Source organism: Populus nigra, chromosome 11 (assembly GCF_951802175.1).
Source record: "Populus nigra chromosome 11, ddPopNigr1.1, whole genome shotgun sequence".
Taxonomy (NCBI): domain Eukaryota; kingdom Viridiplantae; phylum Streptophyta; class Magnoliopsida; order Malpighiales; family Salicaceae; genus Populus; species Populus nigra.
Genome location: NC_084862.1, coordinates 1,189,729 through 1,331,389, shown reverse-complemented (window position 1 = coordinate 1,331,389; position 141,661 = coordinate 1,189,729). Strand labels below are relative to the sequence as shown.

General features: G+C 31.8%; 22 protein-coding genes, 1 long non-coding RNA gene, 4 other non-coding genes and 1 pseudogene across 30 annotated transcripts; 10 read left to right on the top strand and 18 right to left on the bottom strand.

Moving 5' to 3' along the window:
- Positions 1–4,001: 4,001 nt before the first annotated feature.
- On the bottom strand, positions 4,002–5,009 carry LOC133668814 (heavy metal-associated isoprenylated plant protein 28). Of its 2 annotated transcripts, none has more exons than XM_062088824.1 (3): positions 4,907–5,009; positions 4,677–4,755; positions 4,002–4,505 (listed from the first exon to the last, which is right to left on the bottom strand). In XM_062088824.1, the coding sequence occupies exons 1-3, from the start codon at positions 4,910–4,912 to the stop codon at positions 4,150–4,152; spliced, it is 441 nt and encodes a 146-aa protein (XP_061944808.1). In that variant the 5' UTR covers positions 4,913–5,009; the 3' UTR covers positions 4,002–4,149. The 2 variants fall into 2 exon arrangements, with proteins under 2 accessions (XP_061944808.1, XP_061944809.1); XM_062088825.1 differs by having other exon boundaries at positions 4,868–4,998.
- A 3,519-nt stretch (positions 5,010–8,528) lies between these two features.
- LOC133668867 (small nucleolar RNA snoR134) lies at positions 8,529–8,679 on the top strand. The gene has a single exon (XR_009833821.1). It is a non-coding gene; the product is annotated as a small nucleolar RNA snoR134 (small nucleolar RNA).
- A 395-nt stretch (positions 8,680–9,074) lies between these two features.
- LOC133668856 (small nucleolar RNA Z223) lies at positions 9,075–9,165 on the top strand. The gene has a single exon (XR_009833810.1). It is a non-coding gene; the product is annotated as a small nucleolar RNA Z223 (small nucleolar RNA).
- A 162-nt stretch (positions 9,166–9,327) lies between these two features.
- LOC133668857 (small nucleolar RNA Z278) lies at positions 9,328–9,445 on the top strand. Its single transcript, XR_009833811.1, has one exon. It is a non-coding gene; the product is annotated as a small nucleolar RNA Z278 (small nucleolar RNA).
- A 794-nt stretch (positions 9,446–10,239) lies between these two features.
- On the top strand, positions 10,240–10,346 carry LOC133668864 (small nucleolar RNA snoR97). Its single transcript, XR_009833818.1, has one exon. It is a non-coding gene; the product is annotated as a small nucleolar RNA snoR97 (small nucleolar RNA).
- A 436-nt stretch (positions 10,347–10,782) lies between these two features.
- Positions 10,783–12,753, bottom strand: LOC133706159 (protein ACCELERATED CELL DEATH 6-like). The gene is made up of 2 exons (XM_062131631.1): positions 12,195–12,753; positions 10,783–11,474 (listed from the first exon to the last, which is right to left on the bottom strand). The coding sequence occupies exons 1-2, from the start codon at positions 12,516–12,518 to the stop codon at positions 10,941–10,943; spliced, it is 858 nt and encodes a 285-aa protein (XP_061987615.1). The 5' UTR covers positions 12,519–12,753; the 3' UTR covers positions 10,783–10,940.
- Positions 12,754–22,951: 10,198 nt separating this feature from the next.
- LOC133668244 (GDT1-like protein 4) lies at positions 22,952–24,097 on the top strand. Its single transcript, XM_062088018.1, has one exon. The coding sequence runs from the start codon at positions 23,139–23,141 to the stop codon at positions 23,832–23,834; it is 696 nt and encodes a 231-aa protein (XP_061944002.1). The 5' UTR covers positions 22,952–23,138; the 3' UTR covers positions 23,835–24,097.
- A 5,230-nt stretch (positions 24,098–29,327) lies between these two features.
- LOC133668077 (uncharacterized) lies at positions 29,328–31,111 on the bottom strand. Its single transcript, XM_062087822.1, has one exon. The coding sequence runs from the start codon at positions 30,878–30,880 to the stop codon at positions 29,552–29,554; it is 1,329 nt and encodes a 442-aa protein (XP_061943806.1). The 5' UTR covers positions 30,881–31,111; the 3' UTR covers positions 29,328–29,551.
- Positions 31,112–31,994: 883 nt separating this feature from the next.
- Positions 31,995–33,746, bottom strand: LOC133668046 (uncharacterized). The gene is made up of 2 exons (XR_009833622.1): positions 32,340–33,746; positions 31,995–32,247 (listed from the first exon to the last, which is right to left on the bottom strand). It is a non-coding gene; the product is annotated as an uncharacterized LOC133668046 (long non-coding RNA).
- Positions 33,747–37,464: 3,718 nt separating this feature from the next.
- On the bottom strand, positions 37,465–40,338 carry LOC133668025 (vesicle-associated protein 4-2-like). Its single transcript, XM_062087759.1, has 7 exons — positions 40,007–40,338; positions 39,301–39,371; positions 39,128–39,209; positions 38,885–39,003; positions 38,210–38,287; positions 37,974–38,093; positions 37,465–37,877 (listed from the first exon to the last, which is right to left on the bottom strand). The coding sequence occupies exons 1-7, from the start codon at positions 40,281–40,283 to the stop codon at positions 37,821–37,823; spliced, it is 804 nt and encodes a 267-aa protein (XP_061943743.1). The 5' UTR covers positions 40,284–40,338; the 3' UTR covers positions 37,465–37,820.
- Positions 40,339–47,687: 7,349 nt separating this feature from the next.
- On the bottom strand, positions 47,688–48,339 carry LOC133706212 (uncharacterized). Its single transcript, XM_062131692.1, has one exon. The coding sequence runs from the start codon at positions 48,112–48,114 to the stop codon at positions 47,845–47,847; it is 270 nt and encodes an 89-aa protein (XP_061987676.1). The 5' UTR covers positions 48,115–48,339; the 3' UTR covers positions 47,688–47,844.
- A 1,120-nt stretch (positions 48,340–49,459) lies between these two features.
- LOC133668240 (uncharacterized) lies at positions 49,460–50,248 on the bottom strand. The gene has a single exon (XM_062088013.1). The coding sequence runs from the start codon at positions 50,035–50,037 to the stop codon at positions 49,768–49,770; it is 270 nt and encodes an 89-aa protein (XP_061943997.1). The 5' UTR covers positions 50,038–50,248; the 3' UTR covers positions 49,460–49,767.
- A 13,207-nt stretch (positions 50,249–63,455) lies between these two features.
- On the bottom strand, positions 63,456–64,217 carry LOC133668036 (uncharacterized). Its single transcript, XM_062087775.1, has one exon. It carries the CDS (start codon positions 64,037–64,039, stop codon positions 63,770–63,772), a length of 270 nt encoding a protein of 89 aa, XP_061943759.1. The 5' UTR covers positions 64,040–64,217; the 3' UTR covers positions 63,456–63,769.
- Positions 64,218–66,441: 2,224 nt separating this feature from the next.
- On the bottom strand, positions 66,442–67,069 carry LOC133668767 (uncharacterized). Its single transcript, XM_062088761.1, has one exon. The coding sequence runs from the start codon at positions 66,835–66,837 to the stop codon at positions 66,571–66,573; it is 267 nt and encodes an 88-aa protein (XP_061944745.1). The 5' UTR covers positions 66,838–67,069; the 3' UTR covers positions 66,442–66,570.
- A 2,181-nt stretch (positions 67,070–69,250) lies between these two features.
- LOC133668822 (uncharacterized) lies at positions 69,251–69,795 on the bottom strand. Its single transcript, XM_062088837.1, has one exon. The coding sequence runs from the start codon at positions 69,646–69,648 to the stop codon at positions 69,379–69,381; it is 270 nt and encodes an 89-aa protein (XP_061944821.1). The 5' UTR covers positions 69,649–69,795; the 3' UTR covers positions 69,251–69,378.
- A 1,020-nt stretch (positions 69,796–70,815) lies between these two features.
- LOC133668742 (uncharacterized) lies at positions 70,816–71,442 on the bottom strand. The gene has a single exon (XM_062088725.1). It carries the CDS (start codon positions 71,209–71,211, stop codon positions 70,945–70,947), a length of 267 nt encoding a protein of 88 aa, XP_061944709.1. The 5' UTR covers positions 71,212–71,442; the 3' UTR covers positions 70,816–70,944.
- A 3,045-nt stretch (positions 71,443–74,487) lies between these two features.
- On the bottom strand, positions 74,488–75,104 carry LOC133668294 (uncharacterized). The gene has a single exon (XM_062088070.1). The coding sequence runs from the start codon at positions 74,883–74,885 to the stop codon at positions 74,616–74,618; it is 270 nt and encodes an 89-aa protein (XP_061944054.1). The 5' UTR covers positions 74,886–75,104; the 3' UTR covers positions 74,488–74,615.
- Positions 75,105–75,956: 852 nt separating this feature from the next.
- On the bottom strand, positions 75,957–76,590 carry LOC133668761 (uncharacterized). The gene has a single exon (XM_062088750.1). The coding sequence runs from the start codon at positions 76,350–76,352 to the stop codon at positions 76,086–76,088; it is 267 nt and encodes an 88-aa protein (XP_061944734.1). The 5' UTR covers positions 76,353–76,590; the 3' UTR covers positions 75,957–76,085.
- A 1,634-nt stretch (positions 76,591–78,224) lies between these two features.
- On the bottom strand, positions 78,225–78,869 carry LOC133668778 (uncharacterized). The gene has a single exon (XM_062088776.1). It carries the CDS (start codon positions 78,619–78,621, stop codon positions 78,355–78,357), a length of 267 nt encoding a protein of 88 aa, XP_061944760.1. The 5' UTR covers positions 78,622–78,869; the 3' UTR covers positions 78,225–78,354.
- A 1,417-nt stretch (positions 78,870–80,286) lies between these two features.
- On the bottom strand, positions 80,287–80,846 carry LOC133706194 (uncharacterized). The gene has a single exon (XM_062131671.1). It carries the CDS (start codon positions 80,684–80,686, stop codon positions 80,420–80,422), a length of 267 nt encoding a protein of 88 aa, XP_061987655.1. The 5' UTR covers positions 80,687–80,846; the 3' UTR covers positions 80,287–80,419.
- A 4,803-nt stretch (positions 80,847–85,649) lies between these two features.
- On the bottom strand, positions 85,650–86,172 carry LOC133706218 (uncharacterized). Its single transcript, XM_062131701.1, has one exon. It carries the CDS (start codon positions 86,072–86,074, stop codon positions 85,808–85,810), a length of 267 nt encoding a protein of 88 aa, XP_061987685.1. The 5' UTR covers positions 86,075–86,172; the 3' UTR covers positions 85,650–85,807.
- Positions 86,173–88,039: 1,867 nt separating this feature from the next.
- On the bottom strand, positions 88,040–88,937 carry LOC133668819 (uncharacterized). The gene has a single exon (XM_062088832.1). The coding sequence runs from the start codon at positions 88,850–88,852 to the stop codon at positions 88,586–88,588; it is 267 nt and encodes an 88-aa protein (XP_061944816.1). The 5' UTR covers positions 88,853–88,937; the 3' UTR covers positions 88,040–88,585.
- Positions 88,938–90,200: 1,263 nt separating this feature from the next.
- On the bottom strand, positions 90,201–90,878 carry LOC133706284 (uncharacterized). The gene has a single exon (XM_062131781.1). The coding sequence runs from the start codon at positions 90,755–90,757 to the stop codon at positions 90,503–90,505; it is 255 nt and encodes an 84-aa protein (XP_061987765.1). The 5' UTR covers positions 90,758–90,878; the 3' UTR covers positions 90,201–90,502.
- Positions 90,879–103,505: 12,627 nt separating this feature from the next.
- LOC133668720 (protein THYLAKOID FORMATION1, chloroplastic-like) lies at positions 103,506–107,086 on the top strand. The gene is made up of 5 exons (XM_062088666.1): positions 103,506–103,898; positions 104,530–104,800; positions 105,602–105,815; positions 106,488–106,603; positions 106,706–107,086. The coding sequence occupies exons 1-5, from the start codon at positions 103,703–103,705 to the stop codon at positions 106,797–106,799; spliced, it is 891 nt and encodes a 296-aa protein (XP_061944650.1). The 5' UTR covers positions 103,506–103,702; the 3' UTR covers positions 106,800–107,086.
- Positions 107,087–113,602: 6,516 nt separating this feature from the next.
- LOC133668259 (coumaroyl-CoA:anthocyanidin 3-O-glucoside-6''-O-coumaroyltransferase 1-like) lies at positions 113,603–115,200 on the top strand (annotated as a pseudogene).
- Positions 115,201–115,220: 20 nt separating this feature from the next.
- LOC133668258 (coumaroyl-CoA:anthocyanidin 3-O-glucoside-6''-O-coumaroyltransferase 1-like) lies at positions 115,221–118,071 on the top strand. 2 transcript variants are annotated; one of them, XM_062088032.1, is made up of 2 exons: positions 115,221–117,394; positions 117,524–118,071. In XM_062088032.1, the coding sequence occupies exons 1-2, from the start codon at positions 116,566–116,568 to the stop codon at positions 117,967–117,969; spliced, it is 1,275 nt and encodes a 424-aa protein (XP_061944016.1). In that variant the 5' UTR covers positions 115,221–116,565; the 3' UTR covers positions 117,970–118,071. The 2 variants fall into 2 exon arrangements, with proteins under 2 accessions (XP_061944016.1, XP_061944015.1); XM_062088031.1 differs by having other exon boundaries at positions 115,224–118,071.
- A 6,854-nt stretch (positions 118,072–124,925) lies between these two features.
- Positions 124,926–126,562, top strand: LOC133668798 (transcription factor MYB41-like). 2 transcript variants are annotated; one of them, XM_062088806.1, is made up of 4 exons: positions 124,926–125,176; positions 125,301–125,430; positions 125,598–125,799; positions 125,896–126,562. In XM_062088806.1, the coding sequence occupies exons 1-4, from the start codon at positions 125,044–125,046 to the stop codon at positions 126,427–126,429; spliced, it is 999 nt and encodes a 332-aa protein (XP_061944790.1). In that variant the 5' UTR covers positions 124,926–125,043; the 3' UTR covers positions 126,430–126,562. The 2 variants fall into 2 exon arrangements, with proteins under 2 accessions (XP_061944790.1, XP_061944789.1); XM_062088805.1 differs by having other exon boundaries at positions 125,598–126,562.
- An 8,997-nt stretch (positions 126,563–135,559) lies between these two features.
- Positions 135,560–138,466, top strand: LOC133668566 (uncharacterized GPI-anchored protein At4g28100-like). The gene is made up of 3 exons (XM_062088494.1): positions 135,560–135,869; positions 135,967–136,938; positions 137,910–138,466. Exons 2-3 carry the CDS (start codon positions 136,324–136,326, stop codon positions 138,261–138,263), a joined length of 969 nt encoding a protein of 322 aa, XP_061944478.1. The 5' UTR covers positions 135,560–135,869; positions 135,967–136,323; the 3' UTR covers positions 138,264–138,466.
- Positions 138,467–141,661: the final 3,195 nt, after the last annotated feature.

Below are 141,661 nucleotides of genomic sequence, written 5' to 3'. Positions count from 1 at the left end.
ATTAAAAAATATTATTTTTTATATTATAAATTTTTATAATATTTTTTATAAAAATAAAAATGAATCCGGTGCGTAATGAGAACATCCAACTAGTATACACTAAATCTCCTACCATTTATCTAGTAGCTAGTTAATGCATCCACCAACCTGATAGTAATTTGTAGTTGTACAACCCTTGAATGACATTTTAAAACACTTTAAAATTAAAATATGTGGTTCCAATTAAAAAAATAAAAAGCCAAACAGAACAAAATAGACAATTGTGGTATAATCTGTGTTTTTGCTCAAAATGTGAAAAAAAATTGAATTTTTTTTATAATAAATTAATTTATTTTGTATTTTTAGATAATTTTAATATGATATATCAAAGCTGCGGAAGAAGACAATATCGATCCCTTCAAGAATGATCAAACCTGCCTCAATCACTTATTGACAAAAGTGACGTGGATACAAATAGACGAGTCCAAGTTTAATAATAACGATGGATGAGCCAAACAATTTATTTTTTATTTTCTTATTATCTTGATAAAACAGATATAACTTTCCGGCAGGGCAATGACATTGCTGAAACAGAGAAGAAGAGAACAGCACTTCACATTGCTGCCATTCAAGGACGTGTAGGCGCAATGAAAGAGATTGTTTCTGGATGTCCAGCTTGTTGTGAGCCAGTTGATAACAGAGGTTGGAATGCCCTTCACTATGCTGTGGCCAGGAAAGATAGCAGCAGAGTATTCGAGGAATGTCTGAAGATTCCAGAGATTGCAAGACTTGGAACGAAGAAGGATGAGAAAGGAAACACGCCCTTCCATCTAATTGCTGCTTTAGCGCACGAGAAGAAGCAATGGGAAAGTGTTTTACATGAATGTAGTGAATTTACTGCCGACATATATGGTCTCAATAAGCGAAAGCTAAGGGTCAAGGACATATATTTCGGAAATTTTGCAGAGATACGGGTAATCAATCCTCTATGAATTAACTGTTGTGATAATTAATGCATCCATTAAACCCCCCCCCCCCCCCCCCACACACACACACCCACACAATATATATATATATATATATATATATATATATATATCAATTTCTCGATTTCTCAATACGGGTTTTGAATATAATTAATCACAGAAAACTGGTTTTCCTTTGTAGTTTAGCTCCGCATTTTAATCATATCCTTTGTATTATTTCCTGTTGGGATCAGTTCTGTATCATCTTACGAGGATCTTCTTTTTTTTGTTTTGTTTTAAAAATGTATTTTATTTAAAAAAATTAAATTCATATTTTTTTTTATTTTTTTATAATTTTGATAAGCTGATATTAAAAATTAAAAAAATTATTTTTAAATATTTTTAAATAAAATAATCTTAAAAACAATTAAGGAGAGTAACAATAAACAATAATTTATTGGATTACCCCTTCGAGGAAATTAATTTTAGAATGAAATGATGTAGAATTAATGGTATATAAAATTAAGTCCACATCTTAGTTTTCTTTTTGGGGATAATTGGGCTAATGTAAAGCATGCGGTTTAATTTCAACCAAATTAGTTTTTGTTACCTTCTAATACATACAGTAACAAAACGGATTTGATTGCAAACAAACTAGTTGTGGAAAGAAAGGCTCGGTAGTTGATATATGATACATGTTAAATAGCTAAAAATGATGGATTATTTGTTTAAATTCTTAGATTAAGCTAATGTAAAACATTGTTTTTTTTAAATAGTATTACAATCTTATTTATCAAACAATTATAAATTAAAATCTCACTATTTCTATTTTAATTAATAAAATTTAAATACAAGATAATATGAAAAAAATTTAAAAAAATTTCACTTAAAAAAATAATCTAGAAAATAATAAAAAATTACTTTTAAAACCTCTTTTAATATCTTAACATATTTTACTCAAAATATATATTTTTGCAGAAAGAGATCCTAGAATCCCTTAAAGATGTTGGCAGTGGACCGATTGATTACGGTCCCTTAGTTTTGGAAGAGGAAGAGGAAAACAAAGAGGAAGAGGAAGCATTGAGTAAATTAAGAGAGTCTCATCTAGTTGTTGTGGCGCTGATAGCAACGGTAACATTTGCAGCAGCATTTACCCTCCCTGGCGGTTACAAAAGTGACAGAGGCACTGCAATTCTAGCTAAAAAGGCGGCTTTTATAGTATTTATCATCTCAGATGCAATATCATTGGTGCTTTCTACTTTAGCTGTCTTTATCCACTTTTCAACGGCATATTTTCAAGGTTTCGTGAAGAATAAAGAGATAATTGAGGATACAACTCTAAAATTATTTGAAGTTGCCACGTGGTTGACCATGATTGCCATGTGTACAATGATTATCGCATTCGTCACGGGCACATACGCAGTTCTAGAACCTTCATTGGGGCTTGCCATCAGCACTTGTCTCATTGGTCTAAGCTTCTTCTTCCTTGTGTATTTAGTCCGTTGGTTCATTCGCAAGGATTTAAAAGATAAGAAATGATAGTGAAACAATCAATTCTAAATTTTCTATCAAATAAAAATCAGATGTATTTTTTAGAAAATCCTTATTGTTTTTTTTTTTTGAGAAAATCAGATGTCATATGGTCAGAAATCATGTGGTTGGTTGCCAAATCAGTTGTCAATTTATTGCTTTATTGTAATTGATGCAGATCACAAGACTTGTGGTAAAAACCTCTTACACTATTTATTTATTTATTTTCATTTTCCTATTCATGACTAAAATTTAGGGACAGATAAATTTATTTTCCAAGTACAATTTGCTTTGATGGTTTGTTTATTATTCAAGATTGTACTTCTAAAGTGTTTGTTTTTATATTTAAAAAGTATTATTAAATTTTTCTAATTTTTTTTATGATTTTAAATTATATATTAAAAATAAAAAATAAATTATTTTAATATATTTTTAAATAAAAAATATTTTAAAGAACAACTCTTAAGCACAGCTTATTCTAAAAAGTGGAATATGCCAAGTTTCGTTTTTTTTTTTTTTTTTGCTCCTGTGCCAGCTAGCTAGCTTTTTCCATGAAGTGCATGTACATGACAAACCAGACTGCTCTTGAGATACAAGTTCATGGGGAAATAGTTCAAGACATTAGATACCAACTAGTTACGGGTAACATTCCAAACTAAGTTGTAATGTAAAACAAAAAAAACAAGAAGCTATGAATCTGTGGAGTTGTGTTTCGATAGCATAAAATTTTTAAATTGAAATTGAAATGATGGTGTTTGTATTTTTCTAAAAAACGAATTAAAAATATTTGAATTAATAAATCAAATGGTTAAACTAATTAAAGGCTAAAACAGTTGGGTTTTTTTTGTAAAAAATAAGAAATAAATGCAAATGTAAATATTTAATCTAATAACATGATTGCTTAAGAATGGGAGGATTCCTGGTATAGTATTTGGTGAGTGATGACGTTTTCATCACTAATTTTTATGGGGTTCTTGGGTAACATAATATTAGTCCTCTATCTCTAATTGTTTTCCAAATTTGGTCCCTAACCTAGCTATAACTTTCAACTAACTGGTCCCAAGAATTATCAATTGGATTTGTCAATAAAAAATTTGCTTAAGAATTTAATTTCTCATCTGAGTCCACACCTAAAGATGACAACAAAAGTATATTTGAGGATGAAAGGATCAGATTGATAATTACTAGATACATTCTGGACCCAATTGCTTAATTATGTAGTTTAGGGACACAACTTAAAAAGGGTAATAGCTAATAAGTTGGGTGCGAATATATATGAGAATATTATCCCCTTTCTAAAACATTCCAAGGCATCTCTTCGTAATTTGGAGAAGATTTATTAGAGTATGTGGAGGAGTACATCCTAATCCTATCCGAATGATATTAATGTAGATCACAATTTTAATTGCAATCGGTGGCGATTTAGTTTAGTAAAAAGAAAATATCAACGGAGCTCGGTTTTCTCAACAGACAAAAACATGCCTAAGGCACAAGTCAGAATAAAACAATTTATAAATTGCAAAATGATACGGAAAAAAAGGCATTTCTTGTGTATATTTTATAGCTTCATGTGAACAAGGTTTAACAAAACATAAAGTGAAAAGGAAATCAGTACATGTAAAACAATGTAGCATAAGTACATATATAGTAAGAATATTAATATATACTACGTTGTTCACATTATAGAACAACCATGAGGGTTTTCATTGCTGAAAACTGCTCCTGTCTGGTGGTTAAAGATGGAGGAATGCACAGGATGATGATAATAACCATGATCGTTGCTATCATATCCATGCTTGTAGTAATTGTAAGAAGAGGAAGGCTGAGGAGCATGGTAAGTAAGTGGACCGTTAACTTGGTGTTGGTTGTAGTAATGGTCAGAATAGCTATGATGCTGTGGATTGTAAGGTAATTGCCAGAGCTCAGCCCTTCTTCCTGTCTTACGAACTGTCTTAAGAACCTTCTTTTGGTCAGCCCATCCTGTGACTGTCACCTTTTGCAACCCCATATCTATATCTATGTCATCTACGCCTGTGCGTGCACACATATAATAAATACAAAAGTTTAAGATATAGTCCAAGAAAATATGTCCAAAGAAAACCTTAAAAAGAGAGGAACAGAGAAAATAATTCATGAAAAAAAGGGATGATTAAGATGAAAATTGTCGCTTGCATAAAGTTTTTAGTGGAGGTGATTTCTTACCTTTGACTTTTTCCAGAGCATTTTTTACCTTGCTCTCGCATCCAGCACAATCCATATGCACTCTCATTTCTATGATCGACTGGGTAAAATACAACGAAAATTTTCAATACAACGGTGCCATTCTTTCCTTTCAGTTGTAATATGATACGAGAAAATATTAATTAATAGAAGACTCATACTAATTAACCTACGGTTATATAATTTCATCCACGACATCTATACACGCTTACCGCCATTGTAACTTTTGCTGCTGAAGCCTGAATTTGATTGTAGAAAAGAACGATTGAGTTGAAGTATATGATAGTATGAATATGTCAAACAAGGTGCTATATGCTCTCTATAAATAGAACATGTAATTTGATAAAATAATGGGAATGATTGGACTTGTAACTTATTATATAATTTAATATTGGACCGACTTTCTTTTCATATAATTACTTTGCAAATGGGATGCTGGATCTTGAAGGAAAGACCAACGGCAATTAATTAATTATCAAAGAAAATTAGACTCTACCATGTTAAAGAGGACGTCGTCATAGACAAATTCATAATGCAAGGGCATGCACATAGGTAATCATTCTCCTCTCTTAGCATTGACTTTGCAGCCTGGTATTCATAAATATTGAAAAAAATAATAATTACATAATATAGAAGTGCAAAGCACGTTTACAATTAATATGCTTAAAAGAGTATGATTAACTCATGTCACTTGACCGTTGGAACCGGTGGTGGAAATTGTAAACTTCACATGATATATAGCGATTCCATCGGATCCTGTTCTTTTTATTCTCTCATGAAGAAGTAATGTCACTGATTTTATTTTCTTTTAATTCGAATTAGTGTTTGATTGTTATAGCAATTATTAGTTAAAAAAAACAATGTAAATTATATCTTTTCCTCTAATTAAATTTATTTAATTTTGTGAGTACTAACAAGAATTTTAGTGAAAATTTACAAGTTAATATATTTTTATTTTAATTTTCAATGTTTTTCTTAAAAAACCATAAGCGAATTTTAATTTTCAAGTTGTAGAAAAACATTTATGAATCGGAAAAACAAAACCTAATTACAAAAAAAATGTGTAAATATACGAAAACCTTACAGACAATCTTTCATGTATTTCAGTTTTCACCCAAAAGTAAAAAAAATAATCAAAACTAATTCATAAAAGGAAACGATTTTGGCATCAGGATCAGAATTCTGTGCGGCAGAAGGGCACTTGAACATGTTTTCAAAGATATAAATATTTACTCTCGTTTTCTTCTGTTCAAGATTCTCTCTACTGTTGATGTACATGATAATTTCCTCCAAGAAATAGGTATATTCTTCGTCAAGAGCTTCATCAGCCCCATTTCCGTTTCAAACTTCTCAGGAAGCCAGTCTTTGGCCATCTCTACATAGTTCGGTTCCAAAATCCAATATTACAACCAACAAAACTCATCTCTGGTCTGATTGTCTGTAAGAAGCTGTACTTCGTATATATGTATTAGGGAGAATCCGCACTTGAGATCACCTTTGTCTTCACATGAGATGCACATAAGGATTTTTGTGAGTTATATTTATGAATTGTTACTATCTTGTCATCCATTTTCTCATGAAAGTTTATCTTTATAAGACTTCTCATTGTGATATTACAAGAAGACAATCTATGAAAAGGTTCTAGTCATTACTTGAATAAAAGTTTAATTTCTAATTGGTTTCAAAAGGATCCCTCGCTTTTCAATTAACAGGCTTTAATAGGCTGAATTAACCAAGGCCTACATTAATGTAGAAAATAATGAATCAAGGCCAAGCTCTATTGACTCATTTGTCTCAACAAAGTAGACTTTTCATGAGAATTTAGTGGATTTACAAGTGTTGTCTAAGTCAATAACCATCGAGACATTGCTAATTCCTCAATCCTAGCGTTAAGCAATGTGTGTGCAAATAAAAGTGTTTATGTAGTGTGTGTACATATATAAGTCCATATCTAATAAAAAAAACATGCATAAAAGAATAAGAAAATATAAAAGAATAAAAAAAAACAAAACCAGGCAAAAATAAAGTAAACAAAATTAATTAGGAAAGATACATTCATCATAAAATTAAATACATGAAGCTTAGCTGTAATGGTCAAAATCATCCCCATTGAAGTCATTGTTCTTTTGCACCTAACTAGAATTGTAAAAGTAGATAAGAAGTTGCCACTTAATTTATAATAACTAGAAATATTAATTGGTTTTTGAGGATTTTTTGATAAGAGACTGATAATATTAAAGGAAAGACGCATCACTCTAAAGCATCTAATAAGTCATTTTTATATTCTAAATTTCATGACAATGTATTTATTGGGCCTTTTTAATTATTTTTCTAAACTCATTATTTGTTTTCTTAAGAAGTGAAATCAAGGCCTCATCTTAAAGCCTGAAAATACAAGCATTAAACTTGAGAAGATGGTAAGTATTAAATTAGATTTCTAAGCCCATTTTTTCATTATATCAATGGATATATACTCCAAAATAGTACACTAAACCAAAACATACTATTTTAATTTACAAAATAAAATGCCAACCAGAAAAAAATTAACAATTGAAATTGTCCCGAGAAAGTTAAATTATTTTACTTTGATACATAATAAAATCTTATGTTGTTTTCTTTTAGTTTAGAGGATAGTTTTGAGGATATAAATAATGGTATTAATAGTGCAATTAGTTATGCAATAGAAAATTATTTTACCTTTAATACGCAAGAGAAATCTTAACAATAACCACTAAAACCAAAATAATTATATCAACAAATTAGAAAAAAGAGCTAATTTTGTTTTTCAACATAGATAAAATATATAATAATTTATTTTATTTTTCATGATATTTTGGGTTTCTAAATGGATGACCCCAAATCCAGCCCTAAACCCTATATTTTTTATGATAAAACTAATAAACCTATTTTTGGAAGAATGAAAAAGATGGACTATTTTGTTATTGATTTTTTAGACTAAAAAATTGAAATTTATTCTCGTGAAAATTATCCAGTAATTAAAGATGAAAAAATAAAAAATAAGCTCCAAATATCAATACCTTGAATTCCTAAAACCAAAACTAATTAGAATGTTTGTTTTTAGGTAACTTTTATGGTTGTAGTTTTAAAAAAATATGGTTAGCCGTGATTAGTTGGATTTAGATACATGTTTGGTAAAAATTGTAGTTGAAGTTTATATATAGCAAAAAATATATATAAAATATTTGGTGGAAGTGTGGTTGAAGTTGCTTTTCAAAGTGTTTTTTATTTGAAATGCATCAAAATAATAATTTTTTAATTTTTTAAAAATTATTTTTGATATCAGCGCATCAAAATGATCTGAAAACACCAAAAATATATCATTTTGAAGCAAAGAAAAAAAATAATTTTTTTAAAAGTGCTCTTAAAACACAAACAAAAACAAGATTTTGCAAAATTTAGTTAAAAAAACAAGTCAAAACTATTACACAAAATCTTTGTTTGAAACTCAATTTTTAATAAGTTACACAGTACAAAACACAGTATAATTTATTGCCAAATATCTTACCATGTTTATTTCATCGTAAATGCAAAAACAAGTAAAAAACAAGCGCAGCCTAGTAACCCAAAACACCTCCTCAAATAAAAAAAAAAAGAAAAAAAAAAAAAGAAAGGGTTTTATAGCTCTTTACCGCCTCTAGCAGGCTCCACGCCTCCAAAAACACACAAAACAGAAAACACCACCTCAAATAACAAAACAAGGGTTTTATAGCTCTTTACCGCCTCTATATAACTTATTAACACCTCTGTTTCTCCTCAAAAACCCTGTTTTCATCACAAATCCTTTCAAAAACTTTTCTTTTAACAAAATTCACTATGAATGATGCCTCCTAGGCTTCACTTGTTACCATTCACTGAAGTAGAAAGCCCCAATGCTCGTGCTAAAAAATCCTGCCATTCAGTGTTGCAGTTTAGCCTCTTGTACCCTTTTCCATGGCTTATCTGTGTCAAATCAACGACTACATCTCTTATTTTTTAAAATTTCTCATGATTTTCATCTGGGTATGTGATTTTTTGTTGCCTCTCTATACCTCTAGCTTGTTTTTTGAGAACTATGGTGGAAATTAAACTAGTCACTGAGGCAAAAATTGAGTCTTTTTGGTGGTGTTCACGTGGGGGCTTATGCCCTTTGTGTCAGTGGTTTTGCCTCTAAAAAATCCTTTCGAATTCATCAAGCTTTGATTGTTTTATGTTATTGAATTTGTTGGCGATTATTATATTGGATTTATCGCTTTTCCTGAGAGAAATCAATGAAGCAAAGAGATAAATCAAGTTTTGATTGGATTCATCAAGTTTTCTTTTTATTGATTGATCTTGGGTTCTGTTTGTTCTGTGATTAAAGTTATGTTTTTTTTCAGAAATTTTTGGTAGTGATGATTAATATACAACTTTAATGCCAGTTCTGCTACTGAAAATTCTTGATTGATAGAGCTGTTATAACTCCGAGCCATTTAATTTATAGATACAAAATAGTTTGAATAGCCTTATTACATTGCATCCGTTCATGAATTCCTTGTATATCTATTTTTAATGTTAAGAAATATGTAGGAGGTTTAAGGTTTTTGAGACTTGGCTATGGTAATTTTTGGTTTGAGCAAAATTGTAATGTAAGATTGCCTATGATGATATAATCCAATTTGTTTAAGGTGTAGTGGAGCCATGTCCCTGTTTATCAGGGAGAACCTACTTGGTGGAAGCTACATTACGATGATATTAATGGATTTAACTGAGGTAATTTGATTTTGAAATTTATGCAGTGTTCGATATGCTGTAAAAAATGGATTGGACGGTCTAATCTTTTTGTGAAGTTTTGTTGGAGTATTTATTTTTTGTTCTATACAAGGCCTGGAGATTTTTGTTTATTAAAAGGAGTAGAATAAGATTGTTAAATTTTTTGCATAAGAATTAACCAGGTTGATTAGTATTAATATAAAAATAAAAATAATAATTATTATAATTTTAAAATTTTAATAATAGTTGACACGATATAAGGTTTGAGTAATAAATCATGTTGATTGTTAATTTGGATGAATATAAAAATAAAAATAATTATTTTTATAATTTAAAACTTAATATAAATAATGATCCAAGGCAAGATTTTGATTATATGTTAGAAAGGTTGATCCAAGTCAATATATAAATAAATATAGTTGTTTTAATTGTTTTAAAATCTTATCCAAGAGTTGATATAAGATAAGACCTAGTCATGAGTTAGGAGGAGGATCAATCTAAGTTGATCTAAATTAAAAATAAATTAAAACAATCTTGTTTTTGATAAAAAAAAAAAGTCATAAGTTTTTTATTTGTGTTTTATCGGGTAAACTTAATTGTAGGTCAAATTGAATTTTTGACCGGGTCAAGTTAGATCAATTCTTCCACTAATTATTTTTTACTCGTGTCTTGGCTGATGTTAACCAAATACAAAATAAAATAAATTATTTAGTCTTAAAACACACTAAACATAAAAGTGAATTGATTTTTTTTTATCTCTGTTGTTCAAATTGAGTTTTAACTATCACTCTTTACACCTTGTCACTGGAATTAGGGTCTGAAAAACTCAGACATTGGGTGTTGTCATCAGCTTCATTTCCTTCATAACCCACTAGATCGGAGTTAGATCAAAGCACAACATCATTAATTCATTAATTTCTCAAAATGTTTATGTTCTGCTGTTTTATATACCCATTTTCCTCCTTTTTTTTATTATGGTTTTTCTTGTGCCTGTCGTAAAATTTTCCTTTGTTACTTTTTTTTTTTTTGGTTCTCGTAAAAGATTGGTTCTCGTAAAAGAATGTTTTACATTTCATGAGAATGATTTCGGTTAAACAAAAAGTTGGGAAGGTGAATGAAGTTGCAATGTGTAGAAATTGAAGTCCGAATTACCATTCAGCAATTAATGGAAATTATAATCAATATATATATTAGAAATTCAAGTCCTTCGAAAATTATGGCTCAGTGCCATTCATCTAGAATCAATGGTGAACTTGTGAGCCGTCATTCTATGATCTCTATATTGAAGGTGTTACCATTTCCCAAGTGCCAAAATTGAATTTTTCGATCATTGTACTCGTGAAAAGCAAGGTGAAATATCTGGATAAATAAAACCAACGTTACAGCTGATGCCATCAAGAAGATGACGAGAAGATAGTTTATAACACGAGCTAAATGAGAATCAATAATCTTCTTCAATATCAGACTCTTTTAAAGTCTGCTGTGAAGTGTTTATTTTCAATATTTTAAAATGGAGCGTACGTCAACTATGAATGCCGCGGACGCAAAGAAGATGTAGGCTACACCAATGAAACAAGTCGTGATTGCAAGCCATAATGATGGAGCTAGCACTGCATAACTTCCTGTGATGAATGCGATGACCATAGCTAGGATGGCATATATGATTAAATTAGTTGTCCGATCAGAGAAGTGTTGTTTTAAATCCTCTTCCACTTGACCTCTTTTTCCAAGCAGTGCCCAATAAAAGTGCAGGAAGAGAGCAGAAGTTGAGAGAACCATTGCTATTGCATCTGATATAACAAAGACTGCAAAAGCAGCATTTTTAATAAGAACTGCAGTGCCTTGTTCGTTTTTGTAACCGCCAGGCATGGTGAAAGCAGCTGCAAATGTTACTGTTGCTACGAGTGCCGCTACAACTATATGAGCCTCGATTCCTCTCTCAGTAATAGAGAAGTCATCTTCTTTCATCATAGGTATGGGCCGTTGAAGCGGTCCACTCCGTACATCTTTCAATGATTCCAAAATCTCTTTCTGCAACAAGTTTCGGCTATGAAATTAAACGAATCTTTCTTTTCCTTTATCATCTGTAGACTCTCAACCTTTGTTCGCTATCATAACCAGCGAGTTTGAAATCAAGTAATTTTGTTTCTTTTAGCTAGCAACAATATATATTGCTTTTCTTGCTACGAGGGCTGTTTGTTTTTTAGTTTTAAATTGTTTTTAGATATGATTTAAAAGTGTGTTGCTTGGAAATAAATTAAATTAAATTAAATTTTTTAATATATTTTAAAATTTTTGATGTGTTGATGTTAAAAATAAAAAAATTATTTTAATCAATTAAAATATCAAACACACTATAAAACAAACAAATAAAGAAACCAACATCAGTCTAGGGACAAAGCAAATAGTGTTAATCAATTATAAGTGTTGAAGTTGAAGGTATAATTTTGTTATATTGCCAAAAGGATTTCTATTCTATTTTTATTTTATTTTTTAAAAAATGGAGAAAAACCAAGTGAATTTATGTTTGATTGATGTGCTTTATTAAAGTTTTTTTTTTTAACAAGAATGAATATTATAAATTCTCTTGATGCGTCCTTTGATATTTATGAAAATAATCTTACATCATTCCTATGACAATTTAAATTTAATTTTGTTTTGGTAAGATAGCTTTGTTTTGCTTTTTCAAATGCAAAGACTCTTTCGCGTGTACGAGTGCGACTAGTTAAAAAGTCAAATCGAGGGAATTACCTTTTCTTCAGGAAAATTTCCTACCAAGATGTCATCAACGCTGAGGTTTTGCTTGTTAAGGCCACACATCTTCTTTTTCGCATGTCTCCAATCACTACTCAAATGCTTCTGGGGGAAATTGCCGAAAGCAGCAAATAGATGCAATGGTGTGTTTCCATCGTTATCCTTCTCGTATATAAGTACGTCAAATTTAGGAATCCATCGAGAGATATAATAGATAGCAGCAAGTCCTTTTATAGTTGTGGCAGAAAAGTGAAGGGCATTCCAACCTCTGGTATCCACTAGTTCACAACAAGCTGGACAAGTGATCATAATCTCTTTCATTGCTGGCAGATTGCCTCGAACGACGGCCAAGTGAAGGGCTGTTCTCTTCTCTGAATCAACAATGTAGGCTGCGGACACATCATGTTTTAGTAATACTTTTACTGTTAGAAAACTTGTCAATAAAGGGAAAAAGGCAGCGTAGTGAAGTGGTGACCGCCCGTCATCGTCGGTTCTTCTCGTCAAACTCGCGTCTCTTTCTAATATCTTTCTTGCTGTCTCTGCAATAAACCATAAAAAACAATATGGTACATATTAGGTAATATATGAATAATATTATGGTTAATTAATGCGTAATCTACGCTACTAATTTAGTCATAAGTTAATATTTAATTTTGCATTTTTCTCTCTTTAATTGTATTATAAATGCCCTTCTTTTCCTTTTCATCTTTTTTTCCCCTTCAAAACTCTCTTCCCTTTCTGGGAAGTTTGCTTTATAAAAGAGAATTAAAAACCATTAAATTTTGCCATTTTTTATTGTTCTTAAAAAACAATTATATCTAGATTTTTGCGCGCTCAATCAGGACTTTCATTGCATTGGAATGCCCATATCTTGCCGCAAAATGTAGTGGGGTTTCGCCTTTAGTATTGGCTTGCAATACTAGTTGTGGACACATATCAATAATTTGGCCAACAAAATCAGTGGATTCTGATCCTCTACGTTGGTTTTCTAAGTAAACATGAAGAATTGTGTTTTTTTTTGGAGTCAATAGCTCAATGAGAGAAGTTGCAAGACGATCCTTAAATGGGTTGATGTTGCCTGCTTCTGCAGCTACATACAATGCCGGTTCCATGTAAGTGATGCTATTCATTTGTTGATCAGAGGAATTCATCTTGTATGACTGTTGTTTGTTGAAAATGGTTGTTGATAGAAGAAACTATTTTGGCTAGTTCCATTTACTAGCTAGGCTTGTAAGCCTATTTATACTAATTCATCAATATGGAAAAATAAATAAATAAAGCAGAGGAAGCTGTCTGAGTTCTGTGAGAGAATAGAATAAAAATGAATTTAGAAGTTTCACCTAATGATTTAAATTTTTATATGTTCAAAAAATATAAAACAAATTATAAAAATAAATTTAAATTTTTAAGTTGAGATGGTTATTTAATATTTTCAAATAATAAATGATTTCTTAAAAAGTTTAATTACATGCTTAGGAAATAGTAGACGAGTACAGATGGAAATAAAAAAAAAGAAAAAAAAGAAGAGGAAACCATTGTGATATAAGTCTTCTGGGATACATTATTTTAAAGTAAGATATGCTTTAGCACAATCATATTTCGTTTCTTTTCACTTTTTGTTGCAATTTTCTCTGCCTTGCTGGGAAATTATGCAACATAGGTAGTAATTCAAAAAATTATTAAGAACACAAAATTGAACAAAAATAATGACAAAAAAACCAAAAAAATGCCAAAAAAAACACACACACACACACAAAAAGAAGAAAAATAAATGAAAAATTCTTCCCTTAATGGCATACTTAATTCCAGCTAAGAATTAAAAAACAAAAAGAAAATAAAAGAAATAAATTGTTAATAAACCCAAAAATAAATAATAAAAAAAAGACAATATACCTGAGAATGAGAAGAGAAGAGGAGGCTTGATTTCGGTTGAGAAGGAGAGAGAGAGAGAAGATAATTGTTAGTTGAGAAGAAGAGAGAATTAAGAAGATAATATCTCATTTGTTCTGATTCTGGTCTTTTTAATTTAGATTTACCAACGAAATTACCAGCAAACTATTAAATATTAATATTTTTAATATTTCCAATGGTGATTTTGTCTGTAAAGTCAAATGAAAATTTCCAACTTGTATGAAAATTCTTAGAAACCTCTCCAACTATCACCAATGACTTTTAAGTCCATCGGTTATTCCATTAGAAAAAAAAAGTAAATAGTCAACAATTACTAGAAGCAGTAATTATTAGCGTATTGGAATTCTTATAGTCATTAGAATATAATGATAGACACATTTTATCAGTATACCCGTGTGTAATGTACACCATGAATAGTGACAGGGAGAAGGGAAACATTTTCCATCGTCACTAGAATATACCAACAAATACATTTTGTCGGTATACCCGTGTATAATGTACATTATGTCAGTATTTTCATCATTGTAAAACAATGTTTGATGCTAAATTGTATATGTATTCCTTATCTATCCATCCTACAAATACTTAAATTCACAAGTGCACATACAACACAATAACAATAGCTCACATTACAATAATAAAACAAATATTTCCTTGTCATTCAACAATAAATTAACATCATTGTCATTATATTGAAGTGAGTTTCATCCACAAATACTACATTATAATTTATGACATTATATATTCGTGTTGTGCAAATTAATCAGAATTTTCTTCTTGTTCGTTAATTGACTCGTCTTCATCTCCATCATAATCTTATACATTGATTTCATCATTATCATCATCTTCATCAACTTGTGAATGTCTGCGAAAGCTCAAAACATCGTTCAACTCCTTAGCATCAACATCAACATCAACAAAAATATTATTGACTATGTGAAATTTTAAATTTTCTTCTAAGTCATTAAACAAAACAACTTGATATGGATCAACTAACTTTTCAAGTTAAAAGACATCATCTCCCACAGTTAATTCATTGTTCTCATCCTGAACAACCTCGATATGACCCCTGAGTTTGGTTTTCACTACGAATAATCAATCAACTTTTGAATGATAATTTCTAAAAAAAAAATGATGTATATGTAAATAACTTATTAGTATTGCTTGATACAAACAAAGACATCGTCGAAGTTGTAGAGTCTAGACTTTGAATTAATTTCAACCAAACCATAATGGTGATCTTCTCTGATTTCTCTGTTATTGGTGTCATACCAATATCATTTAAATAAAAATACTTTATCATGCTCGCTATAATATTGCAATTCACTTACCTCTTCTAACTTCTCATAATAGTCAACTTCAAACTTATTAGAAGTCAATCCCTTAACACAAAGCCTACTATTATATCTTTCTACCCTGCCTATATTTTTTAATATGAAACACATGTGCATTGATGAAATACCAGTTGTAACACTTCACATTTCTTTTAGGATCTGTACTTAGTAAAGATAAAGTAACACTTGCATTCCCTCCAAATTGATAAACATGATACATGAAATATAACCATGAACAATTAACGAGAAATGTGTAATAAAATTAAGTATCCCAAAAGATAAGAATAATTAAATAGCACTTATATATGTTTTGAACCATGTGGAAAACTGTTCATTTTGTAATTGAAATATTTGAGATTCAGTCTGCTATGAATTTTGGAACAATAAAAATTGATGATGTTTCCTATATAGAATTCAATAATGTATCATTTTATAATATTATAAGAGATAAATTGATCGAGAATAAAGATATGTTAAGTAGTATACTTACTGAATAAAAGATTTCAGTTCGGTTAAATAGTTTGTGAATTTTATTTCTCACAAATATTTTCCCTCACAATATTTTTTAGTACAGGTCGTCTAGAATGAGATAATATTAACAAACTACCACTAAACAGCATTTTATGAACATGTACATGATATTTTATGTAGAATGAAATGTTATTATATACATTGAAATGTTGTTTTATTTTAGGGTGTGCATAACTTCCTAGAAAGTCAAAGTATCAATGTTTTCTCTTATAAAAGAATAAACAAAAGTGCAAAAATAATCACATCTCTTTTCCTTTTCACTTTTGTAATGCGAAATCCTTTACCTTGCTAGGAAGTTATGCTTTACACAAGGAAATGAAGAATAAAAAAAAATTAAATTTTTTTTATTGTCCTTAAAAAACAATTACGTAGACAAATGAGGTTTATTCATATGATAGAAGCATTGCATCTCCTATATATAATATATTTATTATATCACTATAATAAATATATTATAGTGATATATTAGATATGTTGTAAAATTAAATATAATAAATAGAATCAAACTATAACTTAAGGCGTATATAGACCTGTTTTAAAAGATATTTTCTCAACACAAGGCTGTCCTCCAGAATCCAACAACTTCTTCATCTAAAGACGAGAGTTACATAAACAACGACAAAGATAGAAAAGAAATACTAGCAAACCTTGCAAATACAAAAAAATAATAATATGATTTTTTTTTCTTTTCCTATATTTGATTGTAAGAGTAGATGGTATATATAGGCTACTAACATGTAATAGCTAGGTACAAAATAAATTAGAAAATTAAAAAATTATTACAATAGTTAAAGAAATAAAAGAGGTGTTAGGGAATTAAAAAGTTATGGCTATTAATAAAAATTAAAAAAAAAAGAGTTGTTAAAAAGAGTTAGAGCTGTTAAAAAAATATTCACAAAAATCTGATTTCTTTGTAACCCATTTCCATTAGCACAGATATTACATTATTTAAAAAACTTGTGACCATTTTCAAATGCAAATTTAAAATTGTTTTGAAAAAATTAATAATATATATATAGTCGCTTATTGGTCGCAAAATATTGATGATAAAATTCCTATTTTGTATGGAATAATTAATTTTTCTAATTAGATAGTTATTGCTAACTAATATTATAGTGATCATCATAATTTTTTTTAAATAATTAATTTTTATATAAAAAAACATTAACAACAATAATGATCATAATTTTCAATAATGAAACAAAAATTTTAGCTAAAATTTGGGAACATTAATTACAACCAAAACAATCAGTACTAGATTTGCTATCAAATAAAGTTCTGTTGAATTTTTTAAAAAAAATATAATAATTTTTTGGAATGATTTGCTAATCACAAATAGAAAATAAAGAGTTTAAAAACAAAATGTGATCCAATTTTTTAGTTTCATTCACTTCACTGAATAGAGTTTTATGAATGTATACATAGCATATACAGTAAAATGTTGTTTTAGTTTAGTATATGTTTCTATGGGGGGTTGTGTGTGTTTGATTTAATTACTTTTTAAGTCCGACAAATATTGATGTAGCGGGAAGATAGAAAAATTGCAGAAAGGAAGAATGTAGTTTTTATTATTCTGTACTGGACAACATATATAATCAAAACGGTTTGTATTTAAATACATCAGTACAAGAGTAAGAAAAGGAGGTATGCATAATTGTAGCAGATATTCTTCAAGAGTTATAGCATAAGATTTATCAAGATTATGGCACATCATCAGGAAGCTTGATTAGGGATTTTCTGAATATAAGCTTCCTTCTCATAAGCATTTTTCTTATCAGAAACCTTAACACGAGATACTTAGATATATACGAGTGTCAAAGTATCGATATTCTCTATTTATAGAAAAGAAAAAAAAGATTAAAAAAAAGAGCTAACATAATCACATTTCTTCTCCTTTTTTTTTTTGTTGCGAAATCCTTTGCCTTGCTAGGAAGTTTAAAAGAGTAAGAAAAGGATATATGCATAATTCTAGGAGATATTCTTCAAGAATTATAGCATAAGATTTATCACGATCACGGCAAATCATGAGGAAGCTTGATTTGGGATTTCCTGCATGTAGGCTTCCTTCTCTGAAGCATTTTCCTTATCAGAAACCTTAACACGAGATACTTAGATATATACGAGTGTCAATGTATCGATATTCTCTATTTACATAAAAGAAAAAAAAGATTAAAAAAAAGTGCTAACATAATAACATTTCTTTTCCTTTTCTTTTTTGTTTTGCAAAATCGTTTGCCTTGCTAGGAAGTTTAAAAGAGTAAGAAAAGGAGATATGCATAATTGTAGCAGATATTCTTCAAGAATTATAGCATAAGATTTATCAAGATCACGTCAGATCACGAGGAACCTTTATTTGGGATTTCCTTAACGTAAGCTTCCTTCTCTGAAGCATTTTCGTTATTAGAAATCTTAACACGAGATACTTAGATATATACGAGTGTCAAAGTATCAATATTCTCTATTTATAGAAAAGAAAAAAAAAGATTAAAAAAAAAGCTAACATAATCACATTTCTTTTCCTTTTCTTTTTTTGTGTTGCAAAATCCTTTACCTTGCTAGGAACTTTAAAAGAGTAAGAGAAGGAGATATGCATAATTCTTGCAGATATTCTTCAAGAATTATAGCATACGATTTTTCAAGATCGCGGCATATCACGAGGAAGCTTGATGTGGGATTTCCTGAACGTAAGCTTCATTCTCTGAAGCATTTTCCTTATCAGAAAACTTAACACGAGATACTTAGATATATACGAGTGTCAATGTATCGATATTCTCTATTTACATAAAAGAAAAAAAAGATTAAAAAAAAGTGCTAACATAATAACATTTCTTTTCCTTTTCTTTTTTGTTTTGCAAAATCCTTTGCCTTGCTAGGAAGTTTAAAAGAGTAAGAAAAGGAGATATGCATAATTGTAGCAGATATTCTTCAAGAATTATAGCATAAGATTTATCAAGATCGCGACAGATCATGAGGAAGCTTGATTTGGGATTTCCTGAACGTAAGCTTCCTTCTCAGAAGCATTTTCCTTATCAGAAACCTTAACACGAGATACTTAGATATATACGAGTGTCAAAGTATCGATATTCTCTATTTATATAAAAGAAAAAAAAGATTAAAAAAAAGATCTAACATAATCACATTTCTTTTCCTTTTCTTTTTTGTGTTGCGAAATCCTTTGCCTTGCTAGGAAGTTTAAAAGAGTAAGAAAAGGATATATGCATAATTCTAGGAGATATTCTTCAAGAATTATAGCATAAGATTTATCACGATCACGGCAAATCATGAGGAAGCTTGATTTGGGATTTCCTGCATGTAGGCTTCCTTCTCTGAAGCATTTTCCTTATCAGAAACCTTAACACGAGATACTTAGATATATACGAGTGTCAATGTATCGATATTCTCTATTTACATAAAAGAAAAAAAAGATTAAAAAAAAGTGCTAACATAATAACATTTCTTTTCCTTTTCTTTTTTGTTTTGCAAAATCCTTTACCTTGCTAGGAAGTTTAAAAGAGTAAGAAAAGGAGATATGCATAATTGTAGCAGATATTCTTCAAGAATTATAGCATAAGATGTATCAAGATCACGTCAGATCACGAGGAACCTTTATTTGGGATTTCCTTAACGTAAGCTTCCTTCTCTGAAGCATTTTCGTTATCAGAAACCTTAACACGAGATACTTAGATATATACGAGTGTCAAAGTATCAATATTCTCTATTTATAGAAAAGAAAAAAAAAGATTAAAAAAAAAGCTAACATAATCACATTTCTTTTCCTTTTCTTTTTTTGTGTTGCAAAATCCTTTGCCTTGCTAGGAAGTTTAAAAGAGTAAGAGAAGGAGATATGCATAATTCTTGCAGATATTCTTCAAGAATTATAGCATAAGATTTTTCAAGATCGCGGCATATCACGAGGAAGCTTAATGTGGGATTTCCTGAACGTAAGCTTCATTCTCTGAAGCATTTTCCTTATCAGAAACCTTAACACGAGATACTTAGATATATACGAGTGTCAATGTATCGATATTCTCTATTTACATAAAAGAAAAAAAAGATTAAAAAAAAGTGCTAACATAATAACATTTCTTTTCCTTTTCTTTTTTGTTTTGCAAATTCCTTTGCCTTGCTAGGAAGTTTAAAAGAGTAAGAAAAGGAGATATGCATAATTGTAGCATATATTCTTCAAGAATTATAGCATAAGATTTATCAAGATCACGGCAGATCATGAGGAACCTTTATTTGGGATTTCCTTAACGTAAGCTTCCTTCTTTGAAGCATTTTTGTTATCAGAAACCTTAACACGAGATAGTTATATACGACTGTCAAAGTATCGATATTCTCTATTTATAGAAAAGGAAAAAAAAATTAAAAAAAAAAGCTAACATAATCACATTTTTTTTCCTTTTCTTTTTTGTGTGGCAAAATCCTTTGCCTTGCTCGGAAGTTTAAAAGAGTAAGAAAAGGAGATATGCATAATTCTAGCAGATATTCTTCAAGAATTATATCATAAGATTTATAAAGATCGGCAGATCACAAGGAAGCTTGATGTGGGATTTCCTGAACATAAGCTTCCTTCTCTGAAGCATTTTCATTATCAGAAACCTTAACTCGAGATACTTAGATATATACGAGTGTCAAAGTATCGATATTCTCTATTTATAGAAAAGAAAAAAAAAGATTAAAAAAAAATGAGCTAACATAATCACATTTCTTTTCCTTTTCTTTTTTGTGTGGCAAAATCCTTTGCCTTGCTCGGAAGTTTAAAAGAGTAAGAAAAGGAGATATGCATAATTCTAGCAGATATTCTTCAAGAATTATAACATAAGATTTATCAAGATCACGGCATATCATGAGGAAGCTTGATGTGGGTTTTCCTGAACGTAGCTTCATTCTCTGAAGCATTTTCCTTATCAGAAACCTTAACACGAGATACTTAGATATATATGAGTGTCAAAGTATCGATATTCTCTATTTATAGAAAATAAAATAAAATTTAAAAAACAGTTATAACATAATCACATTTCTTTTCCTTTTGTTTTTTTGTGTTGCAAAATCCTTTTTCTTGTTAGGAAGTTATGCTTTACACAAGGAAATTAACAACGAAAGTATTTTTGAAAAATTTTATTGTCCTTTAAAAACTATTAGGAAGACAAGTGTGGTCATTCATATTGAGCATTTGTCAAGTTCAAGAGTACAGACAACATAAAAAAACTGGGTATGATAGAAGCATTGCTTCTCTAGCATCTTTTATGATAAGCTAAGAAAACAGATTTACTATAGAGTTTAACATATCTAAATTAATCAAAAATTACATTTTTATAATCTTAACATCATAGTATTCTAGATGAATTAATTTGATTAATGAATCAGTTAATAAAAAATTAATTAATAATAATAATTGTGGATCACGTATAGTTCGAACCGGTCTCAAATAAGGTATGAGACAAAAAAAATGTTCATAAAAATCTAATTTCTTTGTAACCCATTTGCATTAGAAAAAATATTTTCTATTCAAAAAAAATTGTGACCACCTTTCAAATGCAAGTTTGAAACAATTTAAAAAAAACATTAATAATATATATATATAGGTCATATATTGGTTGCAAAAAAAATGATAAAAATTCTATGTAGTATGGAATAATTAATTTTTATAATTAGATAGTTGTTAATAATTAATATCATAGTAATCATCATCATTTAAAAAAAAATTAATTTTCATAAATAATAATAATAATAAAACTTTTCAATAATAAAAAATATTTTAAAATGTTTGCTAAGATTTGTGAACAATATTTACAACTAATCCCAAATTTTCTATCAAATAAAATCCAGTTTTAGTTTTTTTTTTAAATATTCATTGTTTTGGAATGATTAGTTGGTCACAAGTAGAAAGTAAAGAATTTTTTTAAAAAATTGTTATCGAATTTTTAAATTTCATTCACTAAATAGCATTTTATGAATTTGTGCACAATATTTTTAAAAAATATGGTACATATTAGGTAAAATGTGAATAATATTATGGTTAATGCGTAATCTACGCTACTAATTTAGTGATAAGTTAATATTTAATTTGGCCTTTTTCTCTCTTTAATTGTATTATAAATGCCCTTTCTTGCTTTCTACGTTCTTTGGTTCTTATAGTCGCTATTCAATATATTTTTTTTGTTTTTTATTATTTGGTCATATTTAAAATAATAATATGGAAATGTCAACAGCTCCAACTTCATTTAAACTAGATGACCAAAGTTTTTAAGAAAAACTATAAAAAACAAGAATAAAGTTCAATATTATTATGAGCCTTTAAATTATCATTTTAACGTGGAATCCAATAGTCTTACTAATCTAATAATTCATTTGTGTTCTTTTTTTTTTATTTTTTTTTTATTTATGTTAGGGAAATGATACGCCCACACATACATGTCATATAGATTCCTTACATGCAAACGTATATAAGAACATTTTGGTCCTAAAATCTTATAATCATGCAAATAAGTCCTTAATTAAATAGACAAGGAAATTCATTGTCTTCTTATTATGTATTTTCTTTCCCTTGTATCTTCCAATGAATTATATAAGTAATAAATACAATTTAACCTTTAATTTAACAAACATACAATGAATATTTTTTTTTTCTTCCTTTATTAACTTCTATATCAAATAAATGTGATAGAGTAAACGAAGAATTTGACAAATGAACAATAAATGAAAAGAACAATATCCTAAAGGTTAAAATAAGATTTTTTTAAGAAACATAAAATAAATGAGTTTAAATAAAAAGAAACTAAAACCTAAAAAATACAATATATTGTGTACTAAACAGATAGGTTTTTCTTGAATTAAAAACGAATTTAGTTTTTTTAATAAAAAAAACCTTAAATTATGTAGGGACTACTTAAAAATTATAAGTTACATCAGGATTTGTTTGTGTTGAATAAAAATTTAGAAACACTTTAAATTTGGTATTAGATTATAAAGACAAAGCACAATAAATAAGTCCCAAACCAAAAGCACCAGAATTAACCCAAACAAACTCCAGCACTCTCTCTCACTCTGTTTTTGTCGTTAAAGTTGCTTCGACTTGAAAAGTTCAACGATAAGTCTCCGAAAGAAATTTCCCACAGCATCTCAATTTTCTCTTTCTGACAGCATTTCATCCTCTCTTTCAATGAAAAATATGACCTCAGTCGCCCAGGGATTCACTAAGTCGCTTGCGATGACAGTGGTATCGGAGATCGGCGATAAGACTTTTTTCGCTGCCGCGATCTTGGCCATGCGTCACCCAAGAAGACTTGTTTTGTCAGGTTGCCTAGCGGCTTTGATAGTTATGACTATCCTTTCTGCTGCTGTTGGCTGGGCTGCTCCAAATCTGATCTCTCGTGCGTGGACTCATCACATAACAACAATATTGTTTTTTGGATTTGGGCTTTGGTCCTTGTGGGATGGATTTAATGACAAAGGGGAGGCTGAAGAATTGGCAGAAGTTGAAGCAAAATTGGATGCTGATTGGAAAGCTAACACAGGAACGGCCAAAGCTGGTAGCAAGGACAGTGATGAATTGAAAAAGCAGAGGCGGACATTTCTTTCACAGTTCTTCTCACCTATACTCTTGAAAGCATTTTCCATCACATTCTTTGGTGAATGGGGTGACAAGAGCCAGATAGCCACCATTGGTTTGGCTGCTGATGAGAACCCGTTTGGTGTTGTTATAGGTGGAATTGTAGGGCAAGCACTGTGTACTACTGCCGCTGTCATCGGTGGAAAGAGCTTGGCATCTCAAATATCTGAGAAAATAGCTGCGTTGTCAGGTGGAGTTCTTTTTATTGTTTTTGGAATCCAATCCTTCCTTTCAACGGTTGAGTAGACCCATCATCTAACACGTAGGTGGTGGTTAGGTATTAGTGACTTTCATACATTAAGAAGGTGATCACTCTCCGAAGGACGCAGCAAGGTATGGTTATTTACAAGAGCAATTGCTCAACTCATAAATTTCCTGCTTCAAAGAGCAGTAGCATGTTTGATTATCAAAACCAAGAGCGTGTTATATGCTATTTAAATGATATTCTATTGGATCCTGATATATCTTAAATTGAATGAAGCATTCTGAGGCACCGAAGTTGCCCTACACGCGGTTGATTTTATGCATGCAAAAAAAAACAAAATTGATTTTTTGATATATTATTATAACCTTGATGACCAAATGGTTACAAGTTCGAATCTTATCATCTTCATCTATTTGATAAAAATTAAGCATAAAGTAATATGAGTTTGTGCAAGTTTCAAGTCCAAATGACTTTTACTTGAGGGGGTGTATTAGAGAATAATATAAATCATATATTGGAGCCTCACCTAAAACTTAAGCTTTTGGGTTGAATTGGTTCTTTGACAGTATATAACCACTGTTTTTAAAGATATTTTCTCAACACAAGACTTGTCCTCCAGGATCCAACAACTTCTTCTTCTAAAGACGAGAGTTACAGAAACAACGACAAATATAAAAAAAAAATACCAGCAAACCTTGCAAACACAACAAAATAATAATATGATTTTTTTTTCTTTTGCTATGTTTGATTGTAAGAGTAGATGGTATATATAGACTATTAATAGCTAGGTAGAAAATAAATTAGAAAATTAAAAAATTATTACAATAGTTAAAGAAATAAAAGAGGTGTTAGAAAATTAAAAAGTTATGGCTATTAAAAAATTAAAAAAAAAAGAGTTGTTAAAAAGAGTTAGAGCTGTTAACAAATACTCACAAAAATCTGATTTCTTTGCAACCCATTTCCATTAGCACAGATATTTCATTATTTAAAAAACTTGTGATCATTTTCAAATGCAAATTTAAAATGGTTTTGAAAAAATTAATAATATATATTGGTTGAAAATTCTATTTTGTAGGGAATAATTACCTTTTCTAATTAGATAGTTATTGCTAACTAATATCATAGTAATCATCAAGATTTTTTTAAAATAATTAATTTTCATAAAAAAAAACATGCACGAACAACAATAATAATCATAATCTTCAATAATAAAACAAAAATTTAAGCTAAAATTTGGGAACATTAATTACAACTAAAACAACCAGTCCTAGATTTGTTTTCAAATAAAATTCTGTTGCATTTAGTTTAAATATAATAATTTTTGGAATGATTTGCTAATCAAAAATAGAAAATAAATATTTTAAAAAAAAATGTGATCCATTTTTTTAGTTTCATTCACTTCACCGAAAAGAGTTTTATGAATGTAAGCATCACATATACAGTAAAATATTGTTTTAGTTTATTAACAATACTCTAAAAGGCATGGGGAAAGTATTGTAGCTTTCCCCACACCACATGCTTTTTTTTTTTCTGTTTGTTCATTTCTTTTTTGTCTTTTTTTTTCCCACATTGTTTTTTCATTTTTTCCCTTTTTTTTGGGCTTGAAAATTTTTTTTCCCAAGATTTTCTTCATCCTTTTTTTTATTCTTTTTTGTTTTTGTGTTTTTTTAAAATATTTTTGTCGATTTTTTTTAATATTGAATGGTTGAAAATTTAGTTTTGTAGTTTTTAAAAAAAAAACATTATGGATTACTACAATGTTTCCCTACACGGTTTTTTTTTGTTTTTTTTTATGAATTTTTTTTAAAATAGTCTTTATCAATTTTGCTTTGTAGTTTTTTTCATTAAAACACTGTGGATTGTTACAATGTTTCTCCACATGGTTTTTGGTTTGATACAGTGTTTCCCTACATTATTTTTTCAAAATTATCTTCGTCGATTTTTTTTTAATATTGAGCTAGTTGAGAATTCAGCTTTAACTTTCTCCGCATGTTGTTTTCTTTTTTTTCTTCCAAAATTGTCTTCTTCTTCTTCTTTTTTTTCATTTTTCTGTGTTTTTTTTCAAAATAGTTTTTGTTGATTTTTTTCTTTAAAAACACTGTGAATTGCTACAGTGTTACCCCACACGGTTTTTTTTTCATTTTCTTATGATTCTTTTTGTTTTTTTCCATTATTGTCTTTGTCAATTTTTTTTTTCATATTGAACTAGTTGAGAATTTAGCTTCATAGTTTTTTCTTTAAAACACTGTGGATTGCTACAGTTTTACCCACATGATTTTTTTTATATTTTTTTCAAAATTATCTTATCGATTTTATTATTTTTAATATTGAGAATAACAACTGTAAATTTCATCGATTTTGCTTCGTAGTTTTTTTCTTTAAAACACTGTGGATTGTTACAATGTTTCCCCACATGATTTTTGTTTTGCTACAATGTTTGCCCACATGTTTTTTTTCAAAATTATCTTTGTCGAAATATTTTTTTAATATTGAGCTCGTTGAGAATTCAGCTTTAACTTTCCCTGCGTGTTTTTTTTTCCAATTTTTTTCTTTTTTTTTCTTCCAAAATTGTCTTTTCTTTTTCTTTTTTTGTGTTTTTTTTTTTTGCAAAATTGTTTTTGTTGATTTTTTTTCTTCAAAAACACTGTGGATTGTTATAGTGTTACTCCACATGGTTTTTTTTTCATTTTTATGAGTTTTTTCTCCAGAATTGTCTTTGTCGATTTTATTTTTTTCATATTGAGCTGGTTGAGAATTTAGCTTCGTAGTTTTTTTCTTTAAAACGCTGTGAATTGCTACACTGTTACTCCACATGATATTTTTGATGATATTTTTTCAAAATTATCTTTATCGATTTTATTATTTTTAATATTGATCTGGTTGAGAATAACAACTGAAAATTTCATCGATTTTGCTTCGTAGTTTTTTTCTTTAAAACACTGTGGATTGTTACAATATTTCTCCACATGATTTTTGTTTTGCTGCAATGTTTCTCCACATGTCTTTTTTCAAAATTATCTTTGTCGATTTTTTTTTTAAATATTGAGCTGGTTGAGAATTCAGCTTTAACTTCCCCGCATGTTTTTTTTCCTTTTTTTTCATTTTAAAATTATCTTTGCCGATTTGTTTTTGTTGAGAATATCCTTTTGCAACCAATCTAGCTTTGTATCACTCATTAGTACCCAACGACAACCAACATCACTCTTACCAAAAGGTAGAAGAATCAAATCTCAAGTATATGTTTTATGCAAAGCATAAAGTTTCTCATCCATAGTTTGATGTCAAAGAGGATCAAGAATTGTCTCTTTATAGAAAGAGGGCTCAGAAAAACAATGAATAGAAGCTAATCAAAAAGTAAATGATGAGGAATAACAAGAATAAGCAAAATCTGGTAACTTTGTGGACTTATGAAAGCATATGGATTGACATAGAGGTAGATCCACAATCTCAAACGGAGATGGAGGGATTGTAGAGGAGAATGAAGCTTTAGGTGTGCCGAAGAGTAAAGTGTAAGTACCTGTAGAATAATTAGTACGAATTGGTCGAACATGAGAAGCGGTATTTGAGGTACTAGGAACCTGAGATGATAAACTATCAGAATCACAAACGGAGGTGGAGAGATCATAGAGGAGAATGAAGCTTTAGGTGTGCCGGAGAGTAAATTGTAAGTACCTGCAGAATAATTAGTACGAATTGGTCGAACATGAGAAGAGGTATTTGAGGTACTAGGAACCTGAGATGATAAACTATCAGAATCCTTCAAAAAAAGATCTATACAAATAAGATCAAATCTAGTCAAGCTATAAGTAATGGATAGAATGGAAAAGAAATGTATGTGCTCGAGAAAAATAATATAACGAAAAACATAAAGTTTTTTAGTTATTGGATCAAAACAATGATATCTCTTTTTACCTTCATCATAACCAAGAAATACACAAATAACAGATCAAGAGAAAAATTTATTGCATTTTATATGAGGATGAAGAATGAAACAAGTGCAACCAAAAACTCTAAAGAAAAAATAATCAGGGGCATACTCATACAATTTTTCAAAATGAGATAAATCTGAAATATTAAAAAATAGAATTATATTAATCAAACATACATCAATAAGAACAACTTTACCCTAAAACACTCTAAAAACTGAAGCAGACAATAAAAAAGAACGAGTAGTTTCAACAATGTATCTATGTTTTCTTTCAATAACATCATTTTGCTCAGTAATAACTATACATGAAGTTTGATAAATAGTTCCATTTAAACTAAACAACTCATAAAATTTATATATTCATCATCCAAATCACATCTAAAAGATTTAATAACGGAATGTATAAAAATTTTCCAATTACAGTAACACTTCTATTATAAAAAGTAAAAAAAAATTATTAACTCACAGGTTGCATTCTTACGTACGGTGGAGCACACCATACGAATAACATAGCTAGCTGAACAAATCTCAATTCCACCAAAATTGTGAATGGACAAATATCTATAAGTTTCTGTTTCTGATATATATATATATATATGTGTGTGTAATAACAGGATCTCTCTAAGACTCTTTTAACCATGAGATTTGAAAGCTGCTGTACAAACCTCAAAAGGTAGGGAAAGATCATTTTACAGCGAACAGAACCTCAAAAAATCTAAGTTTGATCTAAATGAGATTGAAAATTATATCTTTTATTGTAAGGATACATGTTTAATCAAAATCTCCTACAGTTTCTTTTTCTTGTGATCTCACATCCATGATCTTTTTCATTTGTAGTATCATTAAATGACAGTACTTCATCTAATTACATGTTATATAGTAAGTATCTTAGCATGCCATTCAAAACAATTGGAATACCGCAAAAATGATATTATGATTTAATTAACCCAATTGTTTATAATTGGATAGCATTTCACTCATCAGAATCTAACAGATACTCTTGATAGTTTTATATTCAGGTAATGTTTGATAATGTGATAATAGTTATTTTTTAAAGTGTTTTTTATTAAAAAAATATATATTAAAAAAATATTTTTTTATTTTTTTAAAACATATTTTTAACATAACACAACAAAACAATTGAAAAACATAAATAAAAAAAAACAAAACAATCTAAAAATAAAAAAAAATAAAAAATATTATTCCTTTTTTCCTCATTGGAAATGCCTTGTTCTCCGGACAAAAAAAAAATACCTACTTCCCTGACCCTGGAAAGGTCCCTGAGGTATGGTTAGCATAATTATGGCTAAATATATGAAATTATAGTCTCCTAATTAGATAGCTATAATTGAAGGAAAAACAAAAGTGATCTTTTTACTAGTTGATAGAATCCTGCATCAACCAGCAAACTCCATATTAATTGACAGAACAATAGTCAAAAGACAGCCTAGCGTGTGCCAAGCTACTTTACATCATATACAAAGGAAATTGAATAGCAGAAAAGTACTTGTTTTCCTTGAAAATATATACGAGTGTAGGATATGATATCATTAAATGAAAGTACAAATTAATCATTGCACATTGCCATGCCATGAAGGTTGAACTATTACAGAAAGCAAGAGACAAGCTTATCATATTATTGCATATTATCAGGAATGGCGATGAAATTAGACTACAAACTTACAAATTTCCAACCCCATTTAGACCAAACCAAAAACAACCTTAACCCCGTCATAACAATTAACAAGAGTTATGGCTTATCAACAACAGACCTGAAAAAAATTACTAATAGACCAATTCAAAAGTGGCCAAAGAAAGAAAAACTTCCCTTTATTCCTCGCCATCCTCTCCTGCAAAACTCAGAGCCTGACAAACAGAGTCCCCTGCTTCAGCCTCCTCGATGCAAAAGTATGGTTTCTTCCCAACCAAATCAACCACTCTTTTCGCAGCCCCTGAATCCCTAGGAGTCTCGGCAACACACCTGACAGTCCTAATCTTTGGCAACACATCAGCCACTGTAGAAACTGTCGGCGGAGATTCGCCTTCATTATCACCCTTATACACCACTACTTCAATTGGAATCTCCCACTTCTTCTTCACTCTACCACTGTCCATTCTCTGACACGCCCCATTTCCTCGCGAAGCCCTCCTCTTATTAACATCTTCCTTCTCATTATCCGGCAAAGACCTCTTTCGAGCCTCGCTAGCACTTAGATTCCCATTAGACTGATTTGTTCCAATCTGACTATACCTACTAGCCACCACCCGTCCGGGCTTCAAGGGTTTCTTATTAGTAACAGATTTTTCTCCATCTTTGAATAGATTCTTCGGCTGAATTGAAGCAATAATCCCATCTTCTTTCTTCACTGATCTTCTAGACCCCACAGTAGTAACAGCCTGTTTAGGAAATTGAATCTTGGACACATTTTTTCGCGATCTTGGACTAACACTCAAGCTTTTTCCTCTCTCTTTAGTTGCCTTTAATTCATCAATCTCTTCAAGCTTCCAAAAACAAGATTTCCGCCGATTCTGAATCGAAACAGGAGTGTTCATGTCTTGTTTCCCACAGAATAACCTTGATTTGGATCCGGATAAAATCTCACTTGGCCCTAAACTGACTCCTCTTCTATTAATCTTCGATTTAGAACTTGGGATCAACGGTTCCTCAATCTTGACACTCTGTTTCTGATCCATAAATTTTGCAGCCACAATCCTCCCTCTCTTCTCAATAGTCTTTGATATATTCCTCTCTACCTTTTCAAGCCTAAGTGCTTCAAGTCTTGAAGATAAACGCTTAATCTCTCTCTCAATCTCTTCAATCTCCATATCAATCTTTTTCTCATCACGATTCTTGATCTCTTCATTCTTTGCCACCATCTTAGAAACCCCAATCTTCAAAGAACTACTCCCGAGTGAGTTAACTAGATTGGTATTTGATTGAAGTGGCTTGGTGGGGTTTGAAGAATTGACAAAAACAGGAGATGATTTTTCACAAACTGGGCTAAGATTCTCTTTACTTCCATTGGATTCAAGACTTTGAGTCCACCAAGAAGACTTAAGATTCAAAGAATCCTCTGATTCTCCATTATCAAACGCTGCATTGTTCCATATTTGAACTTCTGGGGCATCAACCCCATCTGGGTATTGAAGACTACTCATCTTTCTTGTTGCCCTATCAAAATGGGGGGGTTTTCTTTGTTCTTTTTACAAATCAAGATTTGACCTTTTTCAAAGGAATCTGTGAATTTTTGAGAGAGAGAGACAGAGAGAGAGAAAAGGTAAGGATTATTTGAGTTTAATGAGGGATTTTTGGGGGGGTTTTGTGTTGTTTTAAAGATTTTTTGACCGTTGGAAAAAAAGTATACGTTGGAGCCTCATGGTGGAATACTGACAGTTCCATAAACGGCTTCTATTAGACGCTCCCATTTTGATTTAAAGGGTTATTTGTCAAAAAAAAAAAGGAAATTTTGTGCGGGATGGGAACTTGATGCTTTGTTTGTTTCCTGTTTGATGAGTGAGAAAGAGCATATTTGAATAGTGTTAAAGCGTGTTTGGGAGTGAATTTTGTTAAAAAAAAATTTAAAAAAATCATTAAAATTTTTTAATATTTTTAAATTATTTTGACGTATTGATATTAAAATTAAAATTTAAAAATATTTTTTTAATATTTTTTTTAAAAAATATTTTAAAAAATAACTGCAATTATATTTCTAAATATTTTCTAAACTTGATTAATTTATCTAACATATCATTTTTTTATTGATAAGTTATTTAATTTAGAGGGTAAAAAAAAACTAGATGAGTATTAATTCGATCTTCATAACATGATTAAAATCTAATTTAATTTTTAAAAATAAAATTTAAAATGATATAACTTTAAATTTTTATTAAAAAAATAAAAATTAATTTATTTTAATTAATTCAAATTAAATCAAATTAATCCACATAATCATGTCATAGTTATATAATCATAATCAGGATCAAACAAGATTTAATAACTTTGATTTGAATAGGAAATGGCCGATGATTACTACTACGAAATTGGGCCGCCCTCCCATAGCCGATGATACTGTGGAAGTTAGGGGGAGAAGGCAAGAAAATCATAATTACCCGTATGACTAATAATCTCATTAATCATTTTGTTAGCAAGATCGAGGAGGTAAAAAATTACAATTATATCCTTCAAGTTGGTTTTTTTTTTTTTTCAATTTGATGGTAAAAAATATTTTCATATGATTAAGGGTTGATAAATCAGCATATGGATAGCAGATGGTTGTAAGAAAGAAATACACAGTGAATTGTATTCCCTTTCAAGCAAAATGATGAGTTAAAATTGGAAGAAAATGGAGCTACTTTTCCTTGACGTATCAGTTCATATCACAGCAGCAAAAAGAACCCAGAAAAGGAAGTATCAGCTGCGAGTCTGCAACACACAGCAGGCTCCAGTCTTCGGCCAATGATACTCAGTGTCCACATGAGCAGCAACCTTGCCTCCATGTTGCCACAATAATACTGACTGCTCCCAGCTGAAGAGTCAAAGGAGAAAAGATAAAAATACATAAATGCACACTACTGAAGGAGAAGGGACCCACACATATTTAAAAGAAATCTTGCTTACACTTAAAATAAATATTTTCTTAATTCATCATGCGTAATTGGACTGAATTCCAAGAAATTTGTTGACAAGGATCAAATTAGATGCTCAGTAAATATGAAGGACTAATCAAAAGACAAGCCAGATTCTATTAGAATTTTTCAATAATAATCAGTTGCAGCAGCAATCAGAAAATATTATAATTATAGTCAACCATTTTTTAGCAATTAGTTTCTGTTTCAAATTATAAATTATACAAAAATATTATTCTTATTTCCAATTAATTGTATATATTTATATGTTTCAAACACCTGAATTTTATTTTCATCATGAAATTTATTTTGATTTAAGTGGCTAAATTTAATTTGTTATAATTAAGTGGCTAAATTTAAATTTAAATTTGTTAGACTAGGTAGTTGCTTATTTATTAAGTTTAAGAGAATATTTTCAAGATAGAATTGAATCATTAGATTATTTTTCTATTAAAGAATGTTAATCAAAACATAATTACTGTGAGATGTCTTTTTGAGATACAAAATATCCCAAATAGTAATATATTTTATCCATTATATTAATTAAAATTAAAATAGAGTAAATAAAATATATATTCATTAAAAACACAAAATCTTGCTCTGTACAATTTTTTTCTTAACAAAGTCACATTAATCTATCTCTGTCATCCTGGATAAAATTTCACAATTACACTCCAACTCGCCCAGTCAATTCAATCTCCTCTTAAAATACTTCACAACTCAACGAGTCAAAACTCGCTCTCACCACCGAGTCAATCATCCTCTCTCTTAAACATGAGTCTCCTTGCTATCTCCTCACCCCTGACCCCAGCAATTTAAGTACATAACTCGTCGAAGAGAATCATCATTTTGCCTCACTCCTCCTTCTAATCCACAACTCCCAAAAACTCCACCACAATCCGATTCAACTGAACCAGCAAGTGGCCGGATCTCCGTGGCTTCTCCTCGGGAGAAGCCCCTCATCTTACCTTGTTGCAGTGATTTTAAGTTGGATTTCCACCCTTGATCAGGGTGCCTAACTGCAGCCACGGTAGCTGCCACCCAAACTCTGTTCAAATAACTCATTTTCCAGGCGTTTCCGATTTATCGGCAGAAAAAATTACGGTGGGAGGAATTTTAAGCTTGCTTGAGTGCTTGAAGGGAGGGCTGGGTGTGAGGCTTTATAGAGAGAAAAGTGCTTGTGGTTTTTGTAAAACAGGAAGTGGTTTTCTTTGATAAAGTGGTTTGGGAAAGGAATCATTTAGTGGTGGGCCTGAGGATCGAGGTTTGATGTTTTGTACAGAAGTGAAGTTTTTATCACGAGAAATTATGTATTGATGTCCTTGAAATTTTCAAATGTCTAAAAACTTGTGTGTTTTTTCTATATATTTTAATGAGATTTTATTTTGAATGAGTATAATTATTTTTTACGATAATAACTACACCATTATATATAATTTCTTAATAAAATATTTGATATTATGAGTGTAGTTTAAATGAAAGCTCAAATAGTATAAAACTATAATTTTTTTCTTGCAAGAATACCTATCAAGATCTAAGAAAAACTCCCCATGGAAAAAATATTGTTTATAATAAAATTTGTAAAAAAAATTAATGTTGGATAAATGTGTTTATAATTTTAAATTTAATTTTAATTTTAATTTTTATATTGTTTAACTTATGATAAGTAAAGGAAATGAATGCACTATATTTGAGAATTAATATATTGTTGCTTTTATTTTTTATTTTTTTTAATAAAGTGGAAGGGTTCGATAAAATGATAGAAAATGATTCACTGAAACGTGGAATTATCACGAGAAGAAATGACGATAAAGTGTAATTTTGTAACAGGTAAAGGGAGCAACAGGTGTCGACCTTATCTAAAACCCACGGTTCATCTTTATCTGGCCAATACCAGCTCAACACTCTTATCAAGTGGGGTCCCGCAGGAAGTTAAGATAATTTTGTCTTTTTCTTGACTTGCTAGACCACGTGATGAGGGGACACGTGCTGTGACGAGATTCGGACATGGCTCTTTGTCTGAATGGGCAGGCAGGGATGTCACGTGCTGGATGATGAATTATTGTAGACTTGCAGTGATGGTAAAAGATGGTGTTAGCATGGAGGGATGCTAGGGAAACTTCCAAAGCTATGCCATTTGATTGAACTAGCTGGAGTTTTTTTTTTTTTGGAGTCATGATGATGGATTCATATTGGTTTAATCTTTGCCGAGTGCCCGTTCTTTTACAATTATTATATACTATAGTTATCAGAAATTACTTGAGTTAATGGTTGTTGGCTTAATTCTAAAATGGTACTTAATTATTTTAATTTAGATATTTTAAAAAAATTATTAAATTTAATCTGGTTAGATTTAATTTAATTAACTACTAATTACTAAATTAAATCATTCGTCGGATCAAGTTTAATAATTATATTACATTTTATTCCTATAAATACCAAAATTAAAAATCATTTTCCTTTTCCTGTAGGCATTTCTATTGAGATTGCTTAATGAGTTTCATTATATATTTTCAACAAATAGTAATGAAAAAGAAAGGAAGATAACTTTGGTACCGTCCAAATATGTCTTGCGTAGAAGCAGCTAATTAAAGGGGAAGTAATTTATTTTTTTTTTTGTTATTAGTAGAGGAAGAAGGTATCGCACAAGAGCAACAGCAAGCAGAGACAAGGAGGAATCATAGAGGAGATGAGGAAAAGAAAATCAATGGTGTGGTCTCTATCGTAGAGGAGATAATAACCATATAGTCAAAGTTTGTGGGCTAACCATGTCCTAACTGCATGGTGGGAGGAAATCATTAACAAAAGCAATGTGACCACATTGATTTGTCAAGTTTAGAAGCAACATAAATAATTAAAAAAAAAACATAATTTTACAAACATAAAAATTAAGATGAAGTTTTAAAAAAATTAGATGATAATTTATTAAATTAATTTGGATTAATTTAAATTAACATGTAAAATCTACTATCTGAATTATAAGATCATAATAACCTTATAGAAATTAAATCAAAAAAATATATTGAAGCTTGATTCTCAATTAACTCAATGTTAAAAAAATTAAATTAAAAAAAAATCAATTAAAAAAAGACAGACAAAAAAACTCAAGTCCACCCGGATTAACTTAACAAATCTAGATTACAAGACTTGGATAAACTAATAAAAAGTCAATCAAAACAAATTATGAAACTTAATTTCAAATAAATCCAATGTTATAATGAAATTAAAAAAAAAAACCCTGAATCAACTCGTCAAATCTTTGACTCACATCATGAGACTAAGATAACTTTATATAAAACAAATAGAAACAAAATTATGAAGTTTAATTCTTATTCAATTTAAATATTGAAAAATAAAAAAAAAATTACAAAAAATATAGAAATTTTAATAAACAATACTTTATAAGACGAAGAAGAATGATTTTCACTTATTTCTGTTAGTAATTTAAAGGTTTAAATATAGAAATTTTAAAATAAAATCATACTTTTTCAACCAACCCATTGAAATTTATGAATCTACATTGTGATATGTCAATTATCAAAGAGAGGTCCACCTAGCAACTTTAATAATGAGTTTATATAAATTCAAGGATAGAGATCATGACTGCCCTTTAGATGGCAATTTACGGGGACAAGGAGAATTGATTTCAACTTTTTAGATTAAAGTTCCACTTAACTTTGCAACCCACTTGGGAGAGAAACGCTATCCCGTTCCCATGGAGGGTCCCTAAATACTCCATTGTCTTGGAACCCCATAACTGATATTTTATAAGCTACAAACTATTTATAATATGATATGTTAATTATAGGTCCCTAGAAGAATTTGAGCATTGGCAACGCGTTTTTTAGCTTTTAAGAAAAATTTCATTATGTATCAGAAAATTAAAACATTCTTTTAATCAAATAAATAAATATAAAAAGGAAATATTTACATGAATCAAAAACTAAATCAAGAAGCTGAGAAATTGATATAAATAAAGATATCTCGGATGGAAAGGAGCCCTTCAATTTAAAGTTTTGGATGTAAACAGGAATTTTAAAAGCTAAAAGGTCCAAAAATAAATGTAAAGAAAAGTGAAGGGACTAAAAGGTCCTAGAAAATGAATCATGAAAAGAAAAAATTGAAAAAAATTATCGAACAATAAAATTAAATAAAAAGATGAAATAATAATAATAATAATAATTCATTCATTCATAATCATTTCTCCCTCAATAGTGCTAAAGCTTTATATTGACATCTACGTTTGGTGGCCATAGCTATCAATCTATCTAAACAAGATCTTCCCCGTTTCAAGTTCTTTAGAAGATAAGATCTTCCCCTTTATTCTCAACACGATTTTGCTTATCAAACCATGTTTCATGTAATTTCTTCTTTAATTTATTAGTTCGTGCTAGAAGAGGGCATCTTGGATGTTATTAAAGTATTTAAGGGCAATCAAAAACACAAGGATGCAAGGCATGAGGAGGATTAGCACGATAAAAGTGACTTCTTTTTTCCAGGAAGTGTCCAAAGCACAACACATTCCAGGTTCTTGATCACTGTCATTAGCAGGATAATTTAATTGCAGTGGACAAAACACAAAGCAAGAACCAAATCCAGATCTCAATCTAAATTCCACTACTTCATTGCCTTATCAGCAAGAGAAAAGGGTATATATCTCCCTTTCTCAGGCAGAATCTCCAACTAAGCTGCCAAATTTGCCTCTATCAGGCTGTCAATCCAATAAATAATACTAATAAAGGACAGCTGCTCAAAGGTTGTTTTCATGTGCAAAACAACAGCAGCAGCAAAGCTGAGCATGTATCCATTGTCACTTCCATGGACCATCCAAATAATAATGCAATGTTATGATGCTTTACGTGACAGCATTATAAATAATTTACACGTGTACTAATGATTATAAAAATGATTATAAAGCTCAAATATCCTAAGAAACAAAAAGTAAACAAGTAGGGTAAGTGACGGATACTGAAAAGATATAATCGTGTTTTGGTTGAGAGATGGATACAGAAGCTTAAAATAAATATGTTTTTGGAATAAATTTATAGTAAATTTCTATCATTTTAAAGCATGAAAGACATCATAAGGACTAAAAATATTGTTCTTGTGAGCAAAAATACAGAAACCGAGCTGCACCGTGCAACATTGATTAAAAAAAAAACATGGTTTGACAACACAAATTTAACTAATTCATCGTTAATCAAAATCCCATATCTACAATAAATAGGGCACAAGTACATAATTAAGTGCCTTACAGCTTAATATGACATAACAAAATGCCTTGATTTTACCTTTTTTTTTAACAGGCTTTGCTGATAAATCCTGCTTTCCAAATCTTATGTATGCACCCCTAATAGGACCGGACCAATCACACGTCCACCTCCATCAACGGACCGAGAGGCAAAGCATTCAACATTGCATGAAGGAAATGTCAGCTCAAGAAAAAACAAGTGCTTACAAGGAAACAGGATCTTCACACAGAATCAACTTCAACCTGCTGGCGTGCCAGGTATCTTTCCCTCCGCTCTTTCTGAAATGCATATCAGAGAAGCAAAGTCAGGAAAATTTATAGGCCACAATGTTATAAAGGAGAAATAAATGGCACACCAAATGTTCAAGACCTCACCCACTCATCTATAACAAGTCCTTCGCCAACAACTCGGGGGCCTGCATCTTCTGGAGGCTTCTTGCGTGCTTCGAGCTCAGCTTCAGCCTCAGCCAGTTGTCTTTTAAGCTTTTCCAGTGCCTTGAAGGAAACAAAACAGAATTTCCTCGAAGATTCAGAAGGCCTGTTTTCGGTCTTTATATTTTCCTTTCAAATTCAGGCAGAGAACATATTAGAGATGTATCTGTTTTACTTACAGGGCTAGGGCATTCTGGATCAAGAAAAACAACTCGTAAAATTTGCTCAACTGCTACTTGATCCTTCTGCTCATCAAACTGCATAAAAATGTATAAACATAGATTGTTCAGCATTTGTGTAGATCAATGCCATTGTTTTGTAATAGAACACAACATCAGAAGCATTCTTCCTGGCATACAGACCAAAAATAAGCTTACACATTGAGACAACAAAATTCGTCAGTCCTACATGTTTCATAAAACTAGCGTATGCCAATCATAGAGAGAGCTCACAATTCTGATAGATGATTCAGATGAAGGAAAACTGAAGCAAAATGAAAATGCAGTCAAGAAATCCTGAAATTCATTTATTGACAAGCATTTCAACTAGTGTTGAAGATTCACAAATCATAGAGTTGGAAGTCGGAACAAAGAAGGCTAGCCTATCAAAAGTACATATTGAACGACTGATGCATCCACTTCTTATTTTCTACTTACAATGCTGTTTTTTTGCCAGAGTTCTCTTTTAAGAAATTCTTACAACTAATCTATCACCCTTAGTAATGATGCTTATGACCATGTTGAAAACCAATAGTTTTATCAACAAAACAAAGGAAGATGTTCATCAAATCATGTTGACAGGAGCTTAATGTAGAATCAATAATAAAAATCAGATGAAAGGTGCAGACAATATACCATCTCAGGAACATATTCCATTTCTCCTTTCACTTTCAAGCTCATGATCTTGAACTTTACCCTGCTCTTCTGATCCAGTAGTCTCTCATTGTTCTCTGGAGGCTCCACAAACTTGAATACTGTTGGCAAGTAATGATTCAGAATGATAATTCCCTAAAATCAAAATGTATACAGCGCACATGGTCCCTGATCATTTTATTGGGCACAATGAACAAGATAGGTGGTGGAGGAGATATTGATTACCAGTTGCAATAAGACTATCACCAGGTGCAAGTATAGCCCCGGGAGGACGCATGTAACAGCTCTTTGGTGCAGTTGTTTGGAACTGCAACAGCCATCATATCACCAATAATTCCCAAAAAAATGATAAACATAAAAAGCATTGATAAAAAAAAAAGTTGACAGATTATTCATACCTTGAAAGCTACATGAGACTTGCTAGTGTTTTTTATGCCAATGGCACTCCTAACCTGTTTTCCTGGTTCATCTTCAATACAATAAGATTGAAACAAATTAAGTACCAAGCAAACACAAATCCAGTTCATTGCAAAATTTACAGTAATGGAAACACACAAAAAGTAACCCCAGAAATAGCAAGATCAATCAAGAAAAACAAGTCCATCTGTATAATGATAGCTTCAAATGTGAAAGCCAATAATAATAATAATAATAATAAAAGATTTCTCAGCTCCAAGTACATTAATCAAGAAAAGTTGGATGATTAGCTTTTTGATATACAATGAGCAAACCCAATCAGGTTTCTTAAACTTGTTTGATTTTGACCACTAAAGAACAATCAATCTGTTTTCATAAGGACTAGACATTATCATCCTCAAAAAGTTCATTTCCCTTCAATAAATTAACCCCCCCTCCTCAGATCATCACAAACAACAAATGAATCTATTAATCACAGTTCATATCAAGTAAAACATGCAGACGACAATCTAAGCTGTGCAATCTATAACATCGACAAGTCAGAATATCTTTGCTTGAAATAAAAACAAAGAAACCCAGATCACACAAACTAAAGAAAAAAAAGTGAAAAAGAGTCCAAGTTGTGCATACAGAACAAAAACCAAAAGAATATAGACAACAAAAAGAACCCGAAACCTTAGTACTTACAAGGGAAGAAGAGCTTGTTAGGAGGGTCAAGCCTGAGTCTTCTTCTAGTAGGCAACAAAGACTTGGTAACAAAAGACATTGCATTTGTTGAATAATAAAGACTTGATCTTGTCTCTCCGAGCTGGTTACTTTGGTTCTGCTGACAACCATTGTTGCCATTACTGTTATTACTGCTCATGGAACTTGAAGATGTTGAAGAAGAAGAAGTGGTGGTGTTAGTTGAAGAAGAAGTGGCATTGCCATTGCCAGTGCCAGTGCTTGTTTGCCAAAAAGGCATTTTGCAAAGACTAAACTTTCATTTCACTCTCTGCTTAAAAGATGGAAAATTTGAGTAGTTATTTTTTTGGGGGGGTTTTGTACTTTAGTTATATTTTCTATTTTTACTATAATAATAATAGTAATGGATTGTTAGTTGTCACAATCATTAAACTTGATCTCGCAGGTCCCCTTGGAGTGTGTTTAGCTTATGTTTGGAATTTTGTTTCGGTGTATCTGATTTAAAAACATATTAAATTAATATTTTTAGAAAGTTTTAATGTATTAATATTAAAAATAAAAAAAATATTTTAATATATTTTTAAATAAAAAATACTTTTAAAAAATATTTTATACCGTAATATTATACACACAGTTACACTCGATCACCCTGTCATAAGGTATAATTTGGTTTGATTAGGTTAGCAGATGAAAACTTAATTAAACTTATCTGGGGGATAGATTTAGTAATTATTTTTAAAATAATTTTTATTTAAAAATATATTAAAATAAATCAACATATCAAAACATTTTAAAAAAAATCAAAGTAAAAAGTTTTTTAAGAGTATTTTAAACAGTATTTTTAATGCAATAACAAACACGTGCGTTCTAATCTAGTTTTTTTTTTAATGTGCTTCCATTTTTTTGGTTTTTAGAATCTACCCAGTCCATATATCCTATTAATTTACAGTATATTTTTCAGGAAATTTATATTAGACTTGGGGAATCTTTATAAAAATTATTTTAGAATCAAACTCCAAAAATACATTGAGTGAAATTATATATAACGATGCACACCAAAGAAAATTTTATTGTCTCAATGAAAAATTAAAAAATTTACTTTTGCTTGAAATGAGCCTTGGATGTCACTTTTGCTTTCAAATGGAGACTCTCTTTAATTTTATTACTTTAAGAAATATAACTCGTTTAGCATTACAGTCTAATTGTTTTTTTTTTTTAAATTATTATTTTAATATATAATTCTATATGCAACTATTTTTTTTAATTTTGAATTATTATTTTTATATGCAACTATCAAAATTTAATTTTAAAAAATAAAAAAAAATATTATTTTAATATATAATTCTATAAAAAAAATATTTAAAAAAACAACCTAACACTTACTTTTTATTGATATACATGCTTTATCTTAAAAAGAATGGATAATAGACTTTAGACCCGAAGAAAGCATCTAAAACATCATGATTTTCTATGATGTTGGAAACATGATCTTGTGGAAACGTTAAAATAACAACACGGGAACACACACACTGGTGCTCCCATGTGGCCCTCTTGCAAGAAAAGCATCTCTCTTCCATGATTTCATTTCGGTGATTCATTCAAAATATTTTGCGGGCAATGATTTAACCCAACCAGACGCATATGGCACTAGATGGCCTGCTGGGTTCTAGTCACACAACCTTTGTAGAAAGTGACTTTACTCTTACAAATCTTTTGACATGGTCAATGAAGGATGGATTCCCTTGGATCTTGCCATTGGACTAATCATCATAGTTAAAGATGTGGCAGGATAACAATCAACAAGGAAGCAATGGCGAGTGGAAAAGGAAATTTAAGATAAGGATTAGGGTCATGATCACTTGTAGGTGAGAGGCGATCCCTAAGAACACCAAAGATGCTGTTCTTAGGGATTCTTCATATTGATTTAGTCTTTTTTTTTTTTTAATAATCATCGAGAATATATTAAAAAGGTCATAAAACCAATAACCAAAGTGAAATACAGGGATATGAAAAAAAAAATTAATCTACTACAACAAACAACAAAAAAACTACCTAAGATTTCTTATTACATCACAATTTGATGCCATCAGAAGATCTTAAGAGGTCATTTCCTGTATAAGTGAAATTTGAATCCAGAGTATGCAACCAAATAGCAACCCGATGAAGGATGGTGCAGAAACAATCAAACAAGTTTATAATTCCCTTTTCAAAAACAATTTTGTTCCTCAACAACCAAATACCCCAAATAGTACTACTTGAAATTAGTCTCCAAGCTGATCTTAGAAATTTGCTATGTACCATTTCGGGTCACTGCAGAAGCAGCGAGTCAAGTGTTCTCGGTAAACAACATTGGATACCCCACCAATCCAAAACTTTCATCCAAACACTCCTAGAAAAGTTACAATGTATAAAAAGATGTTCTGGGGTTTCCAAATCTGAGCTGCAAAAGACACATGAAGCTTGTGTGGCAGACAAAACATTCCAGCGATGGAAAAAAGCTCTTGTACTAACTTTGTCCTGTAGTGCCAACCAGAGAAACACCTGAACTTTCGAAGGGGCCCTTTTAATCCAAACATTGGCTTTGACAACTCTATCATTCGCAGAGGAGGTATTATCAATTAGGGTGCAACAGAACTTAACTGAGAAGCTTCCATTAGAATTACATGGCCATATAAGTTTGTCATCTTTTCCTTGCCGAATTATCGTTGGCTCCAGCATTGAGAGCAAATGATGATATTGTTGCTCTTCATAAGATAAGAGGTTCCTGCGCCAAACCAAATTCCATCGCCAATGATCATTTACCCATTGACCCATCTCATTAACCAAACCATTCTGAATAGTAGAATTTTGGTAAAGCCTAGGGAAAATGCTACGTAAAGCATTTGATCCTATCCACACGTCAGATCAAAAGAGAATGGAGGATCCATCTCTAATCATGAATTTAATGTTTTCACGCAATACTAAGCCGATAACACTATTTGGATCCAAGATTGACAAAACATCTTTCTAAAATGGGGAAATATGACCATGCAATTTTAGGATTCCATTCTCGAAAGTTGGGGAGTAAAAATGGGTTGTTACCTGTTTTCATAAGGCATGGTCTGGTAAGCTTAGCCTCTATATCCATTTGAAAAGCATGGATATATTTTTAGACATTAAAGAACCCAACCCAAGGCCTCCTTCTTTTCTACCTTTCACAACAATACACCATTGCACCTTGTAAATTTTCTTTTGCTTCACCACTCCAGACCACAAGAATCTTCGTTGAATAGATGTTAGTATATTACAGACACCCTTCGACATAAGAAAAGAAGATATATAATAAACTGGCAACGAACTCAAGACACTTTTGATTAGGCAAATACGCCTTGCCATACTAAGCATACGACCTCTCCACATGCTCAACTTTCTTCTGAAATTCTCAATAATAGGCTTCCATGTAGACAATCTTTTATGATTGGATCCCAAAGGCATGCCCAGATAAGAGCAAGGCAAGGAATCAAATCTGCAAAATACTGAATATGTACTAGCACAAGTATCTTCCCCAACATTTATGCCAATTAAAGAGCTTACATGGAAGTTAATGTGCAAACCTGAACAAATAGCGAACCACAACAGAATCCTTTTAACTATTTTGACCATATGAAGATTAGCAGACATGAAGATCAAAGTGTCGTCTGCATATTGTAGGTGACTAAGGCAAAAGTTGTCTCCAAAAGGGATACCTTTGAAAAGATCATTTGTAGCTACTCTTTAAAACAAAACAGATAATCCCTCTGCTACAATTAGAAAAAGAAATGGAGAAAAGGAGTCACCTTGGCGAATCCCACGGCCCATCAAGAATTCCTTAGAAAGAGATTCATTAATCAGCACTGATAATTTTGCAGTGGAGATGCAAGTATTGATCAAATTAATCCATTTTTCACCAAAACCCATTATACCTCATAACCTGCTCTAAATAATCCCACTGCACACTATCGAAAGCTTTGTGAAAATCCACATTAAAGATAAGGCTTGACACTATGTATCTTTTTAAGGAATGAACTGCTTCATTGGCAACCAAAAACCCATCAATTATTTGCCTCCCTGCTAAGAAAGCTGTTTGATTCTCACTGACAAGGTCATGTATAGCCGCTTTCAGACAGCTAGAAAGAACCTTAGCCATTATCTTGTAAATGTTGTGAATCAAACTAATAGGCATGAAATCTTTGAAGGCAACCGGGAAAGCTATCTTCGGAACTAGATGGACATAAGCATGATTGACTCCTTTTGGAAGCCTACCTGTTTTGAAGAAATTCTTGGCCAGGTCTAACAAATCATCTACAATGAAATTCCAAGCAAGCCTGTAGAATTTGAAATTGAAACCATCTGGACCCGGACTCTTGCTCCCATTACAATCCCAAACACTCTGCTTTAACTCTTCCAAAGTGATATCTCGCTCTAAGCTAGCTGAAGAAGAAGCCGAGAGTGTTTTAAAACCAACAGGCCCTAAACCAATTCGAAATCTATCAAGGCTTCTGAATAAGTTGGAGAAGAAGCTAAATGCCACATCTTTTATGACTGGTAAGCCTTCAACAACAGAACCATTATAAACCACTTTCAGGAGATGGTTTTTAGCCCTCCTGAAGTTAGCAACTATATGGAAGAAACGCATGTTGCGATCACTCAGGTGACACCAAACTTGTGAAAGTTAGAGAGAAAAGATAAGGAAGGGTGGTGCTCCAACAGCCATATCACCAGCATCCATCGTTGGATGAGGCCAAGATTTGGGTATGTTATGCACCTCATCATTGTCTTCATTCTGACCGTAGAGATCGTCCATATCTATCTCTGTTTGGAAAATCTAATCGTTTGAAGGTTTCTGGAAACTCCCCCCCAGACCTGTCAGCGTTGGATCAACACGAATTTTTGGTATGTTGTGTGTCCCTATAGTTCCCACATCCTGACCAGAGAGATCGTTCATATTTGAATCCACTAGAGAAATCTTACCGTTTGAAGATTTCTGAACAAACCACTCTCGAAACAGTCAGAGCCGCCGACCTATTTCTCTCTTTTATATCGTTAGATCAATCTGAATTTTGGATATGTCATGCGTATGGGTGTATTACACATTCTGAACGGTGGCGATGAGATGAAACCGTTCCAGCAAAGTGTTATGCACGTTCAACAATGGCTCGTCAATCTCAGGTCAGTTTTGGTCTAACTCTGATCTAGGAAGATCCAACCGTTAACTTGAGTTGATATTTGGATATATTCTGCATCAGATGTGTGTTTACCTTTGTACCATTGGGATTTGTTATGTTTTGAATTTTTGGTGAGTAATTGTTGTTTGAAGCTCTACCCAGAAACTGTCATGGCTTCCAATTCGAAACCCCAAACACCCAAAGCTAACACCACCCCCTCAACCACTAAACATCCCACAAGCCAACACCAAAACACCCAAAACACAGCCTCCCCAACGCAGGTTTGGTTTCCAAAATCCCACGAATCAACAAACAATCAAAAATCCCTTTCCAACAGCCACCTTGACCCAAAACAACAACCACCCCCTAAACACAATCGCAATATTCTTTGCCCAAAAACCTAGAATAACCACTCCTTTAACATTTCAGTGCCACAAATTTACTTTGAAAGGTTCCCAATATGGGCCGATTACCATCGCATAAAGGCTTCTTTTAACAAGTTTGGCTATGTACTCAAACTCTATGTATCCAGGCATGTCAACAAATGAGGGAGTCGTTTTGGTTTTGTAACAATAACATCAAACTTTTCTGATAAAGTTTTGCTAGAGAGTGTGAATGACATTTGATTTGAATGTCACAGACTAAAGGCTAATTTCATCAGACACTCTAAAAAGATTCCAATAGAGAACAAAGCTACCAATAGATCAAAACCCAAAACAACTATAAGAGTGCCTATTAGTGAAAGAGATGTAAGAAGTTACAAAGAGGTACTCAGTGAAGGAAAAGCGGAACAAATACATCTGCCTGTTGCTTCTGGACCAAAAGATTACTTTGAAAAACTCTTCCTTGATCAGTCCAAAACGTATAGCTCATGACTAGCCAAGCCACAAGCTAAAGAATTGTCTTTCACTAATAGGAGGTACTAAGAGGATTATGCTTGGCTAAAGAGATGTCTTTCACTAATAGGCACTCTTATAGTTGTTTTGGGTTTTGATCTGTCGGTAACTTTATTCTCTATTTGAATCTTTTTAGAGTGTCTGGTGAAATTGACTTTTAGTCTGTGACATTCAAATCAAATGTCATTCACACTCTCTAGCAAAACTTTATCAGAAAAGTTTGATGCTATTGTTACAAAACCAAAACGACTCCCTGATTTGTTGACACGCCTAGATATATAGAGTTTGAGTACATAGCCAAACATGTTAAAAAAAGCCTTTATGCGATGGTAATCGGCCCATATTGGGAACCCTTCAAAGTAAATTTGTGGCATTGAAATGTTAAAGGAGTGGTTATTCTGGGTTTTTGGGCAAGGAATATTATGATTGTGTTTAGGGGGTGGTTGTTGTTTTGGGTCAAGGTGGCTGTTGGAAAGGGATTTTTAATTGTTTGTTGATTCGTGGGATTTTGGAAACCAAACCTGCGTTGGGGAGGCTGTGTTTTGGTGTTGGTTTATGGGATGTTTAGTCGTTGAGGGGGTGGTGTTAGCTTTGGATGTTTGGGGTTTCAAATTGGAAGCCATGACAGTTTCTGGGTAGAGCTTCAAACAACAATTACTCACCAACAATTCAACAAATAACAAATCCCAACGGTACAAAGGTAAACACACATCTTATGCAGAATATATCCAAATATCATCTCAAGTTAACGGTTGGATCTTCCTAGATCAGAGTTAGACCAAAACTGACCTGAGATTGACGAGCCACTGTTGAACGTGCATAACACTTTACTGGAACGGTTTCATCTCATCGCCACCGTTCTGAATGTGTAATACACCCATACTTATGACATATCCAAAATTCAGATTGATCCAACGGTATAAAAAAGAGAAATAGGCCGGTGGCTCTGACTGTTTCGAGAGTAGTTTGTTCAGAAATCTTCAAACGGTAAGATTTCTCTAGTGGATTCAAATATGAACGATTGCTCTGGTCATGATATGGGAACTATAGGGACACACAACATACCCAAAATTTGTGTTGATCCAATGGTAGAAGAATGAGAAATCAGTCGGCAATGCTGACAGGTCTGAGGAGGGGTTTCCAGAAACCTTCAAACAATTAGATTTCCCAAACGGCGACAGATATGGATGATCCCTCGGTCAGAATAAAGACAATGATGAGGTGCATAACGTACTCAAATCTTGGCCTTATCCACGGTAGACGCTGGTGATATGGTTGTCAAGCACCACCCCTCCTTATCTTTTCTTTTTAACCTCTCTCTAACTACACCTATTCCTATGTGCTATATATATTACTTTTTGAATTCAGGGCGCCGCTAATTTATTTATTTTTTAATTTCAGATATCCTATTTAAAATAGCTCAGGACTAATTTCAACGCAAAAAGATATTATTGATATTTATAATATTATTAAATGTTAATAAAATACTATAAATTATAATTTATCATATAAAAGGAATCGTCTATAATTTATTTTCAATTTCAAATTAATATAGGTTGTGAAAAATAAAATTTATATAATTTTTTTATTTTACATGAATAGCAGTTTATAATCAAATTAAAGATTTATATAATTTAATAAACAAAAACTGACAGATTTACAATTGACGGTCCTGGAGTAGAATCTGATCATGGCTGATCAAAATCTTTGATAGGAACTCTACAAACAGTTTGATCTTTGTCATCTATAACCAACAACAACCTCAGTAGGGACCCCAACAACTTAAGTACATGACTGTCCTTAGTGACTCCTCTGATTGCTTTGCCTTCTGATTTTCTCTTACTTTACTTGAAACCACGTTAGAAGTCGGAGAAGACAGCTTCTTGGCCTTAGACACTGACCTAACTTTGTTCTTGGCATGATGGTGTAATGATCTTATTGTGTAGTTCCATCTGCAAAATCCTTGATCTTTCATTGCCTCCACGGCTGCAATACCAAAGGCTACCATCCAAGCTTTGCTTGTTAAACTCATTTTTTTCTATTTTCTTCTCTGTACTAGAACAGAAGGATGGAGACTCTTTTAGTTCAGGAAGACGAGGTATAATCTATTGAGCTTTTGTGCTTGATGGTGAAAATGGTAAGCAGGGGTTTGCTTATATAGAGAGTACAGAAGGGGCCAGAAGCTTTGGGAGAAAACTAGAGCCTACAAGATCAGGATGATAGCTGCTGGTTTAGGCAAAGTGGAAGCCAATGAGATGTTTTCTTGTGTTTTTTATTAGTGGGGTCGTGTTAGGATAAGATTTTCATTAATGTCAAAAACTACAAGTTGGAGAAAATGGTATCTCAAGCACACTTTTTTTAAAATCATGAAAAGGCTAGAGTACTGTGAGTTGTTGCTGATGAGCAACACACGGTTTTCCTTTGTAAAAATCCAATTATTTTCTTTGAATAGTCGATTACCATGCATTCATTGCATGTGTCACCAGAACCAAGGTCTCAACTCTCAACAATGGGGGCAGATTTTACTACATTTATTGTTTTAAAATGTTTTTTATTTAAAAATATATTAAAATAATATTTTTAAAAAATTAATATTAACATATTAAAACAATTTGAAAACATAAAATTTTAATTTGTAGTAAAAAAAATAAAATAAAAATAATTTTTTTAAATACTTTTAAAACAAAAAAAACAAAAGGCTTTTATTGGTTAGAAAATAGCAATTTATCCTCTTATTTTTGTTTCTATCTAAATTACTCCAAACTTTATTGATATTGATTTTGAATTCATTCTATGGAATTTGGTAAGTGTTAAAAGTTAATATTAAATTATTTTTAAGAGTTTGATTATAATTTTTAATATGATATATATATATAAGATAATTTTTAATCAAATAGTGAAAATTTAAATCTCTCGATTCAAGAAAATTGGCCGGAATAAACTTCAAGTCCTAATTCTTTATTTTAAATGAATAATTTATCACAATTTTTATTTAAGATTTTGTATTTTTTTTAACTGTCTTCTTGTTAAATTTCATTGATAACTCCAAACGTTTAAATTTAATAATTTATTGAACTGCAACTCTAATGGTGAATATTGAAAGGAAATAAAGTTATGAGTAGTCTGTTGATGTGAGATTTGCGTTGTAAAAAATGAGTCTAGATGGCTTGAAAACGCAAAAAGACGTTGATGATCAAGATACTAAGTTAAATTTTGGCGAAAACCTATCAAGTTCTCTATGTAATTTATTTTTCAAAAAATCACATTATCACCTTACAAAAATAGATTTTAATAGAATTTATCAAAAAAGAGCCTTATTAAATAAATGTTATGATAGAATATATATATTCCACTGTATGATATGATGATTTCCTCCATCATAGTAATCCTTTCAAAGCTCTTCCATTATAGGTTCAAAATTTACAATTTATATATGAACTGGCAGCGTTAAAAACATTTTCCCCCATCATTAGCAATTTATTTAACAACAATAGATTGAAATACAATTGCTACTGATAATAAATTAATCTGGTCGAGATAATCATAATCGTTGATGGGTTCCAGACCCAGAAGCAGTTGGCCTTGTGATCTCTGTTCAGACAAGTGTCCCTTGGAGCTCTTTGGTTGCCTCTTTGTGGTCACCAATCCATGAATATAGTTCCTCTGCTAGTAGTTCAGTAATCAACTAGTAAGGACCCCAACAACTTAAGTACATGACTTTCCTCAGTGACTCCTCTGATTGCTTTGCTTTCTGATTTTCTCTTACTTTACGAGAAATCACAGTAGAAGCTGGAGAAGAGAGCTTCTTGGTCTGAGAGATTGACTTCACTTGGTTCTTGGCATGTTGGTGTAGTGATCTTATTGTGTAATTCCATCTACAGAACCCTTGATCTTTCAAGGCCTCCACAGCTGCCATACTAGCGGCTACAGCCCAAGCTCTGCTTGCCGAACTCATTTTTCTACTTTCTTTCTTTGTTTGTACTAGTAGAACAACAAAAAAAATGGAGAAATTTTTAGTCGCAAAAGATGAGAAGTAATTGAGAATTTGTGTTTGATGGTTCAAATGGTATACTGGGATTTGCTTATATAGTCCAAGAGGCCGTAAGCTTGAAGGAAACCAGAAACAAGGTACAGGCTGCAGCTGGTGGTTTTGGCTTGAGAAAGCCAATGGTATTATTTTAAGGACCCCTCACTTGATGGCATAAATCACTAAGCAGACAGTGACAAGAAAAAAATTGGAAGTTTTTAATACATTTTAGCATGTTCGATCATGACAAAGCATGAATATGACTTGTACTAGGAGGATGTTTTGCGTTGAATTGTAGTTTTGTAAATTTTTTAAATTGTTATGTTAATATTAAAAATAAATTTTAAGAAATATAAAGATATTATTTTAATATATTTTTAAATAAAAAAAATTAAAAACAACCTCACCACTAATGGCCACTCAATTTTGCTTTATAAAAATCCAAATTGAGCCTTACTATAGGAGGCAAATCCATGTTCATGAGCGAGGCTAGAAGGATAGAATTTTAACTTTTTTCTAGTTGTCTACTCAAAACCAGAAAAAGGACACGAGGGCATCCTCAAGATTTTAATATAAAGGTAGATGCTGTGTATATAGGTATTAAACCTTACTCGGGGTGTACGCGGCTAAGAAATGAGATTTTTATTTTTCAGTCAATTTAGGTTGATTTATATTAAATTAATAAAAAATTAAAAAATAGGATAAGTATACATATAAACTATATAAATATAAAAATAAAAATATTTCTTTAACTTTTTGATGTTATATGACTATCACATGAAAAAGTTAAAAAATATTTTATATTTTTTATGACTATATATATATATATATATATATATATATATAGCTATCACACATAAAAAAGTTAATGAACATTTTATATAGATGTAAACTTTATGTATAGCTAGTTATCGTGCATGGAAATGTTAAGAAACAATTCATGGGATTGAGGTTATAAATATATTTATTTCACATGGAAAAGTTACAAAATATTTTATATGGATGTAAGTTATAGAAAAAAAATATATGAGACTAAGTAATCACAAATTAATTTTATATTTTTTAGGTTTTATTAAACAAAAATGTAAAAAAAAAAAGAACTTGGGTTTCACCTGGGTTAAGCCAGGTCACCTGAGTTTTGAGTTGATCATGCGGGTCATCTAGGTTTTATCAGGCTAATTACAAGCTCGGGTTTAGATCATTTAAAACCCCGCTAAGGCCCTAGATAGTCCGAGTCCTAGGTCAACCTGTCAGACCGGATTTTATATCTATGGCTATGTCCTAAAAATAAAAAGGAAGAAGAAAAAAGAAAAAAGAAAAGAGATGAATACATTTGATTGCTTTATCTATTGGATATTATCAAATTAAGTCTTGCTAGAAAGTTTCTTTTAAAATTATAACCAAGAACTTATTTGTTTTAAGAAGACGTGGTTTTAAGCATAATTTTTAATGGTGTGAATTGATCGGGTTATATTTGATAAAGAGATCCAATTGAGAAATTTTTATCAAATTGGTTATTATTAAATTGGTGAAGGGTAAATTAGTTTTTTTATATATTTTTTGCTCAATAAAATAACTAAAGAGCCCTTAAAGAAAAAAAAATTATTAAGTTGGCGTCAAGGACTTATATGTCTTTTTATTTTTTTAGACATAGTAAAATGAATAATAAACCCTTGCAACCAAAAAATCTTTAACTAATGCCAATGAGCTTTTATGTGTTTTTATCATATATTTTTTTGTTATAATCAATTTAAATTATGATAGATTTGATCTTTTAAAATATATAAACATTTTAAAAAAATCGTTGATGCGTGCATTACACGTGTCAGCACATAGATCGTTCTTGCATTGTGTTGGGTTATGCATGCTGCAGTGTTTGGCAGTTAAATGGTGACTTCTAGGGCAGCAGTCAAGTCGTCTCTACAACCCCTCCATCCCTGGACAATACACATAACCAATGAACCTTTGATTTGACGCCGATGATTCTTTTTTTTTCTTTCTCCCCCTTGATTTCACATTGACCCTTCAAGTTTTCAAATCAACTCCTCAATTTATTTTTCTTTCATATTTAGTTCGTGTTATTTTATTTACTATTTATTTTATTTAAAATAACTTATATATAATTAGAATTTGTTTTTCAATTGCATTCTCTTTTAAATTTTTTTTCATGTTAGATTTGGTTTTATTATTTAGATTGTTATTTGTTTTATTTAAAATGATCTATAAAATTGATTTTTTTTTACCATTTTATCCTCATGTTATTTTTTCCTGTTAGATTTGATCCTTATTTTTTATTGCTATTTTTTCTACTTTGACAAATTTTCTAAATTGATAATTTTGTTTATTTCATCTTTCAACATTAAATTGGTTAGGAATTAAGTTTCTATATCAACCCTGAGTTTTGGATTTTATAGATTGCGAGTTTAGCGGATTAACCTAAATTTAAGAGATTCGCACATGTTTGCTTTTATTAAGCTCATTTTTCTTATTTGCTTTCTATAAAAAATTTTATTAGTTTTAAAAATAACTCAGATTATCTTGAGTATCTTTATTTGTTATTTGTTTTGTTAGATTTAGCTTTTATTTAGAGAAATTATGTTTTTTTATTAAATTAAATAAATTAATTAAATATAAATATAGAATGCTTACTTCATGGTTTTGCATTAATTTTCTTTCTAAGTCATTGCTCTTATTGCACATGCAGCCTCTTTCATTGTCGTCATCTAACCTTTCACGGTGGCATTAAAACTGTCTCGGTAAGCTCTTTTTAGTGGTAAGGTGATGTCTATGGAAGAGCAACAATGAGTCTATCAGGCTATTTTTTCTTTTTATTCCAAGTATTATATTGACAACTCATATTTTTTATAGCTAGCTAATTATTTCTATTTTTTGTTTTAGTTTTTGTTGATATTTTTTAAAATTATATTATTAAATTACCGAGTTTTTTTAACCCAATCAAATTAATGATTCAAGTCTCAAATTTTTTTCTAATTTATTTATTATTATTATATTTTTTATTCATATTATTTAAATTAATGAAACTTATTAAATAGAATAAAAACAATACAATCAACCGAATCTCAATTTTAATTTTTCATACTTGATAACACTTGCATTATCTTATTGAAAAAAAAAATTAAGTCGGCACGGGCCGCCCGTTTATATCCTGAACATTATCTATCTTTCAAAAAGCATTTGAAATTGAAGATTAAAAAACTCAAAACTTTAAATTAATCTTTAATTTGTTAAACTTCGACTTGAATGATGATTGCAGATAAAGTCATGTTTGGGATACTGCGGGCACGATCGAATACGCAAATTAACGGCAGCAATATTAAGTTTTGGTGAAATCTTTATCAAGTTTTTTATGCAAATTATTTTCCAAAAATCATTTTATTTTTCAATAAACAAACAGAACATAAACAGTCTGAAATGCCGCCGCCTCCAATTGACGAATTGAAAAGCTAGTCCCATCTACCTTTTTTTATTTTTTTTAAAAAACACCTTGATTGATAAAATTGTTAGATATATGTATCAGAATTGCATAAACTACTAATTAATCGAGTTTTATCATGAAACTATATTGTATAAAGGTTGGATTGGTTACTAAATTTCTCCCTTTTTTTCATATATATGCACGAGAAAGAGTTGACTAGATAATTATATTGCACTCTATAATATTACATTGATCATAGTAAGGCTCTTACATTACAAGTTGATTATGCACAAAATTCAGCAAAAAAAGTACAATTTACATCAACATGCAGAAATTAAGAAAATTTTCTCCCATCATCTAGCAATTTATTAAACTACAATATTCCATTTAAAAACAATTGCTAGAGCAGAATCTGATTGTTGATAAGCAGTCGATCTTGCCTTCGAAACTCTTTGATTGCCTCTTTGCTGTCACCATTCCATGACCATAGTTCCTCTGCTAGCTAGTAGTTTATCAATTAACTAGTAAGGACCCCAGCAACTCAAGTACATGACTCTCCTCAGGGACTCCTCTGCTTGCGTTGCTTTCTGATTTTCTCTTACTTTACTTGAAACCACAGTACTAGAAGTTGGAGAAGACAGCTTCTTGGCCTGAGAGATTGACTTGACTTGGTTCTTGGCATTCTGATGGAACGATCTTGCTGAAATCATCTTTCCTTACCCTTTCTTTGCACTAGAACAACAACAAAAAAGGACAATTTTTAGTTGAGAAAGATAAGATGTAATATAGGATTTTGTTTGATGGTGCGACCAAGCCTAGGTTTTGCTTATATAGAGAGTAGAGGCCCAAAGGTTTGGAGGAAACCAAAAACTAGCACAAGTTGTCGATGGTGGTTTCGGCTGAAGTGAGAAAGCCAATGGTATTATTTAGTAGACGGGATGAATCTAATACCTAGGAAGGACCATTCTTTCTTGAACGAGGAAGGACCATTTGGCTGCCTAAAATACAGAGGAGGAGGAGGAAATCGGGGATCATGACAAAACTAGAATGGGACTTGTTTACGAAAGGTAAAGGCACTCGGTTTTTGTTCATGAGAGGGGATAGAAGGATAAGAATTCTTGGCATTTGTCTGGACGTCTACTCAAAAACAGTATAGGATCACATCATGAACACAATAATTGTGAATCCATCTATATCAAAAACATCTAAATTCAATAGTTAAATTAAATAAAGTTTAGATATAATTTATATTATTTTTTAATATATATTTTTAAATGAAAGCTATTTAAGTTTAAAATTTATACCAGCTTATATTATTTTTTGCTTGATTTTTATGAAATAAATAAGGATGATAAGATTTAAACTCTTGACTACTTGGTCATCAAGGCTCTGATTGTTGGGTCATTCAAGCAATCAAACACACACAAATTTACGTGGTTCGGCAACTTGCCTACTCCACGGAGCTACTGGTTTGTATTAATCAAGCTTGAAACAATACAAACAACAAAACAAGGAGGAGGAGAAAATTCTTCTCTACTCAACTCAACTCTCCCTAGCTCTCTCTCTCTGTGTTTCTCTCTTGTTCTCAATCTGTTCTCACTTCTATACGTCTCTCTCTCAGCATCTCTATTTATAATCAAGACACTCTCCTTTAGTCAAATATGGCAGCCACCATTTTCAATGGTAGGCAACCTACCATACCTAACTTTGCAGCCATGTTTGACAGCAGTCATGCTTGACATGGCTGCCACCACCACCAGCTTGTGTCCACACTTAACAATCTCCCACTTGGACACAAATGGTGCTAGATCTGTCTTTTAATCTCTGAGACCAACTGAAGCTTTACACAGCTTCAGTTTATCAAGAGTAACTCCTTTGGTTAACATGTCAGCCGGATTCTTGCTTCCGCAAATCTTTTCTAGCATCAATTGCTCCTCGTCTAGCAATTGTCGGATGAAGTGATATTTGATCTGAATATGCTTCGTCCTGGAGTGAAATGCTGGATTCTTGGCAAGGAAGATTGCACTCTGACTGTCGCTATACAAAGTACCCTCTTCATTCATCTTGCCCAATTCTTTCAGGAAACTCTGTAGCCATACTATCTCTTTTGCAGATTCTGAAACTGCAACATATTCAGCTTCGGTTGTTGAAAGAGCGACGATCTTTTGTAAGGTCGAACTCCAGGAAACAACAGTCCTTCCTAGAGTATATACATATCCTGTAGTGCTCTTTCTGCTATCCACATCTCCTGCTAGATCAGCGTCTACAAAACCTTCAAGTTTCAAACCACCAGCTGTGAAGGTAAGACATGTCTCTGATGAACCTTTTAAGTATCTCATGATCCATTTCACCGCCTCCCAATGTTGCTTTCCAGGATTGCTCATATATCGGCTTACAACTCCCACTACATGGGCAATGTCTGGTCTGGTACAGACCATAGCATACATCAAAGAGCCGATAGCTGAGGCGTATGGAATCTTATCCATGTATCCACTTTCTAGCTCAGTTTTTGGTGACTGGTCTTTGCTGAGCTTGAAATGATTTTCCAGAGGTGTACTTACTGGTTTAGCATTATCCATACTAAACCTGCTGAGAACCTTCTTGACATACTCTGTTTGTGAAAGCTTTAGTATGCCTTTGTCTTGATCTCTAATGATTCTCATGCCAAGTATTTGTTTAGCAGCTCCCAGATCCTTCATTTCAAACTGTTTTGACAATTGTTGTTTCAGCTTGTCAATCTCCTCAATGTTGGATCCTGCAATCAACATATCATCCACATATAATAGTAGAATAATGTAGGAGTTGTCAAAATGTTTGACATAGCAACAGTGATCAGCCTGGCATCTTGTGTATCCCGAACTACACATGAAGTTGTCAAACTCCTTGTACCACTGTCTTGGAGCTTGCTTCAAACCGTATAGGCTTTTCTTTAGCTTGCAGACTTGGTTCTCCTTTCCTGGTATTTCAAACCCCTCTGGTTGTTGCATGTAAATGTCTTCCTCCAATTCTCCATGAAGAAAGGCTGTTTTTACATCTAATTGTTCAAGATGTAAATTCTCTGCTGCTACTATCCCCAGAACAACTCTGATTGTTGTGAGCTTCACAACTGGAGAAAATATCTCAGAGTAGTCAATCCCTTTCTTTTGTTGAAACCCTTTTACAACAAGTCTTGCCTTGAACCGTTTGCTTCCGTCATGCTCAGTCTTTACTCTGTAGACCCACTTGTTTTGCAAAGCCTTCTTTCCTTCAGGTAGTGTGGTCAGCTCCCAGGTCTTGTTCTTCAGCAACGAACTCATCTCATCCTTCATGGATAACTCCCACTTGCTTGAGTTTCCATCTTGTAAGGATTCTTCATAACTTAACGGCTCACCACCATCTGTCAGTAAGATATAATTCAGTAGAAGTGTGAACCGTTGTGGGGGCTTTATAGTCCTTGAAGACCTGCGAACATAAACAATTGGTTCACTTGGCTCTGCATCGTCTTGGGTAGTGGTGGGTACAGATGTGCTTGAATCTTCTTGTAAAGACTCTTGAGTTTTGTTCTGCTCAGTAACATCGGGAAGGCCTTCTAACCTTATGAATTCAGATTTTTGTGGACTTGTATCTGAATCAGTCATATCTGTTTCTGCACTTGATCTGTCTTTGTACAAAACTTTCTCATTGAAGATCACGTTCCTGCTTCTGATAATCTTTCTGTTCTGATCATCCCAGAACCGAAATCCAAATTCTTCTTCTCCATAGCTAATGAAGAAACATTTCTTGGATTTGGCATCTAGCTTGTTGCGAGCATCAGAATCTATATGCACATAGGAAACACACCCAAAGACCTTTAAATGAGAGAGTTGTACCTCTTTTCCTCTCCATACTTCCTCGGGCAATCTGAACTCCAAAGGAACTGATGGTCCACGGTTGATCAAGTAAACTACAGTATGAACTGCGTCAGCCCAGAATGTTTGAGGTAGCCCTGAATGCAACCTCATGCTTCTAGCTCGTTCATTGATGGTCCGGTTCATTCTTTCAGCAATGCCATTCTATTGTGGTGTGCCTGGAATGGTCTTTTCCATTCTGATACCATTAACAACACAATACTCCTTGAAACCTTCATCAATGTATTCTCCTCCATTATCAGATCTTAAGCATTTCAACTTCAAACCTGATTCATTCTCAACCATAGCCTTCCACTTCTTGAATGTTTCGAACACATCAGATTTATTTTTCAGAAAGTAGACCCATACCTTTCTGCTGAAATCATCAATGAAAGTTACGTAATACCGAGAACCTCCAAGAGATGCCACTGGAGAAGGTCCCCATAAATCTGTGTGCACCAGTTCTAGCTCTCTTGGTCTTAAGGGCCTACCAACCTTTAAGAAACTGAGCTTCTTCTGTTTTCCAAGAACACAGCTTTCACAAATGTCTAGATCAGCATTTTTAAGCTCTGGCAGTTTTCCCTTTGACTGAAGTATCTTCATCCCCTTTTGACTCATATGGCCGAGTCTACAGTGCCATAGCTGTGCTTGATTTTCTGCTTCAGTAGAGGCAATAATATCTGCAAATCTTGTGGTCATATACAGGGTGCTGGTTTTCTTTCCACGAGCCAAAACCATTGCTCCCTTTGATACCTTCCATATACCTCCAGAAAAAAGGATTGAATGACCACTCTCATCAAGTTGTCCGACTGAGATCAACTTCTTCTTTAGTCCAGGAACATGCCTTACATTTTGCAAGTTCCATGTAGATCCATTCATTGTCTTGATCTGCACTTCTCCTATACCCACAATCTTTATTGGTTGTCCATCGGCCAGATAGACAACACCGTGATCTCCAACAACATAGTTTTGCATCATCTCATGGTGTGGTGTACAGTGGAATGAAGCACCAGAATCAAGAATCCAATCATCAATTGGACTTTGTACAACAAGAATCAAAGCGTCTTGCACCTCATCTGTGGTAGCGTTTGCAGAGTCAGCTTCAGGTTTTTTCGGTTTTGTGCAATTTCTCATGAAATGACCAGGTTTGCCACAATTCCAACATTCAACCTGCTTTCTGGATCCGGACTTACTTTTACTTCTATATCTTGATTTGGATCTGCCTCTGGATAAGCCTCTATCCTGTCTCCTCCCTCGAGTGTTAATGTTGAGAGCTGATCCTGAACTTGAACTTTCACCTAAGTCTTTCCTTCGCACTTCTTCAGCTAAAATCAAGTCTCGGATGTCATCGTATTTCAGTTTGGATTTTCCAGCTGAGTTGCTCACAGCTGTCCTCATACCTTCCCAACTGCTTGGAAGTGAAGCTAGCAAAATGACTGCACGGATCTCATCATCAAACTCAATCTCTACAGATGACAATTGATTTGTGATGGTATTAAAGTTGTTGAGATGTTGTGTGACAGAGGTGCCTTCTGTCATTTTCAGGTTGAACAACTTCTTCATCAAGTGCACTTTATTGTTTGCCGAGGGCTTCTTATACATCCCAGACAAAGCTTCCATTAGTCTTGCAGTGGATCTTTCTTTTGTAATATTGTGAGCAACTCTTCTTGATAAGGATAGCCGGATAATACCCAAAACTTGTCTATCAAGAAGCAACCAATCTTCTTCTGGTATATTTTCTGGTTTGCTCCCCAACAGAGAAAGATGAAGTTTCTTCCCATATAAATAGTCTTTAATTTGCATTTTCCAATATCCAAAATCTGTTCCATCAAATTTTTCAATTCCCGCAGCCTTTATTTCATCTGCCATTTTTACTGTATCTCTGATTTGAATTTTGTCAAATCTGACCTTACAGATGTGTCCGGAACGACCAAAACTATTGGAAACGACACTCAGATCACCTCAATCGGACTTCGAATGGCTCAGATCTTAACAATCAAAGTTTTGGATCAACGGACGGTGCAGATGAAGCCGCGTGTCAGGCAGAATAGTGTCTGCGAAGCACTGGATCAAAAGTCACTTTGATGACGTGGCATCCACGTAGGCCAACCGGGACCCACTTTTGATGACGTGGCAATGCACTCACGATTCTTGCTGACGTGGCAGTGTCTGACGTGACCGGTGATGTGTCAGGTGACTGTGCGGTTTTGCTGGCGTGGCGGATGACGTGGCGGGTCAACCCAATTCAGATGCAGGCATCCGGGCAGAGATGACGCGTGGAGAGCGTGCTGCCCGTGGGCGCGCGTAGGCAGTGGCTTCGTCGGCGCGTGTGGGCGCGTGCGGGCATGCAGGACGTCGGTTCTTTGCCGGGTTTTCACCAGTGAATTCGTCTCCTCTTGCTCTACACGATGGTATGCTCAAAAACACGTTTTGAGAACTTTGATTTTTGAGTTTGGATCAAACACCCTCCTTTTCAAGAAGAAGCTCTGATACCAGTTGTTGGGTCATTCAAGCAATCAAACACACATAAATTTACGTGGTTCGGCAACTTGCCTACTCCAAGGAGCTACTGGTTTGTATTAATCAAGCTTGAAACAATACAAACAACAAAACAAGGAGGAGGAGAAAATTCTTCTCTACTCAACTCAACTCTCCTTAGCTCTCTCTCTCTCTCTGTTTCTCTCTTGTTCTCAATCTGTTCTCACTTCTATACGTCTCTCTCTCAGCATCTCTATTTATAATCAAGATACTCTCCTTTAGTCAAATATGGCAGCCACCATTTTCAATGGTAGGCAACCTACCATGCCTAACTTTGCAGCCATGTTTGACAGCAGTCATGCTTGACATGGCTGCCACCACCACCAGCTTGTGTCCACACTTAACACTGATTCCATGTCAAAAACTTATTTCAACCCAATAATTTAAATTCTTAAATGAGGTTCTAGAATATAATTTATATTATTCTCTAACAATCTATATGTCACTAAAAAGATAAATAAATAAGTAAAACTTAAGGAAAAAACAGTTCTCAAGTTTTGATAATTATTATTAAATCTGAATCAAGTTAATTTTTTATTTTAAATAGATGATAGTTAACTTAGTTAAACTAAAAAATATGATGGATCAAATTATCACCCGATTGAATTAGTTTCAAAGTTGACTTAATTTAAAAAGTAAATTAAATAATATCATTTTAATTAATAAAATCAATTCGAATTATATAACTTGTTTAATCCAAATCTTAAAATAAGTTATTAGCATATCCAATTTAATAACTTTAGTTGCAAGGGGTTCAAAAAAGAAAAAATGACTCGCGATGCATAATGTTGATATGGAAACGACGTGGACTGTGATCAGAAAATATATTGGTTTTCTTATTTTACGAAAGATTATGAATAATTACTCCAAATATTTGTTCAAACTTGTGAATTCCTTTTACAGAGCTTTAAACTCCGGCGCTATGCCATGGGTTGTAGCAGATTTTAAGGAAAAAAAAATTATTTAGATATTAGTAATATGTTTTTTAAATAAATTAAATTCTAACTATAAATAATGATATTTTTATTTAATATTGAAATAGAAAAACATTTAATTTACCTAGGTTAACATGGATTCACCTATGAAATTCATAGGGATAATCTTGAAAAAAAACAAATTGAAAATTCAATCATAAATTAACTTAATGTTGAAGAATAAAATCGGTAAAAAAATAGCATTTAATTAAAAAAATTAAGTCAACTCAAATCGGCCAGTCAAACTCACAACGCAAATCATGTTAGTTATCAAATTCAATAAATTTTTTATCCCAAAAATTATTTTTCATTTAATTATATAACAATAAAATACATGATAATTTTTTTGTATAAAAACATTTGTTTTAAGCATAGTTATTAAACCCGGCCCGGGGGTTGACCCGGCCAAAGGGCCGGGTCCCGGGTTTCATGGGTCAACTCGGGTCAACCCGGATTAACTCGGAAAAATTAAAAAAAATTAAATTTTTAATATTTCATATGAAAAAATCCATGTAAATATAGATTATACATATTATGAAGTTTAAAAAAATATTTTAAAAAGTTTTTTATCCCACATTGAAAAAACATAATTTTTTTCTTGGAAACATAGAGTATATATACTAATGGGTTTCAAATCCCACATTGAAAAAACATAACTTTTTCCTTGGAAACATAGAGTATATATACTAATGGGTTTCAAATCCCACATTGAAAAAATATAACTTTTTTCATGGGAACATAGAGTATATATATGAAAGGGTTTCAAATCTCACATTGAAAAGATAATATATTATCCTTTTAAGTTGAAGTATTTAAACCAAAAGGTTTTTTATCCCACATTGAAAAAACATTGTTTTTTTCATGGGAACATAGTGTATATATATGAAAGGGTTTCAAATCCCACATTGAAAAAACATGGTTTTTTACATGGGACCATGGAGTATATATATGAAAGGGCTTCAAATCCCACATTGAAAAGATATTATGTTATCTTTTTAAGTTGAAGTACTTAAATCAAAAGGTTTTTTTATCCCACATTGAAAAAACATAGTTTTTTTCATGGGGACATAGTGTATATATATGAAAGGGCTTCAAATCCCACATTGAAAAAACATGGTTTTTTACATGGAAACATGGAGTATATATATGAAAGGGCTTCAAATCCCACATCGAAAAGATACTTTGTTATCCTTTTAAGTTGAAGTACTTAAACCAAAAGGTTTTTTATCCCACATTGAAAAAACATGGTTTTTTTCATGGGAACATAGTGTATATATATGAAAGGGCTTCAAATCCCACATTGAAAAGATATTATGTTATCCTTTTAAGTTGAAGTATTTAAACCAAAAGGTTTTTTTTATCCCACATTGAAAAAACATTGTTTTTTTCATGGGAACATAGTGTATATATACTAATGGGTTTCAAATCCCACATTTAAAAAAAAAACCGGGTCTCGTCCGGGTTTGCCCGGGTCGCCCGGGTCCCGGGTTGACCCGCCGGGTCGTCCGGGTTTGGCCGGGCTATTGCCACAGCCGGTCTTTTATTAAACCCGGACCGGTCCAGCCACCGGGTCGACCTGGTCCCGGGCCGGGTTTAATAACTATGGTTTTAAGTAACAAAATCATAATAACACTACGATAACAAAAGTAGATCAATGATAATAAATAATGAAATTAAAATTATATTTTTTTAGGTTGGGGTTTAAAAAAATAAATCATTGATAATAAAAAATTATTTTTTAAAAAGCTAAAAAGAATTTTTAAAAATAAATAAATAATAACATTGTTAAACTTGTCACCTACCTTCTAAACTTAATTAAATTTAATAATTTTTTTAATCAAAATATAAAATAACAAAAAAACAAAAAATTTAAAAGAAGCTCAAACACGCAAGTCTTCCAGCCCAGCCTGCCTTGGTTGCCTTTATTTTTTTTAATTTCTTAAAAGTTTATTTTTAAACAAGACAACGAACTACATTTGTTTTTTTCAGAATCCGTCAATCAAATGTCACTGAAAATGAAAATAGAACCTATTAAAACTAATTTACACTCTCTATTGAGAATCCAAGAATCCTCTCTCCTTTTATATTTATATAAACAAAACACTAAAAAAAAACTAAATTTTAATATCAAAATTAAATTTAGAACCAATAATCTATAAAACAAAAAAATATAAAAGACCCAGATAAACTTTTTATATAAAATTCAAAATCATTATTTATTTTACCTTTTTTTTTCCTTTTAATCCAATCATCTCTTTCGAAAAAGTAAACAGTGCATCTTCAACTTTGAAAACCCCACGCGGTTTAATTTTTGTTAATTAATTACATCATGTTACTCAAGACTTGACTGCAGCCTAACCCCAATATATAAACTTATAGTAGAAAGTGTCGTGTTAGGTTCATCCACTCTGCCACAGTCCAAGTTTCATGAAGGCACACAAGTTTTGACGTTGTAGTAATTAATCCCTATGGGCTAAAAGGAGAGAGAACAAGACTTTAATCCACTCATGTAATTAGCTTATTGATTCAATCGAGTCTTAATTTTAAATGCTGTTTCATTCTAAAAAATTACAGTTTACATCACTTGCAAGATGTTGCAGCAATGGAAAGAATTTGCTCCCATCATTCAACAATTCATTAGACTACAATTGGTTGAAACATATATTGCTAGAGCATAACATTCAAATGAAGCTGAATAATCGTTGATGGGTTCCAGCGTCCATCGCCATAAGAAGTCGGCCTTGTCATGTTTCTCCAAATGAGTCTCTCTTGGAAAGACTTCGATTCTCTATGCTGCAACCAGTCCATGCATGGTCATAGTTCCTTGCTGGTAGTTTACTGCCTAGCTAGTAAGGACCCCAGCAACTTAAGTACATGACCTTCCTCAGTGACTCCTCGCATTGCCTTGCTTTCTGATTTTCTCTTACTTTACTTGCAACCACAGTAGAAACTGGAGAAGGGAGCTTCTTGGGCAGAGAGGATGACTTGCCTTGGTTCTTGGCATGTTGGTATAGTGATCTTATTGTGTAGTTCCATCTGCAAAATCCTTGATCTTTCAAAGCCTCCACAGCTGCAATACTAGTGGCAACAGCCCAAGCTTTACTTGTTGAACTCATTTTTCTATTTCTTTTGATTGAACTGAACAGCTAGAAGATGGACAACGTTTTGAAAAAGTTGAGATGTAATTGACAAGGGAAATTATGTTTGATGGTGTAGATGACAAGCTGGGGGTTGCTTATATAGAGAGGAGGGGACTAGGGGACCCGAAAATTGGAGGAAACCGGAAGCCAGGGATAAGCTGTGGCTGGTGGTTTTGGCATAAGTTAAAGCCAATGGTATTATTTTAGTGCAGTTAGGCTAGGATGGGACTGAATCTTTATGTCTATCAAGGACCACTTGGTGCCATTAAATACAAATGGAGAAAAAATGGGGGATTTCTTTTTCATGCATCTTATCATATTCAATGACGACAAAGCTGGAGTGGGGACTCGTTTTGGCGAGAGGCACACGGTTTGCTTTATAAAAATCAAAATGGAGCCTCAAGTATTGGAGGCAAATCCACTTGTTTTTCTTTAATAGTGGGGCTGGAAGGATAGCATTTTAGCATTTGTCTAGGCATCTACTCAGAAACAGGGAACGTACAGGATTACTTACTGAAGACAATAGTAAATGTAGATCCATTGCATGTGTCACAAGATACGATTTTTTTTTCCAAAATAACAGTCGTGCCAAAAAAATTAATTGTTATGTATCACAGTTGAGAACAGAAAAAATTAAAGAACCAGCACCTTATAACTAGCCGTGTTACTGGAAAAAAAAAGATAAATTGGAAAATTAGCATATAAAATCAAAATAATTGGCAAATTAACAAAGAAACAAATTTTTTAATGAAATGGTATATTTTCACTTTATTGCGTTTTAAAAATATAATATTTATTAAATATTGTTATATTTAAAAGAGATAAAATAATTATCACGTTTAAAAATAACAACATTTAATAAATATCGTGCTTCTGAAGCACGACAAAGTAAAATTTTAATTATCTGGCTCAACAGCTGGTTGACTGATTCATAATGATCAGTGAAATCGGTCGACTAATTCTAAAAATAACAAAAAAATCTCAAAACTACTAAATTCGAGGTGTCTCAGCTAGATTTTTTATATTTAAAGATTTGATGGTTCGCATAGTAACGCAGTGACTACTATAGAGAAAACAGCCTCCGAGAACTCCTATAAAGAATTTGAGCATCTAATAAGAAGTTATAGTCCTTCTGAGAGTTATTTTGGTCTGGCGCGATTAGCCGTACTCTCTGAGTTTAGATATGTTTCATTGGTCCATAAATATATCTATTAGGTCATACAAGTAATATGTTTGGGCCAAATCGCATTTTGTTTTGGTAGACTCACACCTAACTCTTTAGAATCACCTGTTATCGCAAGTCCAACTACATCATTGATATTGAAAAACAAAGGACAGACATTTTGTGTACAATAATCTTTTGAGATTTTAATTAGAGTCTATTTTTGAGTTTACAAGTTGGATAAAAATATATATCTTGACTTTTAAAATATATTTGGAAGAAAAAGTTCATTAAAATTATAGTTTTTATGTAAAATAATCGATCAATTCATACAACTAAATTCAATTAATTAGTCAACCACTTGAGCTAGGTGATTGAAGATTCACCCAGTCACTTTTAGAAACAACAATATTTAGTAAATGTTACGCTTTTGAAGTACAATACGGTGAAAATGTATTATTTCATCATTTTTTTTCAAATGATATTATTTTGTTAAAATTTATAAAAAAAAACTAGTAATTTTAAAAAATAACCACTAAAAACAGATTAATAAATTATGATATTCCTTTACAACCTTTAAAAATATACATAAAAAAAAAAGTAATGATAATATTTACACCGTTAGGTAAAGATCAACCTTTAAAAGAAACCGATTATTTATCCAAATAATTTATTTTCTTACGAGTAGTGGACAGATGATTCCCTTACGTTACGAAACATTATTCACTTCAAAAAAAGTATTTCTTGCGATCTAATTCATCTTTCAGAGATTCAAGAAAATGTTAATGTTTTGGGCCAGTTCAACCATTTTGCAACATTCCCAAGTTTCTTGAAATTTCATAAGTTTTGACATCGAAGAAAATAATCCCTATTGATCTTCATTTATGCAAAAAAGCAAAAGACATAAAGAACTTCCTTTTCGCTCCAAAAGGTCCAATAATTATTTCTTAATCCATTTTTGTCCTTGAAAAACCAGTTTAAGTTCTAAATCTAATGTTTCTTGAATTGAATTTTTATTTTTACCAAACTATAATTTAGATTCTAGTGAGATTCCGATTGATGCAAATATCTTTGACAAATGCCCCTCAATTTATTTATTTTAGCTGTGGTGCGCACTAAAATTAACCTTGTCATGATCGCTTTCACTTTGCTACATGAGGGCCTGCGAAAAGAAATGGGAAAACAGAAAATATAAAATAAATGGTGCAAGGAAAAATTAATCCAAAAATAATATGGTTTGATTCCATTAAGCCAGCACCAAAATTTACAAATATTTACATCAACTTGCAACAATCAGGGTAATCCTATCACGATAATTTCCTCAATTTCATCTTGCTTCTTAGTTTTAGTAAGGACCCCAACAGCTCAAATACATGACTTTTCTTAGAGATTCCTCAGACTGTTTTGCTGTCACTTCCTTGACTTTATCCGAGATCATGGCAGAAGATGAAGAAGAAAGCTTCTTGGCCTGAGAGGCTGATCTGACATGGTTCTTGGCATGTTGGTGCAGGGATCTCAAGGTGTAGTTCCACCTGCAGAACCCTTGGTCTTTCAAGGCCTCGACACCTCCAACAGCTGCTGCAACCAACCAAGCTTTGCTTGCTGAACTCATTTTCGATGTTACTGTAATATAGAACCAACAAGTTGAAAACTCTTTGAAGTGGGATTTGTAGAGATTAAGATATCAGGAGCTATGATTTGATGAAGTAAAGGGGAGTAAAGGGGTTTGGTTATATAGGTGAGTGTACCAAAAGTGTAGGAGAAAAACCAGAGGCTCAAGGTTTCTTCGTGGTGGTTTTGAGTGAGGAAACCAGCAAAGGCCAACGGTAATTTTTATAAGACAAGTGGTCTCTATTTCCCCTTTAATTATTGGAATACAACTTGGTCATTAAAAAAATAGAGATAAAAAAACCAAAGTTGTTAACCTTCGGAACTCCTCCTAGTAATAAAGATGGGACTGCTCTCAATAAAAAAACAAGAAACAAATATAAAAAAATATTAGGAAATGAAATTAAAAAATTATATATAATAAAAAAAATTCAAAACAAAACAAATAATAATAATAAAAAATATAGACCAAATTTAATAAAAAAAATAAATTATAATCAAATGCTGAGGGATGAAATTGAAAAAAAATAATTCAATTAGTAAAAAATTTTAAAAAATAAAAACAATAAAAATCATGTTTGATTTGAAAATGAAGTTAAACCAAACGATAAGGTTGAAATTGAAGAAAAAACCAATTAAAAAAAGATAAAAAAATAAAATAAAAAATCATAGAGAAATGATATTAATTCAAATATAAATTAAAAAAATTAAAAAAGATTTTTTTTCAAGAAAAGTATCAATTAAAATTAAAAAGTTAAAATAAAATAAAATGATAGTTTAGATGTCCCAAGCACATTTAAAATTAAAAAAAATAAGTCAATTTATAACCCTGTTTAGGTTTAATAAGTCAGTTTTATTTTAATAAAATAATAAATAAATAAATAATAATAGTAAATGATTTTTTTTATAAAAATCATAATAACCTAGAAAAATAACTTTTGCAAGCATGAAATTGAAATAAAAAAAGTCCGAATTAATTTTAGATTGTATGATAAAAATGTAACTTATAGTAGAAATAAAATCCAGCTCTTCTAAATCTTCATACTAAGATTTCCTTGTATCAATTGAATCTCCAAGACTCTATAACCATATATTTTCAAAAGTATAAGAGTTTTCGTGATTACTTGTGTCCAATAAGAATCAAGGATCCTTTTTCAGTCTTTGAACTTCTCATGGAATGCATCCTCAACTTATCATATTACTTACTTTTACACTCTCTTTTTTTAACTAGATTACTTCTTTTAATGAGAAGACAATTAAACTCTCTTCTTTTTGGCAAAAACGTTTGACAAAAATTACCCACGCTTGTAACCTCTATACAAAACAATTAATTTTATTTTATATATTTCAAGTCTCCATGAGAAGAAAATAATGGTGTATATTTTTTAGAAAAACAAAACTGTTGTGGTTAGCCCAAATGGCAACAAATCTTTGTCTCCTTGTTATTGTCTGGGTTGTGGTCCAAACAACAACACCCTTGCTATCTGGGGCCCGACCCAAACAACTGCCCCTAGTCCCAAAAAGAATTTCTTGTTGATGACGCACACCTTAATGTATTGCTAATCACCCACACAAACAACTTTTCTCTATGCTTTACTAACAGATTCTTTGTTAATACACATTTTGATGAAGGATTAACACCACTTATCTAGCCAATAGTTACATGTCTATGCAAATCAAGCGTCTCTTTTCTATACCTCTAGCTATTTCTAGCCAATGTTTTGCTAACATTAGCCAACCCAACATTGCATGGCACTACGATCAATGATGACACCTACATTTCCACCGAATAATTGTTGTCAAGACATCCCAAGATAAGCCGATGTGATTCAAATCCAGAAATACGTTGAATCACAGATAAACAAGAGAGGCTTTTGATATTGAACATTTTACTCCTCTACAATTCATTCTTCTTACATTGTTCTCATTTTCTCTTTTATACTTCCTAACTTGAACATTAAAAGTCTCTGGTTCCATGCTGAGCTTATTTTGTAAGGCTAATCCCATAATTAGACCCCCACACATCTTCATCTATAATCGTTGTCTATAAAAACACAATTTCTGTGTGAATCTTTTTCACAAATTCATCAGTTAATTGTTCACAAATTCTTCAGTTAATTATTTATACAGTCCTGTTGTAATTTAAAGGCTTGTTTCATTCACATTCAGTGATCATCACCCTGCCGTGAACACTTGAGAGTTAACAAATATACTCTCCTAAACTAATTTTCTTCTGGGCCAAATTGAAATTGAGAATTCCAGTTCAAGATTTGCATTAATTTGTCAACTTATCAAGATATTTAGCTTTTGGGATGCAACCCCCCCTCCAATTGAGTTGCTGATTTTATTTTTTTTTATTTTTTTTGACAGGGGCCATATCCTTTGTTAATGTTACTTTTAAGGCCATTTTCCCGAGATTTTGCCAATAAAATGAGATGTATTTAATTGGCAATCAGCACAAGTATTTGCTGTTTAAATTAACTTGGAAAAATTTACTCTAATCCTATGAACTGATTTCCTCAGAATTTCTTTTTTCTTGAGAGTATCAGTTTGGACCCCAACAACTCAAATACATGACTTTTCTTAGAGACTCCTCTGACTGTTTCGCCTTCTCTTCCTTGAATTTACTTGAAATAATGGCAGAAGATGAATAAGGGAGCTTCTTATTAGCCTGAGAAATTGACCCGACATGGTTCTTGGCATGTTGGTGTAGCGATCTCAATGTGTAGTTCCACCTACAGAAGCCTTGGTCTTTCAAGGCCTCTACACCTCCAATAGCAGCAGCTACCAACCAAGCTTTCCTTGCTGAACTCATTTTCTCTGTAATATAAAATAGAACAATAGTTGCAAACTCTTTGATGTGGGATTTTTAGTTGAAAAGGATGAGATGTAATTGAGAATTCGTGTCGATGGTGTAAATGGCAAACTGGGATTCAATGTCGATCGTGTCGATGGTGCCAGAAATTTGGAGGAAACCGGAAGCTAGGAACAAGCTGTAGCTGGTGGTTTTCGTTTCGGGGAGCCAGTGGTATTATTTTAGTGTGGCTATGCTATGATGGGACTGAATCTTTATGTCTATCAAGGACCACTTGGTGGCATTAAAGACATTTCTTTTTCATGCATCTTATCATGTTGCTAGAGCGGGGCCTTGTTTTGGTAAAGAGGCACACGGTTTGCTTTATAAAAATCCGAAGTGAGCCTCAAGTATAGGAGGCAAATCCACTTGTTTTTCTTCAGGAGTGGGGCTTGAGTAAAGGACAGACAATAATTGTAGATCCATTCCATGCGTCACAAAATACCAAGTTCTTAACTGTCTAGAGGTGGTTAGTAATAAAATTCTAGGATTAAAAGAATTTTCTTTTTATGATTTTATATTTAAACTATGTAGTTGTTTATATAATAATTATTAAAAATTTATATGATTATTAACTTAAAACTTATAAAATTAATTAATATACGAGTAAGTTCATCTAAACACTCATATTAATAATAATAATAAAAAAAATACCAAGTTGTTCCGCAAAATTTTGATGCATAAACGACTTGAGCAGTGAGCTAATTCATTTTTCAGATATTAAAGAAAACACTAATTTTTTGTGTCAACTTCAACCATTTTGTAGCATTCCAAGTTTCTTGAAAGTTCAAAAGTTCTGACATTGGAGAAAGTAATCCTTATTGATCTTCATTTAACAGATACTATATATATATATAAAGAACTTCCAATTGGCTCCAAAAACGGGGTAAGGTTTTAATCCAATAATTATTTCTTAATCCATTTAAGTAATTAAAAAACCAGTCAAAGTTAGACCTGGATTTTTTTTATATAGATTTTCTTAACCATATAAGAATTTAGATTCTATCTTGAGATTGCAATTGATTCAAATATCCTTAGCAAATGCTGTGATGCACTAAACTTGAACCTTGTCATGATCCTCTCCAAAAGAAATGGGAAAACAGAAAAAAGTAAATGGTGCAAGGAAAATTAATCAAGAATTAATATAGTTTGATTCTATTAAGTCGGCACCAAAATTTACAAATATTTACATCAACTTGCAACAATCAGGGTAATCCTATCACGATAATTTTCTCAATTTCATCTTGCTTCTTAGCTTTAGTAAGGACCCCAACAGCTCAAATACATGACTTTTCTTAGAGATTCCTCAGACTGTTTTGCTCTCACTTCCTTGACTTTATCCGAGATCATGGCAGAAGATGAAGAAGAAAGCTTCTTGGCCTGAGAGGCTGATCTGACATGGTTCTTGGCATGTTGGTGCAGGGATCTCAAGGTGTAGTTCCACCTGCAGAACCCTTGGTCTTTCAAGGCCTCAACACCTCCAACAGCTGCTGCAACCAACCAAGCTTTGCTTGCTGAACTCATTTTCTCTGTTACTGTAATATAGAACCAACGAGTTGGAAAATCTTTGAAGTGGGATTTGTAGAGATTAAGATATCAGGAGCTATGATTTGATGAAGTAAATGGGAGTCAAGGGGTTTGGTTATATAGGTGAGTGTACCAAAAGTGTAGGAGAAAAACCAGAGGCTCAAGGCTTCTTGGTGGTGGTTTTGAGTGAGGAAACCGGCGAAGGCCAACGGTATTTTTTATAAGACAAGTGGCCTCTATTTCCCCTTCAATTATTGGAATACAGTTTGGTCATTAAAAAAATGGAGATAAATTAAGTTTTTTTATTATACCTAGTTTGTTTTTACTTTTAAAAAAATAATTTTATTTTATTTTTTTCAAATCATTTTAATACGAAAAGGTTAAAAATAAAATTTTTAAAATAATAAAATATTATTTAAATCCATTTGTTCTAATATCAAACTTGTCTCTGCTCTGAGTCACACGCATTAAACAAATGGGGTTTGTCACTTCTCAATCAATGTTTTGTTTTGGGCAAGACTCTTTTTGAAGACAATTGAAGTAATACTGAGGACTGTCTGTAAGCAATTGTGATGGTCTAGAAAACTACAACAAACTATTTCAACAGCTCTTCGGAGAGGATTATATATCCTTTTTAATAAAAAAATAAAGAATAAATAAGTTTTTCTTCATGTTTTTTATATAAAAAATTCTCAATCATATATTAAAATATTTATACATATATTTAATTAAATAAATTAATATTTAATCAATGAATTATTAAAATTAAAATATTTGATCATGCAACTAATGTTATCTACTTAATTATGTCCAATAACTTCATTTTTTAAAATAAATTTGTTGTTTAATCAAAAGATTATTCATGCTAATAAACAATACAAAGAATTGTTAACAAAGACAAATTAAAAAAAATAAAACTCAACTATTAAACAAGTCAATATTAAGTGACAAAACTAAAAATAAATATTTTAAAAAAATCAATAAAAAAAAGAAAATTTTGGTCAACCTAGATTAACTCACTAACTCCACGATCTTGAGCACTAGATTGGAATAGCTCCATGAAAAGACAAGTGAAAAAAAAAGCATGAAGATCAATTCCAAAAATTAAAATGTTGAAGGATGAAATTGAAAAAAAATTAATTTAAAAAAAACCTAAAAAAATCAAAGTTAACAAATGTTAACTTTTAAAACCCATAACCGTGGTTATGAGACTGAGACCAACCGCATGGAAGGTAAAAAAAAAAAATAACAAAGCAAAATTCTTAATAAAAAGATACTTAGCAATGGAATTAAAAAAATTATATGTATATATGAAAAAAATCTAAGTCAACTTGGATTAAGCAACTGAGACTATAGGCATATGATTAAGATAACCTCACATAAAAAAAATAAAAAAACCAATTAAAAAAATAAATGTTAAAAGATAAAATTAAAAATAAATCAATTTAATAAAAAAAACCTAAAAAATTCAAAATCAATCAGTGTTGATTTTCAAAACTCATGACCTTTGTAATGAGGATGAGACTAACCTGATAGAAGACAAGAAGAAAAACAAAGAACATGAACCAAATTCAATAGAAAAATCAATTGAAATCAAATGTAAAGGAATACAATTAAAAAAAAATCAATTTGTAAAAGGTTTAAATATATCAAAAGAATAAGAAATAAGTTTGATTTGAAAATAAAATTAAACCAAAGGATATGAAGGAAATTGAAGGAAAAATCAATTAAAAAAATAAAAAAATAACAGAGAAGAGATATTAATGCAAACATAAATTAAAAAATATATAATTTTAAAAAAGAAGACTTCTTTTAAAAAAAATGTATCGTTTAAAATAAAAATCAAAATTAAAAAAAAAAGACAATTAGGTGTCACAAGCGCATTTAGAAGAAATAAAAAAAATAACTCATGTTATAACCTCATTTAAATTTAATAAGTCAGTTTTATTTTAATTAGATAATAAAAAAAATAAACAAAGAGTAATTGAGTTTATATATATATATATAAAGATTACAATAACATTGAAAAATAACTCTTGCAAGCATGAAATTAGAATAAACAAACAAAAAAAATTATCCCATCCAACTTGAGGAAGTGATATTGCAAATAAACTCTAGCTTCTTTAAATTTTTATAGTAAAATCTTCAAGTCTTAATTGAATCTTCATACATGTCTCCTAATCCATGACCTTATATTTTCTAAAGTATAAGATATTCTTTTTCATTATTCTATAACCACTTGTCTATAAAAAACATCACAAATCTTTCTTAAAGTCTTTATGACTACCTCTCCCCAAAACATGATCATTCTCTTCGATAAGAATTAAGAATCCTTTTTTAGTCCTTGGACTTCTCATGTAATGCGTCTTGAACTTATACACTCATTCAGATAATCATATTGCGTACTTTTACACTCTCTTTTTTTTTTTTACTAATCTACCTCTAAGCAAGATAATTAAACTTTGTTCTTTCTTGCAAAAAGTTTTAACAAAAACTATCTACACTTGTAAACTCTATACAAAACAAGCAAGTTTTCTTCTTCTTCTTTTTTTATTTTTTCTTTTCTTTTCATGTCTTTCGAGCATGTTTGTTTAAAGAACATGAGAGGAAAATGATGGCATGCATTTTTACCAAAAACAAAATTGTTTTTGTTGGCCCAAATGGCAATAAACCTTCGCCTCTTTGTTATTGTCTTGGGGTCGTGATCCATACACCAAGCCAATAATCACATGTCTATGCAAATCAAGTATATATTTTCTATACCAATAGCTTTTTCTAGATAACGTTTTGCTAACATCAATGATAACACCAAAGTTTTCACCAAATTAACAGGGTTTGAAATTCTTCACGTCCCAAGATATTTTTTAAGGCTAATCCCATATTTAGACCACCACACATCTTTCTTTTATAATTGTTGTCTATAAAAACCCAATTTCTGTGTTAAGTTTTTCACAAATTCATCAGATAATTATTCACAAATTCTTCGGGTTAGTTATTTAAACAATTCTTTTGTAATTTAAAGGCCTGTTTCATTTCACATACAGTGATCATCACCCTGCCGTGAACACTTGTGAGTAAAGAAATATTCCTAAACTAATTTTCTTCTGGGCCAAATTGAAATTGAGAATTCCAGTTTAAGATTTGTCCTAATTTATCAACTTATCAAGATATTTAGCTTCTGTGATACAACCCCTCCTCCAATTGAGATGCTGGTTTTTTTTTTAACAGGAGCCATATCCTTTGTTAATGTTACTTTAAGGCATTTTCCCAAGATTTTGCCAATAAAATGAGATATATTTGATTGGCAATCAGCACAAGCATTTACAGTTTAAATCAAATTGCAAAAATTTACTCTAATCCTATGAACTGATTTCCTCAGAATTTCTTTTTTCTTGAGAGTATCAGTTTGGACCCCAACAACTCAAATACATGACTTTTCTTAGAGACTCCTCTGACTGTTTCGCCTTCTCTTCCTTGACTTTACTTGAAATAATGGCAGAAGATGAATAAGGGAGCTTCTTATTAGCCTGAGAAATTGACCCGACATGGTTCTTGGCATGTTGGTGTAGCGATCTCAATGTGTAGTTCCACCTACAGAAGCCTTGGTCTTTCAAGGCCTCAACACCTCCAATAGCAGCAGCTACCAACCAAGCTTTACTTGCTGAACTCATTTTCTTTGTTATATAAAATAGAACAATAGTTGGAAACTCTTTGATGTGGGATTTTTAGTTGAAAAAGATGAGATGTAATTGAGAATTCGTGTCGATGATGTAAATGGCAAACTGGGATTTGCTTATAAAGAGAGTAGGGGACTAGGTGCCAGAAATTTGGAGGAAACCGGAAGCTAGGAACAAGCCGTGGCTGGTGGTTTTGGCTTAGGGGAGCCAGTGGTATTATTGTAGTGTGGTCATGCTATGATGGGACTGAATCTTTATGTCCATCAAGGACCACTTGGTGGCATTAAATACATTTCTTTTTCATGCATCTTATCATGTTGCTAGAGCGGGGCCTTGTTTTGGTAAGAGGCACACGGTTTGCTTTATAAAAATCCGAAGTGAGCCTCAAGTATAGGAGGCAAATCCACTTGTTTTTCTTCAGGAGTGGGGCGTGAGTAAAGGACAGACAATAATTGTAGATCCATTGCATGTGTCACAAAATACCAAGTTCTCAGCTCCCAAGCTCTCCTTATCCAGACATGTCATCCAGCAAACTTTTGATGCATAAACGACTTGAGCTGTGATCAAATGGATTCTCTTATGTTACGAAACATTATTCACTTCAAAAATATTATTTCTTACGAGCTAATTCATTTTTCAGATATTCAAGAAAATACTAATTTTTTCTGTCAAGTTCAACCATTTTGCAACATTCCAAGCTTCTTGAAAGTTCAAAAGTTATGACATTGAAGTAAATAAGCCCTATTGATCTTCATTTAACAGATATATATATATATATATATATATATATATATAAAAACTTCCAATTGGCTCCAAAAACGGGGTAAGGTTTTAATCCAATAATTATTTCTTAACCCATTCATGTCATTAAAAAACCAGTCAAAGTTACAGGCCTAGCTTTTTTTAATAGATTTTCTTAACTAAATAAGAATTTAGATTCTATCTTGAGATTGCAATTGATTCAAATATCCTTAGCAAATGCTGTGATGCACTAAACTTGAACCTTGTCATGATCCTCTCCAAAAGAAATGGGAAAACAGAAAAAAGTAAATGGTGCAAGGAAAATTAATCAAGAATTAATATAGTTTGATTCCATTAAGTCGGCACCAAAATTTACAAATATTTACATCAACTTGCAACAATCAGGGTAATCCTATCACGATAATTTTCTCAATTTCATCTTGCTTCTTAGCTTTAGTAAGGACCCCAACAGCTCAAATACATGACTTTTCTTAGAGATTCCTCAGACTGTTTTGCTCTCACTTCCTTGACTTTATCCGAGATCATGGCAGAAGATGAAGAAGAAAGCTTCTTGGCCTGAGAGGCTGATCCGACATGGTTCTTGGCATGTTGGTGCAGGGATCTCAAGGTGTAGTTCCACCTGCAGAACCCTTGGTCTTTCAAGGCCTCAACACCTCCAACAGCTGCTGCAACCAACCAAGCTTTGCTTGCTGAACTCATTTTCTCTGTTACTGTAATATAGAACCAACGAGTTGGAAAATCTTTGAAGTGGGATTTGTAGAGATTAAGATATCAGGAGCTATGATTTGATGAAGTAAATGGGAGTCAAGGGGTTTGGTTATATAGGTGAGTGTACCAAAAGTGTAGGAGAAAAACCAGAGGCTCAAGGCTTCTTGGTGGTGGTTTTGAGTGAGGAAACCGGCGAAGGCCAACGGTATTTTTTATAAGACAAGTGGTCTCTATTTCCCGTTTAATCACGGGAATACATCTTTTTCATTAAAAAAAATTGAGAAAAAATAAGTTTCTTTTTATTTATTTATTTTACTAGCTAGTTTGCTTTGTTTTTAAAAATATTTTAAAAAAAATAATATATATTTTTATTATATTATATTATAAAAACATAATATTTACTAAATATCATTATTTTAAAGAGAAATAAGATAGTTGTCCGCTTCACAATAGTAATATTTAGTAAATGTAACTCCTAAAAGCGCAACAAAATAAAATTTCAATTATTTGATTCAATCAGTTAACCGGTTCATAAGAGTAAGTGAAACTAGTTGATCAATTCCAAAATTAATAAAGAAAATCTCAAAACTGTTAAAATTAGATGGTCTTAATGATATTTTTTTATATCTAAAAATCAAATAGTTCACATAGCAACGTAGCGACTACTATACAAGAAATGACATTCAAAATCTCCAATAAAAAATTTGAGTGCTTAATAAAAAAATTATAGTCCAATTGAGAGGTATTCTCGTCTAACGCGATTAGGCCTTCTCTCTAAGCCTAAACCTATTCTTTTTTTTTTTCATAAAATCATATATTAAGCCATCCTCATAATTTATTTGAATCAGATTTCATTTAGTTATGGGTTATGATAGACCCATACATGACTGCTCAGAATCATCTGTTATCGTAAGACTGACTATATCATTGACATTAAAAAACAAAAGACAACTACTATGTAAATAATAACCTTTTGAGATTTTAATTGAAGTTTATTTTTTAGTCTACAAGTTGAACAAAAATGTATATTTTCATTCAAAATATATTTGAAAGAAAAAGTTTATTAAATTATAGTTTTTGCATGAAACGGTCGACCGATTTATACAACTAGATTCTACCAATCAACCAGTTGAGACATGAAATTTCACCTAGTTATTCTTAAAAATAACAATATTTAGTATATGTGGCATTTCTGAAATACGATAAAGTAAAAATATACCATTTCACCGAATTTTTCTCAAATGATATTACACTGTCAATATTTAAAAACATAAACTCTAATTTTAAAAAATTTCTGATAATCTTTTAAAAAATAACCATTAAAAGAGTTTAAGAAATTATGATATATATATGAAAGGTCAAAATGGGACTGTCGCAAGAAATATTTTTTTGAAGTGAATATATATATAAAGGAAGTTATGTGAATACAGTCCCATTTTGACCTTTCATATATATATATATAGTTCATCTTTCAGAAATTCAAGAAATTTTTTTTTTGGGCCAGTTTAACCATTTTGCAACAGGCCCAAGTTTCTTGAAATTTCGTAAGTTCTGACATCGAAGAAAATAGTCCCTATTCATCTTCATTTATGCAAAAAAACAAAACACATAAAGAACTTCCTTTTGGCTCCAAAAAGGGGATAAGTCCAATAATTATTTCTTAATTCATTAATGTCCTTGAAAAACCAGTATAAGTTCTAAATCTAATTTTTTTTAATTGAAATTTTATTTTTACCAAATTATAATTTAGATTCTAGTGAGATTCTGATTGATGCAAATATCCTTGACAAATTAACCTTGTCATGATCCTTTTCACTTTGCGACATGAGGGCCTGCGACAAAATAAATGGTTCAAGGAAAAACTAATCCAAAAATAATATGGTTTGATTCCATTAAGTCAGCAACAAAATTTACAAATCAATTTACATCAACTTGCAACAATCAGGGTAATCCTATCACGATAATTTTCTCAATTTCATCTTGCTTCTTAGCTTTAGTAAGGACCCCAACAGCTCAAATACATGACTTTTCTTAGAGATTCCTCAGACTGTTTTGCTCTCACTTCCTTGACTTTATTGGAGATCATGGCAGAAGATGAAGAAGAAAGCTTCGTGGCCTGAGAGGCTGATCCGACATGGTTCTTGGCATGTTGGTGCAGGGATCTCAGGGTGTAGTTCCACCTGCAGAACCCTTGGTCTTTCAAGGCCTCAACACCTCCAACAGCTGCTGCAACCAACCAAGCTTTGCTTGCTGAACTCATTTTCTGTGTTACTGTAATATAGAACCAACGAGTTGGAAACTCTTTGAAGTGGGATTTGGAGAGATTAAGATATCAGGAGCTATGATTTTGATGAAGTAAATGGGAGTAAAGGGGTTTGGTTATATAGGTGAGTGTACCAAAATTGTAGGAGAAAAACCAGAGGCTAAAGGCTTCTTCGTGGTGGTTTTGAGGGAGGAAACCAGCAAAGGCCAACGGTATTTTTGATGACATGATGCATCTTTTGTCTTATTTGACGACTGGCTTCGTTAAATAAGTTGGGATAAAATGGGATGGGTGTAGATTTTTTAATTTGTTCATGACAATCGACAGATCAACCTTGTCTCCATCTTCTCACGAGCACACCGTTTTGCTTAAAAAAAATCCAAATAAGCCCAAATTCGAGGTGAGGAATGCCACATGCCATGTTCTTGGAGGCTCACACGCATGAACTCTATCAATTAAGGTAGCAGGACCGTCTAGGAAACTGCATGCTTGCTTTCTTTTGTTTTTTTTTTTTTTTTCCTTTCTCAGTTAATCGATCATTAGATTAACTCGCAAGCCAATCCAATTCGAATTTTACTAAATTAATATTCAATACAGTTCAGCAAAAAACTAGAAAGGCTAAGTCATGACACAGACTATAGCGAAAATAAATCTAGACTTGTCAAGTTCTAAAATTGTAGATTAAACTTTTCAGAAATTTTAATTTTTTTTGTGATATTTTTATTAAATATAAATAATAGTTTTATCTCTATAAAAATAAACTAGATATGTTTATTTATATTAATTCTAAAATTTGTTATAAAAAATGATTTATAGTTAAAAATTTTCTAATTAATATAATCCATCTAGCATAAATTAAATAGAAAATAAATAATTATAATTTAAAATTAACTAGAAAAATAATTAAAATATAAAACAATAACTTTTGTATTCATATTAGATGTTTTTTTTTTCAGACTTAGCTTTGCTAATCGAATCTATGCCAGGTTGAATGGCTATGATCATGCATGGAAGTTAAAAGTTCAGTTGTTTTCTTTCTTCAAGAAGGTCATATGCAGGTAGCTTTCCACTAATGTTAACTATTAGCGCTTGAATAGAAATTTAGGTAAAAATTGTATCGGTCACGACCATTTGTATTTCTGAAAATAAACGCTCATATTTTTAGTTTTTTCTTTTCATTTGGGTTTAACAGAGAGAGATTCTAGTGAGCTTGCAAGAGTGATTTAAGAACGAACATTAATTTTGAATCAGCGTCGTTCCTAGTTTCTTGAAACTGCAGCTTTGACATGGAAAAGGACATAATTCTGTATTTTTAAATATCGAAAGATTTCAATCCAATCTTTCGATATTAATAAATTTATGTGATAGTATAAGGTCCTCTTCCATTTTTCACACAATGATCACTCCTGTTGTGATTATGACTGGGAATTTTACACCAAAATGGATTTTCTTTTGGGGTCAAATCCAATTTGAGATTTTCGTTTTTCATGTAGCCTTTTAATCCATTTGAGGATGTGGGGAGAAAGATATTTTAGATTCCAGTTGAATGTCATATCACAAATTGAAATTAAATGAAATTGCCTGTTTATTCCACTAGAAAACTAGAAAATAGCTTTGTTAAATTTACTCACCGAGGAGATGCACTGCGCGCTACCAAAAGAATTGATAAAAACATATGATAACGTTCGATTTCAGCAAATCAGCATCAAAATTTACAATTTGCATAAGCTTGTAAGGATTTACTCCTATAAACTATAAACTAAGTCCCTCGATTTCACCTACTAGATTCATAGCTTCAGTTTGGACCCCAACAACTCAAGTACATGACTTTTCTTAAAGACTCCTCCGACTGTTTTGCCTTCTCTTCCTTGACTATATTTGAGATCATGGCTGAGGATGAAGAAGAAAGCTTTTTGGCCTGAGAGGCTGATCTGACATGGTTCTTGGCATGATGGTGTAGGGATCTCAAGGTGTAGTTCCACCTACAGAACCCTTGATCTTTCAACGCCTCAACACCTCCAATAGCTGCTGCAACCAACCAAGCTTTACTAGCTGAACTCATTTTTTTATGTTACTGTAATATAGAACCAACAAGTTTGTAGTGGGATTTGTAGAGAGTACGATAATACGAGCTATGCTTTGATGAATCCGATGGGAGGATGGGGTTCGGTTATATAGGTGAGAATGCCAAAAGTTTAGGAAAAAACCAGAGGCTAAAGTCTTCCTGCTGGTGGTTTTGGGTGAGGAAACCAGCAAAATCCAATGGTAATTTTTTATGGTGAGATGACTGCATTGTCATTCAACTACCACATGGTGACATTAAGAAAGTGGGGCCAAAATCGGGTTCTTAGGGTGGCTAGATTTTTTTTCCTTTTACTCCACAGCAAGCCAAAAGCTTCTGTGCCTGCCTTGAAATGAGCACACGGTTTTGCTTCGTAAAATAAATAAATCCAAGCCAAGGTATCAGGAGGAGCATAGCTGAAGGGTGAGTCATGCATGCCACAATTTGGTGGCTCTTTCTCATTGAAGTGCATTTGCCACTTGTAAGGAATGCCAGAAAGTGTGGGACTGAGGATAAACAAATGTCAAATTGCATGCTTCTCCTTTTCGTTTTCTTTATATAAAATAAAGCTGATAGCCTCTCTCTCTCTCTCTATTTCTTGAAATTCATCTTTTTTCATATTTTATTTTACGGTAAACAGGTATTCACAGAGCTTTGGTTTGGTGTTATGGAGCTATACGATGACGAAGGAGAAGCGATGTTGTTACTTGCTGCTGTTGTTGCATGATTGCTAATAAGCAAGACAGTTTTCGAAGACAGTTGAAGTAATAGTGAGGACTGTATGTAAACAATTGTGATGGTCTAGAAAACTACATTAAACTATTTCAACAGCACTTCGTTGAGGATTATATATCCTTTTAGTAAAAAAAATAATAATTAATTTTTTCATGAGATTTTTAATATAAAAAATTCTCAGTCATTTATTAAAATATTTATATATACATTTAATTAAATAAATTAATATTTATCTCAAGAGAACCATGTCCTGCAAGCGACTCTGGGTTGACTGTACAGAGGCCACCCCAACCACCCTACCATGGCTCTTGACTGGACAGGACAGGGTGAGTCTCTCTCCCTCTGCCTATAATACTAAGAGGCACAGAAGAGAGAGAGGGAGGATGAGAGATTGAAGGAAGAATTGATTGAGATAGAGGAAAGAAAGAGAAGAAAAATAGAGAGCACAAACAGAGAAAAAGAGAGAGAGAGGGATCGTGGGAGATTGAACGAAAAAAAAAAGGAACAACCAGAATAAAGAAACATAAAAGAAAAGAAAAAAAAAGGAAAGGAGGGAGAACATAAGTGATAGAAGGGAGAAACCAAAGAAAAAAGGAAAGAAAGAGAAGTAAAGGAAAACATGGGAGAACATAGGAGTGGGGAGAGAAAAGAAACAGAAGCAAAACAGACCAGAAAAAGAGAAGCCACAGGGGGACGAAACAAAGACAGAGACCGGAGGAAGACCAATTAAAATAGAAGGAGAGAAGGATAACAGAGGCTTGAGCCTCTACACAGGGAAGAAGAAAAACAATCACCACCACAACAACCACCATCATTTTTTTACTGCCACCTCAAACCACTGCCAACGACAGTGACCACGCTCCTTCACTCCAGGTAATCTTCTCTCCTTCTCTGGTCTGTCTTGCTGGTTTGTTTTATTTGCATGCAGAACATGAGTAATTCATGTTTTGCTGGTCGACCCTTTTCTCTTGAAGACTTCAACCTCTATATATTTCATGGTCTTTGTGATGAGTTTAAAGACTTGGTAACTAGTCTCATGACCAAGGTAGAACCACTGTTATACGCTGACCTTCACAACCATCTTCTTACTCATGACTTTCTGCATAAGACTTCCCTTCAATCCTTGGCTGCAAATCCACCTCTGTTGCCCTCTGTTCATCTTGCCCAGCAACAGCACAACCCCAATTTTAGCCTAATAGAGGTCATTCTTGCGACAACTAGCGCTCCAACAGCAACATGTATAACAACTAACACAAGTCTAATTTTCATGGTTCTCATTCCTCTACTCCCACGGACTAGAAGCATGGTAATTGGCAGCAAACCAAACGGCTTGCTAGTTCTGGACAATGGTCTTCTCACCGGTTATTTGAGCAGAACATCAAGTGTCAGCCATGCTTCTCCTTCGGCCACACAACCCTATAATATGCTCAGTTTCGCAGTAGTGGTCATCAGCCCTCTATCCATCTTGCTGTTAGTACTATTTCTACCTCTACTTGGCTCTCGGAAACTAGTGCAAACCAACACGTTACGCTTGATCTTGCGACTTTGACTGATTCTGCATCCTATCTTGGAAATGATCACATGCATGTTGGTGACGGTAAAGGTCTTTCCATATCATTAGACATACCTTGTTACGTTCCCCTAAACGTGTCTTTACATTATCTAACGTTCTTCATGTTCCTTATATTACCAAACCATTGCTATCTGTTCAAAAATTTTATCGTGATAATAATGTTTATTTTGAATTCCACGCCTCTGTGTTTTATATAAAGGATCTCACCATCAAAGCAATGCTCATTTCCGGTCAGAGCAATGATGATCTATATGTTCTCTCCGAGTCTTCTGCCACCATCATTCCTCAAGCTTATTGGTCTTATTACGTCTCGACGACTACTGATCTATGGTACCGTTGATTAGGTCATCCTACTTCCTATATTTGTAATTTGTTAATAGCCTCACTATTCCCCACCATTGTCTGCCACCATACCACCGCCACCCAGCTTTGCCCCTATGTCACAATCTGCATGTTTCTCTAATGATCATTATGCAGGAACAGGTTCACCTCCTTCAGAGTTGTATATTTCCATATCTGTCACTACAGCCAACTTTGATTCTGCAGTAGATTCTCCTACACCAGTTGTTGCGAGCTCCAATCCTTTAATAGATTCTCTTGCAAGTCTACAACTCTTCGTTGATCTCTCATCTTATCCTCTTCAGCAGCTCTCTAATTTAGATTCTTCTGAAAATCGGTTTGCTGCTTGTCAACATCCAATGGTTCTTCGCCCTTAGCTGCTAAAGACTGCCCTCCTAACAGAGTTTGCAACCACCTCTGTTGCTCCTAATTTTCGGGTAATATCTTCTTTTGCTTGTGAACCCCTTGCATTCTCTGATACTGACAAGTATGAGGCGTGATATGGTGCTATGTGAAATGAAATTCAGGTCATATGCTCTAATAAAACCTGGTCCTTAGTTCCTTTTCATCCCTTAATGAATGTTGTTGGTTGCCGATGGGTGTACAGGATAAAACGTCGTGTGGATAGCAGTGTTAAGCGGTATAATGCACATTTGGTTGTTAGATGCTTTACTCAATAAGAAGTCATTGATTGTTCTGAAACTTTCAGTCCAGTTGTTAAGCAAACGACAGTCAAATTAGTCTTCTCCATTGCAATCTACATGAAACAGCCTCCAGATTTTGTTAACTCTGCTTTTCCCTTTCATGTGTGTTGGTTGCATAAGTCTTTATATGGTTTAAAACAGGCTCCACGGGCATGGTGCGCTCATTTGAGTGATTTTCTTATTTATATTGTCTTTTATGCTTCCAAAGTTGACACTTCCTTATTTATGTTGTCTAGTGGTACTGATATCTTCTATCTTCTGGTTTATATTAATGACATTCTGCTTATGAATAACAACTTAACTATGCTTCACCATCTAATACAGTTACTGAGTTCAGAGTTCAAGCTTCATGACTTAGGCGTCGTTCACTATTTTTTGGCATTAAGGTTTAGTCCACTACTATGGGTCTGATGTTATGCCAGCATAAGTATATTCTTAACATTCTCACTCGAGTAGGTATGACTTCTTGCAAACCGATTAATACTCTTATCTCTACTTCCAAAGTCACCATACTGTCAAATCCCTTGTTTTCTAACCCTACACGGTTGTGTCAAATTATGAGTGCTCTTTAATATCTCATATTTACGAGACCAGATGCATGTTTTGCTGTTAATATAGTCTGTTATTTTATGCATGCTCCTACAGATTCTCGTTGGGGTGCCGTTAAATGTATTCTGCGTTATCTATGAGGTATAGCCACCTATGACTTACATATCACTCGCGGTTCCTCCTTTGATCTACATGTTTTTACAGATGTAGATTGGGCATGTAGTATTGATGATCGCAAGTCTATGAGTGGTTATCTTATCTTTTTTAGTCAGACGCCGGTTTCATGAAAATCAAGCAAGCAACGCATAGGTGATCGCTCCTCAACCAAGGCTAAGTATAAAGCCTTGGTAGATGACACTGCTGTGGTTATCTGATTTCAATATCTATTGAGAGATCTACAAATTCTTTTTAACCCTGCTTCTACTATTTAGTGTGATAATTTAGGTGCTACTTATTTATTTGTAAATCATATCTTTCATGCTCACATTAAACATGTTAATGTTAAATAAATCATATCTTTCATGCTCACATTAAACATGTTAATGTTGACTATTATTTTGTAGGAGACAGGGTTGTAAAAAAAAAGATTTAGATTCATTTTATTCCTTCTCATGATCCCACTACTCTATCATGTCATCATTCTCCTTTAATTTGATAATCATATTCTTATATTGTAATCTTCATTACTATTACATAAAAGATCAAATCTTCTAATTATTCTCACTTTTTTTATAAATATCAAAAGATTTCAATTCAATCTCACTTATTAATAAATTTATGTGATAGTACAAGGTCCTCTTCCATTTTTCACACAATGATCACTCACTCCTGTTGTGACACCAAAAGGGTTTTCTTTTGGGTCAAATCCAATTTTAGATTTTCGTTTGACATGTAGCTTTTTTATCCATTTGATGAAGTGGGGAGAAAGAGATTCAAGCCCCAGTTGAATGTCATATCTCAAATTGAAATTAAACGAAATTGCCTGTTTATTCCACTAGAAAACTAGAAAAGAGCTTTGTTAAATTTACTCACTGAGGAGATGCACTGCGCGCTATCAAAAGAATTGATAAAAACATATGATAATGTTCGATTTCAGCAAATATGATAATGTTCGATTTCAGCAAATCAGCATCAAAATTTACAATTTGCATAAGCTTGTAAGGATTTACTCCTATAAACTATAAACTAAGTCCCTCGATTTCATCTACTAGATGCATGGCTTCAGTTTGGACCCCAACAACTCAAGTACATGACTTTTCTTAAAGACTCCTCCGACTGTGTTGCCTTCTCTTCCTTGACTATATTTGAGATCATGGCTGAGGATGAAGAAGAAAGCTTCTTGGCCTGAGAGGCTGATCTGACATGGTTCTTGGCATGATGGTGTAGGGATCTCAATGTGTAATTCCACCTACAGAACCCTTGATCTTTCAACGCCTCAACACCTCCGATAGCAGCGGCTACCAACCAAGCTTTACTCGCTGAACTCATTTTTTATGTTACTGTAATATAGAACCAACAAGTTTGTATTGGGATTTGTAGAGAGTAAGATAACACGAGCTATGCTTTGATGAATCCCATGGAAGGATGGGGTTTGGTTATATAGGTGAGAAAGCCAAAAGTTTAGGAAAAAACCTGAGGCTAAAGGATTCCTGCTGGTGGTTTTGGGTGCGGAAACCAGCAAAAGCCAATGGTAATTTTTTACGGTGAGATGACTGTATTGACATTCAACTACCACATGGGGACAATAAGAAAGTGGGGACAAAATCGGGTTATTGGGATGGCTAGATTTTTTTCACTTTTGCTCGACAACAAACCAAAAGCTTCTCTGCCTGCCTTGAAATGAGCACACGGTTTTGCTTCGTAAAATAAATAAATCCAAGCCAAAGTATCAGGAGGAGGAGCATTGCTGAAGGGTGGTGAGTCATGCATTTGCCACTTGTAAGGAATGTAAGAAAGAGTGGGAATGAGGATAAACAAATGTCAAATTGCATGCTTCTCCTTTTCTTCTTCTTTATATAAAATAAATTTGATAGCCTCTCTCTCTCTCTCTCTCTCTCTCTCTCGATTTCTTGGAATTCATCTTTTTCATACTTTATTTTACGGTAAACATGTATTCACATAAAGCTTGAATCAATCCCTTCTCAGCAACTTACAATATTGAGCAAGTTACTTACATCCAGACATGAAGATTTATAAAAATCCTACTCGCCATCAACTTACACAGGAAGGTTTATAAAAGATTTGGGAAAAGAAAATACGTAAGCACCAATTAGCACATTATTTTATATTTGATGTTGTGGTAAAATCATATTTTTAATTTTTTAAAATTTTAAATTATTTTTTTTATTTTTTATGTGTTAATGTAAAAATTAAATTTTAAAAAAATATTATTAAAACAATCTCTAAAAAGAAAAATTCCAAATTGGAATCCTCTATCTATAAAAATTATCCAATTATGATAAAAAATTTATTATTTTAAGTCAAATGGATCCTCAACTTTATGAATCATGATTTGTGTACCAACATAGATGTGCACAATTTTCTTTTTATATTTGATATGAAATAGTTTTTCCAGGTTATTTTTTGTATTAATCTTACTTGTATATATGATTTTAGAAGCGATATCCTGTAAACATATGATACATTAAAAAAAATAAAACTCAGAATGCTAACTTTTGAATAAAAATAAATAAATCATGCACAAATGTTAAAACGAGGGTTAATTAGGTGAGTACAATTTCAAGCTAACAGTGACGAAGTTGTAGAAACCACTTGCAGAAGAATTAGCTTCTTTTTAGGTTGAGTTGGACTAAAACCTGCTTGAGAAAGTATTGGGATGGATGATAACCTTCAAAACAAGTCTTTTGATGCAAATGATAGATACTTCAATGCTTAAATCAATTTAAGTAGGAGAGAAAGAGCCTTGAATAACCATGTATATGTGTGGGTGTTAGAATAGTAGCAAGGTTAAGGAGGATATGATGGCGAAGAAGATGAAGAAATTATCCCTTACTTCAAGATTTAAGTCTATAAATGTCCTTTGCTCTAAGACATTCTGCCCACCATTCAAGGTAAGCCTCTAAAATCCTATCGAAGCCCTATTATCCATGCATAGAAATGGTTAATCGCTTTACTTGAAGTTAGAAGTGGTCACACTGATAGTCAGGTTGGAATTTGGAAGACTACAGATCTGCAGAAAAATTGTTGAAATTCCAGTTTGAATTCTAACCATGACGTTATGCATCAAACCATTATCTATCAAGGAAAGGCTCAATCCATGCTCAAAATTAAGCAGGATGTTTGAACATCATTTAGCCCATGTCGCAGAAACCATGAAAATTTGGTGGCAACAACATCTCACAACGAAATGATCAAAGAACAAGTAAGATTTTTTAGATTGCATGGGACATCAATTAAAAAGGGATAGGAAAAGATTGGAAGATGGTGACAACATTTTTGTTCCATAAAATTTTCGTGTTGCATATATCAATGGTGTAATTACAAGCTGATCATGAGAGGGCAGTCAGACTAGCTACAGTTCACATCAGGCTTGCATCAATCACTAATCAAGCCCCGCAAATTTTCTCCCACAAACCATAATCATGGCTTTGACTATGTTCTTCTCAATGGACCAGCTTCAGCCTGCATAAGGCATCAGATTCTCATGGCAAACTTCTCAACTCATTTAATTTGGACCCCAACAACTCAAGTACATGACTTTCCTCATAGACTCCTCGGATTGGCTTGATTCCCTCAATTTACTCGAAACCATAGCAAAAGATGAAGAAAAAGCTTCCTGGCCTGAGAGATTGACCTCATATTATTCTTTGCATGTTTGTGTAATGATCTCATGGTGTAGGTCCATCTGCAAAAACCCTGGTCCTTCAATGCCTCTACAGCTCCAAATGAGGATCAAAATTTACAATTTGCATAAGCTTGCAAGGATTCAATTACTCCTATAAACTAAGTCCCTCGATTTCATCTACTAGATTCATAGCTTCAGTTTGGACCCCAACAACTCAAGTACATGACTTTTCTTAAAGACTCCTCCGACTGTTTTGCCTTCTCTTCCTTGACTATATTTGAGATCATGGCTGAGGATGAAGAAGAAAGCTTCTTGGCCTGAGAGGCTGATCTGACATGGTTCTTGGCATGGTGGTGTAGGGATCTCAATGTGTAGTTCCACCTACAGAACCCTTGATCTTTCAACGCCTCAACACCTCCGATAGCAGCGGCTACCAACCAAGCCTTACTCGCTGAACTCATTTTTTATGTACTGTAATATAGAACCAACAAGTTTGTAGTGGGATTTGTAGAGAGTAAGATAACACGAGCTATGCTTTGATGAATCCAATGGAAGGATGGGTTTGGTTATATAGGTGAGAAAGCCAAAAGTTTAGGAAAAAACCTGAGGCTAAAGGATTCCTGCTGGTGGTTTTGGGTGCGGAAACCAGCAAAAGCCAACGGTAATTTTTTACGGTGAGATGACTGTATTGACATTCAACTACCACATGGCGACAATAAGAAAGTGGGGACAAAATCGGGTTCTTGGGATGGCTAGATTTTTCATCCTTTTGCTCGACAACAAGCCAAAAGCTTCTCTGCCTGCCTCGAAACGTAAAATAAATAAATCCAAGCCAAGGTATCAGGAGGAGCATAGCTGAACGGTGAGTCATGCATGCCACAATTTGGTGGCACTTTCTCATTGAAGTGCATTTGCCACTTGTAAGGAATGGAAGAAAGTGTGGGACTGAGGATAAACAAATGTCAAATTGCATGCTTCTCCTTTTCTTCTTCTATATAATAAATAAATTTGATAGCATCTCTCTCTCTCGATTTCTTGGAATTCAACTTTTTTCATATTTTATTTTACGGTAAACATGTATTCACATAAAGCTTGAACCTATCCCTTTTCAGGAACTTACAAAATTGAGCAAATTACTTCAACTCACACAGGAAGGTTTATAAAACATTTGGGAAAAGAAAATACGTAAGCATCAATTAGCACATTATTTTATATTTGATATTTCAGTTTAGATTGTTTAAAAAATATATTTAGATTGTGTTTAATGTTTTGTTAGTGGTTTTTATTAAATATTTTTTTGTTTGAAAATATATTAAAATAATATTTTTTTTATTTTAAAAAATTCATTTTTAAAATCATAAAATACATAAAAAAAACTTAATTTAAGAAAAAATTTTAAAAAAATCATTTTAAAAAAAAAACATCGCTACACGTCTTTTTTTGAGTGAAGTACCATCCAAGCATATCTAAGGCCCATCTACACATCCAAGTGCATCCCTGGCCTTTCTGGTTTTCTATTTGGGGATCCAATTGAGAAAATGGAAGTTGGTGGTTGGTATATCCATTGCTCTTAAGAGTTCTGCCCACTATTCAAAGTAAGCCTCTAAAATCCTATCGAAGCCCTATTATCCATGCATAGAAAGAGTTAAATCGCTTTTACTTGAAGTGAGAAGTGGTCAAACTGGTAGTCAGGTTGGAATTTGGAAGACAGATCTCCAGAAAAATTGTTCAAATTCCAGTTTGAATTCTAAATTGAAAATGCACATGTATCCAATCTTGTTGCTTGACGTTAAGCATCAAACCATGATCTATCAAGGAAAGGCTTAATCCATGCTCAAAATTAAGGCCATGTTTGAATGTCATTTAGGCCATGTCACAGAAACCATGAAAATTTGGTGACATTTAAGCAATGGTGTAATTACAAGCTGATCATGAGATGGCAGTCTTCCTAGCTACAGTTCATACCAGGCTTGCATCAATCACTCATCAAGTCCCACAAATTTTCTCTCACAAACCATAATCATGGCTTTGGCTTTGTTCTTCTCAATGGACCAGCTTCAGCCTGCATAAGGCATCAGATTCTCATGGCAAACTTCTCAACTCATTTAATTTTAACCCCAACAACTCAAGTACATGACTTTCCTCAGAGACTCCTCGGATTGGCTTGATTCCCTCAATTCACCCGAAACCATAGCAAAAGATGAAGACGAAAGCTTCTTGGCCTGACAGATTGACCTCATATTATTCTTGGCATGTTTGTGTAATGATCTCATGGTGTAGGTCCATCTGCAAAAACCCTGGTCCTTCAATGCCTCTACAGCTCCAATGCTAGCTCCCAAAATCCAAGCCTTTCTTGCTGTACTCATTTTTTTTTCTTTAACCCTTAAAGTTTCCCTTTTCTTTTGCAAGTAGATGACTACAGATTACTGATGATCTTAATGAAGCTAATGGATTCTAAGGGGCCTTTATTTATAGAGGGGATGGTGATGGCTGAAAGTAAGTAGTAGAAAGCCAGAAACCATTAGCTATAAGCTAAGGCCACTGGTTTTGGCCCCTTGTAAGGCAAATGGCATTTTGTTTCCTAGAATTACTTTCCTGACCATGCATAACCACTTGTCATATTAATAACAGAAGGACAAATAACCATGTAGATGGTGACTAGCAAGATATTTGTTTTTTTTAGTTTCAAGTTTGAGTCATATGATTATTTATAGGATAGTTATTAGAGATTTATATGGTCATTAATTTTAGAATTTATAAAATTAGTCAAAATTTATATAAACTGCCCAGACAAACTAAAAAAAAAATAATAATAATAATAGAAGGATAAATATGGGTTTTGGTCACATCTTGACGGTGAAAATGTGACAAGATAATGCAGCCACTAGACTAGAGCAGGTAATAATGGCCACGCAGTTTTCTTGTGAAACTGCCTGGTACTCTGTCAGATGAGGCCACCGGCAACAAATGATGGCACCCACTCTGGTCTGGTCATGTGTGGGATTTGACTTCAGAGGACAGGCCGACAAGTCGTGGAGACAAACAAACTTCAAGGGTAAAATTGCTAAATTGTTTCTTTAGAGACTCAACTGTTGTGAATACAATTGTGGGTTGGGGATTCATGGTAACTTGTATCAGTGTATGAGTGGATTCATAATGTACTAGACAATTGTATTTAACTCACTCTTTATTTGCAAGTAAATTCGGTAATCTGTGAGTTGAATTGGTAAAACCCGTTAAATATACAGGTTTATCCTTAAATTGATACAAATAAAACTGTGATGAGATCTGATTTTATTTTATTTATTTTATTAAAATAATATTATTTTATTTTTTTCTACAAATATCTTGAAAATAAGTTGTTTTATAATTTCAGGATGATATTTATGTATTGTTTCTGTGGTCTGTTTAAGGAATCGTAATAATGAGCTCATTAAAGTTTTATTTGAAAATATAGTTGGGATTGTTTTTTAAAATGATTTTCTTATTAAAATATATTAAAATGTTATTTTTGAGATAAACGCATCAAAACAATTCAAAATATAAAAAAATTAAATTTTAACAAAAAAAATTGAATTTTTTGAGAACACAGTGCAAACCTCGTTCCCAAGTGTCCTCTGATTGTGCCATTTTCGAGATTTGGAGATTTATGTAATGCTTTTTTTAATATTGTAATAGTTTTTTTAAAAATATTTTTTTAAAATTATTTTTGATATTAATATATCAAAATAATATGAAAATATTAAAAAATATTAATTTGAATTAAAAAAATAAATAAAAATTATTTTTTAAAAAAATACTTTTAAAACATAAAAACAAACCAACTAAAATTATTAATCCTAATTTTGCTTGGTTTACAAAAATTGCTTCTATTGATAAAACCCTCTTGACAGAGCACCATGTTTTGGCTAGCTGCAGGATCAAATCGCCTGATTCTTCTATCAGGCCAAACGTGAAGGTCATCAACCACAGGAGTTAAACCTGACGTTTAGATCCAACAAGCACGAGTCTAAGCTCCGCAAGCAGGAATTGTCTTGGAGCCGTTCAAGGGCTCAAAGACCAGAACTCTAAAGGGATGATGAAGCATCATCAGGCAAGAGCAGCAAGACCAGAATCCGAAAATTCCACTCAGTTTAGATGGGTTTCTGGTGCCATTGAGCCCATGAAGATGGGTGGTGTTAGTGAGATGCTCAGGGTAAGGGAAGCCGAAAAGGCTGAGAATGCCATGCATCTCATTTGTTGGGGACCTCGTTAATATATATAATCAGTATGTTGTGTACTCGTTCTGTAAATTTCTCTTATTTCAACGTAGAAATTACTAGCATCAAGTGTATTAGTCTCTTCGGGCTCAATCGGTTCGAAAGGATTTTAGTGGACATACTATCAAGAATTTAAATCCTTTAGACACTACAAGTCTAACTTGAAAAGCATGTGTTTTGGACTTGATGGCCGATTTGGACTTCTAAAAGTATAAATCGATGGTCTATTTTCTAGATAAGCACCTGAAAAAGTGTATTTGACAGTGTGATTGTGGATGCTTTTCAAATAACTTTTCGTGTCAAAATGTATATCAATGATGTTTTTTTATTTTTTAAAAATTATTTTTGACACCAGCATATCAAAACGATTCAAAACATACAAACTATATTAAATTTTAATAAAAAAAAATTCAAAATTTTTAAAAACATAGCTATAGCCATGTTTCCAAACGTTCCCTACTAATATATCCAAACTCGAGTGCTTAAGTGTATATGAACATGAGCACTATTTGAATTTTAAATAAGCTTAAGTGTATATGAACATGAGCTCTATTTGAATTTTAAATAAGCAGGTGAGGTTTGCGGCCTATTATATAGTTTTGAGCTCCAAACTTTCTCTAACCTAATTTTAAACATTGGCACATGACCTATTTTTAGATGTTATAAACCTCAGGCCCATCGCATCTTGATTTGCCTATATATTAGTTAATTGGCCTGTTTTCAGCTGTGGATTATACAATTTGTTTTTAAATAAAAAGAAAATATTAAGAGGTGAAGAATTTTTATAATTGTATTATTAAACCTGATTTAATAGGTTAATTTTGAAATCTCGTAACCTAATTTTTTTTCTAACTCAAATTTCAAACTAAATTGCTTAGGAGTTAGCTCGAATTAAATTGATTGATTTCATTGATCAAAATGCAATTTTGATGATTGGTAAGAACATAACTTAGCTTTTAACAAAACTTCAAGATGATAACTTTTTTCATTAAAACTATTGAAACATCAATAGATTAGATCGATCTCAATTTGCAAATAAATTATGTCACATACCCATTGAGTTTAATAACTTTTTTTATAAAATAGTTTTTTTAATTATATAATAAAAATATATGGTCACAAAATTAAGCATCAACATAATGGTAACCTTAAATAAAGAAAGCAAAAAAAAAAATCTATTTCCTAACCAATCAATATTGAAGGATAAAGTTAAAAAAACTATTAAAAACAATTAATGGACCAAAACCAAAAAAAATATATCCGATCAGTGGGTGAACTCATCAAATCTATGAATTAGGTAACTTTGGATTAGCATGTCAAACCTGTGAACCAGGTTATGAACTCCATTGGAATTATAATTTTTTTTCTAAAACTATTTTTTATTTAACTCCATAATAATAAAAAAAATATAATCACAAAATAAAACATCAACTGAATAATAAGATGTTGAAAAAATTAATCAACAAATGAAAATTAAAATATTTAACATCACAACACGAGTAATTTACCTTATCGTGTTTAATGAATTTCTCTATCAAAATAAACTTGTAATAAAAAGACACATAAAATTTATAATAGAAACAAAAAAAAACACATAAAAGTTTTTGAATAAAAAAAATACAGACTTCACATATTAAAAATCTTGTAAAAAATCAAAATTAAAAAAATTATCTATATAAAATGAAGAAAAAAGTAACAGATAAATCATATCTACCTTTTTAAAAACTAAACACACTCAATATTATTAAAAACTAGTCACAAACTAATATAAAACATAAACCCAAATTTATTTTTTAAAAATTCAAGTATTGAGTTGATCGTAGGTCAAGCCTAGTGTTTCACCCAAGCAACAAACTACACACGAGCCAGCAAGGCTAGGCCAACCATGAGGGCCTATATTTTTTTAAGTTCATTATTTGCACCATGCATCAGAAAAAAAAAATTTAATGTGTCGCCTACATTAGTAGATAACACATGTTCTCTTTATCCCTAGAATCTGGTTATTATAGTGGTTGGAAAAACAATGTTTTTTATTTTTTTAATCTAAAAATTTATTTTCAATCCATTTTTTGCCCAAAAAACCAAGAAAACACTCTAGAAAACTTGTTAAATCAATACATGGCATGAAAAACATAAAGAATTGTCTTAAAACCCAAAATCCACCTGAAACAAAAAAAAAATCAAGCTCAAATTTGATTTTTAGATGTTTATAAGGTAGAAAAACACTTGATGTTAATTTCCCTTATCATAGGAAACCATTTAACATAAAAAACAACTGTTTTGATAGCCGCATTCCTCACAAACATGCATTTTTTTTCTCTAAACGGTAATTAAATGATCTCCTCTCTCCCCTCCAACTAACAAAAGACTAAAAAATAAGTAAAAGAAAATTCAATATTAAAATTAAATCTTGTAAAATTTAAAAGACTAGTCATCTAATAGCTAAAAATGACAAGGAAATCAAATAAATTAGTGACATAAATTTTCAGTCCGCTACTTATATTATTTGTTTGTCTCATTTCAGTCTCTTCTCTTTTAATTCAACAATACTTTCAAAAAAAAACAAAAACAAAAATTTCAAGATGAAATTTAAAATTTTAAATAAGTACACTATTTTAATTATTATAATTCACAGACATGAGAGGATGAATGATATTTTTATGAACAGTGGATTTAGCTTTATGTCTTATGATAGTAAATATTAGTATGTTACTTAACGATGAACCTTCTAATAAATTATAGAAACACAGGATTATGAATGTGTTCATACATGCTGTCTAATCCTCAGAGGTACAGTGCTTTCTTCTGTGTCGATTTCTTAACCTTTCACACATGTTCTTAACATGTTCCATATATCAAGTGTCTTCATTAGATGAAAGGGCTATTTGTGTGATCCATGATAGTTTGATGCCTTTCTTTACTAGAGAAAATATGTCCTTGAACTTCAATTTTATTTATCTTCCAATTGTTGATTTCGATTGATGTTTTGAATGTATCACAGGCACATCTATCTCCAAATCCTGTGGCCTTAATTCCCATCATGATCAAGGGAAAGCATATCTTATAATCAATTTTCATGAAGTCTCTGTCCTGCTTTTTTAGGTACCACCATGCATTAGCAATTTTAAGAGTTTCAGGCCATTTTCTGTGTTCAAGGATCTGATCATTACTTGCCATTTTCTCACTTTAAAGTTCCCATGATGATGAACAAGAAAAGATATGCATATATGCTAAATACAGTACATATTACATGAACACTCCACTTACATTACAGACTCTGTACACTAAATTCGATGCAATATCCCAGCCTGCTCTCACAATTTGGATTGCATAGCAGTTAATTAGGACCCCAACAACTCAAATACATCACAGTCCGCAGCGATTCCTCTGCCTGTTTACGCTTGTTGTCTTCACTATTTTTAGCAGGATTATTGAAATCCTTGGAACTGAAATTACCTGAAAAACTTGTTTTCTGCTTGGATGAAGCAGAGGTACAAGCAGCATCATTAAGGGGCTTGACACTTGAGTCATTTTTAGAAGCTTTATCTTTAACACTCTGCATCCTTTGGGAACCTGGCTGAAAGAATTCCTTCCCAATGGATCTCAAGCTCATAACTTGTTCTAAGAGAGACTAAACGCTTTCCATTTTTACTGCTTCTGTGTGTGTAGAAAATAGTATTCGTTTCAGGAGTGTTGGAGGAGAGTGGAGTGAGGAGAGATGTAAAGTCTACACCATAAGAGTAAGAACAAAGCTGGAGTAAAGAATCACAAGTAGCTTATCTAGTTATTGACTTTAGTGGGGAACTTGCAATATATAGAGGAAACAAAGGTATTTTGTAATATTTTTTTTTTAGCTCTGTGATTCCTGCTTTGAAAAAGTAAGTGTAGAAAGCAGCTAGCCACTGACCATGATTAAAATATTAATTCACTGAAAGATCTTGTGACTCCACTTGGCTATAAATCTATCCCCTTCCAATTTTGTAGATTTTAATCTATCTCGCATGTCATCATGATTCTTCTTGATGTTTATTGCTACATGTAATGAGAGAACACATTTCAATCTTTAACTAATTTAGGTAGCAGGAAATGTGGAGGTCCTATGTTGTTTTTTAGTGTTATTAAATTTAGTCTTGTTTAATCTAGTGGGTATATTAGATTTTAAATTAAATTAAGTTATAGTTAATTTGATATGATCAGGTTAAAATTTAATTTAATTTTTTAATAAAATCTGAAAAAAAAGCTATTGTATATCGATTTGATTAATACACTTCTTAATTAGTTGGTTTTAATAATTTTATTATTATTATTTATTATTTTGTACAAAAAAATAAAGGTGATAGTCTAGTTTAAACTATTAATCAAAGTTATTAAAATCACGAGTTGACTCTTAAAATCTTACGATTTTACGAGTCAACATGTATATAACGTGTCAAATCGGGTTAAAACTCGAAATCGGTCACACTCGGTAAAATCGGACCAATTTGACGAGTTTGACCAATTTCAAGTTTTAACCCACAAAAGTTAAAAAAATTTACTGTCTCCTTATCCGAGTCCCCTGACACTCTACTACACAGTCCCCACTCCCCATTCTCCCTTTTCCCCGTTGTCTAAATCTCAAATTTTCAATCTTAGCAGACTAACACCAGCATTAGAGGATCTTGGGTATGAGAAAGTCTTATACTGTATTTTAGGCTGGAAAGGCATGATCGGAAGATCAAAACCATGGGAAGACAGAGATAGATGGTGAGAAATCAAATGAGTCAAATAAGGAGATATGAATACTTACATGGAGAGAAAACTGTGTTTTAAACTAACCATTTGTTAACTACAAAGAGAGACGACAAAGACTCAGAGAGAACTTGAAATACATGTCTTACTTGGTGGGATATTTGAACATTATTTCTAAAACTTGTTACTAACATAAAAAAAGGTGAAAAGTGAGGTGGCATGAGATTAAATTGATGTCATTTTATATGTTTTTGTTCTCGTTTTCACAGGTTCACTGTATTGGTCTTTATTAAATTTTTTTTGAAGTTGGTGATATACCTTAGAATATTATATTATCTCACTAGTTGCTTGCAGTGTATTTCAAGACCTGTCTTCTAGAAAATATTCTGAAACTCTATCAATAAAACATAGTTGTTCAATCTTTTTTTTTCTTTTCATATTTTTAAGTTATTTAAACCATATATGAATTTTTATTTGAATAATGTATTTTAAGGTATTTGGATATTTGTATTGTTTATTTCACTTTTATTTTAATTGTGTTATATTATTATTTATTACTTGACTGAAATTATCAATACATAATTAGTTTAAATATTTTTCTTGTAATTTTACTATTTTACAATCTAAATTTATATTGTATATTTTGTGTCGTATTAAAAAAGTATTTTTGACAACCTTGCTCTTGACACATATAATATTGTATGTTTTTACCGTATTTTTAAAAAAGTTATTTTTTAATATTTTAAAATTCTCTTAATATGTTGGAATAAAAAAATAATTTTTTTAAAAATATTTATAAATTAAAAAGTAATCAATATTACAACCACTGACGGTCAGATAATACACTGCGTTCAACGACCATGTTATGAAAATCAATCACATCAATATGTCATGTCCGAAACTATGATTTTGTCTATAAATCATAGGACATAGAGTTGGCAGCAATAATAATACCTGCAAATCTCATGGCCATAGGCGAGGCCAGGATCCTGTGCTACCAGGCAGTGTAATTTAATGAAACAGCCACCACAGCCACATGATGCTTTACCTTGATGTGTCTGAGTCCCCACCGTTACATTTTATAGTGAAATATTCTAAATCCATCACACAGTTGCAGAAATTGTCAACTGAAACTTCAATTTCTCGCATATTATTTATATGTTTGTAGCTATAGCTAGTTTCCATCCATGTCTAGAGAGAGACATGAAATCTCCATCTTAAGATCTTCCCTCATTGTTACTCTTCCCTTTTTTACCAAAGATGTCTCTCATTTATGTTCAGACCATCCATGGCTTTATTTGACGTAGATTTTTACTCGGTAATATATTAACTCGGTAAAACTAAATTACCTTGAAGTTAATATGAAAAATAAGAATAAAATATTATTATTTTAATAAAAACAATAAACTTGAATTAAACTAATAATTTATGGATTAACCGATAAATTAATCACATGCTTCTTTTTTGTTTATTTTTAAATCAACACAGTTAATTAAGAATATTAGTTAAGAATATTTTTAATACCTTGAAGTTAATATGAAAAATAAAAATAAAATATTATTATTTTAATAAAAACAATAAAATTTAATTAATCTAATAATTTATGGATTAATTGATAGATCAATCACATGCTTCTTTTTTGTTTATTTTTAAATCAATACAGTTAATTAAGAATTTTTTTGTTTATTTTTAATTAAGAATATTAGCAGGATACCATGGTTGAAAAAATAATTAGTAAAATAAAATAATTTATACATAACACCATTGAAAAATATAATTTTTATAGCTTGTCGCTACTTGAAATAATGATATACTTTAAAAAATATTAAATGAGCACGAGAGATGTGATAAAAATAAAGAAAAAGACCTCAAAAACATAGTGGAGCTCCGATCACAACATTATAAATATTATTAGAAAGATCTTGATGATACGAATACAACGATACTAAAAAAAATATCAATAATAACTCAATTAAACCACACCTATCATCAAAGTGAGCTACTTTTGGATAATAAATGTAATCCACTTGAATTATATCAGTAACTTTTTTATATATATTGTTAGATTTTTTTCATTAAAATCTTTCTAATATATATTGATAATGTTATAGTTAAAATTTCGGTATATATTCATAATCTTTTTTTTTTCTCTCTTAGTTACTCCTTTCTATGCATTTAATATTTTTTAAGAAATATTACTGTCCTAAACAACACAAATTATAAAAATTACGTTTTTCAATCATGATATTTATAAATGGTACTATTTTGCTTTTGGGGGCTACATTATTTCAAAAAAAAATTTCCGAAAAATTTGGTAAAAACCAAAAATAGGCCTTCTTTTCTGAATCAATTACCGAGTAGAGTCTCACAACTATTCAGTGTTCCTGTCTCTTCAACTGCTGTACTGGACAGTTGTTCGTCTCTTCCTTTGTAATTAGAAATCTGTACGGTAAGATTGTTGCTGAATATGAAAAGATAGCGAGCATGTTACTTCCATGGTCATTGGAGCAGAAGGCATATAACCACGTGAACCAATGGATAGCCTAGACACGTTCAAAGTGACTTGGATAAGATCGACACGTCATCAGGAGAAGCCATGACTGCAAGCTACAATTTGACTGCTTTCCCCCTTTTTGTTTTGTAAATTTTATTTCTTTATTACTATTATTTCCTGTATTACCCGCGGGTTATTTTTCATTTAAAAAAAATTATGAATCAACCACAATGTTAATTGAGTGCAGCACGCACTGCACTGCTGTGATATCATGAAAAGAAATTCAAATTCCATCATTTATGGAATAAGTTACGAGCATCAACATGGTTTTTCATAGGATTGGCTATGATTAATCATATTTCAAATTTCATTCTTGAATTAAATAAAAAAAATAAAATAAAAAGTTTAGTCGTTTCTGTTGAATGAGTTTCCAATTATATTTGAGTTTATTTTAAAAATATATTTGTTGAAAAAATATCAAATTAATATTTTTTAGTGTTATTTAATGATTTTGATATATTGAAATTAAAAATAATATATATATATATATATATTTAATTTATTTTCATCCATAAAGCACTTTTAAAACGTTTATTACACCAAAATACTAAACATACACTAAATTATAATCATTTAATTCAAATTTGATATTTTAAATTTAATGAGCATAACAATCATAGTATTTAAAAATCATGGGATCGTCTCGTTCTTTCTTATGAGTTCCTTAAACATAACTAGGATGACTTGATTTCAACAATTGCGAGGACAAGATTTGAGGGGGAAAAATGTATATCTACATATTGACTTGAAAATACTACTTAATCACAACAAAAACCACTAATCAACTAAATCAATTCCCAACATTTTTTTTTGTTTAGTTAGTCGTAATTTTACCATCACAATTATTTATTATCTCAATTGTATGGCGAAACCATTTTTCCTTTATCTAAATATCTAAATGCAACTAAAATTATATTTATATCAAAATAATAAGTAATTTGATAGTTCGATTGGTAATATTGATGTGATAAAAGAGTCAAATAAAAAATATATATTTAGTTTAAATTATATTATTTATATTTTCAAAACATATGTAAGTCTCATATTGAATCAATATATCAAGTTGATGAGTTTTTTTTAGTGATTTGATTTTAAAAAATATAGCTACTAATGAGATTAGATTATACTATGCTTGCTTGATAGATTAGTGGATGACCAAGGCATTTCAAAGTTAAATTTTGTAGAGGAGGATCCACATGAGAAATATAAGATTTACTAGCTAGAATGAGAATGAGCTCCAGCTCGTTTGGTGAGTTGTTCTCCATTTCACATGACTTGAGTTTAGTGGCCCACACCCACATGGGAGGTTCTTCATTCATTCTTGCCCTACTTGTTTAGTGGCCAAATAATTAAAATGGCAAATTGTAGCCATAGTTATTATAACAAAAGCTAAAATTCATACAAGAATGAACAAAATTGCAGTCTTTTATATCCAATTTGATAACTAATTTGTTTGAGAATAAACAAAATTCAAAATAAAAAATCAAATGTAAAAAACAAAAACTCATATCCAATCTAAAATTCAGGAGAAAAGTTCCTTTTTTTCTTGTATAACTAAAACTGTACACATCAAAATAATAAGTGAGTAATCATGAAGGGTATATCTCAACTAATTAAACTTTAAGTTTATTATCTAGAGGTCACTAATTTAAGTCTCACAAACTTCAGGGTCACTGGAGACTTACATGATCATTAATTTCATGGCCTATAAGATTAGTTAAGGTAGATATAAGTTGATCCAAATATTTATATTAATAATTAAAAATAATAATAAATAACAAGTAAACTTCAATATTCAAGTGACAAAAAAAGTCAATAAAAAGAAAAAAAATATTTTTAATTTGAATTCTAATGCTTGTATTTCTTAACTTCTAAGAAAGTGTAAGTTTGATTATAGATTTTAAATTGATAGATTCTTTTTCATGATTTGACTCTTGAAAATATAGTTATTCAATCATGCATCGTGTATAAAAATTTGTCCATAATTTACACACAGGAAGCAATTGATACGCAAAATACCAATGATCATTGCCTTCCATGTAACTTAAGCAAGGCGCATTTGCTTCTGTACAAACACCCAAGCAGTTCCTGCCAAGATGCATCCACTCAAAGAAAATGGCATCAATCGAAACGATGCATGTACCTCTCAGTTTTGGCATTATGAGTGAAAAGACTCACGAGAAAAAAGGCTGCTTGTCTAACTCACAGATCGCAATTCAATGTTCCATGACATCAGCTCAACAATGTCTCTCTCTCTCTCTCTCTCTCTCTCTCTATATATATATATATATATATGTATGTATGTATGTATGTATGTATGTATGTAAGAACAAAATACTCTCCCCGGCATAAGGAAGCACGTGCCCAAGTACAGAAAAGTAGCTGAACAGATGAAGCCTCGGAGACAAGAAAGGGCTAGAAGCCCAAAGATAATAGAGCGAACCCACTAGAGCTGTTCACGGACAATACTTCGGCCGATGTCCAGTCCAAATTAGATATGCTGCCCGTGTTTCGGCTGAATATAATTTTTATGTATAAAAGTAGTAGTAAAAAAAATAAATTCAAGTCGCAAGTAAAGTTAAAATTTAAATAATAATAAATAAACTAATTAAAAAACAACAAAAATAAATTATATAAATCCTATTTAGATTATCAAACAACCCAATACTGCCCTAATCCTAATAGAAAGAAAACTAGAAAAAAATTCAAAATTCAAAAAATAAAAAATATTAACTTAAAAAAAGGAGGAAAAAACAAAACAAACCCAAGTAAATCTTCTAAACATAGTTTAGTTTAAAAAAACTTGCATCTTTATTAAATCATAGATTCAGGTTCAATTAAAAAGCTTAAATGTCATTCAATTTAACTTTGTAGGATTGTTAAAAATAATATTAATAAAAAATCTTGCAAAAAAAAAGAATGAGTCTAAAATTTGACCAGAAAAAAACCCAATAAGGATAAAATTTGAAGAAAAAAAATATTACAAACTAAAAAAATTACAATTAAAAAAATTAATACCAAATTTAAAAGATTAAAAAATTATAACAGTGAGATTGAAAATTATCTCTAATATGATAAATTATTTATAAATTAAAAAATAATAAAGAAAAAAAGAAAAAAATTTATTAAAAACTAACCTAATAGAATCAATCCGACAAAAAAAAGTTTTAAATTGATCATATCCACCTTTATTAAAAAGAAAAAAGACTTTAGCTAAATTATGATAAATTATTAAATCAATTTATCAAATCAGTTTGATAGCTATGCATTAAATCTGATGAATCCTATACTTATAAATGAAATATTAGTTTTAAGTTTTATTCTAATATAAATTCTTTAAAATTATAAATTTACATGTTGATTTAAATAAATTAAATTAAAAAATATATATATAAAAAATAGAAAATCCAAATTTCCATGGACTATCTTTTATTATTTCTACTACCCAACAAACCACAACCACAAATTCTTAACAAAATGTACAAAAATCCCAATCACCCATAACAATCACGTGTCAAAACCTCACTGGTTCCCTCTAAAAATCAAAATAATCCAATTTGTTCTTACAAAAAATAACGGATAATCCTCTCTTTCAATTTCCAACCTCTCACTTTCTCTCCTTTTCTCTCGATCCAAACACACCAAAAAGAAAAGGAAAATAAAAATGCAAATCAATTTTCTCTCTTCCTTCCCTATAACTTAACAAAAAAGAAAGAAAAAGAAAAAATTTCCCGGAAAATTCACTCTCATTTTCTCTCCATCCAACCACAATGGCTGCCGTTACTTCAGTATCATTCTCTGCGATTTCCCAATCTTCGAGCGACAGAAGGGCTTTCTGTACAGCAGCGCGTAATTTAGGTTTTGAAGGCTTCCGGTTTCGGTCCAGTTTTTCGTGTCATTATGTCGGCGTTAGAGCTTCGAATTCGACTTCCCGTATGGTTATCCATTGCATGTCCACTTCTACTGGTAAAAGAAAAAATCTTAGTTGATTTTTTTAGATATTCGTCTTTCTTTTTTGTGTCTGGTTGTTGAGAAAGTGAGAGAAAATAGAAATAAAAGTCTTAGAAAGTTAGTGTAATTAAGAGGTTTAGGGTTTTATTATTTAATTTTTTTTATTATAGAATGATTTTGGCGATTCCTTTTTTTGTTTAACTTCGTGGAGGAATTAGTGTGATTTATTTATTTTATGAATAATTACAGTGAAAATTTCTATTTAGATTTTGAAAATAACTAATTTTGCTATTTGCTTAATCACAAAATTAATGATGAAGTAAGCTTTAGTATGTTTTTTCTTCAAAAATTAATGCTTCATTTGGAACTATTAATAAAGGTTTTTTTTTTTATTTTATGGAAAGGAATATCATCGAGACAGTTTGTGCGTCAGTCAGTCAAGACTAAAACTTTTATTATATTTTTTTGAGTAATAAAGCTGAGGTTTAGCATCTGAATTTTGCAATGCTGGCCAGTAGTACGGTAGAATTTGAGGTCATAGATTTATTTTTTTCGTATTCATTATTTTGTTTATGGTTTTAATTGTGTAAAGTAGTGTGTGGATTTGTTGGTACTGGTTTGTTTGATAAATTGGGTTAATTTTCAGATGTGCCACCAACGGTAGCTGATACCAAGTTGAATTTCTTGAAGGCTTATAAGAGACCGATCCCGAGTATCTATAACACGGTTCTGCAGGAGTTGATAGTGCAACAACATTTGATGAAGTATAAGAAGACTTTCCGTTATGATCCTGTGTTTGGTCTTGGTTTTGTTACTGTGTATGATCAACTCATGGAAGGGTATCCGAGTGATGAGGATCGAGAGGCCATTTTTCAGGCTTACATTAAGGCATTGGAGGAGGATCCGGAGCAATACAGGTTTGTCTTCTGAGTTTTTCTGTCTTTTTGCAGGAAATCTTTTTGTTATTTCAATTTCGTGATTTATATTTAGTTTTTGTAGAGGAATTGATGGAAGTAGCGGTTGTTAATGCTTTATGACAGTTTATCTTTACCAAGTGAATTGCATCTGAATCTGACATTTGATATTGCGTTGCATGAGGAATAAGAAAGCATCGGTTATCATTGAATATTGGTTTTTGTTCTGTATACCAAAAATCATAACAAAAAAAAATCTGTTTATTTAGACTGAGAGACTATAGTAATTGCTGGATGTTTGGAAGAATAATGTTTAGGTGGTTGTCATTGATGGTTATGAAGAAAAAAAGAAGAAAAACCTTTCTATTCTATGCACAATTTACAAGTAGTTTTCCCAAGAAAAATGCGTTATCGTCATTGTTACTTTTATATATAGATCATTTGAGTTTCTTTGACTAAGTGAAATGAAAAGGAAATATTTGCAACCATAAAGATTGATAAATAGCAGAAACTGAAACATTCGAAAAGTGTATGTAGCCAGATGCTCAGAAAAATTGGAGATTCTTAGTTCTGTTAAGATTTTCATATATTGGTGGTCAACTTTTTCTCCCTTTTTCCTTCATTACCATGCATAACAAAAAATTGAAAGAATATAATTGTTACTCCATATTTCTGCAAAATTTGAATTGCACAATTATTTTCATAGGCGCTTGATAGTTTCATTGAACAGGATCTAAAAATGCCTTTTCTATTTGACTTTAATCACCATTTGGGTTGATTAATTCTGTATGTTATGGCCTGCAGAATAGATGCAAAAAAGCTTGAAGAATGGGCTCGGGCTCAGACTCCTAGTTCATTAGTTGACTTTTCATCCAGGGAAGGAGAAATTGAGGGGACATTAAAGGACATTGCAGAAAGAGTTGCGAGTGGGAATTTCAGCTACAGCCGTTTCTTTGCTGTTGGGTTATTTCGCCTTCTTGAGCTGTCAAATGCTAGTGAACCGACAGTACTAGAAAAGGTAGGTTGTTGCATTCCTTCTCTATTGCAATCTATGTAATGTATAGAGTGCCTTACAAAGTTTTTAAATCTTTTTTTCTAGTGATTTTCATTGTTTTGAATGTGTTTTAGTTCATCAAATCCAGAAAATTTTCTGTTCCTAATAACCTGGCCCATTTTACCCTCAAATCCAAGACCAAGGATTTTCCTCTAGAGTATCTAGTTGTGGCAAGAACTTTGGAGAAGATGGATATATATCTGAGATTGCTAACGTAAGGTTAATTTTTCCTTCCTCGAGCTCAGGAACTCCATATGCTTCCTTAGTGCATAGATACAACAACCATGACATCTCACTTATGAAAGTGGAAGAATACCTATTTCTTCACAGGAGGTCTTCAATCCTGTTCCAATTCTCTTGGCAGATGGACAATTGTATCCAAAATTCATATCCCTCCATCACTTCCATTGGTAGCTTTGTTCTTCTTATTTTTTAAATTGAAGATTCAGTTCCTTGAACAAGATATGATGTATGCAGGACTTCTAATTCAAAGAGATCTTGGACTTGAGTTTTCCAAATTTAATTTAAGTGTTTAAGATTTCTAATTTGGCTAACTTCAAGACCTCAATGATTATTTTATGTATCAAAGATTTTTGCTCGATAGTTTGACATTTATCTTTAATTTTCATGCAAAAGCTTTGTTCAGCACTAAACATCAATAAAAGAAGTGTGGATCGGGACCTTGATGTATACCGGGGCCTTCTTTCTAAATTGGTTCAAGCAAGAGAGTTGCTGAAGGAGTATGTAGATAGGTAAAGATCTATCTCCCGGATAGATTTTGGCGTTCTGCTTTTTTTATTGGTCTGTTCCATCATGCGTGTGATGTTTTTTTCTAAAATGATTTTGAATTTCAGGGAAAAGAAGAAACAAGAGGAACGTGCAGAATCACAGAAGGCTAGTGAGACTGTAACAAAATGTTTGGGAGAGCCTCAATTTGTAGGACAGTAGTTCAATCAGCATAGCAGCTCTCACCTCACAGATCAAATTATATGAGGCTCCACTATCGTCACTCCTCTCTCTTTTAAGGTACACTTGAAAGACTTCACTGTTTCAGCAAACCATATGACAGCTTATGGATTTGCATTCTTAAGTCTGCTGTTTTGGATATGGTGATCAAGATACGTTTCCCCTTTGTTTCCCATGTTTATATACTTGTTTCTTCTATTTCAAACAATTTTATTTTTTATTTTTTGTACCACAAATGTTTCCTGCTATTAAATACTCCGTTGCAAATATATCTGTGTGCATCACCATATTGTCTTTGGATTGCTGTTCATCTATTAAACTTCCTTTTTGCATTAAAAGGGGAAAAAATCCACCATTTCTTGGAGATTGATGCCATCAACTGTTTGAGTAATGTTACAAGAACAAATTATTCAAAAATTTTATTTAAACACATATAGCTTATTATTTTAGAGACTCGCCAAAGATGGTATGGGATATTAATTTGTTCCACTGGTGATTAAAACACAATACAGGAACAAAACCAAAACTATGCATTAGTCTGAACTGCATCTGTTAGCTGCCAGTATGCACCCTCTTAAAATGATAGTTATCTGGAAATAACATGAACTGATTGTGAATCATTTTCCAAGTTTGATTTGCTAAAATGTTTTCAAGGTACTGCGATGGAAAGTAAACTCTTACTGTTATTATTTATTAATCGGTGAAAGATTTTTTGGTTGCAATTACAAATTTGCACATACAATTGGAACTCAATTCACGGGAAAATCAGATAAACTTTGGTTTGATTCTCTTAACAAGCCGGCCGAGAATTGACCTTATTAGATGAGACTGAATTAAACGTGATGAGATACAAGATGAACATGGAATCATGACCCGATTTTAACTGTAATTGCCTAATTGGGATGTTGATTCAAAGTATCAGCTGCAGCAATTAATCTCCGCTCCACTCCAATGTACAAAAACTTTCTCATTAATAACTTTGTCCTTTGTATCAATTATGATGATTTAGAGGGTGTTTAGGATTGATAGTCCTAGATTTCAACCTGTCTGGGAGCGGTTTATCATGTTTTTTCAAAAAAAATTAAATTTTTATAATTTTAAATTATTTTTATTGTTTTAATATATTAATATGAAAAATAATTTTTTTCAAAAATATTATTTTCAAATAATAAAAAACAATATGTTCTTTCCTTCCAAACATTTGTCTATCTGATTAAGTTTTATATTTTATTTTAAAGTGATAACATTGGAAGTGATGATCACTCAAATCCATGAGAATGTTTTTTTGCATCAAGCATGTTGTACAATATATCTAAATTTTGTTTTTCTTACTTACATTCCTTTTCTTTTCTTCCTTCCGTCTACCTTACTTTCCATCATAATATTTTTTTTTAATCTTGTTGTATTGTTTTAAATCTGATTATAAGAGAAGAAACATATTTTATTATTTAATAATATGTATTTTCTTTATATGTTCTTTAACTTATAAATATTTTAAAAAAAAACTAAAAAAGACTAGTGTTTCACGATAGAGATAAACTCATTGTACTATGGATTGAAACAATACAATGATGATTTTTCCCTTCACAACAAAAACCAATGAATCGAGATTTGTGGAAAAAATAGTCTTTTCACAAGATTTATTTGTTATTATAAAATTGATCGAGGTTAAAATAATTGTTTCATATTTTTAGTGTATAATAAAATAATTAACTTGCCCTTCAAAGCAAAATTTATTTAACCTGCATTTATGGGCTTTCTTATATATTTATTTTTTAAAATATTGCAAAATAACTAAATTACCTCATCAACAATTCTTTTATTGGCTTTAGAGGGCTTTTTTGTAAATTTTTTTTGGTTATAATCACCTTGATTTAAAGGCAATTTGATATTTAAATAAATATAAAATATTATTTAAGAGACAAAACACACTGGCACGTGTAATGTATGTGCCATTAGATAGGGGATGTCTAATGGCTAAACCGTGGCTTCCAAGGCAGTGTTAGAATAGTCTCAACGGTGCTTCCATCCCTAAGCAGTCCGTGTGGGCAACGAACCTCTAGTTTGGTGCTAGTGTTCTTTGCATTGTTTTATTTTATTTTTTTTTATTTCTATGCATGACCCTTAAAATTTTCAAAATAATTTTATTTATTTTTATATTTGGTTCATGTTATTTTGATTACTATTTGTTTTATTTGAAATAATTAATAAAATTGTTTATTTTTTTAATTTAATTCCCTTTTAATTTTTTTTAATTTGTCAAATTTGATCCAAATTTTTTTATTGCAATTTGATTTAATTGAGATAACTTTTGAAATTGATTTTTTTTTTTATGATTTTACCCTCTTTTAGTTTTGTTTTCCTATTATGTTTGATTTTCGTGCTTTTGATTACTTTTATTTTTTATTTTGTCAAATTTATAATTTTTTTTTCAATTTCATCATTCAACATTAAATTGGTTGGAAATCAAGCTTCTTAGTTAAGCCTGCGTCTAAGATTTCACTAATTACGAATTTGGGAGATTAATTTAGGTTTAGAAATTTTGCCTCGGTTTGCTTGTTTTATTTATTTATTTTTTTTAAGCTCGTGTTTTTTTAGTTTTATTCTTCAACATTTATTTAATAGAGATTGTACTCTATTATTTTTTTATAAATTTTCTTTCTCTAAGATTTTTAACTAATTTTAAAAATGACCCGAGTTATCTTAGGTCATTTTATTTCTTGTTTTTTTTGTTAAATTTAGATTTTTTAAAAGAAAATTTCATTTTAAATTAAATTAAATTTATTGATTAAATATAAAAATTAAATGTTCATTTCATGAAATTTTATTTAATTTGCTTTCCTAGTTGTTAATTTGACAATGAGTGGAATGCCTTTTGGTGTTACCGTGCAACCTTTTGTAATGACATTTGAACTATTTCAGTGAATTCTTTCTAATGCTAAGGTGATGTTCACAATAATGATTCTCCAACTGAATTTTTTTTAAAAAAAATATGATATTGATAACTTATTTTTTATAGTTCATTATTATCTTCTTTTTATTTTATTTACTGTTGATTTTTTTTAATTATACTATTATATTAACTGAAATTATTAACTCAATTAAATCAATGATCCTGATCTTAAATTTTTTTTACTTCTATAAAAACATTAATGATGCCTAAACATAATTTTTTATATTATAAAAAATTTGACCCGATTCATTCATAACATAGATCCATGATATAATATGGCATAATATAGATCACCTATCTAGTATATATACATAGCAGCACCAAATCAACCTTGCAAGTCACGAGGAATTCATTTTTTTTCATTGGGCTTCATCGCGGGATTATAAATTTGGGATCATACCACAATGATCAACCTAGAGAGAAGGTTATGGTCACATTTACGATAGGCCAAACCCACATTGAGAGGCTGAAAGATTTGGTCTCCATTCAATGCGTGAAAAATTATCCAGGGCAAGTGCATGTATCGACATTTTTGGAAGCATGTGCCTTTAATTATAAGGGTTACTTTTATCAAGTCACAAGAAAGTGTGGCAAGTGATTTATTTGATAATGGCAAGGGTTAATAACTAAGTTTTTGTGGCAGATTGTAGACACCGTCTTGAAGTTAAAATACAAGCAACATGATGCCTAGCATTATGCTATGCACCAGAAAAGAAGAGTGAGTTCCTAGGAGAAAATGGGATCATCATGGCAGCTAAAGCAATTGGTAAGAAGGTCAAGGAATTGGCAGAGAAATGGTTTTCAAATTGGAAAGAAATATCTGAACAAGGCAGGCTAGAAATCAAACCTCGATTGCCATTCTTGTTAATCTTAAAAATTAAATTTTGATCAAAATTCATAAAGAAAAAACAGAAGAATTTTAAATTTTATGTTAAGAAAATGAATTGATGCATTAGTCCTCTCATTAAAATAATTTCTTAAACAAGAGGGAAAACAATTATTAAGATTTCATGTCTAACCTGCATATCATACACCAAAACAAGAGACAATATAATTTGATCCAATGAATTTAATTAAGAGTTTCCAATTCCAGTACAAATATGATGCATAGAATAGTAAGATTTGTAACAATTTTTAAATCAAAATAATACCCTAATTATAAATCAGACTCTAGAAATACTTAACTTTATGCATTGTATCCTTGCGAAAATACTATTACAACTTTTTATATAGAAAAAAGTAGAAAATACTAATAATATTGAATAAAAAATAGTAAAACTATTCCTTTAAAGTAGAATAAAACTAGAAAAACATAATAGAAAAATAAAAATAATAAAAATAACAAAGAAACTATTTATTTTTTTCAAAAAACTCTTGTACATGTCTCCCTGAATCGGAAAAAGCAAATCCTCGAGTACATATTTTAGTTAGGAATCATCTCCCACCACAAACAACTTTTTATGTGTAGACCACCACACCATAGGTTTCTAACACCTTTGTTTGAACTTTCCCATCATAAATTTCTGACACAACATCTTTATGTGTATCGTTTTATTTTAGATCATTAACACACCGTCTTTGTGCAAGCCACTACATCATGAATCTCATCACCATAATTTCCAATAACAACAACTAATGTTGACAAAAACAACATATTAGCTCCTAAATGTTTTTTTTTAATTGAAGGAGATCTTCTCATTCTTTCCTACATGAGCACATCTTATTTTTTTGATCTTTTACAACCATGGTTATTCATCATCACATGATAACCAACTATTAGAAATTGTTAGACTCTAATACCAAATGATATGTATAAAAATAACATAATAAACAACACAAAATTTTGCCTAATAAGGTCACTGTTTAAAAATTCAAATTTAAAATTTTATTATTAAATATTTCTTTTCAAGTAATCTTTTAAAATACAAGCCAAATAAAAATATTTATACTAGTTCTAGTTTTACCTTAAAGAGGAAAAAAAATACTAATAAATAACTATAGAGTTATTATAGGATTCCCTATATAGAAAAAATAAATTTATTAAGCATAATATTTAATTCTCTAAACTAAATAGAAAAAAACAAAAAAAAATATTTTTTTCTAAAAATTAAATAGTCTCCTCATGTTGGAAAGAACTCATCATCTACTTCAATGTATTCTTTCCTTGATCTCTTGGATGTCCAATTGAAGCTCTCCAACCCTTTTTTTTTATTTACTTTATGTGTATAACAATTTTAAATATCAACTCTAGTTTTTTTATATAAAAATTTGCATTATAAAAAAAAAATTGGCAAATTATTTCTCTTTCATTGGATTTTAAAATAATAAATTGTAAACTTCAAACTTACTTCATTAACATATATTTTATTTATGTAACCCTTAAACAATTATACGTTTGTGATAATCTTAAGCTTGTAGTCCAAATGATCAACATAGTCCAAATTAACTTCTTTGGTTGTTAAGCACATTTCATATTCTCTCAGTACTCAACATTTAACTTATTAATAAGGTTACTATTAATGACATCATTATTGCTATTATTGTCATTATTTATACTATTATTATTGGAATAATTATTATCAAAATAAACATCATAAATTGATGTAAAATATCAATCAACATCTATCTCGTCATAAATGAGATCTTCATCATGATAATAAAATTGTCTTTTTTACTCTCACCTTTTAAATGGATTTTTAAAGTTGATCATGGATATGTGATCACTCTTCTCATGATTCTCAGGGTTTTCACCTCCACCAATTGACAAATCAATTATTTAATATGTCTCCACATGTTTTCTATTACTAATTCCTAAACATCTCTTTTCCAAGTGTAATCTCCTCGTCCCTCATCACATGATCACTTTATATTCTATGATCTCTTCTAGTCATAGTTATTCAACAACTAATCACCAATAATTATTGAGTTTTGATACCAACTAATGCAAACAGAAGCGAAAAATAATGAAATTTATTACAAGTCAAAACTCTCAAAGATCAAGAATACCATAATTATGGAGAAACTCTCAAAATACTTAATTTTATTTATTCATATTATCTCACTTATTAAAAAGCTATTTTAACTTTTTATATAGAAAAAACTAAAAAAAACCCTAGTAATATTGAATATGAAAAATAAAATAGAAAAACTATTCTCTTTTCTCCAAGTAGAAAAAAAATAGAAAAGGATAATAATAAAAAATAAGAAAATAAAACTTTTTAAGAAAAATATTTATTTTCTAAAGCAACTCATGCATAAAATTTCAATTTGTCTACCTTATTAAATTTTTTATTTTAGTTTTCAAGTAACCACATTATGAGTGATGATAACTCGAATACTTGATAACCTACCAAACCATGAATCGTTGAACTGTTGGCCAGAAAACAGTTCAACGATAGTTGGTCCACGCATAAGAATGATTATTTGCATTAAACATCTTAATTTGTTTTATTCTAAGATAATATATATGTGCGTTATCATAACCTCTTTAACTTATAAATATATATAACAATATACCAAATCAGCTTTGCAACTTAAACTCACCATGACGAATTCAATTATACAAATGAATTTCTCCTCATCAATACCTCAACTCTTTCCCCTCTTCACAGCTATGAGGGCTACTGTTTTGCCTTGACGGTGTTACCAATGGAGGGATCACATTAAGCAAATTAGTATGCAAGAGGGACTCAATCAACTGTTAAATTATTACAGGGACTTGAACAACTAACTGGTTATATTACAAGGATGGTACTGATTATTAACCCAATATTTCACTCTTATATGTAGTAACTCCCTCATCGTTATCTTACAAGCGTCATCTTCACAAAATATGGCTCAATCTCATTCTGTAAAAGTCATCGATCGCGTCCAAGTCTCGCCACCACCAGGCTCAGTACCCACCACCTCTCTCCCTCTCACTTTCTTCGACTTTCCATGGCTTCTTTGCCCTCCCATGGAACGCCTTTTCTTCTATGACCTTCCTTACCCTACTCTTTACTTCATGCACAACATCTTGCCTAGCCTTAAAAACTCTCTTTCCCTTGCTCTTCAACACTTTTTCCCTCTTGCCTCCAAACTTATTTGCCCACTATCACCTCATAAACCCTATATCCTCTTCAACGATGGGGACTCAATCCCATTCACAATTGTTGAGTCAACGATGGATTTTGACCAAATCATCGGAGACCAGGCTGGAGATGTGACAGAACTGCACGCTTTTGTCCCTAAGTGGCCTCCCACACGTGTGACATCAGATGGCAAACGTGTGGTGCCACTTCTTGCCTTGCAAGTAGTTGTGTTTCCAAATTCAGGTATTTGCATTGGTACCAAATTTTTCCATGTGGTAGCTGATGGGATGGCTTTTAACCATTTCATGAAATCTTGGGCGTCCATTTTTAGGTCCAGATAAAACATGGCTTGCCTTGAAAAGTCAATGCTGCCGTCTCATGACAGGTCGGGGATCAAAGACCCCTTCGAGCTTGATTCCATTTTTTCAAAGGAGTGGTGGAGTTGGGCTTCATCTCGGGATTATAAATTGGGATCAACTTAGAGCGTGTTTAGCAGTGTGGTTGCGGGTGCTTTTCAAATAACTTTTCGTATCAAAATACATGCTAACGATGTTTTTTTATTTTTTAAAAATCATTTTTGATATCAGCACATCAAAACGATCCAAAACGTACAAACCATATTAAATTTTAACAAAAAAAAAAAATTCAAATTTTTTAAAAACACTGCCGCAGCCGCGTTCCCAAACGTTGCCTTAGAGACAAGGTTAGGGTCACGTTTACGATGGGCCAAACCCACATTGAGATGCTGAAAGATCTGGTCTCCATTCAATGCATGAAAACTATCAAGGGCAAGTGCATGTATCAACGTTTGTGGTAGCATGCGCCTTTATATGGGTTAATATGATCAAGTCACAAGAGAAGGAGGCAAGTGATTTATTTCATAATGACAAGGTTTACTACTTCGTTTTTGTGGCAGATTGTAGACACCGTCTTGAAGTTAAACTACCAGCAACATATTTTGGAAACTGTCTAGCAATATGTTATGTTCCTGCAAAAAAGAGTGAGTTACTTGGAGAAAATGGGATCATCATGGCAGCTAGAGGAATTGGTAAAAAGGTCAAGGAATTGGAGAGTGGGGTTTTGGTGGGGGCAGAGAGATGGATATCAAAGTGGAAAGAAGTGTCTGAGCAAGGCAGGCTAGTTACTGTTGCTGGGTCACCTAAGTTGCGTGCTTATGAGACAGATTTTGGGTGGGGGAGGCCGAAAAAGACTGAGGTTCTCCATATATATGCTTCAGGTGGTTTCCATCTTTGTGAATGTAGATGGGGGAGGTGGGCTTGAGATTGGCTTGGCACTTCCTCAGGGTCAAATGGATGTCTTCTGTGGCATCTTTGAACAAGGTAAGCGGAATCTGATTTGAGTGTGGCTTGTTGTCTACTTAAGAAATTCGCAATAAACGGTACTTTATGTTAAGGAAATAAAGAGCAAAGCCAAGAAACGAATAAATTTATATTTGTTTACCACTTGTTCTTTATGTATATATATATTTTGTTAAAGTAAATCATAAGATCTTATTTAACTGTTTAAATTATTAAATTAAGATAATTCTTTAACATAAAATTAAAGCCTTAAAATCAAGTGGTCATAAGACCTTCTGTATTCTATATAATTCAATACAAAGCTATGCATTATGCAAGGCAGTTTTTCAAATATTTAATTTTCTTTTCAATGCTCACCAGATAGGCAATGATCTCCTTAAATCTCTTGCATTTTGTTTCTTTGGACATTTGAAGGACCAAATAGCTCAACGTTGAATAATGTTTTCTGGCTTAATTTTGGTTAAATTTATTTCAAGACGATATATATCATAAACAGATGAAAATAAACCAAAACGATAAGAGGGATCCTAGACAAAGACCGTACCATGTATGATCTGAAACATAAAGGTCTTCGTTTGCTCTGTACGTCCATGGTGCTTGTCTTCAGAATTCTTATTTACTTTGGTTGTAGTGGGTAGAAGAGAGATGCCCATTTGATATTGAGCAAAGGTGGCAAATAAATAGTATCTTGTATAGACAAAAGATGATTTCCTCGGAGAGAAGAGATGTGTTGTGTGTCTTTAAGCATACGCGTGGTGTGGGTTTAGAGAGACAAAAAATTAATAGTTTTTAGAGCAATAAAACCTTGTTTTCTAGGCCAATATATGGAAGCTGATTTAATTTTACATGAATAATGAAGGTCATGAATTTATTTAAAATATTTGGAGTTCAGCTTAATTTGGACCGAAGAATGGAAGGAACGAATTGCTGCTGCGGGCTGTGGAAAGTCTGTGTTTGCTATTATAATGCAGGAAACTTTTTTGAAAATATTTTTTATTTAAAATGTATTAAAATAAATTTTTAATGTTTTTACTTGAAGGCATTAAAATTATTAAAAATAAAAATCAGAAAATAATTAAGAAGCCATCAAACTACTGTTAGTCATCAACAGTTGAATAAATGAACCTTGTCATGGGATGAAATAATTAACTAATGATAATGTATTGAAATGAAGCTAAAGGAAATCTGTTAAGCAACTATGAGGACTACTGTTTTTCCTTGACGGTTTTAACAATGGAGGGACTATATTAAGCAAATTAGTATAGTATAGGGACTCAATCAACTATGAAATTATTAGAGGGACTAGATTAAGTAAGTGGCTATATTACAAGAATGGTACGAATGATTTCACCCCTATACAGGGTCACTCCATCTTCAGTTTCTCATCTCTTTCCTCTTCGCAAAAAATGGCTCATTCTCATCCTGTAAAAGTCATTGATCATTTCCGAGTCTCTCCACCACAAGGCTCAGTACCCACCACCTCTCTCCCTCTCACTTTCTTCGACTTTCCATGGCTTCTTTGCCGTCCCATGGAACGCCTTTTCTTCTATGAATTCCCTTACCCTACTCTTTACTTGACGAACAACATCCTTCCTATTCTTAAAAACTCTCTTTCCCTTACTCTTCAACACTTTTTCCCTCTTGCCTCCAATCTTATGTGCCCACCATCACCCCATAAACCCTATATCCTCTTCAAAGATGGTGACTCGATCCCGTTCACTGTTGTTGAGTCAATGCTGGATTTTGACCAAGTCATCGGAGACCATGCCAGAGTCGATCTTAGAGAACTGCAATGTTTTGTCCCCAGGTGGCCTCCCACACGTGTGACATCAGATGACACACGTGTAGTGCCACTTCTTGCCTTGCAAGTAGCTGTGTTTCCGAATTCAGGTATCTGCATCGGTGCCAAATTTTGCCACGTGGTAGCTGATGGGATGGCTTTTAGCCATTTCATGAAATCCTGGGCGTCCATTTTTAGGTCCAGAGAAGACAGCGCTTGCCTTGAAAAGTCAATACCGCCGTCTCATGACAGGTCAGGGATCAAAGACCCATTCCAGCTGGAGTCAATTTTTACGAAGGACTGGTGGAATTGGGCTTCATCTTGGGATTACGATTTGGGATCAACCCCTGATGATCAACTTAGAGACAAGGTTGGCGTCACATTTACGATAGGGCAAACCCACATTGAGAGGCTGAAAGATCTGGTCTCCATTCAATGCATGGAAAATTATCCAGGTCAAGTGCATGTATCGACATTTGTGGTAGCATGTGCCTTTACATGGGTTAATTTGATAAAGTCACAAGAGAAGGAGGCAAGTGATTTACTTGATAATGACAAGGTTTACTACTTCGTTTTTGTGGCAGATTGTAGACACCGTCTTGAAGTTAAACTACCAGCAACATATTTTGGAAACTGTCTAGCAATATGTTATGTTCCTGCAAAGAAGAGTGAGTTACTTGGAGAAAATGGGATCATCATGGCAGCTAGAGAAATTGGTAAGAAGGTCAAGGAATTGGAGAGTGGGGTTTTTGTGGGGGCTGAGAAATGGATATCAAAGTGGAAAGAAGTGTCTGAACAAGGCAGGCTGGTTACTGTTGCTGGGTCACCTAAGTTGCGTGCTTACGAGACAGATTTTGGGTGGGGGAGGCCGAAAAAGACTGAGGTTCCCCATATTTATGCTTCAGGCAGTTTCCATCTTTGTGAATGTAGAGATGGGGGAGGAGGAGTTGAGATTGGCTTGGCCCTTCCTCAGGGTCAAATGGATGTCTTCTCTGGCATCTTTGAACAAGGTAAGCAGAATCTGATTTGAGAATGGCTTGTTGTCTCTCCTTGTGAAATTCGCAATGTACGGTGCTTTATGTTAAGAAACTAAAGAGCGAAAACAAGAAATGAATAAATTTATTTTTGTTGACCTCGTGTGTGTTCTCGTCTCTATATGGGTTATTGGTCATTGGCTTGTTGCACTTGAGATTAATTAGCATATCTTTTAATACTATTTTTAATCATAAACTTAAAATGTGATGTGCGTGTATAGTGGTAATAAAATATACTGAATCATCTCTGTTTAATTTATTTAAAAAAATAAAAAAAAATTACCTAGTTAATTTAAACTAAATTACTAATTTAACTTAATTTTCAATAAATTTAATATTAAAAAATAACAAAAAATCAATTAGAAAAAATAACAAAAAATAATTTGAATAAATCTAAGTTAATTTGTTAAACCCTCAACTTAGATAATAAAATCATGATAAATTTATAAATAAATAAATATAAAATTTATAAAGTATTATTTTTAACAAATCTAATGCTAAACATTGAGTTTGAGAGAGAAATTTGTTTTATAAAACTAGTATATAAACAGAAAAAAAATGATAGAAATTATATAATATAATTTTTTTAAAAATTTAATGTTTAATGATAAAATTAAATAAAAAAATACAAAATACTATTTCAATTAATAATATATATATATATATATATATATATTTGATGTGGCTACTATCTTTTAATATTTTTATTAAATATATAATCATGTGTGTTGTCATTGGGAACTTTTAGCTAATATTATTAAACTTAATCAATTCCAGTGAATTATCACGGTGACTAGTCAACTTGTTCGAGCTTCTCACCAAACTTTGTGAGAGCTGATTAAGTATGGGTCAAAAGACATGTTGAGTGAACTTTAAAAGCGATTGAGTTAGCAAAATTTTGATTTGAATTTTTTTTAAAAAAAATATTATTTCGAAAACAATATGAATTTAATATTTTTATTTAAAAATATTAAAACAACAATGAATTTTATTAACTTGGTCGAACAAGGCAAAACTGCCGAACCGAACTTGGCTGTGTCATTACTTGTTTCTAGGCATGACAATATGCTCTCTCTCCTCGGTGGGTTTGATTGGGCTGCACTCAGGACTAATTATTCCATTTTGTCTATTCTTCTCTCTTCCCTTCTTCTCTCCCGGATAATGCCTTCAGTAGGCTCATGTAAGATGAAATTCGTAATTGAATTCAAGAGTTAATGGAGAATCAGGGACCAAATTAAAAGAGACAAGCTTGATTGGGATGAAATTCAGGATTGAATTGAAGAGTTAGTAAATAATCTAGGACCAAATTGATAGAAGATGAAAAAAAATCTAGCGTGTGTAGCTCAAGCACCAACAGTTGAGGAAGTATGTCACATTGGAGAGGCTCGTGCGGCTACTTTCAAGCACCGATGGAAGTATTTTTTGATGCCGTTAGAATCAGCTCAAAAGAGGTTTATTCTAAAGGTGGCGCGTGTCGATGATGTATTATTGGTATTTCTTTCCGTGATCTATTTATTTTTCCTTTCTTTTCTTGCCTTGATTTATGTGCTTGAATTCGAAAAGGGTTGTATTTGTTTCCTTAATTTTAATTTAGGCCCTCTATTTTAAATCATTTGTAAAACAAAAAATCTAAACTAAATTTTACAAAATCAAGCGCAAATTCAACGTCAAGACGTTCTTTCAAAATTTAGTTGATTTTTAATTAATTTTTATTTTGTTTTAATTTGATTTTTTATAAAATTATCATAGTCTCAAATAAAATCCCAACATTAGATTTATATCTAAATATTTATTTTTATTATCATATAATTAAGTAAAAAAAAATAAAACAAGATTATTAAACTTATTGAAATTCATTACTCATGTCACGACTTTGGTGGGTTAAACTATGATCTATGGATAGATCTAATGTATCACTGTCTTGATATATATATATATATAAATATTATTTTAAAAGTTTTTTAAATTAAACTATATTTTTACCAAATTTTCATATATTTTTTTACTCATCAAGTTAAATAAATTATTTTGAATAATTTTTAAACGATATAATTTAAATTAGTGGTTAGATAAAAAGTCAAGTAAAAAATGTCAATGTTAACTTAACTTGTTGGTCAATTCTAATAAAATTGTTAAAAATTTTCTCATAACTTTAATATTTGTATACATTAAAAATTTTCTCATAGCTTGATTTTACCTTGGTTTTTTTTTTTTTGTTGAATAAAGTTTATGGGTCTCAAATCTCAATTAGCTTTAGTTTATCCTGATTGGGTTATCATCAGATTATATGTAATTTAAAATTATTATGTTAAAGTGGGCTCCCATACATAAAAATGGCTCCACAGAACCCATTCATTAGGCTCAAACTGAAAACAACACGGGCTAACCTGGGTGCTTGAGTGTTGAAAGATCTGCTGGTAAATTGGACTTGATCTATGTAGTAGTACCAGGCCCACGTTATTTTAATTGTTTCTCTCTAGCCTAAAATCACCTGCCTCACTCTGCAAAACTCATGGAACACACAAGACCTCTTTTATCCTTTAAGAAAAGAAAACTTCACCCATATTCCATGCAGAACAGACATGCCCAGAAGTTCTATTGCATCACCATATCAACATCCATTTTGGTGGCCAGAAACACAAGTGGATCGTCCATCACCCCCGCCAAAAAAATCATCTACGTGTTATTTTGATATTCACGAGACAAATCTCTGCCACAAGCCTAGACCACGTGCCCTAGCTCATGTTCTTATAACCCAACGGACAGGATCAAAAACAAGTTTATCTTCTTAGATCATGCTATAAATTCTTTATACATTAGGGAATTTAGAGCTGAAAATTCTGTTGATGAACACAATATTTTCTATCAACTACGTACGTAGTATAAAATACGTGCATGAAGTACATAGAATAACAGTGTCTCATACTTCGCAATCCTCTATTTTTTATATGCATGCATGTGAACCGATAAAATTTAAATGATGCCTTGAGAAGATGAAACGCAAGTACAAAAACCCACCAATATTCAAAGTTTGTTGGAGCTCTTGGCGATCTCTCCACCAAGAATTTAACAACATATGTATAACTACCATATACTTAATCTTGACATAATATATTTTTACTAAGTCAACTTTGAGATGTATAATATGAACATGGACATATAGAGTAAGCCATGCACAAGCAAACCCTAGATTCTTGACAAGTAATTACTTCAACTAGTATATGTTATGTAAGCGTATCTATTAAAATTATAAGCAAAACATTATAAAAGAAACTATGGTGATGAACTGTTTCAGGAACGTTCCACAACAAGGTCATAGAATGATATCACCACCCACTTAAATGGTAAATGAACGAACGATCACATAATATATATATATATATATATATATATATATATCTTGCAATCTTTCGAAATTAATTGAGTTAATGTCATGCAGACAGCAAACAGGGGGACAAGAGGCTAAATAAGAATTTTCTTTTAGGACTAAATAATTAAGATCGTGGTTTGTATAATTAATTTCTTTCAATATATTGTATTAGCTGCTAAGCACACATGTATAACATTCCTAATACGATGTTATCTCTACTAATAATCGCTAATGACATGGCTTGGGAACTCACTTGATTTACATTTTCTTTTTAATTGTAAGATTCATCATACCTAAATATCCTTACTAATTAAACTAATTTGTTGCTAATAAGTTGTAACTCAACTTGAAATATTAGTGTTCCACTTCTTCCTGTTCTTAAAAGGGTTTGAATTCTAAATATTAATTATCTTTATAATCTAAAAATAATAATAATAAAGTAAAGAACTAACTAAACTAACTTGTTCCTCAAGATCAAATGGATTGAAGGCCTTTCCAAGGAGTAAGAATATAAGGAAAGTGGACAAGTAAAGGAAGCAAGGTTTCTGGGAACAATAATAATAATGACCTAGGGCAAACCAAAGCTAGATGTAATATAATAATATTTGACCATTGCCTCTGATTGTTAGCTAGAGGGTGGATGAAATTAACACCAGATTTTCAATGACTTTGATGAATTTGCTTCCAGAGATAAAGCAAACATGTAATCTTTAGACTGCCTCGAGACAATTGTCAAAGTGAGAGAGCTACAGGCTCATAGAGAAGAGAATGTTGACTTTATTGTGGGAGTTAGAAAGGAGACCTGTAACATTATGCTACGTGGCTGGATTCTGGTGGCCTGTTTAGATTGTTTCCGGTTGGAAAATTTTGGGCCTCTTATTCAAACACACCTGTAAAGGATAGTGGTAAAGCAGGAAACAACATGTTAAAATATTATCTCGAGGAGAAGAAGGAGCTCATGAGGCTTTGATAAAATAGAAAGGTGGTAAAAACTAATTCCTATATATATATATTATTGGTACGTGTTGATGGATGGCAGGGGCATGGAAAATTAGTATTCAATACATAAATATATATTGTCAAAAACTTTTATATTTTAGCAAAAAATTATTTCATTTGAAAAAACTTAGATTATTAAATATAATTTATATTATTAAATGAAGAGTTAAAGTTCTATATTCGATGGGTTTATTTTTCTTGGCCAAAAGAGGATTGTGCTGAAATGCTGATAGCAGCTAACGTAGGAAGGCCTCTGTTAATGGGCAAATGATTTTCAAAAAATGATAGAAAGCAGCAATGCAACAGTGGAAAGTTTTCTTCTATCGTGTCTAACTACTCTACCTTCCAATTATTCTCACTTTGGACTTGTACAAAAATAAAGTCAACCTCTTAGCACTATTATCATTTCTCTCTATGATCCAATTTCAATTAATTCACCTTTTTTCGTAGGCATTCACACCATCAACAATTTGATCTGTTCATAGCTGAAGAGCCTGTTTTGGTAACATATATATCCTTCACGCTTTCAGAGCTTTTTTTGACATTTTTCATTTTAATGGTGTTTGTAATCAAGTGCGAGGATTTCTTCAGTTGGGAGCTAGATGAGAAGATGGAAGCATAAATGAGAAGACCGATATCAGAATCCTAAAATAAATAAATAAATAGCATAAAATCCAAAATTAACATAAAATCCAATGAAATCAATGAAAAATAACACCAAGTTACCATCATTAAATGTCGAATTTTGACAACTCATGATTACCTGAGTTAGTTTTTTTAGGGTGGCACCGAAATCGATGTAATATCAATCGACAAAAAAAACCCATATCGAGGTATGGTTAAATGTTAAGCTATCATGCTAGTGTATGTTTGTCTGGTTTGGTTAAGAAATGAAGCATGAAATTCTTTGAAAAGGCGTTCAATTGAGCAACTTTCAGGTGAAAAAATGATGAAGAAGATTAATAGTAATATACTGTGTGTCGTTTGGTTTGTCATTTTTTTTACTGTTTGGGTAAAAAACAGTGCCATTTTGGTCAAAAAAACCTGAAAGTTTTAAATGAAACGACAACGTTTTGGCTTTTAAGGTTTTAATTTAGGGACTTGGATAAAATTTAATTTGGTCCTCCAGCTTTTAATTTCTTTCAATTGCACCCCTAATTGACCATAAACTTCCAATTTTATGCAATTTTATCCCTGCCAAACTTCAATATCAGCCTTGAATTCTGGTTCCTTTTTCACATTAGTCCTTGGTCTTGGATTTATGCAGATTCACCCTCAATTGACCATTGAACTTTTAATTTTTTTTAATTTTATCCCTGATTTCAATCAATTTAATTCTCGTAGTTCGACGTCTTTTACAGAAAGGTCCTTGGCTGTGATTTTTTCAATTTGACCCCTAATTAACCCTAAACTTTTGATTTTTTTCAATTTTACCCTTGATTTGAATTAATTAACTTGGTAAAAATTAAATCTTATCTCTTAAAATTTCAATCTTCTCAATTGAGTCTAAATTGAGATCTTAAACTTATTTTTTCATCAATTAACCCCTTAATAAAAATTAATTTGATCAATTTAAAGTATAATTAAATCATTGCATTTAATTAAATCCTTTAATTTGATCCAAATTAGTTCTTGAACATAATTAAACTTTAATTTGGCCCATAATTAAATTAAATTGACCTATTAAAAATCTAATTATATCATTGGGATTAATTTTTATACAGATTCATCTAATAATGATTTGATTTAACATTGAATTTGCATTGTCTTTTTAGTTTTGGGTACAATAGGGTATAATTAGGTTCTTAATTCCATCCAAAATTATAGCTTGATTTTTCTGTATACTTAGAATCCTCCTTAACCTTTTTTTTTAAATACCTGTCTTCTTGCTATTATTATTTATTATTTATTTTAAAAGAAAAAAGGGTAAAATTTTAGGGAATAATCAAAAAATAGATTATGATAAAAGCTTTAGAATCACTTGAAATAAATTGAGTTCAATCTAATAGTTAAATTGAAAATTATGGTTTTTTAATGTTAAATTATTAGTCTGGTGCGACTAAACTTCATCTTTAACTTAGCTCTGTCAATGAATGTGTTTATTTAGCTATTTATATGATCATTGATGACAGACCCTGTTGAGGATTTTTATCTAACTATTCAATACCTTCAATTTCTTTCTTTTCATCTACCTCAAAATCTCACTTTTATCATAAATCGTCTTTAAATAAGAACACATTCATGAGAAAAATCCATAATTACTCTTTCACAATAATGGATCAATTTTCACTTGTTGGGTTTTAATCACCATATCCATAAATTAATATAGTCTCTCTCCTTTAACTCGAACGTTGCTTACGTTCTACAATTTTTCTGCCATGGCACGTGTCATCGTGTATAATTACAAGATTATTGTATACACATTATACACATGTATTATTGTATTATTAACATAGAACACAGAGATACGTGGCCTGAGGCCGGTACCAAATCTTTTTGACTTGAAATCTCTCTCCCCTTCATAGCTGCCCACTATTTATATATATATGAAGGGTCATCTTCTCCTTATCAGCCGCAGCAACACTTTCTGTTTCAAGAGCCAGCCCACTCTCTCTCCCTTTAACAACCTTGTCCCCTTCCTTATAATTAAGCCCTAAACACAAGTACTATTGCAAAGAAAAGGAACATAGTATCTGTAACAATGGGAAGAGTACCTTGCTGTGACAAAAATGGACTCAAGAAAGGTCCTTGGACCCCAGAAGAAGATCACAAGCTCGTCAGTTTTATTCAACTTCATGGACCTGGCAACTGGCGGTCCCTCCCGAAAAATGCAGGTATATGTTAGAAAATATTTTATCTTCTTGAATCAAAGAAAATAACTATTCTCCATCTTAATATGATGATGATGATGGGTTTTTTTTTACTTATAACATAGCTAATTTAATTCACTTTTTACAGGGCTTCAAAGATGTGGAAAAAGCTGTCGCCTTCGTTGGACAAATTACCTGCGACCTGATATCAAGAGAGGAAGATTTTCATTTGAAGAAGAAGAGACTATAATTCAACTTCACAGTATTTTGGGAAACAAGTAATTTTATATACCTTTTAATTATTTTGATTTTTCTTGATTTTTTTTCTTTCTTCTTGATAGCTTGTAGGATTAGTGTACCTATGAATAATAATATTGTTGTTGTCAAGATATTCATAATTGAATTTGAATATTACGCTAACAACTCTTGCTTTTTTCAATGTAAGGTGGTCAGCTATAGCAGCTCGTTTGCCAGGAAGAACTGACAATGAAATCAAGAATTACTGGAATACTCATATAAGAAAAAGGTTGCTTAGAGATGGAATTGATCCTGTGACTCATGCCCCACGTCTTGATCTTCTTGACCTATCCTCCATTATAAGTTCAGCTTTGTGCAACCCATCAACACTTCTCAATCTGTCAACCTTGGTGGGCAACACTCAAGCCCTACTAAATCCTAATATTTTAAGACTAGCCACCACTCTATCATCATTGAAACAAGAAAATTCGGACATGCTTTTGCAGAAACTACAAGAAAACCAGCTTTTCAACCCACTGTTACAAAACCAAGATGTCCCTGCATTATTATCACAACCTAGGCAGTTTCATAATCTAGTTCAACAAGTTCCTGCTTGTACTACTGCTACTACATCTACTGGCGGGTTTATAGACCAAACAACACAAGTCATGCAAGCAAAAGTAGAAGGGTTTTCGTCGAATCCGACGAGCACTTTCAACTGCCAAAATTCCCCAGAAAACTTCGTGCCTTCAAGTTTGAATGAGAGTTTGGTTTCACTGCCAAACTTTTATTGCAATGGTACTACTACAGATCCTACAGTACCTGAACTTGGAGAGTACTCAGGATTCCAATCAGCAAACAATGGATATCAGAACTTCAGCATCGACTCAGTTATGTCAACGCCTTTACTGAGCCCGGATCCATTGAATTCATCATCAACTTATCTCAACAGCAGCAGTACTGAGGATGAGAGGGAGTGCTACAGCAGCTTGTTGAAGTTTGAAATTCCTGAGAGTTTGGACATTGATGATTTCCTGTAAATATATAATATGGCCTAAAATGTGATAGATAATGTAAGGCTAGAGTGAGGTTTTTTGCTGTTTTTGTTTTGAATTCTCAGTATTTATGTTCATATATGCATATATATGAAATTTGTTATATTTTTTTTCTTTTAATTTCTCGAGTCATGTACATGAATTTCTCGTAATCTATAGATTTGTTTTGCCTCACTAAAGAAATATAAACCATCGTTCTTTAACCAGAAGAGCTCGTGATATTGGAGTGGTAGATAGGCACTTAGAAATATTCCTTAATTTGCAAGACAACTTGGATTTAAGTCAGCCCACTTAGCAGATAATTAATCTATAGACGAGGTACTATAAGCAACCTAGGGTTGCCTCTAGTGACGTGACCAAGATCTGATCTCTTATATGTAATGTTGAAATCCGCTAATAATTTTTATGATGGATCTCATGATATTTAAGGGAGAAATAGAGAATACAAAGTCGGATATATCTATGATATATTTAAAAATAAAAAAAATATATGAAATTATGATCATGTTTGTTATTTTTAATTTTTTTAAAGAAAAACATAGCAGATAATTTTATTTTATTTTTTTGTTTCAATAAATTTGAAAACATAAAGTGAAAGAGAATTGAAAATGATACTAAGCAATCTTTTGTTCTAACCGGACCTGCAGTTTTCAGCATTGTGTGTAACTGAGTTACATTCCTGCCGATGGAGTAATCCTGGCCACCGGCTTTTAAGTTACGTGGTGTGATTTCTTTCTTTCATTTTGTACTTTTTATTCTTTTTAGAAATATATATATATATGGTCTAATTTCTTGATTTTTTTAATATCTGAATTAGTTTGTATAATGTGCATCTAAGTATAAATTAGCTGGGAATAAATTTTTTAAAAATTTATTTTTTCCTAACGATCGAGGACTTCTAGTCTTCGAAGAACAACGAGCAACTACAAGAAAAAACAAAACAAAACAGCAGGCTCTTTCAATTAATTTCCAAAATGAATTCGTCACTTGATACGCAATCAAGATTTGATCAATTTCTTAATGTGGTTGTTATGATAAGTATATCTACCATCACCACTCAAGTGGAAATTAATGCTGAAAATACCAAATACATGTATGGATTAAGAAGCAAGGAACTTTCCTTTGAATTTTTCTCTTCGGAGATACATTATCATAGTCATTTCCTTGTCAATCCACCTCTTCTTTTTCTCCCTTGACCGCCCACGAAAAAAAATAGTTTCGTAAAGCACTCTCTCTTCCGACCAGAACTGGATCAAATTACGTGCTCCACAAAAAAATGCATTCTTTTCTTCCCATGTATATATTACTCTAATTTTTCTTAAAACATCAAAATAATTTGCTGAAAAACAAAAACAAAAACGCAGCTGGATTGAGAAACTTTGTGTACATTAAGGGATTAGAATGCCTTGATAGAGATGCTAATGTTTGTGTGTGTTTTATAGCTTTCAAGGGAACGTTTTGATATCAGAATCTACAGAAGAGTTTCCAATGCTGATGAATTAGTTTCATAATATTGAATCAATTTTTCTTCTTTTGCAAGGAGAAAACGAAGAAGATTAGGAGTTTTGCTAAACATTTGGAGTTTGTGATTATGTGATCTTCTGCAATCCTTTTTTTTCCCCTGCAATCTTCAAGCTTCATGTTTCCATTTATCTCATTGACATGGAGGAAGCTTCAGATAAAATCTGTCTTCTTTTTCCTCAATTCTTTGTGGCGGCCATAGGAGATAAGGGCATGAGTAATCATTGCTTCAATAATACTGTGAACAGTTCAGCTATATTTATTGCTGCAATAATTTCAAACACAACGTTGGTCTTCCACTAAAAGTCTAAAATGGGGGTAGCAGGAACCAGCAAGCCACCTGGTTCTTGCACCATGTGCTTTGAGTAAGAAGCCTTCAAGAATCACACAAAGCATGACATAATTATTGTCCTAAAAATTAAATAAAAAAAATTATCATTTTTAGTAATTTATACAAGCTATTTATAGAGTGATTTGCTGCTGCTTTTTTCCTCCACTGTCGAAGTCCACCTTTAATTATTTGCTAGTACGCATAAATTTTCATACCTCAGCCCGTTAATTATACAAAAAATGGTAATGATTACTAAGTCAATTATTTTTATTAAAATGATAACATTTTATTTTTTTATTATTAACCCGATCTAGTTTGCACATGCTTAGTATAAATTATAGTTGTAATTACTGTGTGAAGGTTTACCGTAAATTATAGTTATTATTATTTTAATTATTCCTCGTAATTATAAATTTAGCAGTATCGCAGAGTCCAATATAGATGGGCCTTGGTCCTTCCCAGTAAATTTCCTTTTACTAATAGAAAGTTAGCCCAAACTTTAATACAACCGCCCCCAAAATCTAAAGCCCCAACTCAGTTTGGGCTATTCCAAATGCTTACACTATAAAACTAAGTGTTTCGGCGACGATTTGATTTCGTCTCCATAGCACAGATTTTTATGCCGCCGAAGGCTTTGGCGACGGAGAAACCAATTTAGTCGCCTATGTTTCTGTTGGTCCTCTTTTGCTCCTCCCTTCCCAGCTGAAGTGTTTAAAAATGTTATATTGTTTTTTAAAGGGTTTTTTTAGAAATATATTAAAATAATATTTTTTATTTTTAAAATTTTATTTTAAATATTAGTATATTAAAACGATATGAAAATATCAAAAAAAAATTAAAAAAAATAAAAAAATTCAAGTTTTTTCAAAAACAATTTTAAAACACAAAAACAAATTTCAAAGCTAAGATTGTTAGCAAGGGATATTGGATAAGATTTGAGGCAATGGATATTGGATACGACTTGAGGGAGAGTTGATTTTGTTTTTTATTTTGACTGATTTATTTTAATGAATAGCAGAATATTTTACCGAATTGGCAACGATAAACATGGATTGGAATTCAAAGAAAAATGTTAATTTCAAGGTTGAGTGGAAATGGAATTCTCACTAAACTGGTTATTAAAAACAAAGTTGTAACTATATATCTTTAGATTGTTTTATGGTGACTGGATTAATATCTTAAAATGCATCCCACGTTGATAAAATTTGTAGTAAAACTTCATGTTAATTTAGCTATATGAATTTTAAGCTATACAAATATTTAATTATTGTTCATTAGAGTTGATGAAGTAGGCGGATTAGAAGAGTATGAAAGCTCTAAACAGTTAGATGGAGATCTATAACCAATGAATCATACAGAAAACCTAATAAATTTATCAATAGGCTAATAAGACAGAGCTGCTAATAAAAAAAAAAAGGCATGTTCGTGCTAAACCAATAGTTAATTTGCTTTGTTAGCACTAGTTTCTTTCTTGTTCAGCTAATTATGCCGTCATAAGGCAGCCAGAGTTGAGAACGAAACTCATATTTGAATTATTAAGTGATTGTGATTTGCCAACTGCTAAAGCAAACACCATCATCATGCATAATCTATTGTTATGTTGATAGTGCTGCTCCCATATACGATGATCTTTCATTCTTGATTATTTTAGTGAATAAACAATACACTATAATGCTACTTAATGGGGCAAGTAATCCTCAGACTGAAAAGCCACTTGAGATCAATTAAAAATATTGAATTAACCTAAAAGGTGCAATTGTCAACAACCTCTTCGTTCAACTTCTGGTGTGATTTTCAAGGCGCCATAGTTTTTTATATTTTCTTTCTGTCGAAAATGGGGGTGGTTGATGTTTGTGCCACGGCAGCTGCTTTTGTGTGTGGAGAGTAGAGAGAAATGGCGAAGTCTATAGCGCAATCTTTCTCACCTACCACTTTCCTTTGTATGAAACTTGAAAATCTAATTTTGCTTTTTGGATTATTGAATTAGAAACTGTGGAAGATATACAAGCATAGAACTTTAATCCTGACAGTGCTGCAGAAAAACTTGGATTCCAAAACGAGCTCAAGGAGAAAATGTTGGTCTCAAAACCGAGTCCATCAACAGGGGGGCGGAGGAGGAGGAGAAATAAAATTGAGAAGAAAACGAAGCAAGGCCAAGTAGGAGAAGGGAAAAACCGAGGAGAAAAACAAGTTGAGCTCTAAATTGATCTCATGTTCTGAACAGTTCTTCATGGCACACCAAATGATTTTAGGCATGTTTGCTCTGCCGCAACCATCTACATGAATTTCCCATTTTATAAGTAATTTAATTACTTGTTTCACAAGTTAACAACGGGATAACTACATTAATTATTCTTTTTTATAGGTTAGTTGCTGTGTAATTCATGATAAAGATAATTGTTTTTTATATTACTGATCTTAAGAGTAAGATAAACAATATACCTACCCTTTACAATGCAAATTCATGTGATTTAGCATGTATAAATATTCAAGATCACTCTCTTGCATTTCATTCTTCTTCTTCTTCTGTATACTGCATTTCTCTCCATATTCTTATAGCATAAACACCACAGGATTTTATTTTTTTTAAAAAAAGAATTGTTTTACAGCAGTAGGAGTATGAGAACCATTGATCTAGCTCAATTTAAAAAAAAATCCTCAAAGACCATTAGACAATCATGAAAATGCCCAAAATTATTTTAAGTTTTTCCACTGTGACTAGGTAATCACATGATGTCGTTGTGGTAAGATCCAAAGTGCCAGCCGATGCCTGATAACCCAACAGGCAGAAAAATGTCTGCAGAAGCATGGTTCTAACTTTTCCCTTGCCTCTTTCCAAGCTCAATTACCGAAGCTCTTTTTACACGACAGGGCCATCTCTCACTTTTGAATCTCTCGACAAAGGCTAAAACAAAAGGTGAGTCCTTCCTTCTTCCCTGTCACAGATACTGAAACTAAGGGGCCCAGACCCCAAAGAAGGAAATAAAATTAAAGAGAAAAACAAGGAGAGGGAAAAAAATCATAGGGAGTAGAGATTGGAAGCTTTTCGTAAAGAAACTTTATGGTGGAATAATTCTTGCTTGATTGGCGCTTTACATTGTGTCCTTTGATTGCTAGATAATCTTCTCCTTGTGTCCATTGGTAACTATTATTTTTTATTATTATATAGTTTTCAATTATATTGAAAGTTTTGTCCTGATAAAAAAACGAATCTTTTTATGCGGGGAGTTTTGTCCTTTGTAGAGATGGAATATGCAAGGAATATAGAAATATTAGTTTGAAAATGGGGAATGTTGGCTGGCAGTTGTCAAGCTTATATTTTGAATAGTGGTGGATTGTAATAATTTTCTCAAAACAATTGTTATAAATATGAAGACATTTCTTTTCTTTCTTTTCTTTTATGATATATATATATATATATATATATATATATATATATATATATATTATGGGTGAAATAATAAGAGCTTATGACATTTTCTTTAGAAGAGAGATTTTTGCTGTCACTTCATGTATGCCTTCTATTTTTATTGTACTTTGCCAACTTCATTTTTCATGAATAACGAGCCAATTCACCTTTTTATTCTCATGAATGATAAGGAGGATTTATTATCCCAATATTTATTTATTTCAAATAGATACTTTTAAAATGTAAAATGTAGTTAGATATCTTTAAATAGTAGCTACAAAATAATTCATCATTTTATATTTTTAACATTTTTTTTTTGCTAATGAATCTTATCTTCAAAGAAAAAAGATTCAATGTTATTGATGTAGATACAACAAATTTAGTACACTTGAAATAGTTTATTATAATGAACAAATAAACAATGATATTGTCAAAAAAAAAAAAACTATCTTAATCCTAAAATTAAAATTATTAGACAAGTCTTTAATATAATATATATTATTCTCTAACGTATTTTCTCAAATAAAATTTTTTGAGTTTAAAACTTGCATAAATTTACTTTACTTTATACTTAATTTTTATAAAATAGAATACGAGTGGTGAGATTCAAATTTATGATAACTTGGTTAATTAGAATACAATACCATATTAAAAAATCATCTCAATTTAAAAGATTACATTTTAAAATAAAACATTAAGATATAATTTATATTATTCTTTAAAATTTAGAACTTTTTCACCCCTAAATAAAACAAAACTTTCAGCAATTCTAATATTTGGTAGTAGTGTTTACAATTGTCATAATAGTTATTTTTCAACTTATTTTTTTACTTGTAAATACATTAAAATAATGTTTTATTATTATTTTTTTAAAATCTAATTTTTACATTAACACAAATCATAAAAAATTAATTTAAAACAAAAATAATTAAAAACAAACAAACAAAAAAACAAACAAAATCTCTCTCATCCTGAAAACAAAAATAATTAAAAACAAAAATAATTAAAAACACAACTTATTGTATAGAAACGATTTTTCTGTCCTTGGCTGTCCGGCATGGCTCCTGTCCTAGATAGGCAGCTAATCAAGTAGAGCCTCTAGATCAAGTCAAGCTGAAATTGCTACTCAGAAGAGTTCAATAGAGAAATGCCAAATGCCTAGGATCCCCTCTCATTTCTATTCAATAACATTTCTTTTCTACGTCCACCTCCTTGAAAAGCAAAATTGCAAGTCTCTTTTTCACTAGTTTTTTCCCCTTTCACATGGTGTTTTCGATACTATTTTTGTAGTATTTCATCGAGCTATGTTAAAGTCAAGGCAACATTACTTGAGCAATTGATAACACAAAACAAAAGTAATTAGTGTGATTTTAGATATAAAATGATAATCTATATAGTTACCGAATCTTAATGATAGTAATTTTGTATGAGCATTTCATTTTTAATGATCAATCAATCCGTATAAGAATTCAAAACTTATTATTTATCACTTGTTGCATTTGTTGGTGTGGAGTACGAGAATTATTTTTTTGAGTGTGTTTGGGAACACGGTTTGCATCGCGTTTTTTTAGTTGTTTTTAAGAAAATTATTTAAAATAAAAATTATTTTTATGTTTTTAAATTATTTTAATGGGCTGATATTAAAAATAATTTTTAAAAAATAAAAAAATTATTTTGATATATTTTTAAACAAAAAACACTTTAAACTATCAGTACTACTATAATCTCAAACAAACTCAACCCCAAATTATCTGCATGCATACCATTTTTCTTGTTGATCACATCACTAAAGCGGGGCATCAATAATTTTACGAAAGAGAGATCATGTGATAAAAAAAAGAGGGGTTTAATTTGGGTAAAATAAAATATAAATTGCATTATATCGATAATTTATTGGTTATACCTACTCAGTAGGATAATGATTTATTGAAGTTTGTAGACTTATGTTTTATGTAATACATATGTTAATTAATGATGTTGGTTCAAGGTATTTAATTGTCAAGTGATATTAGATATTTATTTAATTTTATGACTCCTTAATTAATAAAAAAATTAGACTTCTTGCAACTTAATTATATGATTTATCCATCAAATGTAAGGACTCTTTTGACTTACAAAATTATAGAAAAAACAAATAAACTCAAGAAATTCTCTTAAAACCATTATTTTCCTGTGGGCAAACTTGGTAATTGAAAAGGGATCCTAAGCAGTGTGATTGGATTGAAAAATAAAGAACAATTATTACTTTATTTCCAGTCTTGTTCTGTTTTCTTGTGACCTATCAGTGAGACAAGCACATGTACACATGCATGCAAGAAATGACGAGGCCCAACACATGATTTGACTTCCACACCATGTCATGTACATATGATACAAAAAATAATGGTCCCTAGTGTTTCTGTTTTCACGGAATCATCCAAAAGATTTGTTATTTTTTTATCCTTGCCAAAGCAAACCGTCCCATTTTGTGCTGATTTTGATGATCAGGTCTCAAAGGTCAGGTCTTTTCTTCTTCCGGGTCTAAATTTGGCGGTTTATGGGCATCATTTGCTTTGTACTATAGTTCTTTTTGTTGAAAAATATGTGAGGGTAAAATTAAGTGTAATTTTGTTCTTGAGGTTGAATATTATTTTTTAATTGTTTTGATATATTGATATTAAAAATATATATTTTAAAAAATAAAAAAAATATATATTTTAATGTATTTTTAAATAAAAAATATTTTTAAATAAAATTTCTATCACACTCTCTAACTTGAACTAAATCTTATAACATTATTATAAAACTCCTAACTTACAAGCAGGTTAATTTGGGCATAGTCTTGATTAAGTTTTATAAAAAGAAGAATAGGAAAATTAGAATAAGTGTGTTTGTTTACATGGTCATGTTGTGCTTTTAAAAAAATAAAAAATTTTATTTTAAATTATTTTTTTATTTATTTTAAATTGTTTTAATATGTTGATATAAAATGTATTATATTGAATAATTATTATTTATTCATACAGCTTTAGTATGGTTTGAAAGTCTAGTTCAATTTCGACTAAAAACGGATTATTCTTTTCTTTCTTTAAATAGATTTAGATTAGTTAAAATTGGTATATCGCTCATCAAATTATATACTAATTTTAAAACCATTTTTCATATCAATTGATCTTTGTGTATTTGGTTTTTATGTTCTTGAGTTTTTCTTAAAAAGACCTTTCTTGTTTTTTTTTGTATTTTAATTTAATTGGTCTTTAAAGTTTTTAATTTGGTATACTAATTTAATTTGAGATGTGATGTAGTTATTATTTTAAGACCCGATCTAATCTAATAAATTTATTTAAAAATTTGTTAATTTGAGCACTAAACTAAGTTAGGTTTTGATTTGGATTAGATATTCAATTGACTCGAGAAAACTTGATTGAGTTAGACTTGGTTAAATTTTTGTCTAAAACTACAATGATTTTTTTAATAATAATACAAAACAATGCTGTGTTAGATATAAATTAACAGAAAAACTAATTGGTTTAGTTAAATTTATTTAAAAATTTGTTAATTTGAGCACTAAACTAAGTTGGGTTTTGATTTAAATTAGATATTTAATTGACTCGAGAAAACTTGATTGATTAAATGGGTTAATGGGTAAGACTCGGTTAAATTTTTTAAAAAAAGCTACAATGATTTTTTAAATAATAATACAAAACAACAACGCCGTGTTGGATACAAATTATCAGAAAAACTAATTGGTTTAGTCAATGAGCCCTGAGAAAGGCCATGTGCCGGGCCACGTCTTATGAAATAAAAAAGAATGAAGTGGCCATATTAAAAAAAAGTGAAGAATATAAGGACAAAATGTACCATATCCTTTCATTCATGGCCAGCGGAAGTTAGGGAATGAAAAAGAGAAGGACATCACTAGTTGCCAAGTCCCTCTGCCACCATTTCTCCCCTCCTCTCATAAACAGATGAATCTCTTCTGTTTTCCATCGGACCCTTCAAGTTTCCCTCCTCTGTAAACAAAAGAAAAGGACTTGAAAGCTTATCTATAAAAAATTGCTATACAATAATGGATGATTGCTGTGAACTTGAAGCCTCTTTCCAAGAAAAGATCTTTGCCCTTTTTCATGTGGATGATGATGAATCCATAATGTGTCATCTCTTTGCATAAATATAAAGTGAAGGGTAAAGAGAGAAACAAGAGAGAGACCACTTCTTCTTCTTCTTCCAACTCATCTTCCACAAATTTCTCACTTTTTTTTTCTTGTTTTTTTCCTTCCAGATTTCAAGATTTGCATCTTCTCAGCCCTTGTAAACCAGACAAGAATATCACCAAAATCCACTAAAACCACTGATTCTTTGAACATCTCTTGAATCTATAGCATATGCACTTTCCTCTTTTGTTCAATAATTTTCAAGAGATATAAAGGAGCGCTCTCTTTTTGTAGTCTTTGATAAAGCTTCTAAAAAGCTAAAGATTCAAAGCCCCATCATTTCTTTAACCCGTCTCCTTTTCCCAATCAAAATCTCTCAACTTTCTTTCACACACAAATCTTTCCACACTCATTACCTGCTTAACACCATCATTAACAACTAGAGCCAAGAAAAAAGTTAAGCCCACTTCTTGATTTCACTAAAGATGCAAACTTTACTCACAATATTCCTCTTTACTTCTTTATTCACTCCCTCTCTTTCAAGCTTCCTATCCGAGCCAGTCTCTGGCCAAAACCAGCCTCTAAAACCAGGAGACTATTCAAACCCCAACACGGTCCCCGCATTTCCAGTCCAAACTGAGTCTCAAATTTGCCACTTAGACCTTTCAGCTGAGCTTTTTGGTGGTGTAAATGATGCATGTGGTAGAGACCTTGACCGTAGCCGGTGCTGTCCAGTTCTTGCAGCTTGGCTCTTTGCAGCTCATGCAAGGTCAGCCCTCCAAGTCCAAGCTCCAGCCCCAACATCAGAACCTGATTTGCCAATGATGCCTGATGATTCACAAAAATGTGTGAATTCATTACAAAGTGCACTTTTGAGTAAAAATGTGAAGTTGGCACAACCTAATGCTAGCTGTGATGCTATATTGTGTTTTTGTGGGATTAGGCTTCATCAGATTAGTTCACTTAGTTGTCCTGCTGCTTTTAATGTGAGTTCTGCGTTTCATAATGCAACTCCTACTGCTGCTGTAAAGAATTTGGAGAAGAATTGTAAGAATTCCACTTATTCAGGGTGTACAAAGTGCCTTGGTGCTCTCCAAAAGGTCAGTTTCTTAAGGAATTTTGCATTTATTGCTCCTTGTGATTGTTTCTTCATTGAAGAGAGGGATTTCTTCATTTATTAAGGACTTATTTTTTACATTACTTCATTTATCAATGCTGTGCTTTCTTGGGTTTTTTTTAATTAATTCTCTCTCTCTTTTTTTTGGGTTTCTTGTTGATTGTTAATTCATCCAACAATTTAGGATTTTTTTTTTTGCCTGGATTTGTTTGACTTTGCAAATGAGGGGTGTATCTAAAACAATTTGAAGGGCTGATACAACTAATTTGTTGTAGATACACCACTTGTTTCTTTATTCTGTGTTAAAATTTTTGTAGATACCTATTTAATGCAAGAATTTTTGTGGGAAATTGTTGATGTTGTACGAGTAACAATTTATTTTGTTCATGTGCAAATTAGTGGCAAAAGGACTAATAAGACTTTTGAGGGAATTTCAAAGGGCTAGTTTTCTTTTTCTTTTGATGGTTCCATGAACTTTATACTCTAATAAGCAAAACAGGAGTTCAAGCTGCTCGCAATAATTAGGCTCTTAGGTAAGTATTGGCTAATGCTCATTGCCTGGTAAAAATAGCATCCAAAAAAAAGCAGAAATAGAAGCATGAAAGTGAAGTGGGGCAGTGTAGGTTTTTTCCAGGGTCTTCCTTTTGATGTTTTGTGAAACTCACAATAGCTTTATATGGTAGATAGAACCTTTGATTTTCAAATTACTTTTTAAATTTTAATAAAAAAATATATTAAAAAAATATTTTTTATTTTTCCAAAACTCTAAATCAAACATGCTAATATATCCTACCGAATTCCATGTGCTCTCTTTACCAAATCATTTTACATTGCAAACAATTGGGTTCTTCACTGGGATTCCTTTGCACATCCATCACCTTTCCTCCTTGGTACTCCACCTTGAACACTGTTTTCTTATGACTAAAACAACCTTGAATGTGATTGTTATTACAGTTGAAGGCCAAGAATGAAACACAAGACAAGAGCACAAGGGATGAGAGGGCAAGCAAAATGTTCGAAAGGGATTGCCAACTAATGGGTCTAACATGGCTACTTGCAAGAAACAAAACTGAGTACATCCCCACAGTTTCTGCTGTTTTAAGAGCCATAATGTATAGCACACACCCACCAGTCCATGAATCCAAGTGTAGCCCTGATCAAGAAAACATGCCATTGGCTGTTGATTCGCTACAGTTCGGGAAGGCCCAGTCATCATCTTCTTCAAGACTAACATCATCGTCATCATTATGGTCTGGTCTTCGTTTCCATGTTTTGCCCCTCATGATTTTAGTTTCTTTGTTTGGATAATGGCTGGTTGGCCTATGCTAGTGTACCTTTTGCCTTGCCCATGTAATTTTTTTCATGGTACCTTTTGTTTTAGGGCGATCACGTGAAGCTAGTAGTCAAACTAGGAGGCCAACTGGGGTTTATTTATTTTTGTCTTATTTTTTTGTCTTATTTCACTCTGTAAATTTTAGCTCTTGCCCGAGGAGGAAACCATTCACTATTCAGAGATTGCTGTCACTTTGGTAGAAAAACAATATAAGAAAAATTAGATATGGTTGGTGTAAGAAAATCCATAGCAAGTTAAAAGATAGACAAACGGATTGGATTCCAAAAATTTGATGTTGTTTAGCACAAGACAAAAGGTATATCTAGGGACTATTAACAAGAAAAATTAAATACTCAAGTTTGATTTATTAAATCATAATCAAAGGAATCGGCTTCGATGAGACAGCAATTAACAACAATGTGATCGAGGAACCAGTTCCCTAGAACTGAGTATGTTGGTCGTTTATTAATGTCAATTACAAGCAAGGGTAGGAGATAATTTTGAATAGAAAGTTAGATAACTTTATGTTTTTTTGATGGATTCGAGACCTGGATTCACATGTTTTAGTGTGGTTGAGTGCCTGTCCTTTTGTGCTAGTCTTTCTATCCATGGAAGGTGCTTTCATAGTATCAACAATTTATTTTTTTGCATGGGATTTTGTGAGTATTGCATGAAGAGAAAATTATTGGAAATTTGTTGGCAGAAAAGAAAAGGAGAAGTTGAAAATAGGCAATCTTTTCTCACTTGTTTGATGGGAGAGCTTGAGCTCTTTCTATTTGTTGGGCCACCATTGCTAAAAGCTTCAAACTCAACCCAAGGATTAAGCTGCCACAGATGCTAAGTGGATTACTAATATTAGAATTTTCCATTACATCATGAATCTCCTTCACATAAATTCGTAGTCTTTTCCTCCTAATTATAGACAATAAGCGACAATAAACCCCGGAAAAAATACAAGCTAGAGGAAACAATACAAGCTAATTTCCCAATGCATTTTGCTCCGGTCCCTGTGAATGAACAAAATGAGATTTATTTAAATCAATTTTTACAGGGATACTAAAATTATCATTGATATTAAACTTGTACTTATGAGTTAACTTGATAATTCAATAACCGAGATTTAGAAAAAACCTTCTAAGTTTCATGTCATGTGGGAATTGATATAATCAAACTCAATCGACTCTACATCAATCATTGATCTAATCAACCTTGTTAAAAACCAAGTAATATTTGGTTTGATTTTTTTTTCAAAATATTTTTCTAATTTTTTTTAAAAAAATCAAAAAATGATATTGTTTTAGATTAATCCTTGAGGCTCCAACCCTGTAATTTTAGCCTTGTAAATGTCATGTCCCATATAACTCTGGAAATTATTGTAAAGAAACTGATAGTTCAATCATGAAGTGAACAAACCTTGTAACCTTTTGGTGCAGGACACAAATAGTGAGGTAACCATTGGTTAACTCAGGAAAGATGCTATCATTATCATCCAGCCCTGTCTCCATACTTGGCTGTGAAATAGAATGCTGGGACGAATAAGAAGCCAGAGAGAATGAAAACGGTAAAGAAGCCAAAATATCCTCCTACTTCAGCCAAAATGGAACATTGAAAACCGCAGCATATGGAAATATTGCAGTGCTAACTGTGCATACTGATCTGAATAAATTCAGGTTTCATGAAGGAGAGGTCACGGTCATTCCACCCTGCACATCAGCGTCTGCAACTCCAAATGCACCAGTAATAGCACAAATACCGATGAAAGTTCCAAGGTCTCTGATGCAGCTAAATCCAACTCTGGCAGCAGCAGCAACAAAAAAAAGGACCAAAAACAATTATTTGTGGACATAGAATTGAAGAAATATGTCAATGAGATGCAAGGGAAATTCAACACCAGAAGACTCACAACTAAAACTTAAAAGAGTGCTAATGAAGGAAAGGATATATCAAAACACGTTCCGCATTCGAGTATTGATCTTTGATTCAATGTGTGCAAGTACTGCAGGACTTCCCAGTGCAAATGACTAATATACAAGAGTAAGGGTCCTTGTGGTGTGGTATCGCTGCGAAAGGAAACAAAAATACTGTCAAGTAGCAGCAGCAGTGGCAGCAACAACTAGAAGATGGATAGATTAATTAGGATTCTCGTAGATTTGTAGGGAAAAAAATTACATCCATTGAGTAATTGCAGATTATTGAGCACAACCTAGGTTCATAGATCATATTTTTCCTTATTAATGGAGAAATGACGTGCATTTGAATGCCGTTGCGGTTGAGAGAGAGTTCGACACCGTTTGGGAACGCGGCTGCGGCCGCGTTCCCAAAAAATTTGAAAATTTTTTGTTTTTTTTTTTGTTAAAATTTAATATGGTTTGTACGTTTTGGATCGTTTTGATGTGCTGATGTCAAAAATGATTTTTAAAAAATAAAAAAACATCGTTGGCATGCATTTTGGCACGAAAAGTTATTTGAAAAGCACCCGCAACCACACTGCCAAACACGCTCTTCATCTTAATAGTGTTTAAAATTATAATAATAATTGTTTTTTAAAATATTTTTTAATTTAAAAATATATCAAAATAATATTATTTTTATAAAAATCTCTTTCAAAATTTTCTATTTAACCCAATCAAAGATAGAAATTACAAATCTCTAGCTTCGTTGTAACTACACTGTCATCAAAGTTGCATTTCGTTAAAATCCTAAGACAAAAGGATATATACATAAAGAACAAAAACATGTTTAGTTAAACCATCTAGATGGTGACCCAGTGATAAAAATTTGGGATTAAAAGGTTTGCTCTCTCTGTGATCTTGGATTCGAGCTATGTGGTTGTTCATATAATGGCTACTAGAGGCTTGCATGATTATTAACTTTAGAACGTGTAGAATTAATTGAGGTGCGCGTAAGTTGGTTTAAACACCCCATTAAACTAAAATAAAAAAAAAAACATGTTTAATTACATGGATGGAAAATGAGACATAAAAGTAAAAGCTTGTCCTCTCTGTTAAAACCGTCATTGTCTCTTTTATTTCAAGACAGTAACTAAACGATATCCAAGTGTTTTAACATTTGCTTTCAAGTAGCTCCTGCAAGTATATACAGCTGCAACTGATGCAGATTGAATTTTATCCATCATTATCAAGTTTATGACCCTTATCATTAAAACAAAAGCAAGAAACCACCAAGCAGGTCAATTTCCATTGTCGGAGTGTGAAGCTCATAGAATAGCTAAAGTCAAATACCACATTAATTATAATGATGATCACAATAAAACTCCGACAAGATATCTGAATTGAATCTTCAAATTTATTATACAAACAAAATTGGAGGTTTATCATATCCAAGGGAATCCAAATCCTAGAGCGAGTCACGA

Excerpts from the sequence above, each read along its gene's own strand:
- LOC133668778 (XM_062088776.1), bottom strand. The coding sequence starts at position 78,621 with ATGAGTTCAGCAAGCAAAGCTTGGTTGGTTGCAGCAGCTGTTGGAGGT.
- LOC133668244 (XM_062088018.1), top strand. The coding sequence starts at position 23,139 with ATGAAAAATATGACCTCAGTCGCCCAGGGATTCACTAAGTCGCTTGCG.
- LOC133668240 (XM_062088013.1), bottom strand. The coding sequence starts at position 50,037 with ATGAGTTCGGCAAGCAGAGCTTGGGCTGTAGCCGCTAGTATGGCAGCT.
- LOC133668822 (XM_062088837.1), bottom strand. The coding sequence starts at position 69,648 with ATGAGTTCAGCAAGGAAAGCTTGGTTGGTAGCTGCTGCTATTGGAGGT.
- LOC133668566 (XM_062088494.1), top strand. The coding sequence starts at position 136,324 with ATGCAAACTTTACTCACAATATTCCTCTTTACTTCTTTATTCACTCCC. Across the intron at positions 136,939-137,909 it reads GCCTTGGTGCTCTCCAAAAG|TTGAAGGCCAAGAATGAAAC; the intron begins GTCAGTTTCTTA and ends TTGTTATTACAG.
- LOC133668742 (XM_062088725.1), bottom strand. The coding sequence starts at position 71,211 with ATGAGTTCAGCAAGCAAAGCTTGGTTGGTTGCAGCAGCTGTTGGAGGT.
- LOC133668036 (XM_062087775.1), bottom strand. The coding sequence starts at position 64,039 with ATGAGTTCAACAAGTAAAGCTTGGGCTGTTGCCACTAGTATTGCAGCT.
- LOC133668294 (XM_062088070.1), bottom strand. The coding sequence starts at position 74,885 with ATGAGTTCAGCAAGTAAAGCTTGGTTGGTAGCTGCTGCTATTGGAGGT.
- LOC133668720 (XM_062088666.1), top strand. The coding sequence starts at position 103,703 with ATGGCTGCCGTTACTTCAGTATCATTCTCTGCGATTTCCCAATCTTCG. Across the intron at positions 103,899-104,529 it reads TTGCATGTCCACTTCTACTG|ATGTGCCACCAACGGTAGCT; the intron begins GTAAAAGAAAAA and ends GTTAATTTTCAG. Across the intron at positions 104,801-105,601 it reads GAGGATCCGGAGCAATACAG|AATAGATGCAAAAAAGCTTG; the intron begins GTTTGTCTTCTG and ends TATGGCCTGCAG.
- LOC133706284 (XM_062131781.1), bottom strand. The coding sequence starts at position 90,757 with ATGAGTACAGCAAGAAAGGCTTGGATTTTGGGAGCTAGCATTGGAGCT.
- LOC133706159 (XM_062131631.1), bottom strand. The coding sequence starts at position 12,518 with ATGAAAGAGATTATGATCACTTGTCCAGCTTGTTGTGAACTAGTGGAT. Across the intron at positions 11,475-12,194 it reads GAAATTTTCCTGAAGAAAAG|AAAGAGATTTTGGAATCATT; the intron begins GTAATTCCCTCG and ends AACTTGTTGCAG.
- LOC133668767 (XM_062088761.1), bottom strand. The coding sequence starts at position 66,837 with ATGAGTTCAGCAAGCAAAGCTTGGTTGGTTGCAGCAGCTGTTGGAGGT.
- LOC133668761 (XM_062088750.1), bottom strand. The coding sequence starts at position 76,352 with ATGAGTTCAGCAAGCAAAGCTTGGTTGGTTGCAGCAGCTGTTGGAGGT.
- LOC133668798 (XM_062088805.1), top strand. The coding sequence starts at position 125,044 with ATGGGAAGAGTACCTTGCTGTGACAAAAATGGACTCAAGAAAGGTCCT. Across the intron at positions 125,177-125,300 it reads GTCCCTCCCGAAAAATGCAG|GGCTTCAAAGATGTGGAAAA; the intron begins GTATATGTTAGA and ends CACTTTTTACAG. Across the intron at positions 125,431-125,597 it reads CACAGTATTTTGGGAAACAA|GTGGTCAGCTATAGCAGCTC; the intron begins GTAATTTTATAT and ends TTTCAATGTAAG.
- LOC133668077 (XM_062087822.1), bottom strand. The coding sequence starts at position 30,880 with ATGAGTAGTCTTCAATACCCAGATGGGGTTGATGCCCCAGAAGTTCAA.
- LOC133668819 (XM_062088832.1), bottom strand. The coding sequence starts at position 88,852 with ATGAGTTCAGCGAGTAAGGCTTGGTTGGTAGCCGCTGCTATCGGAGGT.
- LOC133706194 (XM_062131671.1), bottom strand. The coding sequence starts at position 80,686 with ATGAGTTCAGCTAGTAAAGCTTGGTTGGTTGCAGCAGCTATTGGAGGT.
- LOC133668814 (XM_062088824.1), bottom strand. Across the intron at positions 4,506-4,676 it reads TGCTCTGGAAAAAGTCAAAG|GCGTAGATGACATAGATATA; the intron begins GTAAGAAATCAC and ends GTGCACGCACAG.
- LOC133706212 (XM_062131692.1), bottom strand. The coding sequence starts at position 48,114 with ATGAGTTTAACAAGCAAAGCTTGGATGGTAGCCTTTGGTATTGCAGCC.
- LOC133668258 (XM_062088031.1), top strand. The coding sequence starts at position 116,566 with ATGGCTCATTCTCATCCTGTAAAAGTCATTGATCATTTCCGAGTCTCT.
- LOC133706218 (XM_062131701.1), bottom strand. The coding sequence starts at position 86,074 with ATGAGTTCAGCGAGTAAAGCTTGGTTGGTAGCCGCTGCTATCGGAGGT.
- LOC133668025 (XM_062087759.1), bottom strand. The coding sequence starts at position 40,283 with ATGCCTTTTTGGCAAACAAGCACTGGCACTGGCAATGGCAATGCCACT. Across the intron at positions 38,288-38,884 it reads TGGAATATGTTCCTGAGATG|TTTGATGAGCAGAAGGATCA; the intron begins GTATATTGTCTG and ends ATTTTTATGCAG. Across the intron at positions 38,094-38,209 it reads ATCCAGAATGCCCTAGCCCT|GCACTGGAAAAGCTTAAAAG; the intron begins GTAAGTAAAACA and ends GTTTCCTTCAAG.